This window comes from Python bivittatus, unplaced genomic scaffold, assembly GCF_059951505.1.
Source record: "Python bivittatus isolate LINGU-HERP-01145 unplaced genomic scaffold, Pbiv_v1 ctg000320_np1212, whole genome shotgun sequence".
NCBI lineage: Eukaryota > Metazoa > Chordata > Lepidosauria > Squamata > Pythonidae > Python > Python bivittatus.
In genome coordinates, this window is record NW_028277052.1 from 14,476,828 (window position 1) to 14,621,006 (window position 144,179).

A 144,179-nucleotide genomic window follows, 5' to 3' on the forward strand; every position below is an offset into this window, starting at 1 on the left:
GTCATGGTTTGCAGGCGTGGGGTCTTAGCAATGGCCACGACGACCAGCAGGTTGCCCGCCACCGTCACCAGCACGGCCAGGCTGAGGGCAGCTCCGAGCGCCCCCTGCCGGCTGAGGCTGCTGGCCGTCCCAGAACAATCGGTGCCGTTCCCCCCCAACCCCGCGTCCTCCGCCGCCCCCAGCCACGTCCCGTTGGGGGGCCACGGGGGAGCCATTGCAGAGAGGGCAGGCTGGGAGGGGAACGAACCTGCCTTGCCTCCCTCTCGACCCCTGGGGTCCACAAAAGCCGCCCTCCGCCGGAATCGCGGCGGGAGTGCGCTCTCCAGGCGCACGGGACGCCCGGCCACCGCTTAGGGCTCCGCCGCCCAGCCCATGCTCTGGGGAAGACTGAAGGCGCCTCCGGAGGAACAGCGGCGCCCTCCCCTCGGTGGGCACTGCTCGGAGGAGGAGGAGGAGTTCTTAAATGCGCAGGACCCAGAGGCGGGACGCAGGCGTTGGTCTCCTGGACTCCGAGCCTCTGTCCTCCCCCTCCGCAGCGGGAAAGCGCTCGCGCCGCAGTCTTGCGGAGTTTTGAGTTGCTTAACGCAAAGCCTCTTTGATCCGCTGCGAAAATGGCCCTCCCCGTCTGCAGAACTCTCCCCCGCGCCCCACTTGGCATTAAAGGTTGAGCCTCACTTTTGCAAACAATTCAAGCCCGAAGGTCCAGTCGCAGGATTAAGCTACGCCTGGCTTTAGCCTCCCAACCCATCTGAGCTCCTGTGCCGTCCAAAGCAACGAGCCTGCCGGGGGTCGTCCCGTTCTTCCAACCCCGTGGCCGTCCTCGGCGGTTCCTTAGCTCCCTGCCATCTTTCCAAGATTGGGGGGCGGCGGGGAGGGAGGAGAGGCAGCATTCCCGCAGCCTTCTTGCAGTCGAGGTCCGCCGCTTAGCGAAATCATCTTCCCGAGCCCCGAAAATTCGTTTCAAACCGATGACTCTCTTCGGCGCCCACGGTCTTCGCATGACAGCGCCCATCAAGGGCCAGGCGGGCTGGGGATGAGGGTGGAGGGGGTTGTAGTCTGGCCTCCCTCCCGGCCTCTCCTCCGCTCCCTCTGGGGCAGGGTGGCGCAGAAGTCCCTTTGGAAGGCTCCGGGTTGGGAGTGGGGAGCATGGCATTGACTGGGGAGGGGATCCGCGCCAGAACCATCTACGGCTTGCCCTTCATAATTCTCGTAAGGCAGAAGACACGGTTGCATTAAGGGCTGGGGTGTAAACAGGTCATCCTCGCAGAACTTCCGCTTCAAGCCGAGGGCTTCCCCCAATCAAGTCCCCGCACTAGCGGGGAGCGCCTCGCTGGGCTGCGGTACCGAGCTCACGACTCCCGTTGGGTCTCCGCTCCGGCTCAATTTTGCGCAATCGCTTCTGCTCTACTCCCACCAGGCCAATTGCCCTTTTCAGTTGGCCCCAGCTCTACCCCCTACTAAAACCTGGCGTTTCAGTGCGAGGGAAGATTCCACCGAAGCTGGAGTGAGATTCCCCCGTGGTCACCTGTCCATGACCAAGCGAAGACAGGGCAATTCCTCTCCATGGCTCTCTTCGGTCGCCCTACAGGCTCCCCCGGGTTATTGAATTATGCCATTGGCTGAGTTTGTACAATGCCTTGGAGCATAAACCCACCACGCTAACTAACCTTGAGTTTGCACCCCACGCTGAGACGCAGAAATTCAGCCATGACAGATTTAACTGACCTGGTTGAACTGGCAAGCTCTGTTTTTCCCCCAAACCCATATATAAAACCTGAGTGATAAGGAGAATCACTGTCTCCACTGTAGCAGCAGCAGGTGAAAACACCCTCAGGATCGCTTTGCCCTGCCACCTGTTTTCTCTTGGGGAAGAGAAACCCATTTCTCCTTCAGTCCCAAAGTAACAGAATCAAACTTACAGTCACGTCCTAATGCAGCACTGGAATGCAGGTTAGTCCCGAGTCTCTAGAGCACATCAGGAGAAAAGACCTCTTTGGTTTTTAGCAACTGCTTCTCTCTCCCACCCCCCATCCCCCTTAAACCTCATGGTAAGTGTCGGGGATCCAATGTGAGCCAGCTGTCAGCATCTGGCTGAGAAGAAGAGGACATCACCTTTTCTCCCCACCCATTGATGCACACACCTGCCCCAACGCAGTTTCTTTCATATCCTTTGAAATAATCTATCATTTTTTGGGTGAGGCACAAGGAGCATGATCTCAGCTGGGATTATGATGAGAGAGGACCAAGTCCCCACCTCCACACTGGGTCCACACTTTCACACCATTGCTCAACCTGGCATGCTCCTGATGTGTCAGGAATGCAAATGCCCAAAATTCTCTCCCAGGAAGGAATTCTGGAAGATGTGGTCTCCTCAAAACTGGAGGGTAGCAGGTTTGGGAATGTGTTCTGGAGGGGGGTGGGAAGGAGGCAGTGACATCTTCAAGTTAATGTATCATATGCTCTCAGCCTGCTGTCTATGGACCAGTTTTGACAGAAAGAAGTTCAGGCAATTGCTCAATTGCTAAACTTCTTTTATCTCCAGTCTTGATTTGCACAAAGAACCTGAGACAATGTCCTGCCTCTTGCAAGTGAAGATGTGATGGTGGACCCAGGACTGATGTTTCTTCTCTTTTGTCTCACGCATGATGGGGATCATGGCAGGAAACATCAAGATTAGTTGGAAAGAATGTCTACAAATAACTTGACTCAACTCCTTTTTACAAGTTGGTGAGTGTTCTTGGACAAGACTGGATGGAAAAGGAATCATCAAATAAGGACATGAAAATGAAGGGCAGACGTTCATTCTGAGGGATTCACTCTGTTGCAGGATAAGCATTCCAGGCTCTTTAGGGCATCTTTACAGAACAAATGTTATCTTCTCAGAGAATACCAGAGCATCAGGAGGCTCCGATGTTTTTGTGACACCAGCAGCTCAACCCAGCTGAAGACTTGAACATTTATTTGTAATAAATATAGGAATAAATAAATAAATAAAATGCATGTCTCCATACGTAGGAGGAACGTGCTTGTTTGTTAAACAAAGGCTTTGAAATTCCTTCTGTTGGGATTCTCTCTCTGCCATAATTAAAACTAGGAGTCTTTGTGTCTCCCCAGTTTGGGGAGCTGAATACAAAGCTTATAACCAATGCAATGCAAGACACATACCCCCCTACATGTTTTTCTACCAGTTCTCATTAAAATCATGGGACGTGTGAGAATGTCCCCACTTTTTCTGTATGGTCATCTCTCCATGGTTAGTAGCTTCTCCGGCATCTTACTCTTTAATTAAACCTCCAAAGTAGGCTTCATGGAGGACCTCCCGCCACAGGAGGAATGTAGGTAGCCCAGGAGACTTGTGAGGGATGGAAAGATGGGGAAGTTGAAACAGCAGTTGTAGCACCTTCCCCTCCCTCCAGCAAGAAAATCAGCTCAAAAATACCATAAAGATAAATTTGGAAGAAATATTCAAGCATCCTAAGAGTAAGACAGAAAAACAGAAGCCTTTTTCAGAGAGAAAAGGAACCTGAAAAATTACAAAACGGATCTTGGTACAGCGTTAACTGTGATATGTGCTTTTCTGACATACCATTCCTGCCACCATTCCAATTCATTAATGTAATCTCAGTTATCCTAAAAAGAATTGTGCTTGAACTCTGAAATAACTTTTTTATATTTCTGAAATTATATCTTATTGCTCATTAGAACATTTCAGTGCTCCAGATACACAGACCTCTTACTGTTCTGTTTTGTTTTCACTATTTTGTTTTGCTTAGTAGGCACACAGACACACAACACTTGTTTATTCTGACCATAATAAATATATTTCTGTCCATTGGTTTATTTCAATGGACAACCTTAGCGATCAAACTTTTTTTTTTTTTTTAAAGCCATTCATTTAAAGCTTTCTGGACCTTTCTCACTGCAGAATTATGCATTACTTCTACAAAGTCACCTCTGGGGCACCTGAGAAATGAATACTTGCTGTTTGTTTCTGTTCCACAGTAGAACAACTACAACAATGAGCTGGTGTGAATGGAAATGCAAGAGTGTATGGGTGAATGTATGGGTTTAAATCAGAGAAAAAGCATTATCAGCAGAATAAGTGACAGGCTTACTTAAGTGCTGGTAAGAGAATGAGCTAATAATGAAGTTTTCAAGAGTTATTATTGTTTGAGACCCACTACTTATTTAGTCTATGAGGATAATACTTAAGCAGAGGCTAGATTCAGTTCATTCTTCCTGGATGGGATTTTGGCTACAAATGTTTGTCATTGCCTTGCAAGACTGACAGCATTTCTCTTTCAAGCTGGAGGTTGACTAAGGATCTTTTGCTTAAGTTCAGTGTGTTTTACAAGTTGAGCCTCTGCAGTCAGAAGTATGCAGACCAATAAACTTATTTGGCAGATTTTTGGGGGAATTATTTGGAATGCCTCTATGTTATGATGGCAAACATTGCTGATTAAGATGTAATGAATAGAGAAACAGGAGATGGCAAATATCTATCCATCCATCCATTTATCCATTCTTCATCTGTTGTGGGATGACTATGTTGTTAATGAAGGCTAGTGTGCTGTAACAACTCTCACCTTCTTCTAAATTTTTTTAAAAATATTTTTGCCTCCAAGGGATTTCGAAAGTCACTATTCCAAAAAATAAAAAGCAGGATAATAGTCTCAACTTTTTCAAAATTTTGTTTTGATGTACCTTCCCCTCCCTCCCTCCCTCCCTCCCTCCCTCCCTCCCTCCCTCCCTCCCTCCCTCTTCCTTCCTTCCTTCCTTCCTTCCTTCCTTCCTTCCTTCCTTCCTTCCTTCCATCCATCCATCCATCCATCCATCCATCCTTCCCAAATCAAAAATTAGGAACAACCAGGGAGAGGGGAGATACAAAATGATGGAAGAGGGGAGACATAGGTAACACATTCTGAAAACTTACAATAAAATAATCTCTAAGAAATTACCCAAAGGTATTCAAAACCATCATGAGAATGAGGTAGAGAAACAGAAGTGTCTTTTATGAGCAAAAAAAATACCACCGCCAACCTGTGGGAAATTAAAAGATTTCTGCACAATAGTAGCACATTTCTATTATGATATATTACTAATAGCTACCATTTTGCAAACAGCCACTACAACAATACCTTCCAAGCTCTAAACATCATGTAAACATGATCCATTTATTGTATCTGATTTTCCCATGATGGAGCGTTTTCCTCTTGAGAAAGTATTTTTGTATATATGTGTATTTCTATTTGTATGGGGACAACATGTTCTGTTCCCGCCCAGGATAATTCTAAAGCCTCTGAATTCCATACTTAGCAGTGCTATGGAAGTAAAGACATAAAAAAAAACAATCCAAAAGCTTGCTTTGATTTTGTGATCCTCTGCATGGAAATAAGCCTTACTGAGTTCAATGGGAGTGATTTGCAAGTAAAGTGGGAAATGTAGAATGGCAGCCTTGGTGATATTCAAAGACTCTGAAATGTCTCTGTTTATAAATATGAATAAACTGGGAATGCTGTACATATTTTCCCATACTGTGAACAGAATCAGCTGACAAAAGAAAGAAGCCTTGCTTAAGCATCATCAAAGGGAAAAGAAGGGGAAATGAAATAAGGACATTTTTTTGCAAAATCCATAATGGTACTTGTGCAGCAAATAGAGACCAATTTAGCCAAATACATAACTAGATGCAATTACATGATTCAAGCAGGTGATGGACCTCTGCCAGGCCACATGGAATCAGCAGTCCCATGACTTCTTCCCAACATTTCCTTGGACGATTGTGGGAAAACAGGTGTTTTATCGTCTCCCTCCTTCTGTTTATGTCCTCAGAATTATGCTCCCTGCTCCTCCTGTCTTTCTCCTTTAGTTTCCCAAAATCTGAAAACTTGGTATTTTGTGTATCTCTCAAACCAGGGAATGGCGATAGCAGACCCTCAAACAGTTGAAGCACTTCCATCCAGAGCTATAGAATTTAGCAAGACTTGAAAAGGGAACCTATTTGTTCCTAGTTCAAGATGTGGAACTAGAAATTCCTTCTGTTACCAAAGCAGAAGCCATTCCATTGTATTGTGTAAACCAAATGGGAACAGGATCAGCTGCTGAAATGGCTTTCCCCTTAGATTCAGGGAGGAAGGGCTTCCAGTCACAGCCAAGGAGTAGTTGCATGTATTTACTCCATTTGCAATGTATTTACTCAGAATAAATCCTGATTAGTAGTGGGGTGCTTGCACAGCTCTCCACAGGACTTCCATCAGAAAGAGAGAAAGAGGGAGGGAGGGAGGGAGGGAGGAAGGAAGGAAGGAAGGAAGGAAGGAAGGAAGGAAGGAAGGAAGGAAGGAAGGAAGGAAGGAAAGACATGGGAGAAGGAGGGAAGGAAGGATATGGAAGAGGAAGGGGAAGGAAGGAAGGAAGGAAGGAAGGAAGGAAGGAAGGAAGGAAGGAAGGAAGGAAGGAAGGAAAGACATGGGAGAAGGAGGGAAGGAAGGAAGGAAGGAAGGAAGGAAGGAAGGAAGGAAGGAAGGAAGGAAGGAAGGAAGGAAGGAAGGCAGGCAGGCAGGCAGGCAGGCAGGCAGGCAGGCAGGCAGGATGCATAAAAAGCCAGATCTGTAGAATTCATCATAATATACAACTATCTGTGGCTCTTCTCACTCTCAGGAAGGAAGGAAGCCTGTGCCAGAGATCCTTGGCTGCACCCTGTGAATTGGACTTGTTTGCTTTAGAGGGGGTTCTGCCAAGCACAATTTCTTACTTCTTTGATTGCTCTGTTTGTTAATACACGTGGGACACCAGGGCAGCACAAAACAAAAACAAGACAAGGGACTCACATTCCTGTCCTGCATATTTCCTCTGGCCTACCTCTTCCAAAACAGACCTCTTTAATTTCACTGGCTCCACTTTGAGCTTTTTTCCTGCATGGTGTCTTATCTCCAGAGCGGCTTTCTCCAAAGGACGGTCTTCCAGGTGCTTTGCATTTATGTTTGCACAATTTTCAGCTAGAACTGCATGGAATGGAATGGAATGGAATGGAATGGAATGGAATGGAATGGAATGGAAGGCCATGTCTATAGGTCAATGTATCTGGAGGATATCATGAGGGAAAGATAGCTCTTACTTAGAGTTAGGCAGCCCAGTCCACAGGACAAATGCAGTGCATAACTTCTTGTGTGTGTGTGTGTGCACACACACACACTTTCATGTACGCATGCTTCCTGTCCCTTAGAGTTTCTTGTAGCATCTGCTTTAACTTTATATCAATCCAAACCATTATCTCATCTCATTCAATATTGTTTCCACCAGCAAGTTCTGTTCTAAATCTGGCGACAAAAGTTTTGTCAAAATAAGACTTTGATGCAGATTCAGAATCTGCAATTTATTCCAACCAATCTCAAGTGCCATGAATCACAAACAAGGACAAAAGATTGAATAGTTCAGATAATTTTTGCATATTGATTCATTTGATTCGGTAGCTGATAGATAATTCCCAAACCCCTTGCATTCTGTTTTTACAATTCTTTATCTCTAAATTGGACTTGAATTAAGCACCTTTTTACAGAGAATTACCTGCTATAAAATGGGAAACACGGCTAATGTAATGCTGGTAATTTTTCTGATATTACATCATACTCAGAGAGCGACGAAACAGAGTTTTCCACTCCTTTTCAAAACCAGAGGATTCAAAAAGTTGAGAAAATGATTCTGATTTGGCTAATTTTATTTTTTATGATGTTGAAGCTAGCAGGTTTTTTTTAATGTTTGCAGTGCAAAATGATCCCATGCACTCAAACGTTCCCCTGAGTTGACTGAATTAAAAGTACTGTCTTCCCTAAATTGTACTCATTCCTTCCTAGGTGCAAATGAACTATTTTCTGTTTCCTCTTTAGAAAGAAAAATAGGAGAAATCCATCATTATTATTAATTATGGTAAATGGAGAAACCCTTTCCGTTTCATAGCAAGATCTAGAATAGAAGGCCTTTACCCTGTTGCTAAATGTGAAAGAAGAACAAGTCATTAACATTCTTGGACATTTTATGTATCTATGGTAGGCTATGTTACAAGAAAGCTTTCTTTGATGGGGCATTAAGATTTACTGTAAGGTGTTACTATGGCACCCCAGTCAGAAAGAGTGATGTCATTGGTCAGAGGCTGTGAGAATTGTTATGGGAAAAATAGATATTTGTAGATTGGAAATAACAACCTGGACTTTAGAAGTGACCAATGAAATGTTCTTAGACTGCAAGCTATTTTCAAACGGTTATTTCTTCATGGGTAGGAAGAAATAATGAAATATATTTATCCAACTTTCATATCTCATATGGCTTCAAAAGATACATCTTTTGAGTGTATCAGGATTTGTTTGCTACACACAAGTGGTACCATTCTGAGGAGCCAATCAAGGTCATCAGGGCTGGCACCTAACTGGGTGCAAAACTATACTAACCAACCATATTTGAGCCCAGGATGTCTTGCAAACCCAGTCTATGTGGTTAGCTTATGACTGAAGGCATCATCCAAATCCAGAAACTTGGGTTAATTACCTAAACCATTAGAAAATTAGCCACCAGCAAGGGTATCATGTGAAGACAGCCATATTGTTCCCCTTTCTGTTCTGGCTGTTCTGCAAAGCTTCCTTCACTCTTTTACAACTACATCTATGTGCATTTATTAATTGATTGCATAACCTCCTTCATTTATCTTATATGTACGACAAAGACTCAAGTTCACTGATAACAGCCCTGTAGACTTTCCCCTAATGCAATTATATGATTTTGGTTCTGACATCTACTTCCATTAACAATGCCTGCAGTGGGTGAAATACACAAAAGATTGCCAGTGCCTTGGTTCCTATAATGAAGAGAACATGAACAGTAAGACATGAGAATTCTGTAGGGTCTCCGTGAAGACTGAGCCATCTCCAAGTGGCCTGCTTCACACATCAGACTAAGCAACGGTTTGTTCAAACACAATTGCCTAGATTCAAACTATGGTTGGGTTTGTACAACATGCCAAGCCAAAAATAAACAATCCCATGCCGGCTTAGCACAAGGGCTTGAACCCAGTCAGTGCAGGAAATGAAAGTTGAAAGAAGGAAGATGGATTCATGAGAATCTTTCAGAATACATCAGGTACAGAAAAGGCTTTTTTCAACACCCATTAGCAGATCAAAGACTGGAACACGAAGAAGCTTGCAATCTTCCAGATGTTGACTTACAGCTCCCAGAAACCCTCATCGTTGACCATATTGGCTGGGGCTGCTGGGAATCACCTCTGAGTTATAATAATCATCTAGTTATTTGTTGCCTCCAAAGTAAGCTACTTTTGCCTGTATTTGCTTCCAGATTTAAAACACAAGCTTAGGGTCTGTTTGTATATGTTGTGTATGTCTGTGTTTTACTTCTAGCCGCTGAATATTTTGGGAAAGTTTGCTTGAACTACAATTCATGTCCCCTAAAACAGCCCTTGAAGATACCTGGACCACAATTTGCTATATAAAAAAGTTGGTTGTGGAAAATAGCAGGAAGAAGCTTTGTAGGGGCATTTAGATGTCCCAGACTTTTATTTGTTACTTCACCCAGTGTTGCTATGGTTGAAATTACTTAAAGAATGGCTAACAGGTTATTATTTTTCTTAAGGAGAAAGGGGGAAAAAATAAAATTGGGGCAAGTAGATCATCAGGTAGTTTTATTGCCAGGACTGTACCAGCCAAATCTTTATCATGTTTTGAATTCTTTAGAATTTCTTTTGGCTTTTTTTTTTTCCATGGGTCGATGATGATTTCACTATTTTGGGTGGCTGTTTTTCTGTTCCACATTTCTCCATCACTCTGCACCTTCCCTGACTGCCCTCACTTCCTGACCTAAAAAAACCCCATGGGAAGAGTCCCTTCAAAAGGTCTTCTCTTGAGATATTACTGAAGCGTGGGAAGCTTCAATAATACAAACTGCTGGAGAGATTATTCGAAATTGAAGGCATGGTCTCCTGAAATAAAATTCAAGAGCCGTTCCTTATTCATTGACCTTGTTGAAAATGTTATGGGGGTGAGGGTAAAGGCAGAAGACATTTTCAGACAATACTAGCTTGTATTCAAACTAAAGAAAAGTCTTGTCAATGTTCGTGAAAGCCTTCAGATAAAATGGAGAATTCTGTAGGGTCTCTGTAAAGATTGAGCCATCTCGGAGTGGCCTGCTTCACACATCGGACTAAGAGTGGTTTGTTCAGACACAAGAGCCTAGATTCAAACTATGGTTGGGTTTGTACAACAAGCCAAGCCAAAAATAAAGAATCACATGCTGGCTTAGCACAAGGGCTTGAATCCAGTCAGTACAGGAAATGAAGGATGAAAGAAGGAAGATGGATTCATGATTTTTCAGAATGATCAGGCATCAGGTACTGAAATGGCTTTCTACAGACTGGTATCTTCTTGAAGTCCATTTCAACATTCCAGTGACTATTGTGTAATGCTTGGAGTCATCTCAGAAATTCCATTCAGGGAAGTAATGTAAAATTACCTTGAAAAAAGCCCTGCTCACAACATGGCAACTGAATGGGTTAAGTACTCCTGAAATACCTAGGATAGGAGAGTTCCAAAACTGGATTGTCCAGAGTTTAAAGTCCGTCTGGTCAGGAACTGGATATTTTTAGTTATGGGGGCATATAAGCTATCACTTGCCTATCAGATTGGAGTAACTCTAGTAATGAGATCATTTTGGCCAACCACAACCTCCTATCTGCACCTTGGTCATTGTTTTCATACAATTAAAGTAAATAGTAAAAAGATAAATATGGTTACTGAGTGCTAGGTTCAGCTTGCAGTCCACCAGGGATGAAAGGCAGTCTGAGCAATCAGACTTTCACCTATTCAGATCTAATTTCTGACCTGGCATTTATTTAGTTACATTGCAAATTTATTCATTCCAAGCCCATTTAATGCACCAGTATGGGTGACAAAGACAATAGAAGTTGACTTGTTTGTTTCCTGCTCGGGGCAAGGCAAGGGCCACAGAGGTCCGGTTATTTTGCAGCTCCCAATCTCTAAGATTATTCCACTGAAATTCAGTAGCTGATTTCTGAATTTTGGCAAGATGTTTTTAAAATTATTTTTTTTAAAAAGAAACAGTATCAAAGCTTATCAGAGTTAAGTCTATCAGAGTTAATCCTCTGATAGGCTTAATATCCTTGTTTTAATTTTTAGGCAAAACAAAATTAAAGCTCTATGCAACTCCAAGACACACACACACACACATTCTCAATATATCTCCACTAGCCTCAAAACTATTATCCATTCTTGGCTTACAGTCAAATGAAACACAAAGTCTTTGCCTGTTTAAAAATGCAAGTTAAATCAACTGAAAATAATCAAACCAACCAGAGAGAGGGCACATAACCACTTCTTTCTTTATAATGGCCCTAAAGTCTCCCGAAATTAATATCTGCATATTAAAGCAGTTCAATATGGCATCAGTAAGTTCTCCCTCAGCAAAGCTTAAAGTCAAGAAAGATGTTCTGAGTCCTTTTAGCTGGTATCACCCATATTAAAAACAAAAACAAAAAAACCAGAAACTGTGTCTTTGATGCAAAGATGGATTAAGACATATTAAGTACACAAGTCTGTTTTTATAACTGACATTGGGATCAGGAATATCCTGGGATCACTTATCTCAAATCCAGAAGAGTCCCAACTCACATCAGAGCATTTGTAAGAGAAGTCACTTTGTTCTAGCAGAGTTAGCAACCTGTAGACTTTAGCAACGACAGAGTTTTCCCTTTCTCCTCACAGGACGGACATTCACTGACAACTTGGCTTACTGCTACCACTACTGCTTTTATGTGTGTGCCGCTCTTCCTTCCAAGGGAGTCTAGAATGTTTTCCCTTCCTTATGTGCAATGCGTTCTTGTGCTATGTCTTATTTTCTAAAGATAGATAGATAGATAGATAGATAGATAGATAGATAGATAGATAGATAGATAGATAGATAGATAGATAGATAGATTAGACTTGTTAAGGCCACCCAACTTCAACAAGACTCTGGGTGGCTTACAAAATATTTTTAAATATTTAAAATATTCCTGTTTGAGTCCCTTCCACTAGTGGCAAGTTTATGCTTAAGTTCTCCCCCAGGACACTGCCCTATATTGACATGCAGTTTTAGACTGCAAATAGTTGCCCAGCCTTGCTTTATCACAAAACCAACCAATCAAGTTATAGGAATAACTGCACCAGTTCCTTCTGCTGTTCCAGTCTATAAAGTCACCTTCTCTCACATTGGAAGACCAAATAAGAATGAAAGTGATGGTCTCATTGGGGAAAACCATATCCACCTTCTTGAGAATCAGCAAGGGCATGGCTGCCCAGAATGTTGCAATGTGGTGGAGTATAAATTTAACTAAGTAAACACATATATACATGTATATATAAATATTGTCAACCACAAGATTCCGCCACAGCAGTCTCTCAAGTCTACCACATTAGTTTGTGAACTTGTTACCTCTCATATGGTGCCATTAAACCCTTAGCCAAATATCAATTCAATTTCAGTATTGCTGTGACATGAGAGATCATTAAAAATAAAATTTCTTTGGAAATTTACAGCAAGAATATGCTCACATCTGCTCATGAGCCAGAACTAACAATGGAAAATATTCCTGCTGGGAGTCAAAGGTAAGTTCATTGGCACACAAGTAACAAGTGAGTGACAAGTGACAAGTGATCCCTGTTCCATTATGAGTCAGAATGTAGGCAGCCCATTCTGGGCGATTGTTCCGTATCCTTGGCTTTTAGGTTCAGCCCTTAAATATCTGCCTGAATCATATGATCAGTCAAAAGGTTGGCCTCATCAAGCACAGAGGGATGTTTGATCCCAGATGTCGCAGGGTTTTCATTTGAATTGTACTGCTTAGCTGAGCTGGGTGATTCCCAGGAATGCTCTGGGCACTCTAAGGATAAACCTAGAGGGTAAATTAGATGATATTGGTGGGGCATAGACCACAGCAGGTACCCAATTATGGCAGCCTCTGATCTGGATTCACTTTTAACAGACTCCTGGGAAATAATAAATGGTACCATATAAATATATCTGGGAAGCATTCTATAATGAGGGCACCACCCGATAAGGTCCTTCTCTTGCTTATTGAAGATATTGGCATTACACTAAGGTTCTTTTTTTCTTTCTAGTCTGGTTTATCTAGTGATTTTCTGAAGAGGAGCAGGAAAATAGCTTGATATATAGCAATACTGGAAATGCTAAATAGATCTTGAATCAGCACCGGCCATGACAGGCCAGCACAGAAGCTTCTGAAACTTCTTTAACTCAAGGCCCTCTGGATGTACTGGACTTCAGAAAATACAGCAGTTTGTGTTTCCTTGTTTTAAAACACCCATTTCCAAATTTAGCCCTAAATCCTCTGTTTGATAAATTTATATGGGTGATGAGAGATTAGGTATGCCATGTAGTCTGATGTCAACAGGCTTGAGGCCAACCAAAATCTAGAATTTTGGCACAGATGTTGAGCTTCCACTTTAATGTTTCTGGAGGGAGGGTTGATGACAATTAGTCTGGCTTTATGTGTTGGGCCCTTAGGAATAGTTTCCATGTTGGCCTCCCTGTATCTCCCTTTGAAGTTGTTTGGAATGATCTGTCATATTTCCCCATCAGCACATTAAAATTAAAATAATAAAAAAGGAGTACATAAGTTTAACCCACTGGATACTGAATATCCCTGGAACGCTGCTACACGCTGACCTCTTTCTAATGTCATTTAAAGTACCAAACCCAGAAATGGAGATCAGTACCCAGTATCATCACTGAGATGGACCTAATTCCAGAAGGAAAGCCTTAAATGATACTGCTTCTGATGAACTAATGAGACAAGATAGAACAGACAGCAGCACTTGGCTGTGCTTGCTGGATCTTAAGAAATGCTAAACTAGGTTGGACCTGGTTAGTATGTATGTAGGTGTTTAATATATACTCAGTCACAGTGGCGGCGGGTGCACCATTGGGAGACCCGAAAGAACGGGCTAGGGATAGATCGTCATGGAGAAAAACTATCTATGTGGTTGCTAGGAGTTGGAAATAACTTGATGGCACATAATCGATCAATTGATACAACCAAAAAATAAAAAGGATAGCTGAATTTTAACTAGTTTTTTCCTCTCTGGTAAGTTACCGATGGAAGAAATGTTGTATTCCAACATGCCTGGGAGCACCAGGCTGGGGAAGACTGTTCCAGCTGTCTCTTAAAGAATGCCTGCTTGTTCCAACCAGGAGCCAAGAACAGTAGAAGACAGGCAGACCTATTGTTCCTTCTGGTTACATTCCTTTGTCCCAGTACATTCTGGATGCCAAAAAAAGATTACAATTGCTCCCATACTATGGAACTGGCAGAAAAGGGTGGGGGAGGTTCTTTCTTTGATTTTAAAGCCCCAAAGTGAGGAAAGGGAGAATAACAGGACTTCAGTTGTTTACTTTTTGCTGAAATAATTGTTTATGTAATAGCGTGGTGGGGGGACCTTCCTTGTCCATTGACTTTCCCATACCGGGACTATTTTTAACTTATCCACTCCCTCTTTGGGATTCTTCGGCAGAGCTAGCAGAGACATTATTTTCATGAACTGATGTGTATGGATGTTTACTGGATGCCATTCTGCTCAACTATGAAACTCCCTGGATGATTTTATGCCAGTTACATTCCCTTAGCTTAACCTACCTCACACAAGTGTTGTGAGACATATCAGACGTATCTCTGTTGTAGGGTAAGGCATGAACGCCGCTTTGAACTAGTTAGTGGAAAAGTGAGATATCGTGAAACAGAACAATCAACATTTCATGCAAACAGCTTTTGCATGCCTAGAGTACTTGTGTTTCAAACGACAGACTAATGGGCAGAAATTCAACAGAGGAAGCTTTTCATCTGTTTGAGATACAGCAGTGAGTATTTTGTCCTTGTCCTATATTTCCTCCAGCACACCATATAGAAAGACAGAATAGATTTCTCCATGCTATTTCTAGCTGGAATGTATCTGGTGCATCAAGGAATTTCTGCCAAGAGTAAGACCTGGTGACATCTACTGGAACATCCCATCTCCAGTAAGGATGTTTGGCTTCCTTAGATTCTTTGGCAGCTCAGGTGGAGGCTAACTGAGTGGGTGGGAGCTTCCGAAGAGCAGGTTCAGATTGTTCATTTGGGCACTTAATTAATCTGTGTGCCAAGTGCTGCCTGGCTAGCAGAATGGGCCAGCTTGAATGTTATCATGGCTGGCAAGCAGAGAGGAATGTAAACTTGGCAGAGATTTGAAGTGCCTCATCATGCTGACATCACAAAGAGAAGGCCATTCTATTCTGGAAGAGTCTTTGAAAGGCTAGAATAGGGGCTTCCAGTGCCTCCAGGATATTTGGATATCATCCACATCAACTTGTCACCAACAAACATTTGAATGAAGATGATGCATTTGGAAGATGGCCAAGAATAGATTCTCTTTCTCTCCCTCCCTCCCTCTCTCCCTCCCTTTCTGTCTTCCTTTGCAGAAAAAAGGGATTGCAACAACTCTGATTGCTTCTCATCCATGACCCATTCCATTCCCTTCTGGTACGGTGAATCCAAGATGCACTTCCCCCTTCATACAGCCCAATCTCCCCTAGACTAAAAGAAACCTGCTGTAGGCCTATGCTGGGAGCTCTCGGCTAGTTGCTGCATAGATCCTTGCTGGTACGTCCATTAGCTTTCTGACTTCTGTGTAAAGCTTGAATGCAATAGCCAAGATTTAATCCCATTGTGACATTTGAGCACATCCATATTACCTCTCTGAAACCCCTAAGGGGGCTGTGTGCCAAGCCATAAAGAAGCATCTCAATACAATCTGATATTCCTCAGATTAGGAGAAAACTTTGCCCCAGGCCAGTGTCAAGAATCTGTTAGGGATGTGTGCACTTGAAAAATTATTCAGAAGCAGTGATTTGGACATTGTGCAAATGCAGTACTTCTCTGCTGATCATTAGAGCCAGACTTTTTTACAAGCTTCTGTGCAATCATAGATGCCACTACGATTGTCAATTACATGCCTCCGTAAGAGCTCAGTACTTACAGATACTACTTGACAGAACCATATATTGGGGCTCTAACAAAATATTATCTTATTTCCTTCAGGGCACAAACAAATATGTAGTCACTAGAACTGTTAGGTTTATAGTCAGGGCTGCCCAACACAGGACATGTTTTATAGAACACATTGGGGTTGCATGCAAAGGCGATGAATTCACCTAAACACGTACTGTTTTCACATTTTAATATTCATCTTATTATGTATCTCTGCACTCTATTTTATCTTATACTATTGTATTCTACTTTTTATCCTTACTTTATCTTACCTTGCTATATTTTATTTATTGTATCTCACTGTGGTCTATTTTATCTTATTTTATTGTGCTTCACTATTTCATTTTATTGTATCTTACTGTGGCTGATGCCCAGGCTTTGGTATAGTCAATTGACTAATCAGTAAAGTATGCTCATAGTAGAATTTGGAAGAGGGCCAAGAATGAGCTCTCTTCCTCTCCCTCCCTCCCTTTCTCTCTTCCTTTGCAGAAAAGAGGGATTGCAACAGCTCTGATTGCTTCTCATCCATGAGAAGCATCATCTACTAGTACTAGTAGATGCCACTGTTTTAAGGAATCTACTCAATAAAGTTGAGATGACTCTTAACAACCAAATTCTTTCTTATATACCTAAGGATTACAATCAGCCAAACCATGTCAAGTGATGCATAAAAGCACACAAGAATGCCTCTTGCACTTCTTATATTTAATCATCTGGAGACGGTAGGATGGTGGGAACTGAATCTGCTGTAACTCTTGTACTGACTGGTCTGAGTTTTTCACATGATATACTAACCCTCCCTTAACCCTGCGAGGCACGCGGGGCAAATGCAGCCAAGTTGTGCCTGATTTTGCTTCTCTTGCTGCTGTTCAGAGCATCTTCAGCGAAGGCAACGCTGATCAGGAAAAAGCAGGGATAGAAGACATAGACACCCTTCTTATATGGTAGGAATGCGATCAAAAAAAAGATCCTCTACATCATGCATACTTACAGTCTCCAGACGTTTGAGACTTCAGTTCCCATTATCCCAATCTATCAAGCCAGTCCAAAGAACTGTGAGAGTTACAGTACAGTCCCAAACTATCAGCTTGGCCTTCCTGGCCCTACACTGTGCTTTACTGAAATAATTATTGCGCGTCATTGATTTAATTTGAGCCGAAAGGTGAATCAGACCAAACACATACACACCAGCCATGCACACCCAGAGGAGACAAACTATTCCTTGAGGCTCCATTGTTAGTGGACTTTAACTCTAAGTCATGTAGTAGTTTATATCGTTTTATATAAATAAATGATTTTATATTTCTATAGCAATAAATATAGCCAAATGGAACATGGTGATTAAGATAAACCGTTTGGCATAATGGGCAAAGTGTTGTACCATGGAGACTCAAGTTCAGGTCCTCACTGGATCATGGAATTTACTGAGTGAATCTGGTCAGTCCTCTTCAGTAGAAGCCCCGTCATAGGATTGTCATTATGAGGACAATGCACAGAATGGCTCTTTTTCATTGCTCTCACTCTGTAACCTGTGGGCCCTTGTACAAGGTTTTTCTTGCACATTCAAGGAATGGAGATTTTTGCCCTGTGTCCAGAGCAGGACTCAAATGAGCACAGGGCAGTGGAGGCCATTCCCTGCCCTTGAAGAGATGGCAACTGTTTAGCTCCCAAAGGAGCACATTCCAACCTCATCACAGAGAGGATATATAATCCCTTCCCTCCCCGTCACTATCTCTGCTGGCTGTTTATGGAAGCAGGGAAGTTTATCCTCTCCTTACTTTATTTTTTTCCTGTCTCGGGCAAGCTGGCTTCTCATTAACAGCCCAGTTAGTATTGGTGGAAGTTCTGAAGATAACTTCACATTGGCAAGCAGGAACTTCCCCTTGCTGCCTGTCGCTGTCCACCCTGAGTCTCTTTGCGCAGAAGAGAACTCTCCCACCCTGAAAGGGGGTTGGGGGGAAGCATCTTCTCACGCTAAGAAGTCCCTCCAAAGCAGTGGCATCAGCCGCCCCTGGCAAACATCAAGGGGATTTGTAGGAAAACAGCAGGAAATATCTTGGCAAGGAAACAGATTGGGTATTAGTGAGCTGATCTCCGGTTTGCGATATTAAGGAACAATGAGACTCTGGAGAATGAAGGTTGCCAGGTCTTCCTGCTGGAGAAGGAAGAGTAGGGCATGGCAGATTAGGGGCTGGAGCCTATAGGGGCAGGGCATGATGCTAGACTGGTTAGGAGACAGCAACTTGCAACTCTTGGGCTACACCTTGGACTCAGCCTAATTGCAATGCCCTCTATAACTGATTCTGATTTCTGGACCAAATATCTTCTCCAGGACTGATTCATTGGAAGTAGTATTGTGCCAGATGAGAAATAGTTCCACTCTTCTCTACATGACACCAGAGAAATTATCTAGAATGTATAAAGGCATTCCAAATGTATGTTGGAAATGTGAACAACATGAAGGGACATTCTATCATGCTTTGTGAACATGTAAAAAGGCTAAAAAAAATGGATTCAGATATACCCATTGATGCAGAGGATTTTAAAGATTAATATTCAGTTGAAGCCAGAACTTTTCCTTTTAGGACTGATGGATATACAGTTAGAAAAGAGTCATGGAGGATTATTTCAATATATGATTACTATGGTGAGATTATTATATGCACAAAGATGGAAAGATTCAGCACTACCCACCATGGAGGAATGGTTGGTGAAATTGACAGAACTTGCTGAGATGGACAAATTGACTTATTTGATTAGAGAAAGGTCATTATTGACATTAATCAATGACTGGAAACCCTTATGGAATTTTTGCATAAAAAAGAAAATGATTTTGTGACTTATGGTTTTGATGATTAGAAAGAATAGGTTATAGAAAGAAGGGAATCTTAGAGAGGATTGATTAGAATTGTATGTATAACTGCTGAGAGGAACATCAGAAGCCATTTCTTTATATTTCCTTTCATTTTTTCTGTTCTGTTCTGTTCTGTTCTGTTCTTTTATTTTCTTTTTCTTTTTTCTATCTCCTTTTTTCTTCGTCTATTTTTTCTTTTCTTTTCTTTTCTTTTTCTCTTTCACATTTACGATATTTTTTTCTTTGAATGTATTACTTATTATATATATAAAATCTTTGAATAAAAACTATTTAGAAATTGTTCCACTTCCTCAATGTGCTGGTCTTCTCATCCCCGTCCGCCTGAAGGTTTTCCCACAGCACAATTGTAGAACAGATTGGATATATTTTGAATTTAATTTATGGAACTTCCAATGTCTGGTTACAGTGATGGCTCAATCTTGGAGCAAGACCTGAATAGAAATTAGGAAATTTAACTGGAGTTCATCCTTCCTCACCCCTCCATCCCCAGCCACTCAATATTGGCTTGATCGTGAATTATGTAGGTCTTATAAAATCTGTTTTGATGCACAAGTTGCCATTTTAGGAGGGTATGAATGAAAGAGCTTGTGAAAACCAAAACCCATCAGCTACTCTTATTTTACAACAACTTGATAATTAATTGCAACCAGAAGAAAAGTATTGCAGTTAACCTTTCCTTTTCTTTCCTCTCAAACTTTTTGATAACTACACTCTCTCTGCTTTGTGAGCTGCATTGGTTGACAGTTAGCTTCTGGGTGCAATTCAAGGTGCTGATTGTCACCTTGAAGGCCCTACGTGGCTCTGGACTAGGTTATTCGAGGAACCACCTTCTCCTGTATTCATCTGCCCATCCAATCAGATTCAACAGAGGTAGAGGAATGTGGAGATAACCTTCATGAAGGAATGCAGGCATTGTTAAGGGAGGGGAAAACACAACTTAGTCCTAGGGAAGGAGAAAGCATGAGAAATAAATTCAGAATAACTCCACTTTGATTCTGCTTGGTGTCAGAGGGGGCAGGCTCTCAAAATTCTGTGATTATACCCTACAGCAAAAAAAAATGTAGCATTCGTGCAGTCTTTGCAGGGCCTGTTTCCTGATCTGGCCTCCCGTCTATATGAGATTGTCATCTGACAAGGTCTAGAAGTAGGCATTTTTGATCGCTGTCCCCAAACTCCCTAGAGAGATCTCGTCTGCTCCTTCCCTTCTGGGCAATAGGATGGCAGTAAGGCATGGTTATTCCATCAAGCATAGGAGGAGGGCATGCTGTGACTGAAACCTGAATGAGGTGGGCCATGGTTTTATACATTTTCTTTTTCATATAACGTTGATACTGGTTTCTTTTATGGGTGGGTTTATTATTTTGAGGGATTTTGGTTTTGGCTTGGTGTGTTTGGTGATGTTTCTGATTGTTAGCTACCCACAGCCATCCAGAATGGATGGCATACAAATATAAACAAATAAATATTTTTTTACTTTGAACTGTCTACTTTGCAGGGAGGATCGTTATTTTTTTTTTTTTTTACTACTGCTTTCTTAGACTACTCCTTAATGTATTTCTTCATCTTTATGGCTTTATTGATTTATTTTCCATATAGTTTGGAATCTGCCCAGAAAATTCTGGTTTACAACAGCAACAATAATGTGATGTTCATGATGATGATAATGTTGTAATGGGCTGTGAGAATAACCTTGGGAGACAGGAGGAAGATAAGAGAAATCTGAGTCCAAAACAGGATTGAGGGTGAGAAAGTGTTGACCCTTCCTAGTTCTTTGGAAAATAAAGGAAGGGGTGGGGGGAAGTACTTTCAGACTTGCAAGATTCTGTTGCTGTAACCTCACAATAATCATAGTGTTAGTATTCATGGTTTTGATTCCTGTCTGGACTACCTTCCAGGGCTGATACATGTGGACTGTTATTCACCAAAAGGTATCTGATAATAAATGTATTCATATTTCCGATTCCACAGGACGCATGGTGGTATTTGTTGCAAAAGATTAACTATATTTGCCACTTCCTCAGAAATGAATTAAAAATGGTTTCCTCTGACTGGAATGGAAAATTAACCATAGTAACGTCTTCAAATGTTCACCTATGAATTTGCATTGACATAATATGCAGATTTGGGCCTCCTCCTGGACCTATGACCAAGTCCTTGCATTGTCCAGCAGCGCCCTGCACACGTGCATGGATCTGTTGGCAATGTACAATTGTAAAACCTTCTGCCTTAAGGACTGTTCTTCAGCCTAGGAATGATGAACAATCTTCTCCTGGTAAGATCTTCTATTGCAATATAGGAGGCATTGGATATAATCCCGGGATCCCACAAGCTTTAGAAAGCCAAATATCATGCATATGTTTCCACTTTTGTATTTCTGCCTCTTTGTGTTATCAGTCTGGAGTTGTCGTTGCTTGGCCAGGCAAATGTTTCATTCCCAGAATCCAAGCTTTGGGCAGAGCTTCTTTCACCGAAACAGGGCAGCTGTGAGTTAACCCCATCCGGTCTCATTCTTTTTTTCTCTGCTCCCCTCAACCAAAGTCGTTATCTCAAGATGTCTCTTATCCCAGAATTTCCTTGAGAATGTACTTCCATCACAGAGTTCTTTCATGTGGCTGATGCCATGGCAGCAGGCCTGGTCTCACAAGTGCCAAGAAGTTGTTAGTCACTTACTGCAGCTGCCAAGAGGAAAATCCGGCTGGGACAGAAAGCTGCTTAAGGTACTGGTATCATTTGGCTATCAAAGTCATGTGTTTCTGCTGCATTTGAACATTGTCGGCCTGGCTCTGGAAAAGTGTTCCTCCCCCCGACCCCATGGGCAAGCTCTTTTTCCTGCCAAGCAAACAGAGTTCTGAGTGCCTCCTTACCCCAAGATTGCTGTACGAATATTTCATACTTTCCTCCCTTTCTTGCCACTCCTGATTTTGTTATGCAGCATTGAGGGAAAGGAACAGGACACAAAAGAATTTGATTTAAATATCCCATGAGGACTTTCACACCATATGGCTGCCCCTGTCTTCAGGTTCAGATGTGTGCTCAAGACCTCTCAGAAAAAAATTAAAAAGCTGAAATCAAAAATATAATACTCTAATCATTTCTAGCCATCTCTGGGTGAAGTCTGTCTGCATGGGCAAAGAGACCCAAGAGAACAAGGTCATCCATGGAGATCCGTAGGTGGGAGGAGATGCCAATGACGAGAGATGCTGGGATGACGTAAGCATGCAAGTGTCAATTGTCCTAATGCAAGTGTAACATCATGGTATTTGCAAGATTATGCCATTCCACACATCATTTGATGTCATTGTGGTTTGCTGCAGAAGCTGCCGTCTGCCTATTTTATTGCTCCATCACCATAGCAAGTTGAATGATACTATAAATCACTAGTGTGAAAGCCTTGAGACACAATAATGCAGTAGTGTGCAGTGGTGTGTATGTGTACAGATAGGTGTAGGTGCTCATTCTCACATCCTCCAGATGTGCTTTGCCTGAATGTGCAGACAGTAACCTCAAAGGGCCAGGTGGTCTAGAGGGTGGAGTAGTTGAATAGATGATGGGTATGGTAGAAGACATTTTTGGCATAAAGGAAGTCTTTAGTTCAATCCATAGTATTTCTCTATAGAAAAATGAACTAGAGGGATGGGAGGGGGGATTCTGCCAAGACTCTGAAAATCTACTAATGTTCTGGGTAGACAGATTGGTTGCAAGTAGGCTTGTTCCTGGAAATGATGGACAGAGACTCTGCCACTCATTCAATTTGATGAAAATGATTTCAAAAAATATTTTGAAAGAGAAGAAAAAAGGGGAGAAATTCTCATGGCTGAAGCGAGTTCTTCACATATTTAGCTATGAATTGTCCAAGCAGTGTGTGTGAGTGGCCTGCCTTTCATTCTACAATCCTCTCCACAGCAGTCGGCATTCTTCCCGGCTTCCCATGCCGTAATTAAGAAGACATCAGGAGGAAGCTCTTCCTATACAAGTTTTTTTTTTTTTTTTAACTAGCAATGCTACTTTTCTTGACTTCTCAGTCTTCAGAAATTCTTGGAGAATGTTCCTCCCCCACCTTGGAGAAATTTGGAGTAACTGTCCACTCAATTAATCTGCCCACACAGTTGGTGGAGAAGTTTGAAAGGCCATTTGGAAGCAAGTCAAACAATCTGTTGGTCTGAGTTGCAGTTCTGCAGGTCAAAAGGAGAGGCACTTCCTGTTACCTGCTCCCTGGTCCGTTTTACCTGGTGATGTTGAGGGTTGGATCCACAACTTTTTACATATCAAGCATATGTACTACCTCTGAACTACAATCTCTCCCTAATGATGTGGCTTATTGTAATGGGGATATGAAGACGCTGCAATTTCTAACTTCATATGAGCACCATATGCGATATGGAAGTGTGTGTGTGTGTATGTGTGTGTGTGTAGCTGATATATTGGGATTTTGTCCCAATTTGTCTCCTCTACATTTGTTTATCTGTCTCTTCAGGAACACAGAGAATTGGTTTCAAAAAGTGCCAGCCTTTGTCAAAGAATGAAACTAGGCTATCCTTAGCAGTGTCCCCCCAGAATGTTTATATTTCAAGGGTATTCATAGACAGACACATGCACAAATGAAATGCTCCTGAGCCAATCTTCCCAGTTGGCATGTGTTCTTGTTTTAATCCTGATGAAGATAAACACAGATCCATGGGGAAAACAGCAGATAAGAATATGGGGCAGCTGGAAACTTTGAAGCTAAGGAGAGTGTAGACTAAAATATGCACATTGTAAGTCACTGCTATAAGCCAACAATAGAGAAGGGTGCCTTGAATGCAAGGAAGGTCTTTGACTCCCATGCTGAAGGCCATGTCCTGAGAAATGTTGGGCATCTTGACCTCCAACAGTTAGCCTTATGCATCAGGGAAGAGCAAATCATTTGACCATGAGCATACTGGAAATGTTGACAGCATATTGTAGATGCTCTCATAAAATCGCCATACTGTTAAGGATGCTCCTCTCCCATAATTCTCAATTGGTTCCTTACTATCAGAGCTCACCTTCACTTATGGGTGCACCGTGGAGTTGAAGTCCAGACATCTTAAAGTTGCCAAGGTTGAGAAACACTGTCGTAGAGGAATGCAGTGTGTGCTGCATCACTCAGCCAGACATGACTGTATCAGCAGGACTGGTTTTAGTGGCAGATTCTGGCATCAGATTCTGAGAACCAATAGCAAGGAATTGGAAGAGACCATACATCATGCATCGCGCCTCTGCTCCATCAACTGCCTCAACTGCCCCAACCTAAAGATTCGATCGCTATATCACTGAGTGTTTGCATAGGGCACGGGAGGGGAAGACTGTTTAGTTCATATCAGGCCACAAAATACCTTGGAGTTTCCTTAGGTATTGAAAAAAACAGATAGCCCCATTAATCAAAACAGAAAAAACCCATTTGTCTATCTGTATAAACCATGTGCAAGTTTCCCTTCCCCATGAGAAATTAAACCTGAGGCTGGCAGACGTTTTTAGTCCTTGCATCTATCTCTCGTTTCATCTCTGGATATCCAGTCTGGCTCAGAGAAGAGCCAGGCTGGTACAGGAATGGTACACCCAAGCTCCCTAACAATAGCTCTTCCGTTTGGTCCAGTTCCATCCCTAATTTCCCCCACTGGGACCGGAGACACAGGCCCAGGATGCTGGGGCATGAGCTGATGTGACAATGGAAATAAATCATCGCACACAGGGCATTGTGTAATGCAGAGACGGGAAAAAGTATTCCAAATATTCTCCATTCTATATATACACAGAGAAGGTACAGCTTGGCAAAAACAGTCTGAAAGAAAGTATGCAGAGAGAAATAACTGTAACCACCAAAGACTTAATGTGTTCACACAACACACTAAGTCACAGATTCTTCATTATGGTTTGTTGACCGAACCATAATTGGCTGAGTTCACGCAGCATACCAAATGCCGTGCTCCATACCCGCGAGGGTTCCACCATTCTTTATGTTCCTTTTTATAATTTTTTTAATAATATTTTATTGAGATTTTAAAGATACATATTTAAAAGTTAGAAATGAAAAGGAAACTTTAAAATACAAAATATAAAGAAAAGGAAAAGTGAGGTAAAGGAAAAGGAAAAAAGATATGAAAAATAGATAACTTCCAATCTATCTCTGGTCTTAGAAATAATAAGGCTATTATAAGTGCTAGTTTTTAATACATTAAATAGGAATGATTCTTTGTCTAAACATATCCCATTACATTTATAATCTAATCTTCAAATCCCCATGTAAGCTTACCCCACCTGCATTTTGCAAATAATCAATGGTTTCCATTCTTTAAGGTAATAGTTCTTTGAGTTTTCTTTTGATAAGCAAGTCAGTTTGTCATTTTCTGCCATACCCATCAGCTTTAACAACCATTCTTGTATTGTTGGTAGTGTCTGAGTTTTCCAAAATTGTGCATAAAGAAATCTTGCTGCGGTAATCATGTATTGAATAATTCTAAATATATTTTTTTATAATAAAATAACTAAATGGAACTATGCTGAAAAGCCAAATACCAATCAGAAGTGTGATTATGATGGCGAAGGATACTTCTGAATCCTACATATATCCTGGAGGCATTCTGAACAAACTACAACTCATGAATCTGCTTGGAAGTGTACTCACTCATCCAGAAAATTCAGAGGAAGTAGTGAACATCCTCTGGATGAAGTTGGGAAGATTTTTCAGTAGTCAGTCTTCTGACAAAGGGGCATTTTGGCTTACTGTGTGTGCTTCTTGGGAAAATCCACTGTTTCTAAAGTACTGCATACAAATATCATCACACAAAAAAGGAGCTTTCAAGTTAAACAGAACACTCCCAGCATTGCTGGGTTGTGTGCCAGAAAACATAAAATAATTGGGCCCACACCCTTTATATGGCCTCTTTTGTGGCGTAAGCCAAACGGGGCCAAGTTCATATGTTAAAGCAAACCAAATCAACCACATGTTGGCTTAGGGCAAAGAAGGCAGTGACTAAGTTGGATTCAAATGTTGACATATTTCAAGTACCTGCATTGAAATCTTGATTTCAAGCGTATTGAGTATTCAATGGACTTCAAGAGTATTGACTAGAGTATTGAAATGTACTGAAATCAGTGGAGCAAGCTGATTCTACATGAATTTGACTGATCCTTGGTTGACTTCCTGTGGTGACCTTTGATCAAGGTCTTGCTCTTGCCAGGCTTCTCCCAGTCTTTGAATTTTGTCCTTTCAAAGAAATTCCTTGACCCCTCCATTCCTGTGGAGAGGAAGTGGCGACAATCCCTTCTTATAATGTTCAGGCCTCTCAAAGTGGAGAGGTCCATGCTATAGTTATTCTTTGCTGCAGGATGTATGCATTTCCTGTGCCAGGTCCTCCCTGATAATTGGATCTCCATCTGGGACCTTAAAGAAACAAGTCCCCATGGCATAGCAACTCTCACTGAGTGGTACGGATACCATCCTCTTGGAAGATCTCCAGAGCTGCTATCTTTGGAGACAAGAGTCTAGAAAGCAGATGGATGGTGGCAGTTTCTAAGATACCTTGGGCAGGATCTGTCTGGGCTATGGAGTGGAGAGATTACAGAGAAGTGATATCAGTTCAGAATAATTCATTGTGCCTTGTCATTTCATTGTGCTCAATAACAACAGGACTCTATATAAAAACAACTCCATAGGCAAAAAAAAAAAAAAAAAGACGGCAGGAAGAATTTGAAGGTGCCACTTCAGGCCTTTTCAGTCCCCAGACCAAAATGTTTAAGGGACAGGAGAAGAGTTGAGTACTTTCCACTCCTTCAATGACCGATTCTTACTCAAGATTCTTTATTGTGTACCTTCTTTGTTGATGGTGAATTTTGGATTAACACAGCAATGTTGTTCTCATGGTAAGTGACAGAAATTGGAATTGCTGGGTTGTCTTCTATGTTGCAGATCCTCTTTATAGCCGGCAAGGCAGGGATGTGTAAGTTTTGTCACCAAGATTTGTGTGATGTGTTAAGGTCTGCGCTGTAAAAGAGGCTAGGATCATGGCCCATTTTGGGGGGCTGGTTTGAAAGGATGAAATGCGTGCCCAAAGCCCCTCCAAGGCTTAAGACACTCATTTGGCCCCTTAACACATCCCCAAATGCCCCCCAAATCACCAAACCATCAAATTTTGGGGCACCACTCTCTCTGGGAGAATTTGGGGGTCATGTAAAGGATGTTGGCAGGCTGCAAGTAGCCTTTGGGATTGCCTTTTTATGCCCCCCCTAAAAAAACCACATAGGCTAATGGCAAGAATATCTACTACTTTAGGGGGTAAATCTGATCAGCCCTTTTCTCCAAATTTTTTGTAATACATTCCAGCATAAGACGATGAGGATTAGCTACTGTTTCTTTTATGGTGTACTGCCTTGTCTTTTGCCCTAAACTCATTCAGTTTTCTTATCACATTTTTGTGAGTTTTGGAGACAAGCCATTTCTTCAACTCTGGTCATCTTCCCATATCTTTTTATTCACTTTTTTCTTGGTTCTTTTTATTTACTTCTGTTAGGCCAATTTGATGGTCCCTGGTTTTTACAAGCAGAGCGCTTTTGAGTTTCTTGTATGATTTTTGCACATTGATTTGATTTTATTCATAGTTCCTTATAAAACATTCATTTTGTTGGTTCCCCTTCTTTTCTTCATCCCTGTAAACAGTACCACAACAAAATAGTCCATTTAAATAAAGAAATAAAGCCATATCAATGTGGAATTCTTAAAAAGGAAATGTGAGTAGAACACACCGAAGCTTTTTCTCTAGAGATAAACAGCAAAGCACCGCCACCCTCTGGCCAGGATGAAAAACTGGAAATGCTGTTTAGTTGCAAAATCTGCTTATAGGATCAGACAGGACTGAGAAATGAGCGTTGAGTGCTTCTGTTGGTCCGTTTCCCTTTGAGTGCTGCGTAATTAAAACACACTTCTTTGTTCCTTTGTTGAAAAGAAAAAGTTTAATTCAAATATTAACAAGGATATAATACATTCTTATTGCTGAAGAACAGATATCTATTTATATTTCTAGTGTTATACACTAAATTGGGAGGCCATCCCACATGAACATAAAAGTTCACAATACTTGATGTTTTAATACATTCCAAAAACTGGGATTATAACCAAGCAGAACGTATGTCACCTATAATGACAAATCTAGCCATGTTAACCATCCTATGGATTTCAACTCAAAATCTGAGACTAGACCCTGTGACTTAGTGTTCCAACTCTGGAATTTTTGTAAACCATCTCAATACATTTGCTTAAAATTATCTAGCAATACCAACTGTGTTTACATTGGTCAATTACAGGTGTCCTTCTCCAGGACCAGGGCCACTTCCATATAGACCACATATAAACAGGTGGGATAAGTAATGCAATGAAGGAGCAGGAGAAAAAGTGAAAACTGAATGGGAAAGACTGGGCTCACAATTTAAAAAAAAAAAGCAAATTCTGTCCAAATTTGTTTTCTCCTAATTGTAGAGCAAAGCTTCCACAATGTGAACATTTCAAATGAACTATGAATGTACATCTGTCCTAACGTTCCCATACAGATCTTCTGCAGATGAAGCAGAGCACATGATCCTAATCAAATTTCTGCCAATTCATTCTTATCAGGCATCCCAAGCTTTGCTGATGTTGCTCAGGTATGAAATGTCATTGATCTCTTCAAGATGAATGAAGGCTTGTCCCTGGCCACATCTCTCTGTGGAACAGAAAGAACTTTGGGATGCAAATTCTTCAAGCAGATCAAACGTGAAAGCTCTCTAGCATTGCAGATTTTATTATGAGCATCAAAACCACTTGTACTAACATCTTCTCAGCATACAGTTCTAGAGAAACCAGGCATGGAGATTGAAGGCTGCCTGGAAGCCTTTCTTGAAATTCCCATTGAAGTAGTCGTAAATGAGAGAGTTGATACTATGGTTGGAGAAAGTTAGCCAACATGTAAAGGAGAATACTTAACCAGCCAAAATGTTGATGTTGCTGCTCACTCAAGTTGGCATAATCTGCGAGCAGCATTGGTGTCCACAGGGGTAGTGAGGAAAGCATGAAAAGCAGTACCTCTAGAACAAACATTTTGATGATCCTCAACCTCCTTCTACACATCACTGTGCTGCATTGATCCATACTTCTCATCTGGTTCTGACTCATTGTACCCAAGGATCTGTACAACTTGAAACCAATCCTGCCCTATGTGAAGACAATGAGGGTGAGTGATGCCGCATAGATGATGACAAAAAGCTCAATGGTACAGTATATATTTTGCACATTTGCACAATACACAGTTAAATCATTTTCTGATTGTCATCATAGACCATGTAGCTGTCCTCCTGCTGCACCACTGTGAGCATAACAATCTATAATTGGGTGGATCATGCTTTTGTTGGGATAAATCAGGTAAGTCAGTCCCAAGATGGAAGCATCCGATGGCCTACAAGGAGCTGAGAAACTACTACCTGAATTTCCCACAATGCCCTAGAATACTACTACTTTGGGATATTATGGGAAATTAAAATGGCAGCTAGATCCCACTGCTTGCAACCTCAGAGCAAATATAAGTCCTGGGCCCTGTTAGGCAGTATAGCCTTGGCAATTGTCCAAGAATACTAGATCCTGGTGCAAAAGCCCAACCACCACCATCTGACCCAGAACCCATGGACAATTGCTTTTCAGGATCTTTCACAGACAGGCCATGATGTCCAAAAGCTGAGACCAAGGCCCTCTACCCTAAGAACACTTAGTTGGCAGAGAACCTGCCAAGAAAGGTATTGCTTGATTTGCCATTCATAAAATAACTTCATAATTGCTTGAAAGAGAAGGGGAAATTCACCCAGGAGTCTAGAAAGAATGCCACTATACAACTAGCATTCTATTAGTACTCTGTTTGTCTAATGGGCTTAAATTAAGTAACTAATGAAAACAAAGGGCCCAGTATTCATTGCAGGTTGGAGAGTTGAAGGAGGAAGCTACTGTTCAGCTTTGTAATTATACTCCCGTTTCATAAGTTAGGGACATGTGATTCTTTATTTGGGTTTTCTTCCTGAATTCCTAATTAGAAAAAAGCATACATCTTTATTAAGGAGGAAGGCCATTTTGGCCATTGCAAGCTTTCTCAACAGTTCAAGGAAGTGCATGGAAGACAAAGGCAGTGTGGCAAAGTGTTTTCTCTTCCTACAAAGGCACTTGAACAAGGTGGTTGAGGGGAAATGGAAGAGATGTGCTGCAGGCAAAAAAATGGATTTTGGAAGGACCCAGGGTTTCTGCAGGTTGTGAGCCAAATGGAGCTGCTAGAATAAAATTTGTAGATAAGGCAGTGGTGTCATTTGAATGGCTTTATCTGTATATTTCAAATTCTGCACTTTGTAGATAGAATCCCCTACAAAGGAAATGAGCATCATGAGAGCAGTGAAAGAATCAAAAGAAGCATGAATATATCTGGCTGTTTAAAGATTTTAATCTGTTTTACTCACATCTCAAAATAAAATTGCACCACTTCCTGCAACATCATTGACCACCAGGACCTGGATAGTTTCTAAAGCTCACCTACCATATATAATCTGAAGCACAGGGATTGTGAGTTCAATTCCTTGAACCCCATTGAGTAAGATCTGACTTTTTATCTCTGAGGCTTCCTAGTAAGGATGAAATGGGTCACAGGCTGCCCCCTGATGGTTAATGCAAGTGAACACAGATTGATTGGGTAAATGCTAGAATAAGCTCTTTTTAAAACAAACAGAATTTGTAAAGAATTATCTATTTATTTATTTTTGTTACCTTTTTAGCAAATCTGTTGCTTTAAAATGGAGGGTAATTGTTGATTGGATAGGAAGGATCAGGAAAAGAAGAAAAGCTATGTAGTGATTTTGAACTGGAAGCCGTAACAACCCATTTATGGGACTTCTTCCCACAGGGCATGCCCTTGGCCTCATCTAGGCTGATTTTCAGTGGGCCTTGAATAGCCATTTATTTCATAATATTGGACTGTTTTGATGATTTAGTAGTTTAGATACTACTATTTTGAAAATGGATTTTAGCAATTAAAAGAAAAACGTTTTAAACGCTAAAATTGGTCTTATGTAATGCTGATTGGCAGCTCATGATTTCTTTAAGTCAGCCACTGGTGTTTGACAAAAGAAGAATAATGAATGCATAGATCTACCTTTAAAAGTTGTTATGTGGATCTATAAGGTACTACAGGGAAAGATTTAGACTCACCTTCCCTCCGTACTGAGACTTGGTCCTGATGCAGACCTTATTTCTGCAACTTTTTGCTTTACTTTTCTCCCTCTTCCTCCTCTTCTTTCTCTCCTTATTTGCAAAATATCCAGCCACACTCAAGGACTTTACTGTATTGCCAAACCTCATCTTCCTTTGCCTTTGGAAACAAAAGCAACATTGTGGCTGAATCCTGGGTGTTTTTTTTTTTTCCTTCAAAGTTAACTATTAGACGTTGTCTATCTGAAAGATCCTCAATCAATCTACATTGAAGCTTACCTGGTTAGCAAACATATTCAGGAATCCAGAACAGGAGATTTCCTTAGAGTGGGAGATGGAAAGGAAGCATTAAAGTTATTGCTACGTCTCATGGATTGTTGATGGATGAAGCAAAACAGACACTAAAACCTAGAAAACGTATTCTTTCTCTCTTGCTTCCTCCTAGGCGTCCACATGCTCACCCAAAGACTGCATTCATGGTTTCAGAGAGATGAAAAACTTCACTTCTATTTCCATAATTCTCTTCAAATGGTAGGTACACTTAAAGATAGATTTTTGGCAAATTGTGGATACGTTTCCATTACAATTTCTTACCTGCTTTCCAAAGTTACAGATTAGCAACCTTCCTCTGTGGCTATCCAAAAACTGACTGATTTAGGGGCTAATGTTCTCCGTTTCTCTCTCAAGGAGAGGAGACAGATCTAAATTAAAGCAAAACAATAAAATATCTAATCCCCACTCTCCTTGAGGCTGGAGAAGAGTGACTGAGAGGTGAGCAGGAGATAATCTGTTGCAAAATGGCTGAAGGGGGTCTGTGTTCCTTCCCAGGGTTACATTTTATAATCCCTGCCCCTGCCTGATGTATTGCAAAAGAACATCGTCAATATTCTTGCAAGAACAAGATTGCAAAAGAACACCATTAATTAACAGCACTAAGGTTCTAGAAGTCTCTCAAGGCCTGGCTGTTTCATCAGGCCTGGGGATCCCAGAGAACCGGTGACATTCTAAGATGGCTCCATCGCTGTGGTTAATATTCACTTTCTCCTGTGCCTTGTGGTTTATATATTTTAATAATCACTGTTTTATATTTTAAATAAGGATTGTTTTTATGCATTTATTGTTTTACTCAATTGGTGTATGCTGCCCAGAGTGACTTTTTGTGAGATGTGTGGCTATATAAAGTTGATAGATGACAGATAGATAGATAGATAGATAGATAGATAGATAGATAGATAGACAGACAGACAGACAGACAGACAGACAGACAGACAGACAGACATCCATCCATCCATCCATCCATTACAGTACAACAATGATGCTACAGGAGCTTCAAAATACAGAAAGTGGCTAAAAGTGTTTAAGGAATGCATATTCATTTACGTATGTGTGTGTCGCACATTCTATTTCTCACTTTCTTTTCCACTTATTAAATACATTTTGATATATTTCAGCAACTGTCATTTTTTGCATAGCTATTTCTCTTCTTTTTTTAATCATTACAGCCCACCAGTTTATCCACTGGCAGCAGGTTACAAATATTATCTCCCGTCTCCAACAAACACACAGCAATGTTATCAAATAAATAAGCCAGCTCTATATTTTTGTTCCCCTTTTTTACTTTGGGAAGCTATGGGGCACGTCTGAAGGTCATGAGGGAAGTAATTTTCTTTCTGTCACGAGGCTTTTATTTTTGAACTGTTGATGTTGCAATTTTTATGTGATTGCTGAACAATATAGATTATTGCAGATCCCCTTCACCAATTCCTTGGTAAGGAAATGGGAATCATAGTGGTTTGGCCTGGGAAATTTAACAATTATATTCACAGACAGCATTGCCCAGATGAATGAGATGCATGGGGAGATCGCTTTCATTCCTTTGATAATGGACTTGTGGTTTTATATAGCTGCCCAGAGTAATTTTCTTTGGAAATACGGATAGGGTTAGGGAGGTCAAAGACACACACACGGACATGTCTGTTAAGAGCTGTTAGTCATGAAGACTCAGAATTATGTATCTCCAAATAATAGTTGCGGGGAAAACAATAGGATTGAATGTGTCTCCATCTTCTTCCCATGAGCAATGGTGACTGTGAGATACAATATTCTAGACTAAGGTGGACTTTGGCCCAATCCAGCATGATTATTCTTACACACTTATGAACCCTTTTATGGAAATAAAGTGTGAAGCTTATTTTTTTAGTTACACTGCTATCCTCCCCACGCTTTAAGCTTCCATTACACCTGCTCCTAATAGAAGACCTTAACATTCCCTAGTTTATTTTTCTAAGAGACCATCTGTTTGGAACATATCCAAACTTTTCACAGACACTATGTCAAATTTGAAGGCTGTCTGTATTTATGCCACTGGGAGACATAATATGATTCTGAAATGGAGAATCAGGATTCGGGGGGTGGGGGTGGGGGTTTACAAACTCAAACAATTCAGAACTCTCCAAACCAGGACAGGGGGTACATTCAACTTGAGCTAAACAGAGGGGTGTTAGTACGCCCAGTTCAAGCCAATAACTGCTGCCTCTTTAATTCTTGGACTCTGTCCAGGGTCCTGAAGTGTCCACAGACTTTCAGAAATCCTGAAGCTGACTGACCAGCTGATCACTCTCTCCTTGCTCTAGACCTCTAACCTCTGATTTACCAGTTCTGGGCTCTGCTTTACTAGGAAAATACACACTTTTAAAGAAGTTAACTATCGACTAACTCCATCCTACATAGCCTAATAGAAGTTTCCCCAACTTGCCACCCTCCATTTCTGTTTGTCTGGAACATGGATGGGCCATCTTTTGATGAGACGGAATCTACAAGCTGGGATTAAATCATGGCATCAGCTGGGGCAAAAAGACTCACAAAGGCTACTAAGTTTTAGATTTGGCCATCCCTGTAAGCTTGTTAGAATGACAGAATTGCGCTTCACAGAGATGGAGGAGGAGGAGGAGGAATAGGAGGGGAAGGAGGAGGAGAAATTTCAGACAGATTTTCTGATAGAACAGACTTCGTGGATGAGTCCTCTTCAGCAATTTGATGGCTTGCCACATGAGGGAGCAGCAGCAGCTTCTGAAGGATACCAACCCTACCGAGCAAGTCTTGTTATAAAAAGATGAAACCATCATAAATACAATCCAAATGAAACCAGACCCACAATCATTATGATAAAGGAGGATAGAAATGGTTAGTTATTGTTAGTTAGTTAGGATCTAGCTTCGATACTAGGGGACAGCCTGCAGTGTCACAGAAAAGATGAATGGTCTGAAAACTTCTTATTTTCTGATTTTCGTTTAAAAAAAATCCTTGCCATCTCTCATCATAAAGAAACTGATATTTATCTGCATAATACAGAGGTGGGTAGGGTGAGCAGAGATGGAAATGATTGTTCTTTTTTTCCTTTTCCTTGCCCCATCTGGCTTTGTTTTCTCTGCCATCTCTGCTCTTTTGTGTTGTTTTGGGGTTTTTGTATTGTTCCTTGTGTTTAATGTTTTTAACAACTACTAGTAGTATGCTTTATTGATTAGTCAATTGACCAGATCAAAGAATGTTTTTAACAATTTGTAAACCACCCAGAGTCACTGGGAGTTGGACGCATATAGATTTCATTACTGCTGCTTATTTTTCAAGCGACATAGGAAGAATTGGAGAGAGAGAGATTCTTGCTGTGCAAAACAAACAAACAACAAATTAGTCACAATTCCAAGTGAGCACAGGAATTACTTCTGATCCTGCTACCAATAGTTTAACTTTGGGCTATAACAGCACTTACAACTTGACATGTTTTCTTTGTGTTTTGAAATGTGCTGTTGGCAGAAACCATGTTGGCATGAATTCCCAGGTTCAACCCAAGAGGTCACCAAGCAGGACTAGATTCCTGTTTATAACTCTGGAGAATCACCACAGGTCAGGAGTGAGCTACTTCTGATCCTGGGATGTTCAGGGAGAGCCCTGCACTTATCAGGGTGTGAGAATGGAGGTAGCTCCTGGAACCCACATTCACCATGCTGCTGAAGTGTATGACCTATTAGAGTCAAGAAATAGGTTTAATCTCAGTTCTGCCAACACAGATGAGACCCTATCCACTTGGATTAATTGTGCCACCTACTAAGATTTTCAGACTCCCCCCTCCATTGAAAAGGATAGCCTCAGCTCTCAAAAGTTTGCCCACCACTGATTTCCCCCCTATAAATCTTGATACACCAGTGCTGTTATTGGTTGTGTTTGCATGTCACAATCCATCACTCGGCTATCACCCCAGGGGAATTACTTATCCCTATATGCCAAGAGCACATGATCACAGATATCTTAGTCAAACAGGGAAAAAGGGAAATTTTAGACCCTTCCTCCAACATAGATCAGGAACTGTCAACTGGTGGATGCAGGAAAAGTAAAACAGAGAGAGATGATAGATAGATAGATAGAGAGAGAGAGAGAGAGAGAGAGAGAGAGAGAGAGAGAATAAAATCAACTGGGATACAGTCAAAAGTGCTGGCATTTCCATTTTCAGCAAATTCACTTAAACATATTCTTAGGCTTCCCCCAGGAAGGATACAAGAACCAAAACCATCAAAATATCAAGACATTTTCCAATTGCTAAGGGTGGCTTTTTCTTTTGATTTGATGTGCCACTTGGTCAACTTCCTCTTTGCTTCATGTAAAAACACTTTACCTCAATAGTGTCTCCTTCAGGACTCAGCAGGAAAGAAAAGGACACAGTCTTGGGCCAGCTGAGTCACACTGATGTAACCATTCCCTTGAGTTACAAATGCCAACTTGTGGCCATTCTTTTATCAGCCACAAAAATGCCAATGACACAGTGAGACACACACAAATGGCACAGACCACACCAGATTCAGAGCTGTGAGGTAGACCTTTAGACCATTTGCATATTCAGTTCATCTGTTGGAGAATTTTTCTTCTCCTCCTGAAGATTCATGGTGTCAAGCATTGGAGAAACAAAAAAAGGGAAGGGAAGGGAAGGGAAGGGAAGGGAAGGGAAGGGAAGGGAAGGGAAGGGAAGGGAAGGGAAGGAAAGGAAAGGAAAGGAAAGGAAAGGAAAGGAAAGGAAAGGAAAGGAAAGGAATGGAAAGGAAAGGAAAGGAAAGGAAAGGAAATGGATGAAGGAAAGGAAAGGAAAGGAAAGGAAAGGGAAGGGAAGGAAAGGGAAGGGAAGGGAAGGAAAGGGAAGGGAAGGGAAGGGAAGGGAAGGGAAGGGAAGGAAAGGAAAGGAAAGGAAAGGAAAGGAAAGGAAAGGAAAGGAAAGGAAAGGAAAGGAAAGGAAAGGAAAGGAAAGGAAAGGAAAGGAAAGGAAAGGAAAGGAATTTTCAGATAGCAAAGCAGAATGGTTGCAGTACTGTCTTGGGCATACAGCATCTGTATGTGTCCTCCAATGATACAACTGTTTCTTTCACATTCACAGGAGGAAAAAAAAAACCATGGGCATGCTGATCTGGTACAGGGTAATCCCAAAGAATGTTTATTGAGGTGTCAACTCAGTGACTGTGTTCACATTTCACATTAAGTCACACTGTAGCTGTTTAGTTGTGGCTTTGCATGTTGTATGAACTAACCATTGTGCTTTCTTAAACCATAGTTAATGGATTAAGATGCCAATTGTGGATTATTCAATAAAACATAATTTAAAAATGGTTTAGCATGAACCATTTACCAGCCTTCATTGACATGTACTAGAACTTGCAGCACTAGGTTTATAATGTGGATCCCCCAAATCAACATACTGGGGATCTCCTTAGTTTCTCCCACATCACTTCTTGCCAACATTGATCCTGCTCCTCTACCTTTACTGACACCCCTAACTCCTTAACCAATAGTTAAGTTGGAGAAAAAGATGGGGCTGGGATTCAAAGTTGTTTGGAAGTCCCACTGGCCCAGTTTATAGAATGCACTAAGGCATAAGGTGGCTTGATTTTGACTCAACAGGTTATGCCCTCTCTACCAGTGTGATTTGAAAACACTGGCTTATGGTTTAGGGTAATGTGTGAATTTAGCCAATTGTGGTTTATTTAATAAATCACATTTAAACAAACCATGATTTAGCAAAATGCCTGGAGCCCATCGCTGCTCACCAGGACAGTGTGTCCCCGACCTGTTGAGTATCTAATTAGCAGGTTAAGTTTACACTGTGTTTTCTTCTCCTTGATGTTATCAAGGGAAAAGACCATATGGCAGATGTGATTCTTCCATGCCTCTCACTGTCACTTCAACAGGTGAATACTTCACGCTAATGCAAGGTCATACTGCACAAAGGCTTCTGTTTCTGCCATACCTCCATGAAGGAGGAGCAGGAGAAAAGATGTGGCTGTAAAATCTCACACCACATAGTTTCACAACTGCTTCTAAAAGCCACCCAAGAAGGCCGCCTCAGGAATAATAATAATAATAATATCATCCCCCATGACCAAAGCCAGGCCACAGATGTAAGCTGAAAGAGTAAATACATTCTTAATATCAATAAGCAGCATAAGAGGGGGAAAGAAACTATTGACTTGCCAAACTATTAAGAGTCTCCTTGGGGGATTAAACTGAAGTTGCAGAAACTGGGGAGAAGGAAAGATCATCAAGTAGCATATTATGATTCATCCTTTGGCACGTTCCCCAACAGTGCTGATAGAGTACAACATAAATCCAGTTTTGTAACAAGTTTAATTTTCTACCGTAACTCTTCTGGCTTCTGAATACACATTATTGTATTCTTATTGCCCATTTTTTGTAGGACATAAAAGGTTCTTTGCCCTACCCATTTCCCCACCTAACAGCCCTTTGAAACAGACCTTGGCTCAAGATTACCTAAGACTTGGATTAGTTTCAAAAGTTGAAGCCACAGTTCCTCTGTCTAACACATTACTGACTTTAATGGACCTTCAAGCTTTTTTTTTAACATCAATAAAGTGAAATATCCAGGTTATTAATTTCTACATTAATTGCATCATTCTGTGCTTTTTCTTTCTGTACTCCACATGATACTGTACATTTAAAAATATAGGAATAACCCTGTTGTATCAAGTTCAATGGAGGCTAACCAGATGCTATGACCCTGTTATCTTTTCTTATACAGAGGAGTGTAAATAACGTTCTCAGCCAGGAACAGTTAAGCGCTGGCCATATACAGTTAATTGCAGGATCCGATAACACAGAACAGAGCAGCTGATCATTTAAAAAAAAAAATAAGGAGAGTGCTAACAGTAAGATGCCTTCACTTCGTCATCTCACCAGTATGCTATGACTGACAGTGCAGTTTGCAAACACATAACTTGGGCATTGTATTTTTGTTTACAGTATTTTGATTCTTAGGCAGATTTTCTTCTTTTTCCCCCCCACCTCAGTGGGTATTTTATTTTATTTTATTTTATTTTATGAGATTATCATCCATCCAAAGTCCTTGGGATGGAAATAAACAAACAAATAAATAGTCAAGACTCTTTATGAACAAGCTCTAAAGCCCTGTCCTCTTCTTACACCATTCAAAATCTTGCCCATTGGTTCCAACTCTTTGCTTCCTCTTTTTCACCAACTGCAATATCCCCTTATTCCATGAGAGCTAATTTACTCCAGAACTTTTGATGAGGCACTTTCTGAAAATCCCAGTATGTAATACAGCATGGACAGGACTATCTCTGCCCACATGCCTGACTGTCCAATCAGTGTCATCTGAAAATGAACATGATCATAACAACTTCCATCATTCGATTTCTGCTTCAAAGGAGCCCTTGTGTGTGTGTCCCAGAAAGGGATTAAAGAGAACAAAGATTTCAAAAGCTGCATGACAGGAAATGAATGGTACATTAACTTCTGCAGGCAAGAACAAAAAGTCTATTATGATGAAATAAAATTAAAAGGATTAAGAGAGCAGCATCAACAGGCAAGGGGTACATCAAGGGTAGCCCCCATGACTTAAGGGAAAGCAACATGGGAAACCCATGAGTTTACTAAAGGAATGTGCCCAAGAGACAGGCCTTGGGTCTAGCATAGTGAAATGAGATCACCAAGTCTGAAAAGGGGAGAGTAACCTTTAAGTAACTTGAAATAAGACAGTGCCTAGCTCCTCAAACCAGCTGGAGGAGCAGAAGCCAGGAACCTACCCCACCAATCCAAAGGAAAAGATCTCCTGAATGTTGAAGATTTTCAGTCATCCAGGTGGAATTATGTGGAGGTTGAGTCATGGCAACTGGACTTCTTTTCGTTTGGTTTGATCCTTTTTGGTTTGGTTTGGTATCAAAAGAAAGAGAAGTCCCGTAGCCATGACTCAGCCTCCAGAACTTCTCCTGAAGTTTCTTCCCCCACCCCCACCCCCACCAGAACTCACTCAGTTTGATGAACCGGTATTGCTTCTACAGTTTCATTCAAGGGAGAAGACCAATTATGAGAAATTAGGATGTGCAAAGAGGAGTATTGACTGATTAAATGTATGCCCTGCCTTCATTCCAGAAGTTTAAGGCCATATACACAGCACCCGCTTCACCCTTTTTGCCTCACAACCATAACCACTTTGTGAGGCTGGGGTGAGAGAGTGACTGGTCCAAAGCCACCAGTAAATTTCCTGAAGGTAGATTAGAATCTGAGTCTCCCCAGCCCTAGTCTGACACCTCAGCCAAGGGTTTCTCAACTTTGAGAACTTTAAGATGTGTGGACTTCAACTCCCAGAATTCCCCAGCCACCCAAGGTTGAGAAACACTGCCTTAGCCACTATATCCTGCTGGCTCTTACACTTATTTAATTACCCTTTGGCCAAGGGTTGTGAGTTGCGATCTTCCCTTTCACTGTGTAGTCTACAGCCTCCGTGGCTTTCCACATTTCCATTATGTTCCAAGGGAAGTCTGCAGAAAAACATTCTTACGGGAGGCCATTTTCAGCAGTGGTGCTACTGTCACCAAAAGGAGAAGGCCCACCCTTGAGAATTTCTGCTTTCTCTGCAGACGTTCAGAAAATCCAGCCAGTTGCTTTGCTCATCCGTTGGGCGGAAGACTTCACAGAGTCATTACGCCCTGCTCTAATTGCAGTCTTCCTTGGCTGTTGCTCTGGGAACTAAAAGCAGCAAGGCTTTCTGGTTTCACCCATCAGCCCCCCAAAACTAAGAGTGAGACACGTGCTATTCAAGCAAGATCTCCGCTTCCCTCAGGTTAGATATATTGTAAATGAAGAAAGGCTCCCTTGAGTCACACTCTGGTTCTGGTGAGCTAAGTCCAGGCAGTTTTCTTGACAACCCGCTTATTATTTCCTCCTTCCTGGTTCCCCCCCCATTTCCTAATCTCATCTACAGCCTTAGAATCTCCTGGTGGTCTTCCATCCAGTCCAATCCGCTCTCAGATCCACCTGCTTACAGTTTTTCCAGTAAGGCTAGAAATAAATATCAGCATGCTTTGAAGCAGCAGTCTTTCTGTCTTTCCTCTCTCGCGCGTTCTGCCTTTTTAGTCTGAAAGCCGGCGTGCCCTTTCCTCCTCGCTGGACTGTTCTGGGTCTCCACCCTGCATCAAATCAGTTTCTTCAACCGACTTCGCTCCACAGACCACAAGTTCCAAGTTCCCACAAATGCGCTAAAGAACCCAAACGATCGCACTAGGTCCCGTGGGAAGCTAGATTTCGTAGAAGCCAGTAAAGACACAAGGACCCCCCTGAATAAACAGCCACCCTCAGCTGGGGTGAGTTAGTTCTTCTATTATTACATTTATATGCCGCCCGTCTCCCCGCAGGGTGACTCTGAGCGGCTTATAAGTCAGGCGGTTTCACACCAGCTGCAGGACCGTCTTGGGGCCGTCCGTGGCTTCTGGGCTTTGCTCCTTTTCCAGGGAAGCCCTTCGGAGTATGCCAGTGGCAAAGTGGCTCTTTAATTAGCGGCTTTTTAGCCTGTGTTCTGGCTTCGCCCTGGGCCGGGCCAAGGCAAATGGCTGACCAGACCGCCCGCCCGCTGCAACGCCTGCCAGAACTCCTCGCCCGGCTTCACAGGAGCTGCGGGGCGCTTCGCTCGTCCGGTTTGCTGACTCCGACCCTGCCCGACCACCCGAAAGAAAAGGGGCGCCTTCTTTGGCATGGGGGGCCTCTCCCGCGCCCCGCAGCCAGCCAGCCGCGTCTCCCCCCCCGCGCGCCGGTCCCTGGGAGCGGCGAGGACTACACTTCCCAGGAGGCTTTGCGCGGCCCGAGCGCGCAGGGGGCGGGCGGGCGCTGCGCTGCGCCGCGCCGCGCCGCGCCGCGCCGGAGGCGGTTGTCTCCCGAGAGGAGCGCGGCTGTGAGCGTGTCTCTCCCCGGCCATGTCCGCCGCCTGCTGCCGCCCGCATCCCGCTGCGGAGCCCACGCTGGGCAGGGACATCCCCGGCCCCAACAAGCGGCTCGGCTTGGCCGAGGGAGTCGCCCTGCCTCCGGGGGACTACAGCACCACGCCCGGCGGCACCCTCTTCGGAACCACGCCTGGCGGTGAGCGAGCGAGGGAGCCCCGCAGGGGCCTCTGAGCATGGGGAGAGTGCCCGGAGAGGACGGGAGGCCGCCTCTGAGCGTGCAAGGAGCGCCCAGAGGGGGTGTTAGGGGTGCCTAACCTGAGCATGGAGGGAGTGCCCGGAGGAGAGGAGAGGTGGCTTTAAGAGTGCCTCTGGGCATGGAAGGAGAGCTACTGGAGGGGTGGAGAGGTGGCGTGCCTCTGAGCGTGCAAGGAGCGCCCAGAGAAGAATAGAGGTGTTAAGGGTGCCTCTGAGCATGGAGGGAGCCCCCGGAGGGGAGGAGGGGTGGCTTTAAGAGTGCCTCTGGGCGTGCAAGTAAAGCCACCGGAGGAGTGGAGAGGTGGCGTGCCTCTGAGCGTGCAAGGAGTGCCCAGAGAGGAAGAGAGGAGGTGTTAAGAGTGCATCTGTGCATGGAGGGAAGGGAGCAGGAGAAGAGGCTGGAGCGCCAAAGGAAGGTAAAAAAAACTAGCGTTGGGCTGCCTCTGAGCACGGACAGAAGGGCAGCAGGGAGGAGGAAGGGAAGCGTGTTCCAGGCCTGGGTAGGAAGAAAGCGGGCTGGCGTGCCCCTGAGCATGGAGACGCTGCTGAGGGAGGGGTGAAAAGCAGCGTGATGCAGTCGTGCTTCTGGGCACGGATGCCGGCCTGCAGGGAGAAACAGAAGGTCGGGTTAGGGCTCCTTGTGTGCATGACGTGAGAAAAGGGGTTCACGGGGTTTGCTCCTTTCTAGGCACGCTGTGAGGTTTCTGAGAAGGCACAGAAGGCCTTTTCCAGCTGGGCAGGGCCAGGAGTCCGGCAGGCCTTGGGCTTGCCAGCTGTTCTCCGCCCGCTCAGAGTTTTCAGTTTTGCCAATAAACCCTGGGATCCTGCCTGGGTAGGAAAAAGGGGGACCCACCCCAAGCGGGAACACCAGAATGGGGCTAAATCTGAGACAGGGATCAGACCTGCTTCTCCTGGCCTCCGTGGAAAAGGCTGGCATTCTTCGCCACCGCTGGAATTAGGGTCCTTAAGAGGTGGCATATCCTTTGAGATGGGCGTCCAAGGGCTAGGCCTGCTTTGTCAGGTGCATGAAGTCTCCCCGTTTCTCCATAACTGAGTCCAGAGGCTGCAAAAAAAAAGGGAGTGGAGTGGAATATTCTTACTTTTCTAAAGGGAATCTGGGTGACGTGGATCAAGCGTGCTGTAAGGGAACATCCCTTTCTGTTTTCCTGCTGGAAACCACCTTTCCTCTGAAAGCACTCCAAACTGCCAGGGGAAAAATATCCTGTCTGAAACTTGCTCACGGTTATGAGGAGCTTGGCTCAGAGCACACTGTTTACCTCCAACTTGGTACCATTTCAGGTTCAGATTAATTAATACTCAGATTCCCAATTGCTCCCCTGAATGCTTAACAGTACAGAACATTGGCCAGGGAAGACAATGATGTGCTTCAGAGGTAATTTGGAGTAGTCGTTGAATCCTTTTAAGGTCTTTAGCCTTTTTATGTATATGGTCTCTTTATATAGTTAGACTTTTTAGCTAAATTAATGTGGATATTTATATTTTTAGCTGTTTTGGGGATTTATTTTAATTGTGAGCCGCCCAGAGTCACCCTCTGGGGGAGATGGGCGGCGTATAAATTTGATAAATAAATAAATCCTGGAACCGTGTTCAGGAGACTAGCAATTAACCATGAGACCTTAGGAACCATCCTTATCCAATAGAAAAGGCATTTCCATTTGTGCCTTTCTGTGAGTGTCCTGTAAAAACAAGCCTTGCCCCAAAAGCTTTCTACCCCTGGCTTTGGTGCAGGAACCCTTGCACAGATCCCTGAGCTACAAACTCTACAGAATAGGCTGGCTTTTTTTTTTCCCAGTGTGAGAAGACGGATATGACATGCGTATCTGTACTTTTTAACTGCACTTTGACTGGACGTGTTGTGTAAAGGAGGGGTGAGAACAGAGTAGATAAATCTAAAATTGCAACATTTTGGTGGTGGGGAGCATGAGAACAAGACGTCTTCTCTGCCTGAGGCGTATTTAGGAGTGCACAAGTAGGAACTCTTCCAGGAGAGCAATATCCAATGCAGTAAAATAGTCTGTACTGTAGCTCATTTGCTTTCTTAAAAACAATCAAAGCCTGAATTAAAATGCATTTGTTAGAAGCGAGGCCCCTCAGAGCCACTAGATTGCTTCTTTGTAAATATTTATTTATAACCACCTCAGTTACAGTCTTAATGGTACTGGGTAAGTTTTTGCTGCTCCTGATTGTGAGAGTAGGTAGAAGGGGACTTGGATGCTCTGAGAGGCAGGCTGATTCATGCAATTTAAAGGTTTGATTCCTAATTACGGATTCAAAGTAGCGGACGCCTTTAAGTTTGGGTACGTTTAAGGAAGCTTTAGCGGGCAATCCAGTCTGGAGTGTATCTTGGGGGCTGGAGGGGGCACAAATAGCAGGTCATGTGAATCGGGCTATCAGTAACTGCGGCTGGAAAGAAATCACATGTATGGAGTTCTCAACTTGCAAGTTTTTGTCCAACAAAATGTGCAGCTTCGCTCAGCTCAAGTCTGGTGTGCCTTCTCTTCTGTCCTCTGATTCTTTAACATACTGAACAATATGTTCATGAAAGAGAGAATAGCTTGAAGTATTCAGGAGAGCAAAACTTGAGATACTATGGTGGGTACCGTGTTGGCACTTAAAGGGAAGCATGAATTTCAAGAGCAATTCTGCTTGGCTTCAGAAAAGAGGAATACTAATAATGATATATTAGACTGGTATGCCACCCGACCCTCAGTGACTCTGGGTGGCTCGCAACAAACAAAGAAATTACAGTAAAAGATAAAGATAAAAGATGGCAATCGTGACAAAGCAAGGAGGTCTCACTCTCCCTGGCCAAAGGCCTGGATGAAGAGCCAGGTCTTCACAGCTCTTCTAAACAACAACACAGTGAGGGTCATCTGGATCGGGGGGGGGGGGGGACCTTATTCCAGAGGTCAGGCACTGCTACAGAGAAGATGCACCTCCTGAGTCCCCATAGACGACCTTTAATCGTTTTCCAGTTTTTCCACGTGCAGGATTGTTTTCAGATCATATCTGCTGACATAGCCAAAGTGTGATAGAAGCAATTTTCCCTCCATCACTAAGCAAAATGTTCACAGACATAAATTTAAAATTCTTGAAATTGAAAATACAATTTCTATAGTGCAGCATTGAGTTTCAAGGTCTGGGCTCTTCCCTTTGAGTTTCTTCTGTTACTTAATCAACCAGTAGCTTTATGGCATTGTTAATACAAGCAAAAAAGACGGAAGGAAGGAAGGAAGGAAGGAAGGAAGGAAGGAAGGAAGGAAGGAAGGAAGGAAAAGAAAGAGAGAGAGAGAAAGAGAAAGAAAGAAAGAAAGAAAGAAAGAAAGAAAGAAAGAAAGAAAGAAAGAAAGAAAGAAAGAAAGAGAAAGAAAGAAAGGAAGCACAAGGGGTTCCTTTTATTTGACTGATAAGCATCAGCAGGGGAACTTGGATGATTTCTCAATCAAAAGTGTTGTTGAAAAGCCTGTCTGCTGTTGCAATCTGAAATGGTGCCATTAAAAGCTATTGTTGCTCTGTGGAGGAGGGTGAGTTTACAGCTGCTTTTCACTAAATCAAAAAAATCTGTGACCGATGTGGAAAGGCAGCATGAACGTACGGTCTTTTGATTTTCTATCTCCTTAATATTGAAACGAGCAGGTGTGGGGGGGGGGGGAATTTGGTAGAGCAAACTAACCTAGATAATAAGAGTTTTCCAAACTCCTTTGGTTCTTTTGAATAAAACTTAGGTGGGCCTAACATGGTGCATAATGGGGATTAGAGACACCATGCTGTGAGCATTTTGCTTCCCCACGTTTGTGTGCACAGTCCAAGGGCTGGTGTGAGATTTGCACAGATGCAGCAGGAGTCCTCATGCTGCAGGATTCTGGGGCTGGAAGGAGGCATGTCCAGCTCTGTTTGTTTTGCATTACATAATAGCTTTTGGCTGCCACACAGACTGCCTCACGAGGTAAGTGTGTTGTCATTTCTGGTGGCACCTTGATGAACTCCAGCAGGTAGCAAGTCATGTGTTACGAAGAGGTTCCAAGATGTGCAAAGCAGTTGTTTACTAAGTCAAACAGTTTAACATTGGAGAGGCCTTGTAAAAAAAAAAAAAAAACCTATGGTTGCTTGTTCTGTGCTTAAGCTTTTTGCATGTTGCATCATCTGCCACTCTGAGAAGTTATTTGAGCACATTGGTTCGATTGCAGAAAGTACGAATCAGACTGTTCTGGCAATGGAATTTTTAGTCTGAATGCAGCCTGGACATTTTCTTTCTTTCTTACTTTTTATTTTAAGTTTGGCCTTGAAGTAGAGACAGGTCTGAATGACATCCAAATACTCTATTTGTTGCTACAGCATCTAACACAGCTACCCTTCTGGACATGATACAGTTTGTGAAAAGTAATGGTGTCCCTGCTGCTCCTGGCTACCAGTCTTTAAAATGTAGAGAGGGTGAGCGGGTGTTGAATGCTTTTGCCTGTGACTCTAGAGCAGAAGAATGTCCATAATACCAGGAAAATGACTGCCTGCAGACTCTATTGAATGGTTGCTAATGATCCCCTCCACCCTTCGGGAGGTGAAAAAGAGAACAAAGTGTGGTGGAAGACAAACCGTCTGACTATAATGATCATGAAAAAAGCAATATTTGCTTCTTTGAAGTGTGCTCAGACCTAGCAAAGAAGAGAAATAATCCTGGGTCGTCTTAGAAGCTTTGCAACATAACTTTTCATAGTTTATAGCCCACTTGGTCAAACAGATGAAATATTAATGGTCCATTGGCACAGCAAGTATATTCCCACATGACAGAACCGGTGGTCGGGAGTGGAAGCAAAAAGCTTATGATTAACCCTTAAGTTAAGATTTTGACCTGTCTTCTGCGAACACAGTGAATGAACACAGGTCATCCCATTTCTAGACTAGCTACAGTGTTGGGGAGTAAGCCTTGGGAATGAAAAGTTTTTGCAGAAAAGGTATTCCTGGAGCTGAGCTAGAACACAGTGGGAGAGAGGTGAGGACTGACACACTGCTGTGAGGGACAGTTGGAAGAGACAACTGAGAAGGGACGAGGTCAGTTCGTGAGCTGAGCACTGGGGGAAGATAACCAATGATCATAAATCTGAAGATAGCACTGTTGTGCTGCCTATCAATCATGTTTTGTCCCTGGCCAAATGCAGAGAGGCAGATTGATCCACGTGCCCCTTACTCTCCTAAAAAATGAGTCAAGATAGTGATTTGCTTATACTTTCCCAAACCTTTCTCTTTCTAGCAGGTTGAGTTTGCATAATGCAAACTGCTAACTTGACTAAAACTTATTGTTTTCCTTCTGCTCTAAAGCTGAGCCTGGGAGAAGTGAGGACAAATGTGTGACTGAAATTGCCTCTTCGTATGTCCGATGGGGAAGTGTGGTTTCGAACGTGGCCGTTAAAGTCCCATCAGTTATGCCTTTTTCTTTTCAAGCCTTAATTTATTGAAATTGTCTCTCCTTGACCCAAGGAAGATCCCTCAGTCCTCAGAAGAAGGAACACGCCTTTGCTGCTGCCCAATAAGATCAATGGCTGATGGTCCTATTTGTGGTTTGTTTTTAACAGTCTCAGATTGCCACTGGGAACTTGGCCAGTATGACCAGTGTCCCAACATTTATGCTAATGGCATGGAGGGACCTGCTCATGACAAACATTTCAGCATGTGGTAGCCTTGGAAAAGTTCACAGGCTTGGCTTTTCTGAAGCCTGTTACAACCACAGCAGAAAAAGATTACACCCAGGCACAGTGGTAGTTGGAAGTAATTGGCTGTTTGGGGGCAAATGAGAGGTGAATCAAAGAAAGTAAGACTGTTTGTTAGCCCTTCAAGGTCGTTCCAGACAAGAAGCACAACTATGAGCGCTAACTCTGTTCTTTATTGTAAGCGTACATGAACCGAATCTTGCAAGACTGAAAGTATTTCTCCCCTCCTTTCCTTTTACTCTCCAATGAACTAGGGAAGGTCCCTTCTGAAATGCTTCCCACACCCCTTTTCCTTCTGTGGGCTGAGATACCTTTTTGCATGACAGTTGTCTAGTCTGCGGCTCTTCCTCCTGTCTCCCAAGGTGATTCCCACAGGCCATTACACTGTTCCCCTTTCTGAACATGCTATTAAGGGGGACCCACTATTGTCCAGGGAGACCTCCTTTTCATAAAGACTCAGGTCAACCTTCTCCAAGCCAGCATTGTCTAGATGGGTTGAGCCCCCTCTCCCAGAATATCCAGCCAGCATGGTGTTCTTCTGAAAAGACTTGGCCATTGCAAGCCAATGCATCTGGGAGCACCAGGTTGGCTTTAGATCTCCATGCAGATAAGAACATGTAGAGGTTGTAAAATAAGATGTGAATCTGTTTTGGGATGTCCGCTGATAAAAGAAACTTCCATCTGTTGTTTGCAGATGAAATTTCCCAACTACTGTTTCCTGCATGAAATGGCCATAGAATAAAATGGAATGCTTCACTGGGAGAAGCATGCTATCCAACATGCCTTCCTGAAGCAAACAGATGGCTTAAGCCAGTGTTGTCCAAACTTGGCCACTTTAAGATGAGTGGACTTCAACTCCCAGAATTCCCCAGCCAGAATTCTGGGAGTTGAAGTCCACTCATCTTAAAAGTGGCCAAGTTTGGACAACACTGGCCTCAGCAGTGTTTCCCAACCTTGGTAACTTTAAGATGTGTGAACTTAAACTCCCAGAATTCCCCATGGTGGTTGGGGAATTCTGGGAGTTGAAGCCCACACATCCTAAAGTTGCCAAGGTTGAGAAACACTGGCCTAGAGTATGAGACAGACAGATTTTTGTGGTGTATATTCTGTGCAACTTAACAAAGACGACAAAGAAAAAAAATAAAGATTCTGCACTGAATGAAGCCATATTGTTCATGGGCCGAGCAGCTGTTTTGCCTTCAGAAAATCTCTGGTCCAATATCTAGCATCTTTGTCCGCACATCATCTCCAAGAAAAACCAGATACTGAACTACCAAAAGCTGTATTAGAAACCTAAAACAGTATCCAGGAGCTGTAGTCTCTCCTTGTGTGGCTTGCAGAAAATCTTCAGTAAATTGGCTTGTCACCAAGGAACATCTTTGGAATCCCCCTTGGCAGAAGCGTAAATATTGAGACTGGCATTAACAGAACAGCACAACATGTTCCATATGTCCGATCCATACCTAGACGATCTATGCGTATGTTTTGTATGAATGCAATACAGGGAGATCTGCTTTCCAAAGAAAAAGAGCAAGAAATCCCATCCAGTAGGCCCAACTCTTTCCTGTTCTTAGAAAGCAGTTACCCAGGGAGTAAATGACTGAATGTCCCCCTCCCGCCCCCAGCAACTGAAGATATGTCAAAGCCCTCCATTTCTAACCCTGTCTGGCTATGTTTGGTTAAACAAACAAAACTCTGAGCATGTGGCTGAATATAAACTCAGGGATACAGACCTGCAGTGAACCCGTTATGAAACGTTCTTGTAATAACTGGTACAGTGACAACATTTCTAGGAAAACTGGCTTTGTTCTGCAGGCGTTCCAGCAGCTGGCAGGCATCAGAAGCAGCAAGACCGCTTGTCTGCGGACCCTGATTCACTGCTTTTTAATATCGGGTGGAGCTCTGAGCTGGTGATTCCCAACCGTTGAATTCCTCCCCACTCCACCCACCCCGTCTCTGGAAGTGCGCCAATTTCAAATGGCGTGGAAAACAATTTAGCTCTAGTTCCTCCAAACAGAGGATCTGGTTTTTCATCGTCCAACATAAACCATTTTTTAAAGTTGTTTGACAAGAAGGTTTGGTTGAAATATAACCAAGGAAATGGTGCTACTTGGCGGCAGTGTTTAGATAGTTAGAGAGAGCCGTGCTTCTTGGTATAAACGTACAAGCACGGCTCTCCTTAAGAGGAGAAGTGAGAATCCCAGAGCCTTTTGGATGCTGCTGGACTACAGCTCCCATAATACTGCCCTGGCCAGTGGGAATGACAAGAGTAGGGGCCACAGGTTCTCCAGCCCTCTTCCAGATGTTCATTTTCGCTTTCTGTCTTCAACATGACTGATGGTTGATTTGCATGTCAATGCAGTGCCTCTTTATGAAAGTGTGTGTGTGTGTGTGTGTGTGTGTGTGTGTGTGCGTGTTTCAAGGTCTTGCTTTTTGGCAGTTTTGGTTGCAAATACTATGAGTGATTTGTTGAAGGCCACCAAGAGAACTTGTGGCAGAGGGCCAACTGCATGCCATTTGCAAATGCCAGTGACATAAACCCGGTGGTCCTTTTGAGAAAGGCAAAAGGTGCCTCTGAGTTAGAGGATGTAATGGGCAGTGAGAACAACCTTGGGAGACAGAAGGAAGAGACGCAGCCTAGACAATGGTCCGATGAGAGAAATCTGAGTTCTGAGGAAAGATGGGGGTGGAGAAAGCGTGTCAGAAAGGACCGTCCCTCGTTCTCTGGAAAGTAGAGGCAGAGGAGGGGGGAATTTCTTTCAGACTTGTAAGATTCTCTTACTGTAAGCTTACAGTAAAAATAGCATTGGTATTCATGGTTTGGTTTCCTGTTTGGACTACCTCGAAAGGCAGACAAGTAGGCATCCAGTTCTTCAGTTCAGTTCAGTTCACCCTCAGACTGCCTCCTACCCTCACCACAAGATCCGGGGGTGATACTTCAGAGAGCATCCAGCTTTAGAGGAGCAGGTCAGGGCCTACACTCCCAAGAGTAGGTGGGCTCTGGCCAAAAACCAGGCAACTAAGCATCATTGCTTTGCATTTAAATATAAACGTAATTAAAACTGAGCTAATTTAAAGCAATTATTATGATTATCCTCATATTTTTAATCATCTAGTGCTTAAAAATCCAATTCAGTAGCAACTTTTTGAAGAGCACTGAGGGCCACACCAAAAGTCTTGGGGACCACAATCCCATCCTGCCTTTTTTTATTACTGAAATTTAATTAAATCTAAGGCACTCCTGAAACATTAACCCACACTTTGCTATATTGCTCTTATTACAAAGTTGCAGCTAATACCTCTCCATCTAGTCAGATTTCCAGGCCACCCAGATCCATTTTATTTACTGTCTGATCAATGTGGTTTGATTTCTCTGAACGTGGCTAAGTTTTGTTTCGCTATTTGTGAAATATGTCATAATTTGACCGCTTCAGTGTTAGAATTATTAAGTTTTATTATAGTCTTTACTTGCTGCCTCAGAATTTGTGGGGGGGGGGGGCTGTTTGTTTTTGAATCGGTCAACGACCACCATAAAGTTTACAAATAAGGCAAGTTTTCATGCTGCGGACCTGGAAGCTTGAAGCTGCTGGATTTAACATTAAGCCCTAGGGGAAAAAAGTCCTGATTTTCTTGGCTTGGGTTTTTAAGTGTTTTGTTCTTAAAAGTTATATTTGGAAGCTGCTTGGCCTGGCCAGTGTTGAATGCAAATTCTGAAAATATACGCAATTTTCCTCTTAATTCTCCGTCATTACATTTCTGCTGGAGGGCAATTGCACAGTCAGAAGGAATCCTGCTCAGAACTGAGTAGAAACATAATATTACTGGATGTATACTGAAAAAGTTTGTCATAATAGCAAATGGTGTGGGTCTTGACCGCAGATGTAGTGCAGGTGCGCTGAAGGTGAACTGAGCATATGAAAATGTCAAGTTCTTAAAACAGAAAAGAACGCATAGCCAAAATAAGCTGTAGTGATTCCTCTGCTATTACTGCGCAGTCTAATTTTTTAAAAGGAAGCCTTGCACTTTTTTTCTTGGTTCTATTGAAATGGCAAACGGATAAATTACATGCTGACGGTTGAAAATTTTAAAAAGCGTGTAGCCTGCTCTACGCACGGGTGAAGAGCTAAGACTGGTGGCTGTTCAGTACTTGATTGCCCTGATACAGAATATATATTTCAAAGCTGGAAGGAGTCAGTTTCTCAGCCCAGCCAGAGGACTTGCAAATGCCTTTGTTACTGCCTCTTTCAGAAGCAAAGTGAGGGTTGAGTCCAAGGCTCCTTCTAGTGGCCACACATAAAAATACCTGTCGCTCTTTGCCTGAGATGGGCGGTGACTAAATTTGAAATCTAAATAAATAAATAAATAAAATGGCAAGAAATGGACTTTGTCTGCTTCCTGCTCTAATGGTCTCCCTTGAGACCTTTCTCATGGTCGAGAATATCTGGAAAAGTTTGCGGCGCAGGAAAGGTAATTGAGACTCCTATGTGGTGGGATCGCCTCTGCCTTTCTTTTTTCTTGAGGGCTGGATGGCAAGTAGCTGTTCAAGAAGAACCAGCAATGCTGAATGACTGAGTAGACCCTGAAATAAGCAGAAGAACCAGATCCATTAGCAACCTTTGCACAGCCTCATCCATTGCAATTTTACAAAGAAGCGGGCACCTCATCCCTCGTTTTGCTTCCTTGCTTGTTCTGTTCTTCTGGCCTAAAAAGGGAAAACAAGGCTGATATGCACTCCTCCTTGTAAAACTGTCCAGACACACCTGCACCTAAGCAATGATTTTATGCTGCTCGCTTTTCAGTCACTGTTGCTAATCATGTGTGCTTCAGACCATTTATCATAAAGACAGATTTACTGGCCAGCTTTCATTGTTGTGGGAAACCATGGTTTTATGACCATGGGTTATAATGAACCTCAACAAATTTTGCAAGTCTCTGGGCTTCTGTGCATAATCCTTCCCTTTCCTGTTCTTTTATACTGCATTACAGGGATTCAGAAGTTTCTGCTTTTTAACGTAAAGCAACCTGGTTCTATCCAGTCTTAAAGAGCAAAGGAGAAAGACTAAGCTATGGTGTGAAAACAAGCCAAAATTGAACCCTGATTGAGAAGGAGAGCGATCCTTTGTGACAGAGGCTGTCAAATGTTAAAAGTACAGTCTAGATAATACAGCAGGTTAACTGGAATTTGTTTCTGAGTAAAATTTGGTTCCTTAACCCTCTGAGGAAAGTAGTAATTTATGGATATCTTTCTCTTTTAGGTACCCGCATTATTTATGACCGCAAATTTTTAATGGCGTGCCGAAATTCTCCAGTTGCCAAAACACCACCTTGCAATCTTCCAGACATTCCAGGTGTTACAAGTCCAAGTATGGATGAGCTCCAGACCGAGACCAACCTCATCCCTGCTGATGACGAGAAACCAGGCTTAGGTGTGTAGTCACCTGTACAAATTCCAGTGCGTGGTTGGTGGGTTGGGTTACAGACAATGACTTTCCCTGTGCCAAACAAACACAGTCTGCTCAGTTTTTATCCATCAGTCTCCATAAGCACCATAGATGGTCCACTGTGAGTCTTGGGTCTGCTGATCATGTGAGATTTCATGGGTACCGTGTAGCCCCATGTAGCCACAGGCCTAGGACTCCATGTCTCCGATGTCCTAAGATTACTGCTGCCAGGGGCACTGAGCCTATGAAGTTCCATTTAAATTTCCTGCACAATTCTTCATCAGTAACTGTATCAGTTACTTCAAAGAAAAAGGGCTGTTCTTTTAGTGCAGAATTAGCATCTGGGCCCACTGAAGCCTAAAGCCAGCCCTGTAGAGGTCACAGGGCATGGATGGTGGGTTGGGTTACCGGTGATGTAAGTCTAGGTCCAAACCATTATCTTGTGTTCAGAATAAGTTGGCCTGTGGATTCAGAATAATGCTGTACCTCAGGTTGCACATCTAAACAAATCACTGGCTCATGCTTTTCTCTATTTACCAGAGTCAGAATAGTATTTTGTCAGAGTAGAGTTTTGGGCCCTAAAAAGAGGATTGCCATAGCTTTAGCAAAAGAGAAGAGAGAACACTGAGTAATAAAGAAATGTAGGAAATGCGATTCAGTCAATGTGAGGTATAATTAATGAATATGTAGAGTTTCCTACGAAATGTGGTGATAGGTGGTTTAGATGCTAGGAAAGGAGATTAGATCATTATAGAGGAAGCGCAGCCCATCAGCAGCTTTTGATCGTGTTTCTTCCTTGTTCGGAAGCTGTGTATCTGAATACCAGAGATGGAATTTGCTTTGCTTTCCTGCTTATGGACATTCCATAGGCATCTTTCTGGAGGCTGTGAGGAAGGGCATGTTTGACAAGATGGGTCTTAATTTATATTTTTTCTTTATTTTAAACTTTTATATGCCCACTTTACAGCTTCCATCAAAAACCTTTATGTAACAGTACATTTCAGCGCAATAAATCTTATAGAGAGAGAGCCTATAGTGAATGAGATTTTTAACTGCTTAACGCTCTCAGGGAGTTTTCATTTTTTAAAATATTTTTTTATTAAAAGCTTTAAGGGGAACATAAAAACTAATACAAACTAATATAGAAGAAGAGGAAGAGGAGGAAAGAGAGAAAAAGAGAGAGAAAGCAAGGAGTTTTCAGAATATATTAGGATAGCTTTCATGTCAGAACTGTGGTTTGGTCCCAAGAGTGCTGGGTGTACATATGTTTTTTTGTTTTGCCTAAACAAAATAGGTCCTACAATTATAGATTGTGGTTGCAAATGAACCAAGATGAGACTGGTAAAGTTTCCTGGAATTGCTCAGCTCTGAGCGTCTTGCTAGACTGCTTTACCGCAGCAAAACAACTATTGAAACTAGTAACCAAAGATATTTTATTAAAGGGGACATTTTGTTCTCTGCTGGGAAGATTGAAACAAACTTTGCAAAGATTACAGGCTTATTCTGTCTCTGGACCGCCAGCTTTCAAAGCAATAATGCTATTGTGTGGTCCCTTGCCAGACTGGACTGTTGAATGATTATAAGTTGCCGACTACTATGTGTATGTTCCTTTTCCTAAAGTTGCACTCACTTTATTTTTTTTTTATATCTCATCACTACTTCTTGAAAAACATGTTATGCAAGTTTTTTTGAAATGACTGACCAGAGTTAAAACTGGAACGAGTAGAGCGTGATCCTTCTCTATGTTAAGGAAAACTTGGAGGAGCGATACTTTCAGTATACGTGGCATCCAGTGAATGCACATGAAACTGAGATTTCCTCAGTCGTTTCTGTCTTTCACAGGTGAAGAAGCCCAGTTCGACATAGATATCTGAAATCTCTCCTCTGAGAATAGTGGTGTTGTTTTATTCCTGATGAAGATGAGATACCAGTAACGCTTCCAGAAATGAGAGAGGCTTATAGAATAGCCCACGCTATGCAAAGCTTTTCAGGAGAAAAGGTTCATCGTATTTAAAAAAAAAAAAATGCTGGGAAGAAGAGGACATTTCTTTCTGCCTAAAGACTGAAAACACTGGTGGATTTCTCTCGTGTTTGGCTTCCGGGGAGGAAGGTTGCTGAAGAGAGGAGTGCGGTTTTCTGTTCCTGTGCCTCAAGTCCTAGTGCCTTTGTTCCATAAATGTCAGTTCTCAAGCCAGAGACTGATGCAGGGAGACACACGTAATCATGTTGGATGTAGGCTATTAATGCAGTAGCAGGTTATCTTTTATTCACTTAATAGAGAAGTGGGTGTCCTCTTATCCCCGTCAATTATATGTCCTCTAATCTCCTTCTTCTCACGAGGGAAGAGAAGCCAGTGCTCTCCTTTCTGGCCAAAGCTTTTCTATAGCATCAGCATCCAGCTGTGGGAGAAACGTAGCAGAGCGAGGAGGAACCTGGCCGTGAAAAAGAGTTGCATGCTCGCTCAATTGCTTTGCATTGCAGTTTTTCTTCTGATCCCATAAGAAGTTTAATGGTCTGATGAAATCAACTCATTTATATTTGTAGATTGTTTGATATCACCCTTGAAAGAAGCTTCATTTTCTTTTCAATTCTGAATGTGCTAGAGTAAGCAAATGCACGTTCTCTCTCTCTCTCTCTCTCTCTCTCTCTCTCTCCCCTCCCTCCCCCTCCCTCTTTCTCTTCAAAAAAAAAAAACCCCAAGAAAAATGTGCTTAAGGTGGGAAAATGTTGCTGTGGACAAGCAAGTAGCCTTGCAGGTATTTTTCTTTCTTTCCTTTACAGGACTACGTGTAGATCTGTACACATTCTTCACTGTACTTAAAACAAATAAACTGTTAAAATTGGCATATGACTTTTGGAGGAAGCTGATTGGTGTCATTTCTTTGCACAAGCTTTCCAGTTGTCCGTGCCAGTTGTATGTTGCTGATAATGAGTGTTCTGCAATCTGCACTCTCCAGTAGTGTGGACTTTGACTCCCAGAATTCCCCAGCCAGCACAACCATTACTGAGAATTCTCGGAGTTGAATTCTAGAAACAGCCTAGGTTGGGGAAGGATGTCTTAGGGGATTGATGATTAACACAGTTATATTGCCAATGCTCCTGTGGAGAGTTGAGAGAGCCAGAGGAGATTTCATTATGTGAAAGGACAGTAGGGACAAATTCCATGCAGCGGGCTATACTTGTATGATCCACCGAACCACAACGAAGTCAACCACATTTTAAGCTAGCATGTTGTGATTCCTGCCCTCTGGTTAGCCTACAGCACAGCGGATCATGGGAACCCAAAAAAGGATTAAATACCTGATCAGTAAGATTTCGCAGCTGGCTATATCTTGCTAGCCTTGTCAACACAAGCTCAACTTGTGGGTCTCCTTATTGTAATTGTTTACAGAACTTCTGAGAGATGGCTGTTAACAACATGGGCCCCCTTCCAACCACCACTACCTTTTCTTGGTGGACATGTTCTTTTTCTTAGCTAAATTTGTCTTAGACCACTGGGGTCTGAAAGAAAAATAAATAGCATAGTCCCAGCCAATTGTTACATCAAAACCATGTACAACTATACCCAAGAGGCAGCAGCCTGGTTCGTCCAGCATATTAAGACACAATGCAATTGGTTTGGTTTGGTTTGGTTTGGTTTGGTTTGGTTTGGTTTGGTTTGGTTTGGTTTGGTTTGGTTTGGTTTGGTTTGGTTTGGTTTGGTTTGGTTTGGTTTGGTTTGGTTGGTTTGGTTTGGTTTGGTTTGGTTTGGTTTGGTTTGGTTTGGTTTGGTTTGGGCATCATGTGTTAGGCAGTCTAAGGGAAAATGGTTTGTTCAGTAAGTTGTAGTTATTATTATTAATTATTAAATTTATATGCTGCCCACCTCCCCCAAAGGGCGACTGTGGACAGCTCAATTAAAATCCAAAACAGTAAAATAATAAAAATATAAATATCCATATTAAAGTTAGCTGATAACAATTCTATATAAAAAGACTATACACAATTCAAGATGATGGGAGCAGTATCGATTATCCCACCAGCCAATCCCGACAATGTGAGCCTCCATCAGGCCTCCAGGCCATCACAGCATAGTTAAACTGTTAAACTATGGTTTAGCACAGTCTGTGACCCCAGTTACTATCTTTCAGCTCTACGTAATCCATGCTTGATCTCACTATACTAGGCAATAACGTTGAAATGGGGATTTTAATGCATTTGATGTAAGCAAATGGTCCTTGCGCATTCAAGTGAATGTTAGTAGAAGCCCCACTTGGCAAGCTTGGACTAAGGATGTTGAAGGCAGGGTTTCTTCGTGGGGCGATATTCCCTGCTTCCCTGGAATTTGGTCACTTGCTTTTCCACCAGCCATCATCTGCCTTGCCATAGCTGGCTCTACTGTTAGACAAGATGAGATGGCTGCCTCCAGTGGCAAATGCTTGGTGTGAACAGCAGCAAGATGCTAGAAAGCAGAACTGCCTGCTTTTCACGGGTTGCTTCCTGTGTCTTCAAAGCTAGCCTGCTGCTTTCAGCCACCATGGAGGTTCCTTCACTCATGTAGAAATGCTGTCCAACTTCCTATCGGTTCCTGGATGTAGATGTTGGTATGGACCATTTAATTTTTTGGCTTAGCCACCAAAACACCTGAAGCTGGTTTGATGTCATTTGGGCAAAAACCCAACAGGGTTCAAGATTTAGCTGTTGTCCTCCATCTGGCCTTATTGAAAGGTCTTGTTACTTCAAACTGCCAGAGATAGAAAGCTGCAGATCAAGGAAGATCTGTACTATCATCCCTTTCAATGTTGAATCCCTCAAGCATTCCTTCTTCCCACTCCTTTTGGAAGGAAGAGCCTGGAATTCATCATGTTTTGGGCCAGACAAAATTAAAGGAGAGAATGGGGCTTGTAAATGATCCAGCATTCAGAAGAGATGCATCAACACTTCTTTTTTTTTAAAAGAAACACCATAATACTTCCTTTTTCCTCCTGAGGAATTGAAAAAAACTTTAAAAATTCAGTGCAATGTGTTCAAATATATATTTGGATAAAACATCATCTTGATTTCATTCTGCATAAGATGTTTTGGGTGTAGTGGGCTCATGTACAGATTTCAAAGCTAGTGTTTTTTCATATTTTACAGATGTGAATATCTTTAAGTAATAACTGTTACACATTTTGCTTTTTGCATTCTATTTTCTTTTAACTTCACTGCTTATAATTTCATCCTGCCCAACATACTTATAAAAAAGTGAATATACACATCTCTTTCTATCTCTGCATCTCTCCTCTTAATTAACTCCTAATTATAAATTAATTTAACAGTGTTTCTGAGAAGTGTGATGAACTTTGAGGGTGGCTGAGAGGTGCAGTCTGGGTAATCTCATAAATGATCTTTGGCAAACATCCTCCAATATAAAATTCTTGGCTAAACTCCCTTTCTTTGTGTATTCTCTTGTTAAAACAATCCATGATGCCCTGACTTTCAGATGCCTGAGGGTTCAGATGGAAGACTTCTGGCATGTTAACACTTGAATATCTGCCAGACTGAAGACAAGAAGTCATTTACAAATGGGTGCCCTCTTGAGGTTAAATCTGCTCTTGTGCAAAATGCAAATTTTTATTAAGGCAGGATGCTAAAAGATACATCCATCAGCGAAGTTAACTTCTTTCTATTCATGCATGAGAAGCAAAATTTCTACTGGCTGAATTGGGAGTCTTTTTCTTGCCTTCCTTTATGTATTTCTATTTATTTGGGAAATGCATAAACTATCTATAACTGAGTTTCCAAGGAGAGAGTTGTTTATGGGTGCAACAAACTGAAAGGCTGAGTCAGAGATGGTACAAGCCTTATTGGTCCCTATAAAATGCAGTTCACTCACTGCTAAGTCTAAGAGGGATTGTTCAATTTTGGCTTAGTGCATTGAATAAAAAGTAGAGTAATAAACTGGTTATTAAGAACCATGTAAGCTAATGAACTAAAAATAGAGTATGTTAGAAAGATCTGACATTATTGTAACAGATCTCACTTGCACTGTTCTGATCTAAGACTGTATGAATCTACCTTCTGAGACAGATTCTTGGCCCACCTGGAATCCACCATCTCATCCAGTATCTGGAAGTACCCGTGACTGAACCAGGTGCCTTTGGGATATGAAACACTCTGCTGCTAAATATGGTTTCTTCTTGAGTAAGGATTCCAAACATCAATTTTAGTTGGGTTATAAGATAAGAAACTTTCTTCCCACCCCCTTTCTGGTATAAGCCGGACAAATGTGGAACTTCTAAATTGTTCTTGCTGGGCTATAAGGGTTAAAACAAAATTAGAAGCTGGAAGGTGAAATAAACGGTCATTGCCACAGCAGCCACTTGCCAAAAGATCAGGCAAACTATTTATAGATTCTGCTGTAGATAATACTTGCTTAATATTTGTAGTTCTGCATGCCCTGGATTTTGAATTTCAATCCCTTAGCCACTGTAACCTATTTTAACCATCTCTGCGTTGTAATCTCCTCTAGGCATGGTCAACCTTGCTGTGTTGGAAATAAGTTTTGCTCATTGCAAGCAAATAACATGTCCAGTGTTTTCTACTCTAGCAGTAATTGCTGATGTATCCCAAGTACCATAGAAAGTTCTTGGCCTGGCTTGAAGAAACCACAGCTTCATATAGATACCAGATGCTTCCAAAGCATCATATTATTATCTTGCCATATATCACTCATCCTTCTACTTTCAAACTCTGCATTTGCATGCCAAATTCGACCATGCTAAGAAGGTGGCAGCAAACATCAGCAACTCCTGCAGGGAGGAGTTGCAGTTGGTTTTTCCATACCAGATTCTACAATACATGCAATTGTATTTCTTTGGAATGATCATCTGCTGCCATAACGTCTACGGCTAGCAATATCTCTAAAATTTATTTAATAAAAAGAATCAAGAAAGATTTCTGACTTCTAGTTCTTATGGCTTGAAACAGCAGAATAATTTTAGCGGCTGCTGTTCTTTCTTGGTCTCCTACTTCTGTAGTATCTCACCTGATGAAGAATTCTGGGGACCTCAAGAGCTTACTTGAGTATCTAATCAAGATATTACTCAACTATGAATTTTAGATTAAAAAAAACTTATGGGTTTAATAATTGCAATAACAAGAAGAAAAAACATTATACACCTAGATTATATTGATGGAATGAAGAACATTTAATGTAAACAGGAGTTTAGTTCAGGTCTGCTAATTCAGAGAAAAAAATCTCAGATGTGTACCTGTGTGAGTGTGTATATTATGGGTATGTTAAAATCTTAATCAAGAGCTCTGGGATACCTTACCATTTGATTGTAGCAGACTTTTTGCTGGATTAAAATACTAATATTCAGCAATAAATGTATATAATATGGGTGCAGAAAGCAAGAAGAAAAAAGACAGTCGGATCATATAGCAAATCATTTTTTCCCTGAATTCCTGGCATAGTCTTATTTCATTAATTCTACCACCATATGTATATTTATCCAAGCATTGTAACAAACTGGATTCTTTAGATGCTTTAAAATCTTTCAGAAAAGTGGGGCTGCAATATATGAAAGAAACCACAGGGTAGAAAGTGCCTCAAGGGAGAAAAGATGCTGACTAGCATTTAATGGTATGCTCAGCCTTACAGACATTCCTTTCTCTACCAGTTGATGCAGATCTCTGTCCCGGTGCATCTGAAAACAGGAGTGTCTTCTAGCCCTACAGAGTTAGCAGCCTCTCCTTAGCATAGCCTTCTTTTGAGTCAGAATGAGTACGCTCATCTATATTCAGATGCAAAGATCAAATCAGCATTTCAAACATTTGCCCCAATGCTAAATACTCCATGCACCATGGAACAGTTTGCACCAAATCTAGCATGGCCTTTGCCCACGGCATACATTTAGCTTCCTTTTTATTTATTTGAAACATTTTCTGCAGTTAATTCAAGCGATCAAGGAGATAGAAGGATCCACTGTCTGGATTCAAGCTTTTTGTTAAACATAACGTGGTTGGCTTGGTTTTGGTTTAGGTCAATGCTGGCACAATGACAATACAGCACAGCCTATCATGGCTCAGGAACAGCAAGCAAACCCTGATTCAACGGGACGTGTGAACCCAGTCAACAAAATAGGCTGCCTTTTATCTCCGTGCAAAATGTGCTGATATCTTTTTGGTGAGAAAGGAATTCTGCCTGAAGACATAAAAGCACAAAGGAGCCATGTGTCCTAATATTTAAGCATCTCCCAAACGGAGCTTCATTGAGGGCCCGCTTATCCTCAGTAGCCTTTTTTCTCCATTGGACAGCTTTGAGTAACTTGTTTTGTGTTCACTTTGGTTCAGAAATGCACCTTCTGGCAAGACAAGTGATGAATGGCCAATCCACTAAAAATAAAAGAGAGAGTCACCTTCGAGTAGAACTTGACCCCTGCTGACTTCAGGTTATATCCATGTAGTTTTCTCGGCCACCATACGATGTGGCATGCTATTTCCTTCTTCCAGAATTTTTTTTTTTTTACCCCCATTCTGATCTAGCTTATAGCCCTGGGATTTTCCTGTGATCTGTCATCCAAGTATTAACCAGCTCTGACTCCTATCAGGGCTTTTTGATATTAGCCAGAGAGCTCAGTGATCCAGTCTTTAAGAAAGCTGTCAAGTCTTTCCAGGGTTCCAGCTCTTCAGAACACAGGTGGTGGAATGCTCCGCCATACAAAATACATTCCTAGCACAGCTTTCTTCATTTTGGAAGACTCCAGAAGTGTGGAAGAAGTTTAGGTTCTGCTTCAATCTTCCAATAAATGTATTTCAGGAGGATCCCCCATGAACTGATCAAGATTAAGAGCAGTGAGAATAGTTTAGTGTTGACTTCTTCTAAGCATCGGTGGTTTAAGTATGGGACCTTCATCATTCAAAGAATCAGCTTGAACCCCTGAATTATGGCCCTTCAAATCATATGGCTGACCCCCACTTGCTCAGAAAAAACATGTTTGTACCCAATGGAAGCCAACTGGGATTGGCCTGTGTCAACTAACACCACCGCCACCTTGGAGATAAAAGGAAACATATGGGTTCATCCAATCACTATGATCTATAGGTGTGGGCGTAGCTTCTTCCTAGGGCTGTGTGCTGGCAAGGTGGGTGGCATCACAGTCTTTCGTCTTTAAATCATTGTATCACATATGTCTTTGCCCTTGGTAGATGAAGCTTAATGTGGGGTGGGGAGGAGAAGGGCTAGGTTCACCCCTCTCTGAGAAATCATATGGGGTAACAGCTTCTGCAAATGAGCCTCTAGTCACTCCTTAATTGCTGTAGGGTCACAGCGTGTGAAACTTTGTCTGCATTTGAAGCCAGTGCTGTTCCTCCAGGCTTGGAGGCGAGCCTCAGGGGTGAGGACCAGACAAGCTTTGTTTATCCACAGAGGCAGATGTGGATTGGAAGGCAATGCTCTCCTCACTACTAAAACACACACACACACACACACACACACACACCCCTATGCTCACAAGATTGCCCCTTCCTGCCAAGTATTAATCAGCAGAAACCATGTCAAGAAATTCAGAGGGAGCTGCAAGGATGCACCATGCAATATTAATTATGTATTTTGTATGTGTGTGATAAATCCATACAGACTGTCAGTGCATTTGCACTGATGCATTTATTTATTTATTTGTACATTACCCATTGGCTATGTTCACACAACCCATTTAGTCTGGTTACTGAATTAACCCTAACCCAGGCTCATGTAATATATTGAACTATAATAAAATGGGGTGGGTCTGTACAACACAGTAAAAATCTAACCAAGCTTAAAACTAACCAAATTTAGCATGTTACATGATTCCAGCTGCTATGCTTTTACATGACTTGGTTAAATGTGATCCAGAGTTCCCTCAAACTTACCCCAAAGGCAGCAAGAGATAAAAGTTGACTTCACAAACTTTGGACTACAAGATAATTCATGAATACCAATGGACTACAATAGAAAATAAACCACATTGATTTGTAAGTTCCATCCTCTGGTCTATAGCTAGGAAATTCCATCTTGGGTCGAAGCAACTCATCATTAGGACTCAATTGGTTTTCCCTGTCTAGATGCAAAAAGACAGATTGATTTGGGCCCAGATCACTCTGTTCCATCCTCATTGGTCAATGGTCCAGTTGTCCAGAAGTTTCGAGGACTGTCCCTTTCCTCCATCCTCTGAATGTCTCTATATTAGGTAATAGAATGAACTAGCTACCCTACAATTCCCACATGCTTTAAGGGGGTTGTTAGAGTAACCTGTTTGTCACATGGTATGGTTGTACTTCCTGCTCCCATGTGGCCAAATTAATAATAGCCATTAGCCAAATCGGAACCATCCTGGCAAACAAACGTTGCAGATTAGGCAAAATCTTGGTCTAAAAGCCAAATTGGAAGCTCTAAAGCAATCTTCCACATTTCCTGCTCGAACTGTCTCACCCTATTTAACAAGGAGAATAACCAAAGAATCAAGGACTACTTGATCAGCACTCACCCTGCTTTTTGGATAAGGGATCTTCAACAGGCGCATCAATATGTTCCTCCTGAAAAGATTGTGAGAACACAAAATTAGCTCCCTATGAGTGTCAGAGAAATGCCATTCCCATGTATGCGTAACATTTACCACAAGACATTCTTACAAACATGAAACCAAGGCAGCCCTTCCTCCAACAAAGCTGTGGATGAAAGCCTTTTCAGTCAGAACGCCGGTCTAATCAATATTTTTCTATTCGAATGCATGGAAGGGATTGTAGATTCCTCCCACTCACCATTGCTTCCACCCTCAGCACCTGCATTTTCATTGACACATGCCCAAATATGTCTCAGCACTAAGACACAGGTCACTAGATTTTTCCATCTCCCTAGATTTGGCTAAATATCAACCCAACCAAGTCAGAACAAAAGGTAGAGATGCTAAGGGCTTGTAAGAAAACGACCCCTGGCTTAGAGAAAGCAGCTAGAGATGTCTTCCTCTTTCATAATGCTAGAATTCAGGAGAGGTGCTGAAATGAACCTGCTAGCACAGGTACGGTCTCCTCTAGCCTGGCTGCACTGCAATTCCCTCCCTGCCTTCCCCACCCACCCCCCAGCCAACATGCCCAATGAGAGTAATTCTTCAGTATATTAGGGGGCATCAGGTGGAGGAGGCAAATGTAACACATTCACATGTGAACACTTTTAGTGAGACTGTTTCTGTGGGCTCATACCTCTGTAATGCTACAGCCCTACTTCGCCCTACTTCTTCTCTCATCCTTCCCTATGTATTTCCCATGAATGAGAAATGTACAGTGATGTATGCCTTAGTGAACATACGGATGCTATCTGTACCTAGACCGAACAAATCCACCCAGTTAAGAACAGTGGCCAATCCACTGGATGTGCAAAGTGATACTTTTTCAGCTCTGTTCAAGAAGCTCGACACTAGGTTTTCCCCCAGATCTATGCCAAAGTTTCGTACCATCTTTGCTCCAGAAACTCTGGGCTTTACACTTCCATCTGTAAATGGGCACTTAGTTAATGCAAAGCTTTTCTTTTTTTCTTTTTTTCAGACGGGGAACAAATTCCAGACACTGTATGACAAAAATGCAGAGAAGACTCATAGTTTCAGTGCAAGGAAAGTGCTGCAGGAAGCTGGTGCTTGGTTTTTGTGGCCAATCATAAGGATGTGAAGTGACCTTTCATTTACCTTGCTTCTTGTCAGGACAATTAGCAGTTTAGGAGCATGAATGATCTTTTTCCTCCTCATAATGCAGATTTGATCCCAGTGTCTGAATTGCCACCTCTCGTGATGATAAGAAGACTTCCCTGGGATGGGGTGGGGGGTTGGTTACACAAACATCCATTACACAAAAGATCCCAGACTTGTGATCAAAGGCCATGACCCAAAGGGAAGGGAAATATATTCTTCATCTTTCAAAGGAGGGTTTGGGGTGGACAGCTGCTGACCATGCCTGTTGATAAAAGAGTATAAGATCCAGAGGTCCTGTTTGTCTAGAATGAATTTTTACCTTTTGTTATACAGTATGTCCCTGGTAAAAAAAATCACTGTCCTTGTTTTTTTCTTTCTAATTTGGAGGGCAGGCAGTATTTGTTAAAAGTTGATTGAGATGTTGCTAGAGTTGTCATTGTAGAAAGTTCTGATGTAGTTTCTAAACAGGGAGGTGGATGTGAGACACCACGCAGTGCAAGCTCTACCATATTGGATCCTGTACATATGTCTATTCTGAACAGAGGGAACATATTCCTACCCTATGGTTTGTTTGTTAATTCTTATCCTACCTTTCCAGCAGAAGTTAATGAGAGTATACACAGTGCCCTCTCTTCTAGTTTCAACCCTACAACATTAACTGCATGGTCTGTTGGTCTGAGAATATTCTCTGATATACTTCTGGTGCTACAAATGTGTCCATCCACCCCTTCACTGTTCTGTGAACATTCAATTGGGAATTGCAAGAAAATGACTTCTAAAATCCACAGGTGGGTAATATCTTTATTAAGATCAAGCAAAATAGCACTAAGGAATGTGCAAGCTTATGAGTTCTCTAGATTCCTTTTTCCAGCAAGACGTTACAGAAGATGGTCAAGGGTTGATTAAGCTTTATTTCATTGTTGGAGAACATAATGCGGCAGACCACCACCATTTTATCCACTTTGAAAAACTGGGGGGGTGGGGGCTTGAAAATAAGCACTCCCCAGTCCTAACCCAAAACAATGCAGGGGTGAGGAACTTCTTACCCTCAATAGATATGTAAACTACGAATCCATGTGTCTACTGTACTACCATTGCTGGCTGGGGCTGCTAGAAGATGTAGTTCAGAAGTATTGGGGGGAGCATGACAGCCTCCCCATCTCTAATTATTGGTCTGATTAGCAAAACACAGCTAACTGTGGCATTGTTTTGAGGGTTCAGGCAGTTGCCTGTTTTCAGGATCCTCCATTCATTGTCTATTCCATATGTTTCTTTTTCCAACCAAAAATCAATATTCTGTAATTACCGAACACTCTTACTCCTGGTTGGGATGCATCTGGGGAGGAGAGGAATATGTTTGTGTGTATGTGTGTTACTCTTTTAAAAAAACAGGAAAAAGAATGTGAAATAATTGTTGGAAAGATGGTAGGGAAATAACGGGTAGGAGAAAGGGATGGAATGAAATATTCTACAGGAGGGCACTGAAGGCTGGCTGGTGGACAGGAACAGGAGATCTTCAAAATGCAGCATCTGTTTGCTTCAAAATATTTATAAACCCCAGTTTTTATTAGATTGTATCTGTCTCTACTACTCCCTTTTTAAAAAATTATTGAATATAGATGTAAAATTCCTGCATTTTCCCTTTATATTCTATAGCCATGTAGTAAACGTATTCCCAAATTTTCCTTTTCTCACCTTTTCCTGTTTTTTTTTCCTTCCTTCCACATTTTATAATTCTTGGACTCATCTTTTTATTTATTTATTTAAAATGTTGAGATCCATTTCTTTGCCAGTTTCTTAAAATACATAGTGATGTTCACATACCCATTCATGATGGGGTATATAAAGTCCTTATCAAAACACAGCAGCCAGCTTTTATTTTTCTACATTGTATTTATTTTAGAGCAATGATGACAACAGTATAATCCCTGATGTTTTGTTACTACAGATTCTGTTATCAGCACCAATGATGACTTAAATTACTTAAATACAGCTCATTCAACAATCCTGTCCACGTACATATGGTTGACCTAGGACATCCTTAGTTGTCTCTAGCTATCAGGAAACTCCCTCTCAAAGCAAGTAGAGTTCTTAACGTGTCCCTTGAAGTTTAGAAGGTTGAAATAAATATATGAGCTCATATGAATGCTGTACCAATATCTGCCTTGCATTTCTCAAAAGATGTTTTCCATCACTCAGAATGACTGAGAATTTCTTCTGGATTTCTCTTGATCACGTTGTTCGGTTGGTTTGATTGTGGGAGAGGTCAGAGGATGGTACTGCCAGTATCCTCATTCTCCATGACATATCCCTCCATTAACCTGTACCCTCCCTAGCTACACATGCTTCCCAAATGATAAAAGCCCCATGTGAATGCTGAGGGCTTTCCTTGCAGTTTAATTGAAGCACGGCAGGCTAAAGATTTCTAGAGAGATTATCATAAAATAAAAAACAGTACCTTCACCCAAGCCCCAAAGCAACCCTGTAACTAAACAAGTGCAAGAACACTATGTTATATCTCCAAGAATGTTGTGGAATTTTCCTTTAAGGGAAATTTCAAAAGCATATTCTCCTTCCTCAATTTAAAAGAGCACAGGGGCAAAACATTCAGGGACATTTATCTTTCCATTCGCTGACTCAAGCCATCCTCCTGAAAGGGTCACTTGCCTAAGCTCATTCTACGTTCTGCTCGATCAGATGCATGGTTCATCAGATCCAGCATACCATGTTATACAACAGCCCATCAGATGTTTTTTAAAGCCCCCAAACAGAGCATAAAGCAATAAACCTCTTCCACGCTTATTCCCCAGCAAGTGATGTTCAGAAAGATATCAATACGATGTCATCACAGCTTAGGAGTCTTTCACTAAAAAAAAAAAAATCCCATATTTATGATCCAACCTGGTGAGATGTAGAACAAATCCTATACTGGGGGGAAGAGGGGGGGGAGTCACAGTTTCATCGTGTGGCAGAAGTTTCAGGTACCAGGAAGATCCTAGAATGTTTCCACTAAAGTAGACTCTTACTGTGCTGACAGTGTCTTATGCATTTGCATTGACCATCCTTATTTAATTTGAGCAGGTTTTGAATCTAGTTTTCCCGTAAAAAAGAAAATGTTGGTGGAACTCTCCTTTGGGGTGAGGGTTGAATTTACCTTACTCATATGTACTTCATATAGCAGCCGAGGCAAGCTACCCGTCCCATGTACCTACTTCAGCCCCTGTTCTGCTAAGGATCTTTAGAAGAACAGCTTGATCTCCGTGTGCTGAGGAATATGTTTCTTGCCTTTCACCAGCAAAAATTCTCTGGTCCTCTGCTATAAAGGGAGAAGGCAGTTTATGTTAGGTAGTTACTTGCAGGAGACTCCCATTAGTCAGCCAGCAGTGGTCCATAAGCATCAGTTGCAGCCACATTCTTCAATTATCATGTCCTCGTGGTGACGGACCCTTATTCTTCCTTTCTCATAATACAGCATGGACAATGGGCTTAACCTGATTGGAGCACAGGATGGGCAAGGTACCCGGTTGGGTTGGTATACCTTCAGCAAGCTCTGTGAAACAGAAAAGGAAATCATGAGCATCATCTGCAAGTGCAGACCTAGAGAGGTCAAGAAGATTTGCTCTTATGAACTGGCAGCTCCTGATTAGTCATTCAGAACTACCAAGCCCCTGGCTGGACTCTGGTTCAAGTGCGGAATCACCAACACATTCAGAAGGACCAGCCATCAAAAGTGGGGTCACGTGTTTTACTTTTAGACAGATATGCCAATCAAACCAACAATTGCATTTTTTCCCAATGTGAGCAATGGGAAAGCACCCTCTATTTCTTCAGTGAGGGGTTTTGCCTTGATGAAAGCTTGAACAAAGCACCCTTAAAATCTGCTTCACAAGCAACATGGCCCCCTGATTTCTAAGAGTGAAGTGGAACTTCTAAATGGGAAATCTATATCATAAATAAGCATGTGCATACTTTTAGACATAGGCCACTCTACTATTGCTTCTTAAAAACCTTGCTTTTCCAGTTCCTCTGCAAAGGACTGGAAAATATCACTCTGCCAAGCCCCATGGTCTCTCACACACTCCTTCATACCTGAACATAGGCATGGTTTGTTGGCTTGAAGGTCTCATCTACAGGTGATGGACAATCTCCTTCACATCGATATGCATTATACTTCTTGGGATGCACAATCCAGCTTCCAAAGCCAGTCTTATCGAAGTCCACCATCATATCAACCCTTTTGCATAAAGATCTGCCTTCTTCCCCCAAACTGGAGGTTTGGAGAGCGCTCACTTTAATCCTTTGCTTCTGTTTCCTGTTCCGTCGATGTCGACGGCCTCCGGCCTCTTTGGAAGTGTTGTAAAACATAACGTGCTTGGACATCTCTACAGTCCTAATGAGACTTGAGCCCTGAGAAGGCTCCAGAGGTTCCTTATCTTTGGAGAAGACCACCAAGAGTGCTTTATCAGGCCCATTGTGGCTCGAAAGCTGTTGGCCCTCTCTAGAATTATTGTGGACACACTTATCCTGGAAAGTACCAGCTGCTGGGTTACTATTGTCCTCAGATATATTCCTCTCCTCCCAGTCTTGCTGGGGGACTTCTGGAATCTTAGTGCCAGATGGCACCCCTTGGTGGAGCCAAAAATGTAACAAGCTAGTGATGTTGAAGACTTTCCAGGATGAATGGCTGAGGGAGAGGCTACTCACAAAAGAACCAAGGAACAGCCTCTCTGTGCAAGTCTGATTCCCATTACATGTGTGGTTGTGACTGTGATAAATGTGCACAGTGATATTTCTAGATTGAGAGAAGGTCAGTAGATGAACCCGGAGTTGTGCCAGTCTGATATCATAGCTGCTGGAGATGGAGGTCATGTCAAAGGAAAAGTCCCACTGGTCCCCAAAATGGAATGAAGCTGGAAGAACAGCAGAAGGATAGTAATTACAAAACAAAGCACATGCCTTGAAACGTTAGCATAGATTTCAAAACTACTCCAAAAAATATCATGTAAGAAGACATTTCATAGGAAAATAAAACAAAATCTATGAAGGAAAATGTGGTGTCGGAAGAATCTTCAGCTATGTTCAGAGTTGTAATTAGGACACTATTGTATTTTGTTCACATGATCATAATCAACTTGGGAAGCTAATTTTTCTGACTTTGCATTCAAAGATGATTGTATACAGTGCAGTTTGGTAAGACCCATAAATTCACTGATCCATTCACATTACTTTCCCTAAAAGTTTTCAGTTCTTAAAATAAGTTACAAATTAGTGTTCAATAGAAAGTACATACATGTTCCACTATGTACAATCATCTGACAAAATTGTGGGTGGGATGTATCCCTATAGAGAATGATTAATGTTCAATTTGCCAGTGCATATCAGTTATAATGTAAAGGTAGGGAATCATTGAATTATTCCACACAATTAGTAACCTAGAACAAGTTCAAAAGTTAGGGCTAGTTCTAACTGAATTAATTATGGAGTTTAAGCTTAAGCACTATTACACATGCAGTCAAAATAGTATCACCCATGCAAGAGAGAATTGTCAACAGGCTTTGATTTGCAGAAATAATTTTAAAATTTCTTGGAAAAATAATCCACAGTTGTGGTGGGGTGGGGAGATAAATAACAAAAATAGTCCAATGAGGCTTAAATATCTTCATTATTCACAGAATGCCTGGCTGATTGTTCTAGGAATGGGGATTTTAAAATCTATTTATTTATTTGTACACTGCCTGACTCCCAATGACTCTGGGCAGTTAAGTTCAATTCTTGACACTTCTACTTGCAAGAATAAGATCAGAACAGACAATGTTGGGCTGAACAAATAAAGCATCTCCCTTTATCCTTACAGTTGGAAAATTGAAAGGGACTTCTAGTTAATTAGCTAGCTCATTTCAATGTTTGTTCTTCGCAGATCCAAAAAGTTTTTAAAAAGCGTTCACGTCCATATGAACTAGCTTTATGTCCTCCAGATATTCTCATCACTTGATGTTCATCACTGAGGCCCAAGATCTACAGGGTGAGTATGTTAAACTGAATACCTTTTGAATGTAGGTTCACACAGTCACACTAAACCATGGTTCCAACCTTGTTGACTGTGTGAACCTAGTCAGTTACAGTTCATTTATAAATCATGCTTAAGCAAAGCCTTAGAATCCCCCATGTCTAAGTTTAGGCACTAAGATTAAATAGATTCCTGTAGGAACTGAGTGGAATGCTTCTCTGCCACATCCTGCTTCTTAGATAAACTACAGTCAGGTTTTGAGAAAGATCAGAGAACGTTAATCATGCTTTTGTCTCACTGAAGAGAATGAGACTTAAATACTAAGGCAAGCATATGAATTCCATGAACATCAAGAGCAATCAAGACACTTAGTGTGCATTCTCACTTATTTAGGAATATAAGACTGATTGCACACAACAATGCATTCTTAATTTGCTAATTAGCTCTTTGGGCTGGCTTCTAAGAGAATGAGCTGCAAATTATGCCTCTCCACTCTCTCCTAGATTGGGAAGTTGCCTTGGCAGCCAAGCCATTATCTTTCAACTCCAGTCTCTGCAGGCAGCCAGTCTGGTGTAGTGGTTAAGGCATCAGGCTAGAAACCGGGAGACCCCGCCTGAGGCACAAAGCCAGCTGGGTGAATTTGGGCCAGCCCCTCTCTCTCAGCCCCGGGAAGGAGGCCATGGCAAGCCACTTCTGAAATCTTGCCAAGAAAACTGCAGGGACTTATTTCCAGGCAGTAGCCAGAAGTCAAAACTGATTCAAAGGCATGTGCGCCTGTGCACACGCACCCCCCGGTCCCCAGTCTCTGCCCCTCCAAATTGGCAATATGGGGAGAACAGCAATAGCCTATTTACGGGGTTGTAACAAGGAGCATAACAAGAAAAGGCAAGAATTTGTGTTTAAAAATGCCCTGTGAATTATTCTCCTTGCATTTCACAGATACAGACATTAGCAGCCTGTATTTAAGGCGTAGAGGAGCCTTATATAATATATATAATTATAATATATATATAAACCTTATGTAGCAGCTCCATACACCTCTGCAAACTGCTGCTCAGACCTCAATGTCTTCTAGCTCATTCTTAATTAGTTAACCTGCATTCATTAACCAATGGATTAATTGAGTTGTGGATGTTCAAAGACCCAGATCTCACTGAATCCCAATGAAATCTGGAGTCCACATCCGGGGTTGCTTTGATAATCCCTTCCCACTCCTTATAACACCCTTGGGAAGATGTAATCACTTATTAGGGGTTTTTAACAGTGGGGCCTTTCACTTTTGGAAGTCTTACCAAAAGACTCTAGGGTAGGGCAGGGGTAGAGGGAGAGCTGGCTGTTACACAGCATCATATCTGGATAGCTATCAGAGAGAAAGTTAGAAGCACAGGTCTGTGTGTGTGTGTGTTGAGAAGTCCCTGGATTAACTGGATTACATCCAGTCAAAAAGATGAGGTAGCTGGGCGTGGGATGGGAGTTGGTTAATACATCTTGAGAGTCCCCAGCTGGAGAACATCACTAAGGTAATTGTCATCCAGTCACTGCAAGTGATAGCCCTCCCATTAATTAATTAATTAATTAATTGTCATGAGACCCAATAAGTTGCAAGCAACAGAATCTCCTTCTCCTTTCTTGGGCCAGTGAATTCCACTAACCCATTCCACCACATTCTGAGTGGCACAGGGCTGTGAATATATCCCTGTGAGTTTCCATATGAGGCTATGCACGTGGAGCGCACGTTCATGCTATTCATCTGGGCTTCCACAATATACTAGGTTAAGCTAAAATAGGTTCCATAATCAATGGCCTAGAAATACCCAACCATTGTAGGGTGAACCAACCTATCCTGTTTTCTGAACCCAAGGTTAGGCATATTGTGTGAGTCCTGAAGAATATACACGTGAGAAGGACCCTGTCTGTGGAATGTGGGAACCCAGGCACGTTTCTGAAATGGGCTTGCCCGTGCGATCTGAGAGGTGGGGGCTTCAACTGCAAGCCTTTGAAGGAACCAGCCCACCTGCCAGCGAGTTAGGGTCCCCTCCCCCAGGCTTATACTGGACCCCCTTGGCTTTGGGCAACTTGTACCTGCATCCTTCCAGGACGTCTTTCATGAACCACCTGCATTTATTGGCTCCCCCCCCAATAAACAAAAGAGCAGCATTTGTCCCTTTGGTACCCCATTCCCACCCGTGTGTGTCTGCAGGATGTCAAAAGAGCGAAGGATGTGGATTCGGCCTGTGGGGAGGGTCCTCCTTTGCAGACGGCTGTGGGGGTGGGGTGGGGGCCTGCAATCCACAAAGTGGAAGAGGGGACAGGGGTCTGGAACATCGCAGCTACCCCTATCCCACGGGAAGGCCTTTCCAAATACAAACCCAGCCCAGTCCTGGCATACCTCCTATATTATTATTATTATTATTATTATTATTATTATTATTATTATTATTATTATTATTATTATTTCAAGTCCACCGCGGAACTTACCTCTGGCCACCAGGCTGAGGATGGAGTCGGATTCTTGCAAGGCGGAAGCTTCGGCGGTGGGCTGGCCCAGGTGGCTGCCGGCCAGCAGCGAGCGATAGAGGTGCAGCATATACACCGGGTACCTGAGCGCGGCTCTGGAGTGCCTGAGGCGGGCGGGGGCTGCGGCGGGGGGCTCCTCGGCTCGCTGCGGGAAGAAGCCAGTAACGGCAGGCTGGGAGCTGGCAGACAGGACGAGGAGCGCCAAAGTCCAACAGGCGCGCTTCAAGGGTGATGAGACTCCGGAAGGCATTTCGGGAGCGGGTTTGGCAGTGGAAGAAGATTCGTCCTTCTCTCTTTCTTTCTCTCCTAAACGAAGATTTCCTTTCCTTTCCTTTCCTTTCCTTTCCTTTCCTTTCCTTTCCTTTCCTTTCCTTTCCTTTCCTTTCCTTTCCTTTCCTTTCCTTTCCTTTCCTTTCCTTTCCTTTCCTTTCCTTTCCTTTCCTTTCCCTCTGCAAAACTTCTCTCTCTCTCTCTCTCTCTCTCTCCTTCCCTCCTTCCCTCCTTCCTTCTCAAGAGAAACTCCGAGCAAGTCCTCCTTCTTCTCCTTCTCCCTCCAGCCTTTCTTGTCTCGATAGTCCTCCGAAGCGTGGCAGTTTTTATACCTGGGCTGCCTAATCTTGCGAGCCTTTGATGTCAACAAGCTGTCAAAATTTCGACGTCCTCCACACGGTCCCTATTCTCATGCAACTCCCCACCCTGCGCTGCGCCCCCCATCCCACCCCGAGGAAGGGGTGGCGAGAACCAGCAATTAATTATCCTTCGGCTTCCCATACATCACCCCCAAGCGGGATGCGAGCAACGTGAATCTTTCACAGATGCTTGAAAAGAGCCAGATCTCCGATGGGTGCCCTTCTGCCGCCCCTCCTCCTCCACCTCATTCTGATTATCGGGTGGATCCTTTCGGTTTTGATCCCTGATTGCGAGAATCGGAAAACTCAGATTTGAGTGGTAATTGAAGCAGCTTAGTTCGTTCTGATCTTTTTAATCTCAGGGGAGAGGAGAGCTGATGTGATAAAAGCCCTGCCCGGGGCGGGGGGGGGGGCTTTATTCATTTTATTTCATTAATTTTTATTCCAAGCCTATCTAGCTTTACATGCACTCTTAGTATGCATATGTGTGTGTGCGTGTGTGCGTGTGTATTCATTTCAGGGTGGGTTCCAAACTTAAAAGTCTAACCTTAACATATTTCTTTCTAAAGGAGTCAGTGTGTTCCCCTTTTGTAGTAAAAGCAACAAAGAGTTTTCTGGTATTTTAGGGATTAACCTATTTATTATCTCAAATGCTTTCTGAATCACAGTCCCTTTCATCAGATGAAAGTGATGATGAGCTCCTAAAGTTAATCAAGACTGTTTCTTTCTCTCACCTCTAGAGAAGGTGACTGGACACTTCTGCTTTCAAAGGCTCATTCTAATTTATTGCAACACCAAAGAGTAATTTAAAAACCAAAAATGATAAAAGTATCTTGTCTTTTATGTTTATGCTTTTGTGATGTGGAGCCACAGAAATGGACTCTTGTGCAGATGAATGTTGCTGATTAAATGGCTGATCTTTGAAGTACTGGAAGAATCATTTTGCTGTATTAAACCTGGAAAATGCTACCATTTAAAAGAAAATATATATATTTTTTTCTAATGTCAGTGTTGTGGAATTCCCAGTCAGCACTCAATTGTTTGAGACCAAGTTGCGTGAACCATGGTGAGAAAATCTAATCACTGAATGCATATCTGAGACTGTTTATTTGTTGATTTATTTACTTGTATTTATTTCATTGCTTTATATCTTGCTTTCAGTCTGGAGCTTCTCCTATTTTTCCCTACAAAACTACCTGTGTGGTGTGATTGGCTAAAATGACCCTGTGAGTTTCTGTAGCTGAAGGTGGACTAGAACCTGGGTTTCCCTAACCCTTGTCCAAGATCACACTGGCTCTTATTTCTGCCTTCATGGACTTTGCTGAACAAAACAAAGTAAACAGATTTAAAGACCAGTTCATGCTAAAAAGAGTTGCTGATCTGATGCCCTATAACTGGGCAACTGTGCTCTGTGCACAGATTTGTCCATTTTTCTTTTCCTAAAAGTGTAAGAGCCTCTATTTTCCAATAATTTATGTATAGGGTTTGTTTTTATAGTCTGATTTTAATTGATTAATTAATTTTAATTGTTTATATGGTATTATTTTAATTGTTCATGGGTTCTTGGTTTTAATTGTGAGCCACCCAGAGTCACCTGTTGGGGGAGATGGGCGGCATACAAATTAGATAGATAGATAGATAGATAGATAGATAGATAGATAGATAGATAGATAGATAGATAGATAGATGATAGCCTTGCATTTCAGTTTTGCTTTAAAATAGGATCATTCCTAGTGCCTTTTTGCTTTTTTGGATTTTCTTTTTAAATTTTTCTACCCGATTTCATGATCTGGATAAATTTCATTCATGTATTATTTCCTTGATAACTTTTGAGAAGGGAAACTTTATAGATCTCCTAATGAAATCAACAAGACGTGATTGTATGGAGAGGGGAAAAAAAGAATTTTAATGCAGCTGTAGATAGAGACAGACTGTTGTGCTTCAGCTACTTCAAAGGGCTATCAGTTTCAAACTTCCATTATTTTATTTACTCGTTTATTTAAATGTTATATTATTTAATTATTTACATTTCTAGGCCAACCAAAACCCACAGTTTACTGAGCAGAATATAATAGGTTACATGTTTCTTTAAAATGAAGCAATGCCAAGCAATAAAACAGCAGCATGAAACAGGAGAAAAATCATAGAAATAAATGAGTTCTGTATTGTTATGTTTCAATGCACAATATCCATGAATGCATAGAGAAATGCTAATTTAATTAGAATTATCATTGGAAACTATATGGCTGAGCCATATAAAGATGTTTAAGTGCTTTGTAGGAAAAAGAGACGGAATACCTAGCTCCTGTGAGAATATCAATAACTCAACTTGAACCCTTGAATCCAACTCCTTAAAATAACATAGCTGAGCATCAAGTTTTCCATAAGTCTGAGATCTGAGAACAGAATAGCCAAGAGGTGTCAAGAAATCAGGAGATACGTATTTTAAGATGTTGAATTCTAAGGTCTGAAGAAGGCTGTAGCAAGGCTATTTTGAACTATACCTAACCCTGATTCTCCAAGATTACTGAAGCCTTGTCAAACCTTTGCTTCTCTATTTCCCTAACGTTCTTCTAGATAATAAAAAAATATTTATTGAGATTTTATTTGGGAGATATTACAGTGAAACTGTATGAATATCTACACATAATATATCTCATTGAGTTCTAGGGGTCTAGCTAAGAATGTGTAGGATGACAGGGTTAGTCTGCTATCTGCATCCTCAGTAGCTTCAAAGACCTGGTGCCTTTCCATGACCATGTTGTTTCATCTACCTAAGGAAATCCCAAGATGAAACAATGGATTTGCCTTGTTCCATAGTTGTCTTCCGTTTGATCTCAGATCATGCCTTAACATGCCAGGCTACCGCATATGAATCCAGACCTGGCTCCTTACAGTTGTCCCAGTACAGATCAGAGTCACGCAGACTGTCATGTAGTTGAGTGTATTCTGAAAAATTGCACATCTTATTTTGCTTTGTTTGCCCACTGGAACTTAGGCTAACCTTCATTCTGCTTGGAAAACAAATGCAGGAGGCAGGAATGCTTGCAGCCTAATAAACAAGAAGCATCACCTTACTTTGGGGTGGGGAGGGGGCAATTCTCATTGCACTAAAGTCAATTGCAAAACTTCTTTTGGTTGCAGATGGCCAATTTTGAATTCTTTCCACCTTTCTTGAAGCTAACGATACAACACAATGTTATACAGTATCTAGTCATTATTACAGCTGTAATGATCAGTTAGGGAGGGGCTACTATTCAAGAGCAAATCACATGCTCCTCATATCAAAGGTCCCAAGTTCAATTTCTGAAGGTTACTCAGTTAAAAGGATCAGATAACAGAAAAGTATTTAGAAAGCAGAACAGTATGATGCTGAGAAGAAGTAATCTAGCCTGTGTGTATGCATGCCTGTTGATATGAGATAGTTACACCTAATGCAAACTGGAGAAATAAAGGGATGAATGAATGAGTCCTTGAGATTCTTTGAATAGAGGAGGCTGACCTAGAGGTTAAGGGATCTAATTATATCTAGCCCAATGCATTAAATCCTAAATCAGATGCGCTCTTCCCTTTTCAGGTGGGCTCAGAATAAATTTAACAATATAAATTCAAGTTCAAATCAGACTAAACCAATTTAATACAGTCTGTATGAAATTATACATGGATTCATGGATAACATTGATACTACGGAGGTCGGAGGTCTCTTTCTCTCTCAAGAGAGAGCACAAAGCAGTGATATTCTGCTGAAATTTGTAAGGTATCCTCTACAAGGACTTGATAAGCATTTTTTGTGCATGCTGCAAATCTGTTATTGGTCTCCATGCTGCCACTAATTGCTATTAGGTTTGGCTGAAATATACTAACACAGCTGCTTCTCTCAAAATTATTGCTACTGAAAATATTCTGCAAATAACCTGATCTTATGTCCGTGAAATATGGGCACTGTAGCCCTCCACTTCCTCACTTCCTCCCTTCCTCCCTTCCTCCCTTCCTCCCTTCCTCCCTTCCTTCCTTCCTTCCTTCCTTCCTTCCTTCCTTCCTTCCTTCCTTCCTTCCTTCCCTCCCTCCCTCCCTCCCTTCCTTCCTTCCTTCCTTCCTTCCTTCCTTCCTTCCTTCCTTCCTTCCTTCCTTCCTTCCTCTCACCCATTCACTCACCTTTTTTTTCCTTCTCTCTCTCAACACAACTATTATTATGTGTGTATGCCCTTTTTTTTTTTAATCAAATAGGATAAAGATGGGAATAGGGGAATCTCCTACCCTACCTTGTTTGTGCTGGCCTTCCTCCCCAGATCTCATTTCACCTTTTCTATGATAGGGATTTACTGCCACCAAGTGGTTTTACAAGTTTTCTTCCTTTTCTTACCAAAAATAGTTTTCGTATATATTAACAGAGCAGCAGCTTGTAATTAGCCTGATTTGATCCAAAACAGGAAAACACATATTTCTTATAAATACCTTGGATACTATTCTTCCTTAAATCACTGTAATCATATAACCTTCAACTAAAGTTTTGTTACATGATCAAGGACCACAACTGTTATCAACAACACATTAAAGCACTGTTGTGCATAGGAAGGAGTTTACTCTGGCTAAGGGTACTGTCATTTGGTGATCAGAGAAGAACACCCTCATCTAATGGTAATTGGGAGAAGGGTGTGTTCTTATGCTTTATTTATACATTTATTCAATTTATATGGCTGCCCATCTCAAACTTATGACCATGAATGGCTAACGGAAAATAAAATTGAACTTTAATATATGTTCTATTCAAGAAACCAACAAAAGGTAAACTGGTATCTAGTGGCAGAGCCATACACTAGTTTTAGAAAATTGCCCATAGTTTTGAACTCCCAGGCATTTAATAATAGAAATATTTTTTTCAGTGATTTCTATCTACTAACAATTGCACTGTTGTCTCTATTTTTATGAAAGTCCATGTTTGATGGGTTTTCCAGTAAGAGAAGAAGGAGAGTTCTGTTAGCCCAATATGGATACCTTCCAGTTATTGTGAGGCAGAAGTTTTTCTTTTCTCCAAAATACAAAATAAGTGATTGCAGTTTGATTCAAAAGTTGTTGGGAAAGAACTGAGTTGCTTTGCAAGAAACAAGAGACTGCTGTCCTAGGTGCTGAAAAAGTTGGAAAATCTAAGTTTGACTATCTAACCAACTTTGGAAAAAAATGGGAAACCTGATGAACTAAGGATCATATTAATCCACATGGAAGCAGGTTGCCATGGCAGATTTTCACATTACAGATCTTCCAGATGTCATCCAACAACCTCCTTTACCAAGAGCTGTGTGACCCATGAACCTCTAATACCATGTCCCCCAATGTGCTAAACTTCAGCTAGTTCATTTAAGTTGTATATATTTTTAAATTATTAAAAATATATGGGCAGGAGTTCTTAATTTCTTTGTTTTAGTTCTAGTTGTTATATTTTCATGTTGGCTATTATTCACATTTTGTTTCAAAACCACCTCAAAAAGGTTCTTTCCCTTGAATGCAATGTATATCACTTCAAAGTGAAATACTGTAATTAAATTAAATCTTACAAATAAAATATAAGACAGAGAGTGGATCATCTTCAGGTTCCATAATCTGTTTTGGGTTTTTGTTTCATAAGTACTTCAAGAGTCAGTCTGAGCATTCTGGGCCTAAAGAACAAGTTTTGTTATCAATTAACATAACTTGATAATTTAGTCTGTAAAACAAATTTGTACTTCAAGAAGATTTGTTATTGTGATTCAAAAGCTGCTGAAGATAATGGGATTTATTTATCAGTAACTTCAAAGAGAAATTTAACATATGGTTTTTTTAAGGAAATATGTAAAGCTTAAAAGACGGGTGGATTTTTAGATGCAACACTATTGATGTTGAATAACTAAGGGGAAAATTAATTTCATGAAACGATGCTCAAATAAAGTGCATTTTTAAAATGTATTTTTAAATAGAGAATTTTAAAAGGGATAATATAATTTGCCAACCACAATATTGTGTTCTGACAGAGTATATCAGTGGATCATATATAGTTCTAAAAACCTAGAATTGGCCTGGATTTAGAAAAAACAAGCACATCTTGTTAGCGATGCAATGATGGAATATTTTGTAAGAATATGAGCAAATCTAAAAAATTAAGTTATTTCCATAAGGACTAATACAATGTTTGGACTGTCCAAAACATCTTGAGAGCAAAGATGTTGACAGTCCAAAATAATTCCAAGAAATATGATCCTGTAGCTTGGAGCAATTCAGCTCTCTCTCTTTCTTTCTCTCATATTAGTTATATTCCATTTTGATTATATAAACAGAGGCATTTATATCATTGACTGCATTTCTATAACTGGATGTGAGAGTGAGATCCTCTAAACATGGTGGATTTTCTGGCCAAATGCAAATAGAATTGCTCTGTAATTTTAATAAATATGTTAATAGTGAAGTGCATATACAAAAAGCTATAAACATGTTTTTATGTTCTTAAAGCAGGAAAATAAGTGCATATGTCATGAGAAAGCAACTATGGTTTACATATAACATTTTCCTCATTTTTTAAAACAGAGCAGGAAATGTTTCAAGTTGCTAAACGTTTTAAATTACAATATATGTGTCTTTCGCCAAAGGCGATGGTTCTTTTTTTTAAGATTCAGAAGCAATGAAGACACAAGTGGAGAGAAGTTAAATGATCTTTATTAATAAGCAGGCATTAATACATTACCAAGCAAGCAGCTTTCTTCAATCTGTTGTTGGGAGCCCCGGTAACGACAGCGAAGATACCCCAATAGAGCCAGCATGCAGCACCTTCCCAGATTAGGTCTGCATCAAAGCCCACAAGATCAGGACTTCGAGGCTTTTTATCCTTAACTTAGAGGATTACTACGTGCAGCTAAGGATGGCATGATAATTAATTACACCTGTTGTTTGCACATCTTATGATATTTCAAATTCCTCCAAAAGATAAGCTAAAGCCTAAAGCGGGTGGACAGCTGCCAGCTTCATCGTTCCTGGTATACTCCCCAAATTCCAAGGTTGTACCTTCCTCAGCCAGTAACCATTTGTGCAAAACATCATTGAGCTAGATAAATTTAACTCTTAATACAGCTTTATAGCTACTATGGCTCAGGAGACCCCCGGAGCAGAGGAGACAATTGTGGTACCCCAGTCCTGTCTCCTCAATGTACAAAAGTCTTCTGATAGTTTTCCTCTACAATGTGTAATAAATAGAGTGTATTTTCTGCAAAATTTTAGGGCTACATAGCCCTTCAGATTCAAACGCCAAAAGATGCTTTGGAATTTGCAAAAGAGGAAATGTAATTCTGACCTGCAATATGTTTAAGCAGCTCCAAAGCACAGAGAACGAATCAGAAACACTGCACAGGCCTAATGAATTTCAGCATTAAGAGACTTTGAAAATCAACCTTGCCTCAAAAGTGGATTATTAATACATTTATGTGTAGTATTTTCTCTCTACCACATCTTACCACACAGCAGTGCAGCATAAAACTTATATAAAAAATCCCCCCACATACAGAGAATGGCAAATAAAACCATTGCGAGAGACTGAAATGTAGTAACTGGGTTCAGCAGTATGTATGTATGTATGTATTTATTTATACATCGCATTTATATAGCCGCCCATCTCACAAAGCAACTCTGGGCAGTGTACAACAATTAAATATTTTATAGTATCATAACAATGGTAAAGCAGTTTTGAGCTTTTGTACTTAATTTTTAAAAAAGATAAGGGTGATAACAATATTATCCTATATAACAGACCAAAACTATTTTGGAGTTGAGTGGCATAAAAAGGCCAGCAATAGAATAATAAAAAATAAAAATAAAACATTATTCTACATGATAGTATAGCATATGAAATATGATAATATATTGCTATATAATAATATTGCCATGTTATGTTATATTATAGCAATATTATGATTATGCTGCTGTATTGTGATAGGATAATTAAGAAAATTAAAGGCTGTCCACTTTATTACCGCATAAGCTAAACCCTCCTGAGAAATCTGTATGCGGGCCAAGAAGCAACAGTTAGAACCGGTCATGGAACAACCGATTGGTTCAAAATAGGGAAAGGTGTACGACAAGGCTGTATACTGTCACCCTGCTTATTTAACCTATATGCAGAGTACATCATGAGAAATGCCAGGCTGGAAGAATCACAAGCCGGAATTAAGATTGCAGGGAGAATCATCAACAACCTCAGATATGCGGACGATACCACCCTAATGGCAGAAAGTGAAGAAGAACTAAAGAGCCTCTTGATGAGGGTGAAAGAGGAGAGTGCAAAAGCTGGCTTGAAACTCAACATTAAAAAAACTAAGATCATGGCATCTGGACCCATCAATTCCTGGCAAATAGAAGGGGTAGAAATGGAAGCAGTAACAGACTTCATTTATTTGGGCTCCAAGATCACCGCAGATGGAGACTGCAGCCATGAAATTAAAAGACGCTTGCTCCTTGGGAGGAAAGCTATGGCAAGCCTAGATAGCATATTAAAAAGCAGAGACGTCACCTTGCCGACAAAGATCCGCATAGTCAAAGCTATGTTTTTTCCAGTAGTAATGTATGGCTGTGAGAGCTGGACCATAAAAAAGGCCGAGCGCCGAAGAATTGATGCCTTTGAACTGTGGTGCTGGAGAAGACTCTTGAGAGTCCCCTGGACTGCTAGGAGGTCAAACCAGTCAATCTTAAAGGAAATCAACCCTGACTGCTCATTGGAAGGATCGATAATGAAGCTCAAGCTCAGATATTTTGGTCACCTAATGCGAAGAGAGGAGTCTTTGGAAAAGACCCTGATGCTGGGAAAGATTGAAGCCAAAAGGAGAAGAGGACGGCAGAGGATGAGATGGTTAGATAGCATCACTGAAGCAATGAGCATGAAACTGAGCAAACTCAGGGAGGCAGTGAAGGACAGGAAGGCCTGGTGCAATATGGTTCATGGGGTCACGAAGAGTCGGACACGACTTAACGACTAAACAACAACAAAGCTAAACCCAATTCAACCCATCAGGTTTAAACGAAAAATAGAAAATGTTAAGGGAGCTAAAAGTTTCTGGAACTCTGTACAATATACTGTAACATTTCCGTTGCGAGCGCTGCTTTCAAGCCAGACGAAAAACCGTGTTGCCCCTTTAAGGAAAAAGAGAGTGACGTTCCCCCTTTAAAAAAAGGCACGGGAGAATCAGAATGAATAGATCTCGCGAGATTACCCGCTGATAATCCCGCGAGAGGTGATTTCCAGCGCAAGATGGCGTCCGCGGTTGTTGGAGCATCGGCGTCTGAGGATGGAGGAGAAGGGGAGGCCACACCACCGGCTGTTCCGGAGCCGATGGCTGGGGAAGCCGCGGGGCCAACTGAGCAGGCAACTGGGGACTCGGAGACCGGGTGAGACCTGGCGATATGGCGGGAAAAGGGATCGAGATTGGAGTCTTCATTTCTATTGGCTAGCAGCCTTGAGTCCAGTGGGGCGCTCCTATTGGCCGGAGGTCTCGCATCCGTTTCTCATTGGTCAGAGCTTTGACGGTCTGCCCAATGAGCTCCGCCCAGGTTCTTTCTTCCCGCCTGTCGAATCCCGGGCTTTGCGGCGAAGCTTTCAATGGCGCGAGGTATGGAAGCTGCGCTCCTTCCAGGTGTTGAGACTGCAGTTCCTAGAATTCCCAGCCGGCGGTAGTTAGTCCGGCCGCTGCCTCCGCCTGCCTGCTTCCCTGTAGATTTATGGGTGGTGGCAACTCCCCAGATCTTCAGCCAGCCACGACCGTGTCTTCTGAGAGAAACAGTCCCAAGACCTCTGTAGCGCGGCGGGTGGGCTGCGGTCACTATAGCTGCATTCGCCCTTTGCTCTCCCCCGTGGTCCGCAATGGAATCCTGCGACCAGACATGTTGGCTTGCTTGCCTCTGGTGTTGTGTGAGCTGAGCTGTAAACCATGATTTCTGGCTTATTATGTTGCGTGAGCAAGCATGTGGTTCACTCAGTAAACCATGGCTAAGCAGACCATGGTGTTGCTTGTTACCGGTAAATGACATCAGCTTTGCTGTTTCCTACTCAGGCTAGATCAGCTCCGCCTTTATTTTTTTCCTCTGCTTCCTTCGTTCCTTTTAATATATGGCAGGTGCAGATTGGGTTGTAACTTAGTCCCCATTCTGTACACCCACTCCTCATTTAGCAGCTATCTTGGTTTGCAACCATTTGCAAATATGACGGTAATAAATGGTAATTAAACATTAATTTTCCAACCAACATGCATATTTACAACCAAATTCTGTGCATCTGGCAACAGCGCACACTGGAGTGAGCATAGCGGCGGTGTAGCTGCATGAGAGGACTTTATCTGAATGAGACAGCGGCAGCCAGTGATCTTTACAGCGTCTCTCCCTCCCTCTCTCTGTCTCAGTCATATGTTCATTTAGCACTAAATGAGGAGTGGGTGTAAGGCAGCTCCTAGGTTTGAGTTCTGCTGTCTCTTGTTCAAAAGCATGAGATAATTAGTAATGGGGGGAGGGACATCTTTCTGCTTAAAACCACTGAGAATTGCTGCTGATTATATAGTAGGCAACACTGAGCTAGATGGAAAAATAGTCTAGGATAAAGATATTTTCTGTGCTTTTCTGTTGGCATATACCATATATGGCTTGAGTGGTGATTTAGTCTTTTTAGTGTGGTTTTTGCTAACTGTTTTGGGTTACAGCTTTCCACTGGGTTTGGACTTTATAATCAGGTCCTTCGAGAATATGCAAGTTCATATCAACTGGAGTACATCATAGCCATCCATATTCTGAGAACTAAACTTATATGATGATTAGGGCATTGAACTAGGAGCCGGGAAACTTGTGTTCGAATACTATCTCAATCGTCAACCACTTTGGGTTAGTCAGTCCCGCTAAGTCTAACCTGTATGACAAAATTATGATGGGGATAAAATTGCAGGAGTGATTACTACATAAGTTGTGTTGAGAAAAAAAAAGTGGGATATACATTTAATGTGACTAAAGTAAAACTCTGCATGTTTGCCAAATAATAGTGTTGCAAAATTGAAGATCATTTCTGTTCCAGTGAGCCCTCCTTAACTGCTGAGTGTGACAGGGAAATCCAGTGAATAGAAATGCTTGAGGTGGCTCAGGCCTTCCCTTTTAAGAATTGTTGAAAAAGCTTCTTGGAATGAAGTTAAGCTTTGTACACCTAGATCTGGATTTTCTGAGTCAATGAAAATTTTGTCAGAGCAGATTCAAATCCCAATATTTCTGATTAAAAGGATCAGATAATAGATGATGGATAAATGTGTAGAAAATAGCATCCTATAAGGTTTTGTTTGGTTATGTTTTCAAGAAAAAGAAAAGACAGCTTGTTTTGAAACAGCAGATTCCCCATCTCTAGCTTTTTTAACAATAGCATTTCACTAATTTAAACTATTTGATTCTTGCTTGTTAACAATTTGGGGGGGGGGTTGTTTTCTGTAAATAAAAAAGCAAAAAGCTGTTTGTGATATTGGGGTAGAACAAAAACACATAAAATTCCAGATCCAGTTTAAATTTAAAAATGCTAAATACTAGAATCAGTAGGGTCATTTTGTTAAACCTTTTAAATAAAAAAAAAAAGTACACAAAAATTTACAAGCCTGTAATAATGACTTTTAATGCTTTTCAGGGGTGATGCATCTCTGGCTGATGTCACTGCTACCCTAGAAACAGAATCATCCAGTGGAAAGGATGCCTTGGTATGTAAACAAAACCTGTTCTTCAGAGATAAAGCATGTTCCATGATTGATGTGTGTATATGTTAAAAATAGTCTTTCTAATAGAGCTATTCAAATTGGAAAAGATCTCATTTGCATTTTCAAAATGAAAATTAAAAGCAGTGTAAATTTGCAATTCAAGTTGGTTGGATTTCAAGATTGTTTGATAAAAATATATGCGCATTTATACAATTCCTTCAGCCCTTTGAATCAGTTTGAAGGTACCTGATTTGATCAATTTAGTGATTCAGTTTGAAGAGATAATTCAATCAAATTGAATCTTCAAAGCTCACACAGCCATAATAAGTAAGGCTGATTCGACAAAGATGTAAAAATGTCCCAAGATACAAGAGATAGTGTGAAGAAATCTCAGCCATACAGTTGAGCAGGTGAGGATACAGTGGTTAGGTAGGGATAAATGCTTGGAAGGAGGAAAGTATTTTAACTGTTCTTGATGCTCTTTTGTTACCCTTGTGTTGATATTGTTACAGGAAGGTGTGGGGGATGGTTCAGAAGTCATGGATAATCAAACTAGCTCTGTGGATGAGGATAATGGAAGACAACTTGGAGAGATTGAACTGCAATGTGGGATTTGCACCAAGTGGTTCACCGCAGAAACATTTGGGATTGATACCACGTATGTAGTAGCAGCATATTAATAGAATCTCTTTTGATCAGGACAGATGTTCAGTAGAAGTAATTGAAACATTCTCTCCAAATGTTGGTTCTGTGATTCCAGAAGAGGGCAGCAAAAGCTCATATATGAAGTTGGTTTGCAGATCAGTGGAATGTGGAGCTTCCCTTGTTATGTAAACACAGCTTCCTTAACACTTTGTTTACATAATTATTTACAAACAAACAAAAACTGCTTGAGGCATTTTCCCTTTATTTTGTTGCTTAGCAATAGGCTATTGGCATTTATATAGAAAACATCCTGTATATTAACAGGAATAAAAGAAGGTTCCCTATTACATTTCAAGAGCCATTTAGTAGAAGAGAAATGGTAATACCAGAATTTTTCAGGTAGCATGATAAATTCCTTAAATTGTAAGAGCCAGCATCAATTGGTTATGTCCCAGCCTTTCAAAAGGTTTTCTGGTCCTTAACATGGGTCACAAGATGATGGAAGGCCATTCTAAAACATTAGCTCTGTGATTCAAATGGATATAGCATTAAATAGAAACCTAGACTTCATTGTGGCTGTTTTTGATTCCTGTGTGCCCGAATTCACATATCACCCTAAGCCATAATGCAGTTTGTGTGGCTTTGGCTCAGTGCATTGTGTGAACCCAGACTGTGGTGGATTATTTAATGAATTGTGGTTATGCAGAGCATGACTTAACACAATATTATAGGCCTTTTTAAAAATATATATATATAAACAATATTCTGTCTAATAAGCTGTCTGTGGCTGAGGACCTTGCTTTCCTGTCTGTTTGTGTTGCATTAAGAACACAAAGACCTGTAAATATTAATCAAAGCAGTTGTGTTGACACAACTGTATAGACTGTAATCCTTAACTCATTTATTTTTGAGTATGCCCAGCCATTTCAGATAGAACATCCAAACATTTGCAGCTTGAGAATTTCAGTCTTGAATGTTTACATTTTTGCTTTACATTTCCATGAAAGTTTGAGGCTGTTTGCTTGCAGCTATTTCTCTGAAATGTTGACAGCCTTGGCTTAAGCTGAGTGGAGAAATGCTGTTTTGCCTGCTTATTGTGAACCAATGATGCTAAAGATGTAAACATTTATGGAGTTAATCAGTAAAGTGATAGGACATTTATCTTAAAAAAAAAAAAAGAAACCCAAGGTGTTTTAATGTGTTGTCATCTACAGGCTAATTCTTAGTCTAATGCACATCAAATAAACAGACTGATACCATGGATTATCCTCCATTTATTCCATGATTTGAAACCATTCTAATCCAATTCCATTTGTATGGGACATCTCATACAAAACCAGAGCTAAGCAAGCATAAACTTCAGATGTCTCAAGAGAGTGCAGGCTCTGTTGAGAACCTGAAAAATCCCTTGCTTCACTTGGTAATCAGATTTATGATGTTAATAAGGGTGTTCCTTGCTGTCTCCAAATTGGGTGGTTGGTTAGGCCTGGAGGCTTTTATGATGTTAATAAGGGTGTTCCTTGCTTGTCTCCAAATTGGGTGGTTGGTTAGGCCTGGAGGCTTTATGTTCAAATACGCTGACTTGATGTTGATGTTCAGATTACAAAAGGGAACGGACTAAAGGCTACTTATCTGTTTTTGTGATTATTGTCTCTTTGTGTCTGTGTATGTATGAGGGGGAGGGGTGTCAGGGTGTTAAATTCCTAAAGTTGGAAGGAGTCAGGATGGAGTCAGTTTTTCTCTATTACTTGAGAATAATTGAGTTTGGGATGTATTTAAGCATTTAGTAGGTGAGTTATCTTTCACTTCAGTGTATCTCTTCAGCTTTTTATTAATATTGCCTCTAGGTTTATCCTAGAGTGTGGGGGAATGGGCAAGAGTCTTGCATAGTTGTTGTTGTTAGAATAGCTTAACATACCTAAGTGTTGCTACATCGAGTTTATAAAGTCACTATACATTTTTCTTCCACCTGGTTTATTGAGAAGAGCCACTGAATTGTTGTTTCAGATCCTGCCTTCCTTTTATGACTAACTACAGTTTCCATTGCAACATTTGCCATCATAGCGGGAATACATACTTCTTAAGAAAACAAGCAAGTAAGCCGGTGGGGGAAAAACTGGTATAACTATCTTCTCATCCACTTTCATTTTTAAGTTATAAACTTCAAGAAATGGGATTATCTGTAATAACTTTCATCCTTTAGCCCAAGAATTATTAAGCCATGAACACTGTATAGGTACCTATGGGTCAGGGACTGCAACTGGCTGGCAATATTATAGCTGTTTCCAGAAGCTTTATAGATGCAGAGGAAGTTGCCTTATACCATTAGTCCATCTAGCTTTGCTGGGCTGCACTGATTAGTTGTAACATTAGCCCATTTAGATTAGCTGGTCTGCACTGATGAGCTATGGGGGGGTTCTGCGTGCAAAGCATGTGGTCTCTGACTGGGCTACTCTCCTCTCTGGCTTCATTGATTGTTCATTCTGGGAGACATCAGATTTACAGGTAGTCCTTGCTTAACAATGGTAATTGGGACTGGAATTTCTATTGCTAAGTGATGCAGTCGTAAAGCACAATGTCATGTGGCCATGCCGCTTAGCAACAGCAGTTCCGGCAATCCCCAGTTACCATCATTAACTGAATCACCGTGGGTCATTAAGCGAGGACCACACGTGACCACAACTTCTACTTCCTGACAGGTTCCCCATTGACTTTGCTTGTCGGGAGCCAGCAGGGAAGGTCACAAATCACGATCATGTGACTGTGGGACACTGCAGTGGTCAGAAATCTGGGCTGGTTGTCAAGCACCTGGATTGCAATCATGTGACTGTTGGGGCACTGCAGTGGCCAGAACTTTGAGGACTGGTTGTAAGTACCACTTGTTCAGCACCATTGTAAGTTCGAACAGTCGCTGAACAAGTGGTTGTTACCCGAGGAGCACCTGTATCACCGGAAGGAATGTAAAGTTTAATGAACTGATCTGATTTAGCATTGTAGCTGTCACATTAGCTCAATACATGATCAAGAGTCCCAAAATGTACACTGTCATCTGTTTCTCCCTTCTTTGCCCATTATTAAACCGACGTTGAAATTTCCTCCGTAACTTTTTTCATTCATCTCTCTCTTAACTCCTGATGTTTATTTCAGACTATAGAGTGTTATTGAAGAAGCTGGTCTCCTTTCTGTATCTCTTTTCTTAAAGATTTAAAAGAAATGTGTCTTAGTGCTTTGGCGAATCTGACTTGGCAATCAAGGACGCAAGATGAACATCCCAAAACTATGTTCTCAAAAGACAAGGTATGGATCAGTTGTTCCTACTCTGGCTTTGGACCTCTAGAATGGCTGAAATCATATAGTACAGCTTTGCTAGTGGTGGTGAAAGAAGCCCCCTACCAGAACAGTAATACTGTATGCTTATGTGATTAAATATTTAATATTAAAAATATTTATATGCTGCTTACCATGGCTGGGCAGCATTAAAAGGCACTTAGTACAATAACAAATGCAAATAAAAAATATTAGTGAAGCCAATGGCAGCGAGTAGGATGTTGCTGAGATGAACAAAAGTATTTTCCAAAAGTTTGCAAGAGAAATTCCAAGAACCAGCTTCAAGTACAGTTTCCTGGGGTCAAGTATGAAGATAAGCTTGATTTAGTAAATAGGAATCTTGGAATGGTTTAAACGTTTTCCCCCCTTTAAAGTGAGTGCTTTGTGGTTTCAAAATAGTGAGAATAAGCTTTGTACATTTTGTTGAATGTTGAGAACCTTTTCATATTCCCGATGAGAGGTCATTTGATCAACCATGCTCTCTCATGCTACACATCTCCTCATATAGAAAACTTAAGTTTTCTTCTTGGCAGGAATGTATGTCAGAAGATTGTTCAGTCTTATGTCCTGCTGTTGGTACAAAATGGTGCTTGTGTGTGTGTGTGTGTGTGTGTGTGTGTGTGAAATAATGTGTGATGTAATGGTTAGGAGTAAGGTATTGGCCAGGGTGATTTCCTTGTTCCTCAGGCTAAACTTATTCAAAGGGCTGTAGTGGAGAAAAAAAAATTGAGGAGAGAATGATATGTTAGTTGACTTGTGCTCCTTGGGGAAAGAGAGTATAAATCTATTATATCTTTGTGAAAGATGTCTCTTGTATATATTTGTCATCCACTCAGAATTCCAGATTATCTCCATGAATTTTATGGAAACTGCCTTAACTGTGTCTTAATCTGTAACTTGCCTTTTGTGTGGGAAAGCAAAAGTGATGTTCTAGATCTGTGCATCCATAATAAACTTTCATAGCAATTTGCCTCCATGCATTTAGCCTAACCATGTCTGTATCTGAAATCTCTTTCCCTCTTATGATAAAAAGGCTAGAAATATCGTAGGTGGTTAAATTTGGTAAAATGCTTTAGCTGCAAACTTCCCTGTCATTATATTTGATTTTTCAAACAGGATATTATACCCTTTATTGATAAGTACTGGGAATGTATGACAACACGGCAAAGACCAGGAAAAATGACCTGGCCAAACAATATTGTAAAAACAATGGTAAGTCAAGATGAACAAAACTGCCATTTTTCTGATTGATGAGGTTTGATTACAAGTTGGGGGAAAATACATTGGTGAGTAGATAAATTACCATGTTTTGTTTTGTAGTTTAATTTCTTAGTCTGGATGCAGAAACTTATATTACTCAATTTTTGACCTTATGACTAGCATCTGATCTTGTTTGAATGCTTTATTCTAGTGTAAAGAAAGAGATGTGTTTTTGGTGAAAGAGCATCCGGATCCAGGTAGTAAAGATCCAGAAGAAGATTACCCCAAATTTGGACTCCTAGACCAGGTAGGTCAGTGATACAAAACTTCCTCCGGTTTGAGGGCACAATGTAAATATTGATAATAATGAGTAAGGCTCTTGATTTGGGCTCTTTTTCTGAGTGAGGGAAGGATCTTGGAAGGTAGGAAAGTTCCAATCTAACAAATATAATCCAGAAGATTACAGATGTGGGGGGGGAGAGAAGCAGCAGTTTGAACAGAAGCAACACCTTTCACTGGTAGGTGGTTGCAGCCAGGTCTGGGTTCTCTTGTCATAACCTTCTTCCTTGAAAATTGGGGGAGGGCAGCCTCACAGTGACTATTTCTCTCCTGCAGCCCAAAGATTAACATTTCAAAACATTGCTGGAAAATTATTTTTGAAAGTTTTCCAATTGGTTATTTTTCAACGATCCGCTCTCTAGCAGGATGCTAGTCTTTTGGAACGACTGAAATCGCTTTCAGATAAGAGAGGCGGACAATTTTTGTCTGCTGTAGAATTTTGTTGGAACTAAATTTGCCATTCTTAACAAATTTACCTGGGGAAAATTTCCACAACATAGTAGGATTCATTTCTGAGTGAACAGGAATCGCAAGATCTGGGGTGAGTTGGCAGTTTTCAAATCTTAACCAATTAAAACAGGTACAAAGTGGAAAGGAGGCTGAAAGTATTTTTTTTTAAAGAAATACCCTTTGCTTCCTTTTTAGGACCTTGCTAATATTGGTCCTGCGTATGATAACCAAAAACAGAGCAACACTGTATCTACTAGTGGAAGTCTAAATGGTAAGTTTGTTTAATTTTTTCTTAAATGAGGAAATATTAATTTAAAATGTTCAATCCTCAAACCCTGTAGTTGAGTATATTTTCTTTATAAATCAAAATGTAATTATGTTTACATGCTTTGTTTATTTTTATTTTTTGTTTGGGTTTTTAATGTATCTTGTAATTTTTTTGTTCTTTTGGTAAGTTGTAGCAATAGCAAAACTATTAAATAAATAGTTAGGTTTAGATTGCAGTCCTATGCATGATTGCTTGAAAGTTCCACTGTATTAAATGGGATAAACTCCCACCTACAGTGGGGCAAAAAAGTATTTAGTCAGCCACCAATTGTGCAAGTTCCCCCCCTTAAAAAGATGAGAGAGGCCTGTAATTTCCATCATAGGTATACCTCAACTATGAGAGACAAAATGGGGGGGAAAATCCAGAAAATCACATTGTCTGATTTTTAAAGAATTTATTTGCAAATCATGGTGGAAAATAAGTATTTGCTCAATATCAAAAGTTCATCTCAATACTTTGTTATATATCCTCTGTTGGCAATGACAGAGGTCAAACGTTTTCTGTAAGTCTTCACAAGGTTTTCACACACTGTTGCTGGTATTTTGGCCCATTCCTCCATGCAGATCTCCTCTAGAGCAGTGATGTTTTGGGGCTGTCGCTGGGCAACACGGACTTTCAACTCCCTCCAAAGGTTTTCCATGGGGTTGAGATCTGGAGACTGGCTAGGCCACTCCAAGACCTTGAAATGCTTCTTACGAAGCCACTCCTTTGTTGCCCGGGCGGTGTGTTTGGGATCATTGTCATGCTGAAAGACCCAGCCACGTTTCATCTTCAATGCCCTTGCTGATGGAAGGAGGTGTTCACTCAAAATCTCACGCTACATGGCCCCATTCATTCTTTTCTTTACACGGATCAGTCGTCCTGGTCCCTTTGCAGAAAAACAGCCCCAAAGCATGATGTTTCCACCCCCATGCTTCACAGTAGGTATGGTGTTTGGATGCAACTCAGCATTCTCTCTCCTCCAAACACGACAAGTTGAGTTTAGACCAAAACGTTCTACTTTGGTTTCATCTGACCATATGACATTCTCCCAATCCTCTTCTGGATCATCCAAATGCTCTCTAGCAAACTTCAGACGGGCCTGGACATGTACTGGCTTAAGCAGGGGGACACATCTGGCACTGCAGGATTTGAGTCCCTGGTGGCATAGTGTGTTACTGATGGTAGCCTTTGTTACTTTGGTCCCAGCTCTCTGCAGGTCATTCACCAGGTCCCCCCATGTGGTTCTGGGATTTTTGCTCACCATTCTTGTGATCATTTTGACCCCATGGGGTGAGATCTTGGGTGGAGCCCCAGATTGAGGGAGATTATCAGTGGTCTTGTATGTCTTCCATTTTCTAATTATTGCTCCCACAGTTGATTTCTTCACACCAAGCTGCTTGCCTATTGCAGATTCAGTCTTCCCAGCCTGGTGCAAGTCTACAATTTTGTTTCTGGTGTCCTTTGACAGCTCTTTGGTCTTGGTCATAGTGGAGTTTGGAGTGTGACTGTTTGAGGTTGTGGACAGGTGTCTTTTATACTGATAACAGGTCAAACAGTTGCCATTACTACAGGTAACGAGTGGAGGGCAGAGGAGCCTCTTAAAGAAGTAGTTACAGGTCTGTGGGAGCCAGATATCTTGCTTGTTTGTAGGTGACCAAATACTTATTTTCCACCATGATTTGCAAATAAATTCTTTAAAAATCAGACAATGTGATTTTCTGGATTTTTTTTCTCATTTTGTCTCTCATAGTTGAGGTAGACCTATGATGAAAATTACAGGTCTCTCTCATCTTTTTAAATGGGAGAACTTGCACAATTGGTGCCTGACTAAATACTTTTTTGCCCCACTGTAAGTATCCATAGGAATACATCTTCATGGAATTAATCCTGAATTATATACGGTTGGAACCTGTGCTCAAGAATTCTTTCTGCATTAGGTTTACATTAAAAGGCATACCACATGTGTATATGTGTATGAATCTATGTTATTTATTGCAAGAAACTCTGTGGATTCTTTTTCAGAATTGGAGAGTATAATTTGCCTAGTACTCCTCAGTTTAATAATTGAGCTGCTACTTTCCTAGAAAAGCAATCTGGCAAATTTAAAAATGTAATCTTAAATTGAAAAAAATAGTTCATTCAAGCCTGTCACTACAGATGGTTTTTATGGCATGAATTTGTGGCTGTGCATCTCTTTTGCTGCCGTGTTTCCAGAACTCCTCTGGGAATAAGTTTGTGCTTCTAAAGGTCTCCCATTGACTTCAGTGGGACTTGCACAAGAACCTTCTCTAAGGATGGCATCTCATTTAATCCCAGCCTAAGGGTAATGCAAATTTTGGAAAGGAGGCTCAATAAAAATGGGTTTCTCTTTAATCATTGGATTTAGTTGCCATTGCAGGCAAATCCCATTCATTGAATGAAAAGGCTGGCTGAGGAATAAAATCCTCTCCTGCCCGTCCATTCTGGTTTCATGCTAACCATGGAGGGAATGCACCTTCCTCAGCAGCTAGAATGAAGACCAAGCACCCTGGAACTGAGGGAATGCCGTTATTCCGTCTCTCCTCTGCTTGGCCTGTTTTCATGCTGGCTGTAAGAGGAGGTAAGCCCTCTCCTCCATTTCTGAAATGGAATCCAGGGAGAAAAAGAACAGAGAAATTCACAGCCTTCTAAGAAGTTATTAAATGAATTTCAGGTGACTTAAGTTTTCTGAACATGCACCCAAGGGCTGGTATTGATTGTTTTAATTTCCATTTCATGTTATGGTGCTTTCTTCTCTTGTTAAAACACAACAACAACATGGTGCAACTTCTGTTCTTACAGGTGGAGCCTCTTTGGGAGGTGAATATTTGCTTTTCAGCTTCCTAAAACTTAAGTATTGTGTGAAAAGCCTTTTTTTCCCTTTTATTTTGTTTTGCCAAATTGTTGTAGAAGCTAAGAATAATTAACCCCAAGCATACCACATAAATTTGTAAGTGGAACATTTAAAAGCGTACATGAAGCATTTACAAATGGTTAAAGGTCATATTCTCCATTTCACTGATCACATAAAAGCTTTAGTTTTAATTCAATTCATTTTGTTGATTTGATTTCTTTTGGAGAGGGTTGGATGCAAGTCTCTAGATGTGTAACCTCGGTTCCTCTCCTGTAAAATAGGGAAAAGAATTGGTGGGAAGTGTGTTTCAGAAAACACAAGTTTTGGCTCTCTGTCTCAATAGGGCTGCTAAACATTAAAACGTGGAGTCCTTGGTGCTCTCTGAGCTTGGTTATTTCTTGCAGATGTTTTATTACCCGACTAGGTAACATCATCAGTGCTAGTGAGGTGGGGTTTGCTTCCTGTTTATATATAGTAGCTCCAAGGAACTACCAAGGAGAAAACTACACTCCCACCAATGCTGGCAGGGCAAGCTACTGTATATAAATAGAGAGCAAACCCCATCCCATTTAGCACCGATGATGTTACCTAGTTGGGTAATGAAACATCTGCAAGCAATTAATCAGGCTCAGAGAGCACCAAGGACTCCACAGTTCAACCCTGAGCTACATATATTCTCTTCTATTAGTAAAACATTAAAATAAAATCAACATTCATACAACATTGCCTTCTGAATTCAAACAGTCAGCTTTTACCCCACATAATTAGTGTGCTTCTTTATAGTTTATGTTAGCTCTTACCGCATAGTCCTAAGAGAAGGCTAGATCTTGGATTCTGATCTTGGACATGGGAAAAACCCTGCTCAGATACAAAGTTTACTGGTTGGTAAAACACTGGCTAGGTTCAGATAGCATGCTGTGACAAAATGTGATTGTTTCACAGGTGTAGTGCATTACCTGAACCTAACCATTGTATTTTGTACATGGGTGTCTATGAGGGGACCAAATGACAAAACGTGTATCACAACATTGAAATGTCACAATGCAGACTCCTTCGGTGTGCGTGTCATAACACTGCACACAAATACAACGGGCAGAGCTTGCAGTGTGATGTTGCAATGCATGTTTGATTGTTTTGGGGAAGCAAACAGTTGCTGATGTCCCTAGTTTTGCAAACCTCGTAGAGTTTAATGGGTTTGAATCTAAGTCATTGTAAAATAAACTGTGACTGGGCAAAGTGTGCAAACTGAGCTTGTCTCTCAGTCTGCTTCATAAAACTATTTGGATGATAAAATGCAATATCCTTGTGTATGTTGCCCAGATGTCAGTAGTGTATGGTTGAAATGTAAATATAGTCTCTTGAAGCCCCATGCGATTTTTGGCGAACAAGTTGTTCCACCTTTGAAAAGGTTGCTTGAGCCAGTCAGGAAATAGTCCAGCTCATGAGATGAAGAACTTGTTGCCTGAATTCAGGTTGGAAGGTGGCACTCCAGATTTGCAAAGAGAGAAGCCACTTTTTTACATTTGAACCTTACTTCGTAATAATGAAAATAAAAATCTGTAGTTCAAATTAATTGGTGGGAGTGCAGAAGAGGACACTCCCTTTAAAGGTTGTGTTTCCTTAGACTGCTGGAGATACTGATTTCAAAGCTTATTACTGGTGCAGCTTTGCTGCCCTGCGCTAATGTTTAAAGGTGGCTGTCTAGTCCACCAGAAAGTTTGTCTCTGGGTTGGTCAGTTTAGAGCCTGAAGAGATCTGCCTCTGATACTCACTAGCTCCACGTCTCTACATTCAAATCAGTCAGTCTTGAATGATTGTTCTCACTCACATTTGAGTAGCAACTTACACGGGACACTGCTGTTCATAATATTTTCCAGGCTGATGGGTTTGAAATTTTGATTCTCTGTATTTTCCCAGATGATGATAATAATCAGTTGCCTATTCTGCAGAAAAATCTTGTGCCTTGGTTTTTCTGTCTTCTGGACTTTGAGTGATGGAGGCTTGAGCTGGGCTAGGAGCTGTGGGACCAAATGTATTCTAACTCTTTTGTGGAGTGCTTACATTAGGGGGAACCAGAAAGGAGCTGAACCCCTTATCTAAGCCGACCCCTTAACTGTTATTTATAAAATTATAAAACAAAGAAGCAATTTACCAAAAAAAAATTTAAAATACAGGGCTTGTAGAGAGTTTGAAGGTCTTCAGTGTCTTCTCTCCTAATTTGAGCAACAGAGTTTTTGTGATTTGAAGTGAGGGGAAGTCTGAGTTCCCCCTTCGTTATAGAATAAGATCCTACTTTTGTCTTTGTGTGATTTGAATCTCTATGAAAGAAATTATGGTAGTTCTTTCATTTAATATCAGCCCAGTGACACACATTAGGGTGTTGCCTGTGTCTTACACAAAATACCATTTTGATTCCCAAGTTAGAAGAGGCCAGGAAGTGAACCAAACATAAATTGTTTTCTTAGAGCAGTGAAATTCTGCTTCCTACCTGAAAGACATCTGGCTTTGTTGAGGTTCAAATGTACCCAAGGGGATTAGGGCCAATTCCCCAATCATATCAGTAGATGACATACATTTGTGGTGTTTCTCTTTCCAAGGGGGTCTTGTGGCGGGAAGTAGTGGGAAAGGAAGAGGGGCCAAACGCAAGCAGCAAGAAGGAGGAACTACGGGAACAGCCAAGAAAACTAGGAGGTAAGTCCAGCAGAATTTGGCTTGATATAGAAAGGATAGAAAAGAAGAACAACTCTTGTCCTTCTGTTTATTGTTATTTCTTTATTCATTTATTACCTTTCTGTGTAGTGTTTCTACCAAAGGGGATCAGTTAGCTCAGTGTTTTTCAAACTTGGCCACTTCAAAATGTGTGGATTTTAACTCCCAGAATTCCCCAGCCAGAATGCTGGCTGGGGAATTCTGGGAGTTGAAGTCCACGCATCTTAAAGTGGCCAAGTTTGGACAACACTGGGTTAGCTCATAGACCAGAATATCAGTGTACAATCCCCTTGACTCATTTGTGAACAGACCTCTGTTGATGTGGAAGAGCTTGATAATATGAATGGGGGAGCAAACGCCCACGGGACTTCCCAGCTTGTATACATCTGTCTGAGCATAAGGATCAGCAAGAGAAGGCCTTCTTATAGCTGCGGTCAGAGGCCTGTTGTTTAGGCATGGTGGTGGTGATGGGGCTTCTCATCTGTTGCTCCCAAGCTATGGAAAACATTGCCTTCTGAGTTGTGGTCAGCCCTTCTGTTTCTAGAAAAATTATTGAGACTGTCCTCCTCATGCAGGGCTCTTGATCTGTACTACTACTACTATGTTTGCTATTGTATCACATTTTCATTGCTTATATTTTATTTTAGATAGTTAGCCGCCTATCTTTGTGGTATGCCTAGAAGGGAAGGGAATAAATTGAAATAATGATGGTGATCAATACCGACTAATTAAAAGGTTCTGTTCCTCTTTCTTGTTTGGAAGGCTGAGAGAGATGCTCCTTTAACTGATTCATTTTGCTTCCACAGTGATCCTTTATTCTCTGCTCAGCGTCTTCCACCCCATGGCTATCCGTTGGAACACCCTTTTAATAAGGATGGGTACCGATACATTTTGGCGGAGCCTGACCCCCATGCTCCTGACCCAGAGAAGTTAGAACTAGACTGTTGGGCAGGAAAGCCTATCCCTGGAGACCTCTACAGAGCCTGCCTGTACGAACGGGTCCTTCTAGCTCTGCATGACCGAGGTACCAAGTTGCTCGACCTCGTTGAATGTTTCCTGAACTTGGTGACCAGGGCTGGTTAAGAAGCAGTGATCATGCAAAATTGGATTTGTGTCCCTGTTTCTTAAGAGTGAGGCTATTTTAAACAACAAAACAAGCCCTGAAAGTTGTGCCACGGATTTTGGCAATGTGATCTTGGAGTTGTAGTAAACGAGTAGGTGGATCATAGATCCGCCCCAAGGAAGTATCAGATTAGATGATCTTATTTGTGAGATTGTATCCAAAAGTCATGAAAGAAAAAGGAAAAAACAACAACACACAAACAGCAAACTGATCACCATAGGAATTCAGGAAGCCAAAATGAGGAAGGGGTGTGTGTGTGGAGGTGATTTATGCCATTGGCTTTTTTTTAATTGCAAGGTAATACCTAATTAGAAACATCTTTGAGAGATGGTTGTAATTAATGGGCATGTTTGCACTTAAAAAGTCCAGAGTTTAATTCCTGGCATTTCCAGGGAAGGGCCTTTTGATATTTTTGATATCTTGTAGGGCAACAGAGTTCTAGAGAGCCATTATATGGCAGGAGGATTGGTCTGGAAATTTCTCCAAATATCCAGTACATTTAGTTTGCATTGCACAGGATGGTTTGCAAAAATATACATTTCCTCCTTACATCAGAACATTTTCTGACTGATGCCATATACTGTCTAAGAATAATCCCTTAAAAAAACAGATTTTAAAACTGTCAGTCTTGTCTAATACATTGTATTTGCAGTCAGGATCTATCAATGATTCCTAATCAACTTAGCAAACTGAAAACATTCTGCAATAAAAATAAGAACTAGAAGTTCCCACCATATGTTGCTGGCTGCCAGTCAAGATACACTATAGTGTATTAAACAGACTGTGCCAGGAATGTGTGATCCAGCAGAGAGGAGAGCAGTGATACTTCGGAGGCTTTCTGTTCCTGAGCAATTGCTTTGTTTCTTTAGGATCTGCAGATACACAATAGCTTAGCTTTGCCTTTCTCCCTCTCATTGCTGCAGCCCCTCAGTTGAAGATCTCAGATGACAGGCTGACGGTTATTGGAGAAAAAGGGTATTCAATGGTACGAGCCTCACATGGGGTGCGGAAGGGGGCCTGGTACTTTGAAATATCCGTGGACGAGATGCCTCCAGAAACGGCTGCCAGACTTGGGTGGTCTCAACCTCTAGGTAAACCCACTGCCCCTTCTTTCACGTGTCCTCTCTCTCCCTTTCTTCCATTGAGGACCTCAAAGTATGTTGCAGGGATTGACTAGAGCTTAGACTGGGCAAAGGGGCTTTTTTACAGGCATTCAGCTTCCTTTCTCAGACTCTGCACATCTTCCTTATCCTTCAGGATACATCCCTCAAATTAGCTTGGCCTGTTTCCTTGCACCAGGGGTCCCCAACTTTTCCAAATCAATGGAAACACATGTATGAATTGTCATCTGACTTGTGTCCTTCCCTAATTGTTTCCCCCACACATGGCTTGTAACCTGGACATGCTTGTTGCATAGGCAAGGATAGGTAGGAGCAGCAGTACCATTTAGGGTGCCAGGATCTGCTAGGAAAGAACAAAATTCCTCTTCTTCCGCTAAGATAACCAGCTTCCTTCCCTCCAGATAACATTTTGAAGCATTCTATAGACAAATACAATCAAATACTTGAAAATATAACATTTGGTTTTCTGCAGGGAACCTTCAGGCTCCTCTAGGTTATGACAAATTCAGTTACTCCTGGCGTAGCAAGAAAGGGACAAAGTTCCACCAGTCTATCGGTAAACACTATTCATCAAGTTACGGCCAAGGGGATGTGCTCGGTTTTTATATCAGCCTTCCTGAGGACACAGAAACAGCCAAATCCCTGCCAGATACTTACAAAGACAAGGTGGGTCTTCTAATTAAGCACTTTAATAGAGCCAACTGGGCTTTTCCATAGGACGCCATGTGAGCTGCCTGAGAATAGTTAGGCTGGCACATAAAGAGTTCTGATACTTCTCACTGAAGTACTAGAATCAGCTGGGAAGCTAATGAGGCAGCATGTCTTAGGATCATAAGTGTTCCTCATTTATATGAAAAAACTGGCATAGGTACTTTAAATATGTAAAACTGTAGATAATCTGTGTATCTGTGTGTTCATAGACAGAAAAGCAGATGGGCTATTCCTGCCTGGTGCAGGAATCAAAACTAAAACATCTCTGAGCAATATCTGACCATCTTCTTGAATGCTGAGCTTTCTGTTCAAAAAAATTGAGGGTGTTTTATACTTCTCATTAACCTAGGAAGGAGCTGACCTATGTTAATTAAAAGAATGCATTGCAAGGAAGTAACAAGCAGGAAACAAAAACAAGGGATGCTCCTTGTTTGCTTTTATTTATTTATGCATTGTTATATTTTTACCTAGTTATCCAGTGAGGAAGTTCTGGGGTATTATATGGTTTCCACAAGCCCTTCCCCCATAACCCTTCATTTACAAAATAACCCCATATGGCAAATTTGCTAAGCAGGAATTTGAACCTGGATTTTTCTCAAGATTGATGGATTATGGGCCATCAGGTCAGCATCAACTCTTGCCAACTGCATAGCTAGGCTTTCTCCAGGAAGAATTTTTTTTCAAGACTTATTGGTAAATTATGGAATTTGCTACCATATGTTTTGATGGTTGTCAATCTGCAAAGTTTTAAAATAGAATACTAGTTGCTACTAATTCTGTTGGCTGTGTATTTTATCCAGTACCGCCAGTGGTGTGCCTTGAAACATCAGGGAGATTGATTGGCCAGTGAAAAAGAACAACACCCTGGGGAGTTCATGTTGTTACTTAAGATTTAGATCTTGCCTTTGCTGTAGGAGCCCCAGGCAATGTATTTCCTCTTCCAATTTTATCCCCTCAGCAACTGTCCTGTGAGGTAGATTAGGTTGAAAAATTATGATCGTCCCCCAACAACCTAGTGACTTTTCATGTCACCTGCTGAGGGTGGACTTGGAACTTGGTTTTGCCCCAGTTCCAATCCAATATTGTTCTAGCAGAGCTCTTAATTATGCTCTAATGATGCTGCTAACTTTGTTACTGTTTTATTAAAACATATTTCTCTTGACTTTCAGGATGCAGATCTTTGCAACATACCTTAGAGCAGTGTTTCTCAACCGTGACAGCTTTAAGTTGCAAGGACTTCAACTCCCAGAATTCCCCAGCCAGCATGCTGGCTGCGGAATTCTGGGAGGTGAAGTCCTCACAACTTAGTTGTCAAGGTTGAGGAGCGCCATCTTAGAGTATAGCTAATACATGCACTCCTTGATATTTAATAGTTGCTCATGTTCTGTTCTCTTGCCCATCACAATCCCATGAGTGTTTCTACTCTCTCTGGAGGTAGTGACTTCTATTACAGATAGCAAGGAACAACTCACTGAATTGCTGAATTAAGCAACCGAAGTCACATTTGTCTCACTAGCCAGTAGTTGTACTTCTGTCTCATCATTGTTTTAGAAATGCATTTCTGCTTTGATGTGACCTCCCATGTGTCCTCTTAGGCTTTGATCAAGTTCAAAAGCTACTTGTACTTTGAAGAGAAGGACTTTGTGGATAAAGCTGAGAAAAGTTTAAAGCAAGCCATTGGAAGCCAAGTAAGTTTGAAGCAGAAATTGGGTTGCTGAAAAGAATTGCATGAAAATCGTAGAATTGGAAGAGGCCTTTTAGGTCTTTGAGCCTAACACACTGCCTCGGTGCAGAAATTCATGTGTTCAGTATTTTGTCCATGTGTTTAACATCATTGTGAAACCATTGGAGGAGATTGTATATTTTTGTTTGGGTAGCTTCCATGTGCTAACATTAGAATAGCATGTCTCCTTTCCACTTGGTCCAGGCAGGCCATGGTAGTTCAGAACTGATGTTTGAGATCAGCTCAGACTAGATGTGAACATCTTGGAATCTAATCCAGAAAAGACTGAAATCCTTCTACCTGGTAGAGTTTCCAGTCCAGCAAGAAGGGTGCTGCCTATTTCATTTGGGATTTTGTTCTTCTTGAAATAGCAAATTCTTGTCCTCGGGTTGATGCAAGTTTTGCTTCCACTTCTGGAGAGAGAAGATCTGGCCTTGGTCCTATGTGACTTCACTATATGGACCTTCATTAATGTCACTGCACCGATTAGCAGGCTGCCTCAGCTCGTACAAAACACAACTGTGAAAACTGAGCCTGTTTTTCATCTGATTCACTGGTTTCTGATTCATTTCCAGGCACGCCTCACATGACTGGTTATTACCCTGAAAGCCATGTGTCTTTCTTAAATTGTGGTGCTGAAGATCTGGACACAGTTCTCAGCTTTGGGGCTTGACTAGAGTAAAATACAGGGCTTTCCTCAGTTAGAAAACCAGTTCCATTCTCCCAAATTAACTGTGATATTGAGAAGTGCCTCAGAGGTTCATCATACACAGCTGCTCAGAGAAGGAGGCTTACCAACAAGCACTGCATTCCTGCAGTGCATAGGCTCTTTCATCAAGAGGAAAAGAACAGCCCTCTTACCTCAGCAGATATCATGTCCACCTTTTATCAGCAGGATGAGAATTCAAAGTTTTCATGAGCCACTCTGGACCTGCTGAGCTTCTGTTCCTTGCATAACACCTACTCTGTGGATTTTCTGGCTTTCCAAATTGTGAAGTCACCACCATCCACTGTGTGACTGTTACTGAAATTTATTTCAACAGTGGGTTGCTGTGCTGTTATTGGAAACTGCAATCTAATTGGCTAAGTGGAAAAATAGTAGTCCAGTTTTTTATCCATTAACTCTTAATTTTACATAGTGTGCATAACATAAGCAGGAACTGTTTCCTCCATTCATCATCTACATCAACATTTATGAAGTCTGCGGACAACCTGTCAAGTGCTCCTCCCCTTAGAAATGCTGTTTGAAAATATACTGTTCAAAAATTTGCTTGGGTGATTTTTATAACATGTAATTCAGTTTTGTTGTGTTCTTGTTCTTTTTTTTTTCTCCACCCTCCCTTTTTTTTTTTTCCTTGTGCCCTAGGCCATTGGAGCCTAACTTTGTGTTACAAGAACTTAAATTTTATCTGATTTTTTAAAATGAACTTTGGGAAAGCTGAGGATCCTGAAGAGTACCCCAGCTCCAGAAAGAGTTTTGCAAGCTGCATTTTGAAGGTCATCTAAAGTTGCAGGTTGCACATCTCTGGTTTTTCATTTTATAAAATCCAAGACTTAAGACCTTGTGATTTATTTATCCTTTGGATGCTCTACAGAAGCCCTTTCTGCATTTCCAGGAGAACACAATGTGTAGCCCAAGGGCCTATGATACGTGCCACTAAAACACAACAAGCAGAGGAAAGGTCATTATAAGTTGCAAGTTGCACATCTCCGGTATAAGCACATTCTGAAGCATTCTTTCTGTGCTTTGACCTGCAACACAATGACTTTCAAAGATAGTTTTGTAGTTTATAAAATGCAAGACTTAGATCTTGTGCTTTATTTATCTTTTTGGATGCTCCCTTCTGCATTTCCAGGAGAACACTGTGTACCCCGAAGGGCCTATGGTATGTGCTACTAGAACAGAAGAAGTGGAGGAAAGGGCATTTTGCAGGTCAAAGGGAAGTGCCTAAAGATTACAGTCGTACTCTGCAGCTTGTGGTGACAGATGTCTGTCTCTTTTAGATAATCTTCTATAAGAATGGTACCAGTCAAGGAGTTGCATACAAAGATATTTTTGAAGGTGTTTATTTCCCTGCAGTATCTCTGTATAAAGGCTGCACGGTACGTAGAAGCTGAATTGCTCAGCTCTTTCAGATCTGTTTGCCTTGGGCTTGATATGATGTGTGAGGGCCTGGTCCTGAAAGTAGGTTCATACTAGCACAATGGGCAGGACTGTGTATCAGTGACACATATATTGATGCAAGATGGTGCCTGCCCTCAGCCTCCCCAGGCACCTCTCACCACTGACCACTCAACAGCATCGATCCTTACATGCTTGCAAAGGGCAGGTATGTGAGAAGCTCATCTTCTCTGCCGTTAGAAAGTCCCACGGCTGCTAATTCTGGGCTGAAAGGACCACAATAGTTGACTTGAACTAATTAACTGTATGGCATGAGGGTAAATGTGGGGAAAATCTTAGAGTACATATTTGCCTAATTCAGCCTTGCATTTAACTGCTACAGTCTCAGAGCTATTGGGGGTCAAGAGTGCTTGGAATCTCATACAGACTGGTGGAAGAAAAACAGATAACAATCTCTCCTCTGCAAATTTGCCTGGCTAGCAGGAGAAGGAAAAAATACTTTTCTTCATGGCATGTGCAGAAATGCAGACAATCTCTGGAGGAAGGCTGTTCCTTCTGAATCTTGTATACAGTTTTCTTGGCAGAAGCCTTTCTTTTTACTAGTAGCCTTGTTTGCAGAGTAACTTTTTTCTGTGATTATAAAAAAGCTGTAAAGCTATATGAGGCTCTGTCTCCCCCCCCCCTCTTTTTTTTAAGCTTATGCTTTTTTAAAGGAATTGTTTTATTTGGGGTTAAGCTGTCCTTCAGTCTCTTCCATTATAATTTTCCAGACATGTATCCTTTTGTCCCAATAATACCTATTGAAATATTGGAGGTGCAGGGGGTAGTACTGAGCAATGCAATAACTTAGTATAAATTAAAAATAAATCCTTCCCCTTTTATAGGTTTCTATCAACTTCGGGCCCTACTTCAAATGCCCACCAAGAGATATTAGTTATCGCCCGGTAAGTCAGAGATCAAAGTGATATTGTGTGCCTTTCTTAAGTGATATGATCAAAGGTTTTGTGTGCAAGTAATCTGTAAAATTTTCCATGTAAATGAAAACCTTAGCTTCATGGGCCAGATTAATTTTATTTCTAGTAGGAATAACATGTGCACGTTTGGCCACTGAATAAAGTTACACAAACAAAGAAAGAGATAACATTACCAGCTTAGTTATGCCCTGACCATGTTTAGCTCTGTAAGTTATGTGTAGTTAGCTATGCATGTATTCTAAGAGCTAGAAACTCTCTCTTTTTTTTAAAAAAAAAAAAGAATACTAAGAATTTACACCAGTTGCCAGATTATTTAGCTATTGTCTCATTCATAGTATACAGAGATATCATTTTGGAGTAGTACAGGTTTTCAGCCTTTGATGAAATAGCTGTGGATATGATTTGATTTCCATCTTAACGGAAGAAGAAGAGCCCTATTCCGCTCCATGACTGTTCTTCCCATAGCTGTAACTGAAGGTAGAAAGACACTCTCCCTCTTCACGGACTTCATTTGTAAGCCAATGCATAAGCTTAAAATTTAAGTAATCAAGCAGTATTCCTTTTCTTATTTCAAGAACAGGCCAAATAAGGCTCAAGTGCTGAAATTTACTCTATTTTGCAACCAGAAATTGTTGAGTTAAAAGAAAACATTCCTTCCGGTTAGTAAATTAGGAACTGAAAACCTTGCTAAGCAATACAACAGTTCTATCAGTTTAAAGGCACAGTGTGCTTGCATTCCAACAGGCACAGCCAACATACTTCTAGCTCTTTCTCTGCAGAGGCGAGACATCGCTTTGTTTTTCAAAGGAAGTTGAGAAATGTAGGGATATGCAGCAGTTACTGGATTCTGATTTAGCATCAGCTGCAGCCAGAAGTGCTACCCTAAATGACATGGTGTAAACCACTTAATTTCTCCCCTTTGGGGATAATCTTTAGGCAGCAGATTTCACTGGAAGAAATAACCCATTCATTGGCTGTTAGAAACCAGGAGGGAGAAAAAGGGGGTTCGGCTCTGCTTTGGTTTCGCTGCACTTTTTCTTTTAAGGAAAAGCGCAACTGTTTCCCTGTCCACCGATGATTATGAAGTGGCCTTTGGTGCCTAAAATAAACGGATTCCGTGTAGCTAAGAAAGGAAAGGTTAAGAGTAGGCTGAGTGAAAGGTGAATATATATTATCAATGTAAGCAGTGAATTTCTGCAGTTGCACTCTCTCTGGGTTCCAGTGCCTCATAGCGTATGCATAACTTGCCTTATATTCATTCATTCATTCATTCATTCATTCATTCATTCATTCATTCATTCATTCATTCGATTTATATGGCCATCCTCCTTGTGAGATACAGCTCTGGGCAGCTGACAAAAGTAATAAAAACACAAGCCTAAAACAGTCCAGCAAACAAACAAGAAAAAACCTGGTCCCCAGTCCAACCACATCCATCTGTCTATATAGGCCGCCAGGCTCCAACCTTGCTATCCCAATGTCTGGGGGGAAGCCAGCTCTTAATGGCTTTCTGGAAAGCTAAGAGGGTGGGGTCCTGCCAGATCTCAAGGTGGATTCCGCAGGGCAGGGGCCAGGCTGCTACGTAAAAGGCGCCACAATGTGTTTCCCACCCCGACTGACTGCAGAGCTTTAAGAAGCTTTAAGCTTCGAAATTCCTTTGTCCCTCCACCAGGAAGTTGGTAAGCACAATGTCCTGCCCTCTCGTCCCCCATAATCACATCAAGAATTGCATTTTTGATGGATGTAGACTCTAACATGCTGCCCTTCAAAGAACCCAAAACTATGCAGATGCAAATTAAATCTCAGTTGCTTCCTGTACTGTACTGTACGACGTTAAACTAAAGCAACTCACCTTTCTCTCTCTCCCTGCAGGTCAGTGACATGGGCTGGGTCGCTGTTGTAGAGCACACGCTGGCAGACGTCCTCTATCACGTGGAAACAGAAGTTGATGGGAGACGCAGTCCACCTTGGGAACCTTAAAAAGATGCCGTGTATTTATTATTTTTTTTTATTTTTTACAAAAAAAATAACATGCTCAGTGGCCATAGAGGGAAAAAGGAATAAATGTCTCTTTTTTAAGTTTCTAGATTTGTGCAGTTCTTCCTTCTTGCTTTTCACTGTTTTTCTCAATTCTTCCTTCGATAAGCAGAGTCAGCAGGCTGGAAACCACAAAGGGTGGCCCTGTGGGAAGATAGGAAATAAAGTTTCTGCAGATCCAGGGCTACTGCAAGATAAACAGAAGCATTCTTCTTTCTAAAATGACTCTCAAGAGAAAACACAGCTTTCTAAAAAAGGTAGACTTGACCTCTTCCAGGCAGTGGGGGATCTGGAGATCTAGAGATATAGGTAGTCCCCAGTTTAAGAACGAGTTCCGTTCCCAAGGTCTGTCCTTAAGACGAATTTGGATGTAAGCCGGAACAGTATTATTGTATGATACTATATAAGCCAATGTTTCTCAACCTTCGCAACTTTAAGATGCGTGGACTTCAACTCCCAGAATTCTCCATCCAGCCTTGCTGGCTGGGGAATTCTGGGAGTTGAAGTCCACGCATCTTAAAGTTGGCAAGGTTGAGAAACACTGATATAAGCAGTATTGTGTAATGAACTTGAATCATTGTATATTGAACTCGACTTTTGCTACAGTAGACTTCCTTCTTAACAATGGGTCGTCTGTGAACTGGGCGTTCTTAACCCGGGGACTACCTGTATCCTGTATTGAGTTTGATAACTGGAAGATGCAAAAGCCAGCGTATCTCCCATCCCACCTCTGGCTTTGAAATGCATTGAGGGGAAAAAATTGACTCCAAAACTGAATAACAGAGAAGTCAAGGGATGGGTGATTTCATCTGTTTTCCATTAATGCAACAGGATCTTGATGGGACGAAATATGATAGTTTATTACTGCATAAACTTTTTCCATCCCAGTGCAGTGGTGTGTGCCAGTTCGGAATTTTTATTTTCAATTTTAGTAAAGGAAGCGAAACAAACCTAAAAAATTTACAAAGATAAAAGCAAGTGGATAAAAAAAGGAAGTGAATAAAAATAGGGGATTGTGCATTCATTCATAGACAGAGGTAAATTTTGGGAAAATATTGCTAATTTAGCTACTAAATGGTGATCAAATTTGACTACATTTATTTTTCTTTATACAGTTTTTAAACTTCTTTCTTGGGTTAATTTTGCAACCAAAGCAGTTTCTTACTCTTTGAAATGTAAGGCCTATTGAAAGATGTGGTTTAGTTTCATGTGTTTTGCAGGAACAAACCTGGCAGCTGACAACAAAGGTTGAATTAATCTTTTAATTGCCTCTATTTTTTTATTATTTATTTTTTTAAAATTTCTGATGACAAAAAGGAGAAAAAAATACATAAAAGTGGTTTAACAAAAAGTAAAAAAAAAAAAGAGAGAAAAAAGTGTTAATATATTATTATAACAATAAATTTCAATTCTACATATACTTATGCAATTTCTAATAGATTTATATGACTATCATGGTGTGTTTTTTTTTAACCTACTGTATTTTGTATAAACAAGTGTCATATTTTATTGTACTTGTCCATCCAAAGTCTACGTCTATGGGCAATCCGCTCATAAGCGGCAAGCACAATCAGGTCTTCAATCCATTGAATAAATGGGCCCATACATTTATCTTTCCAATGCTGCAATATCAGTCTTCTGGCCATAGTAAGGGCACGGAGAATCCATTTACGTTGTCCAGATGTTAAATTCCATGTACAGGGTATATAGTTCAAAAGAATATTACCCTCTAAAAATTTTAGCTTTTGTCACACAATCATATTTATATAATCCACTACTTTCTCCGAAAACTTGGTAAGGATAGGACATTGTAGAAACATATTCTTTAAGGAGGCATTGTCCTTATTACGTCTCCAACAAAATGCTGTTTTTGACAATCCATTTCTATACATACGTAGTGGAGTCCGATAAATTCTAAATATTATTTTTTGTTGTATAAGTCGTAGTTTAAGGTCCATTGACACTCTTGCTATAGAAGTTTAATTGCCTCTATTTATGTTTTAGGAAATGTGAACAAGAAAGCACATTCACAAGGTTCTTTGTGATAGATTATGGAGTGATTTTTCTTAATTTCTTGCAAAATACAATACATTGCAGTTTTAAGAGAGTGTGGCACCACTTATGGATTATCTTCAGGTTGTGGAAGACAACTTGCTGAAATAAGTTTAAAAGGCAACAAGTATAAAAAGCATTTTATGCCATAAAAGGTTCCAGCGAGATTCAAGTTTAAATCACCAACAATCCTCCCATTCACTATAAACATTATTAATGGCCTTCAGTGATAAGACTTAGATAGAACACAAGAATGTTTGAAATAACTCATTTGAACCAAGCTGGAACAGTGGGATCAATCTTTTCTCATAGCATTCCAATTCACAACTGGAGAAAAGGGCCTTAATAACAAAATGGTATTTTATGAAAAAAGACAGAGGAATAGAATAAGAAGCAGAGGACATACTGGAAGATGAAATCTATATTGAGATGATGGAGGAAGAAGCATATGTTAAATCCTGTTCTTACATTGTCAGGGAAGAAATAAGGGAGATCCACTTAATATTTCCTGTAGTTTTTAAAGTGAAATTTAACCAGATTTAAAGATTTAAACCAGAGTATTAGATAGTTCTTTGAAAAAAGCACACACAACATTCTTAATTTTATTCATTTTTCTTTTTATTCATATAGTGTAGATTCACGAAATTGTAACCACAGAGCTGCCTCTTAGGTCTAAAGCGCTAAATTAAGTTGTAAATACGCCTTTGCATTGCTCAGATCATAGAAGGTTCTTTCTCACGTACATTGAAATACATACTGTGTGCTAGCACACCAGATCTTCCACACCTCTCAAGATCTATGGTTGTTTGAAGTAATGAAAATTGTGAATCAGAAACATTTCACGAACCTAACTAGAATAAATATTAAATAAAATGCCTTGTCCATTTGCAAACAAGGGGGGAGGGGGAAATAAATATCGACAGACTGGATTTTGTAGATGGCTGTGGGAAAGTCTTCCTGGTTTGATTTAACCTTGCTTGTGACTCCTGGAGCTAAAGTCCAAGTGATATGACATTAGATGCACCTTAACACTTAACACACAGGTTTATAACATTCAACTAGCATTAATACTTTTCTCCCCTCCAACGGGGCTGAGTAAAGTCCAATCTCTGATGTGGGCATTTGCTATGGGGACTGAATCCCCATTTGTTGATGACTTTTGGGGGGGCAAAAACATGGAGGGAATTGGAGTCAGGTTATAATTTTGCTGCTACAGATGCTGAGTTGGATTTTGAATGGTTGGTAATAAACAATAGCATAATTATGTTTTTCGAGTATTTCTAACCCTCCCCTCCCCCCCAAAAAGACAAACCAAAATCCTCTTTGCTATTAAAATAGTGCAGAACACACTTTATCAGACTCGCTGCAGACAGAGGAAAAGCTTCTACAATATATAACGAGGACAGAATGAGCGGAGATCCATAGCAAGTAAACAGCAGTGCTGCAAGTCCTTGAAACTGACTGTTTTCATATGTGAAATTTTGGAGGGCATAATTCTGAATTGTTATGTGGCTTTTAAAACTTAAGTTACCATCAGCTCTGGTGCTGAGTGACTATGTTATCAGACAAGGACTGTCTACCAGTTTTGGTTGATCTGAAAAAAAGTAGTTTTTCATCCCTCCCCTTAGACCAGTGTTTCTCAGGTTGCGAAACACTGCTTTAGAGTGAGGTTCAGATAGAAGTAGGTAGCACATTTGAAAAACCTAGGACAGAGCTGGCATCTATCCCAGTGTTTTTCAACCTTGGCAACTTTATGATGGGTGGCCTTCAACTCCACGCTGGCTGGAGGAATTCTGGGAGTTGAAGTCCTCACATCTTAAAGTTGCCATGGTTGAAGAACACTGATCTATCCTATTTGCCAAGGGTGGGTGGGTGGATTGTCTTCATGCTAATCTTTGGAGCTTCCCATGTTATCTATCTTCTCCAAAGAAGACAACAATTACTATACATCTTGATTGGTTTCTTGGGCCTGCAAGGGGAAATAAAGAAACGAGGCATAAGCTTTAATATAAGGTGGAAGTGATAGGGCAGGTCTAGTTTCCAGTAATAATTAGGCATTGGCCATAATCTAATACTATGCATAGTCTGTGTTCCCATGGTACACTTAAACTGGGTCCACAGAGGCTTAGTGTTCTGTGGAAACATCAAAAGAAAGGGAGTTAGAATTAAACTCAGCTTTAAACAAAGCGAATACTGCAGAGTTCAATTAACTCCACTTAGGTGTATCATAGGAACTAATGACCCTGGAATTAATCCTTTCCCAAGATTTAGGAGCCACACCATGTAGTAAAAAACAGCAAAAGCAGACAGGTGGGGCACCCCTCTGAACCTTCTATTGGTAGTGAAAATCCTGGCATGGAAAAAGGGGGTTGTAAATGATGGGGAAGGAAATGACAGCTTCCTGTGTAGCACCTGGGAGGATTGTAAAAATGATTGCTGTGATGCAACCCCAGCTGATCATCTGCTGCCAAGATGGGATGAGTCAATTGACTGTGAGAGGAGGTGACAGCCAGCATCTTTTAATTAAAGTATCACTCTGGACATGACACTTTTTCCTGTAAAAGTGTTTTGGAGCATTCGGAGCAGCCTTGCTGCAGGTCAGACTCTCTGTCCACCTAGCATTTGTGGGCATAATTCTCCAAATCCTTCTGCAAAGCTCCTTCTCATCTCCTGGTTCATGTCATTTGCTTGAAATGAAGAGGTTACAGATGGAACCTGGCATCATGTTATAGGTAAGTATCCAATGTAGGTTAACCACCCCAAGCACACTGAATAATAAACCAGGTATAGAAAGCCAATGCAGTATTGTCCAGATGGAACAGTAATCTGTTCATCAAAGATGTTGGTTTCTTCCTCTCTTAGTCTTGAACACCTCCGGTTGACTGTGGGTCACATTGTCAGCATACTCTAGGCCAGTGTTGTCCAAACTTGGCCACTTTAAGATGAGTGGACTTTAAGATGAGTGGACTTCAACTCCCAGAATTCTCCAGCCAGCATGGCTGGCTGGGGAATTCTGGGAGTTGAAGTCCACTCATCTTAAAGTGGCCAAGTTTGGACAACACTGCTCTAGGCTTACTGTGAATGTAACATGCAAGGAGGGAGATCACCTGTTTCTCAATACAATTTATCCTGCCTTACCTATTTCAGTTTTTAGAAGCTGATCAGAAGTAAGATGCAACGCCTTGCCCATGCAAGCAACAGGCTAGCCTTGTGGGTCCCGGCAAACTGCATGGTTGATATCACCATTGATATCTCTTGGTATCCCCTTCAGTGCCTGCCACCTGAAGCAGATATCTTATTCTGCCGCAGTCCTGAACACAAACTTTGTACACATCTTTCTAAGGGGAGGCTCTTAAACGTAAGGATGCAACAAAAAAGCAAAGAAGTCTGCATGTTAACAGGAGAGAGGAGTTAATTTCAAGAGGGATAAGCATCAATTCTCTGGGATAGAGTCTTCAGTAAGTGATCCATGAGTGGGATGGAGAGAGATCATCATCCAGGAAGAATTGCTAGGTGGGGAAATTTCAGTATCTGACGGCCTGCGCAGATACAGATTTGGTCAAATGACTGCGGAGATGGTTAGCAAAATCCATTTGGGTTTGAGAAAGAACTTGGTTGATTAGTGTTTTCGGAAGCCACCCCTGGAATTAAAAAAGAACAAGGTAGGGATATTAAACCAGGTTGCAGTGCAGTTAAATGTAGACTCAAGCTCCATATTAAAAAAAAGAAACTGGTACTTCAGCAGCTTCTGGAGAGCTACAGTTTCTGGACCAAATCTATGATTCTTTCTTATTTCAATATATTTCATAAATTTATTAAGGTTGCATTAAGGAGCTTTATGTTTCTGACCTGAAATTTGCTACCAGTAAATTTCAGCTATGAAAGGGAAGGGGGAATTTATTTCTCATCCAATTCTCCATGCACCCATTTAATTGAATTGTGAACCTGTATATCTTTGTACTTTATGATTCTCTTGTCAGCTAAGATTCTGCCGTTGACCACAAAAATCCTACACAGCTTTAGGAAAAAGTTCTGGCACTTTTTTATGAGGGGGAAAAAATAAAAATAAATGAAAACTATAATATTTGCATAAAAGGTAGACTCATCTCTTCCCAATAAATTACTTTAAAATGGGAGGGTTGCAGATAGAGGGTTTTATATATAAAACCTATCTTAAATTCAATTTAAGGTAAGTTTTTCCCCTAACAGCAAAAGGAGTTAGATTATCTTCATTTCAGGCAATACAAATATTCCCAGTTACTGATCTAAGCTGGAGACAGTCCTAACCCCACAAACCATTATAAGATGGCATGAAAGTGTCTTTGTAAAAGTAATGTTAACCACAATTTAATCTGGTTTGACCCACACACACATATTCAATTGTGTCCAATTCTTGGAAACTGCCTGGACAAGTCCCTGCAGTTTTCTTGGCAAGATTTCCAGAAGTGATTTGCCATGGCCTCCTTCCTAGGGCTGAAAGAGAGGGACTGGCCCAAGATCACCCAGCTGACTTTGTGCCTAGGCAGGACTAGAACTCACAATCTCCTGATTTCTAGCCTGGTGCCTTAAACACTACACCAAACTGGCTATCTTGCCATATATACCTACCTTTAAATCAATGCTGAGAAGCCAGGTTAACTTGGTTTGTGAGGGATCTCCTAGGACCGGACGAAGAACCATGCATGTGGGACCATTCTCAGCTCTGCGGAGAAGAAAGAAAACATGGCATGGAATGGCATATCTCAGCACATCAGCCTAAGAGAAGATGCAAGATGTTAGTAACTATATTGTTACCATGATGTCCATGTCTTAGGGTAGCCGTCCTCACCCTGGTGCTCTCTAGATGTGTTGGGCTACAACTTCTATAATATTCCAGCATTGCTAAGGAGAGTTCTGCTTCCACATAGCTGGAAGGCCCTAGATTTGGGCATCTGTTCCATAACTGAACTATGTAGTTTAAGTAAAGGCAAAGAATACCTGATAACTCCTCTTTGTTCCGGCATGGCCGCGTAGGTGGTTGACATGCCAGCTAAGAGGCATGTGGATCCACGCCTCTTGGAACAACGGACGCTGACAAAGTCTCGTGGACCAACTATGTTGCCAGGGGTGGCCGCTGAGGTTTCATGAGTGATCACGGTATCTTTGCCAATCTTCTGGAGAATCTATGAAAAGATATCAATTAAATAATAATAATAATAATAATAATAATAATAATAATAATAATAATAATAATAATAGAAAGATGAAGCAAATTTCTTATGGAGAAAGTTGGAACATTCTAAAACGTAGAATGAATTCAGTTTTGGATCACAAGCCAAAGAGCTAATGTAATGGAATATGCAATAAATAGATTCCCTCACCTGCAGGAAATGAGATGGTAAATGTGGGTTTCTCCTCTTGCCCTAAAAGTGGGAGCTGTTAGCTTGTTAAGGTGCCCCAGTGCTAACTCTCAGGCTGGGGCATCTCTGATTATGCACAGCCAACGTATTGGGTGAACCTTCTCCACAAGGTAGTGGCTGACAGAACACATCCAGAGAGTGGATAGCTAATGCTCAGCCAAACCTCTTTCTTCATACATGAAATAACATGAATTGACATAGATATGCCTCCATGTTAGTAAAAGTTAGATTCTAAACCTGACAGGCTCAGCTGCAGAAAGATCAGGTCTAGAGAATGGAATCAATATTTGTTTTTAATAGATGTGGGACGCTGAAGCACACAGCTAGCTGTTGCAAATGTTATTTTTGCACTTTCACTTGCTCATGTTACAAGCAGAGTTTACTGTACATCAGGGTTTTGTATTGAGGTTCTCCAGATGTTGCTGAACTACAGTCCTGCAGTCCAAGCCACTGCGGTCAAGAAAGAAGGATGCCCAGAATTATGTTTCAACATCTGGGGAACAGAATTTCCTAATCCCTATTGAATATTCTCCAGCAATCTAATCCCAAGTATCGTTTTACTTTGTTCATTCTCACTCAACAATAGTTTTGCTTCTAGAAGTTTTGAAAGGGCCACTAAAGCAAAGCACGTGCTTAATAATCCTTGCAGCTTTTTCTCATTTCCAAAAAAGGGTCTCTGCCTGCAGAAGCCTTACCTTGATTTCTTTAACATTTGGATTCCAGTCTCCCATCTGCTCCATCTTTTCCACTAACTCATCATAGACACAATCCAGGGGTTGATCAACCACCACCTCAAGCTGGAACACCTTCCCCACGTCAGGCAGCACTTTGCTTAAGACTTTGTCGCCATTGCCCTGTAGAAAAGAAAAAAGAGACATTGATTTAGCTGGTATGTATAAGCAGGACACATAGACATTCAGAGAGAGCTCCAGCTGTACTACTGACCTATGCTTTACACAGGACCACCCTTGAAAGCTGATCACAGGTTCCTTTGGCTGAGCTAAGAGACCTGATAAGATTCTACTTAAATGATCTGATTTCTGTTGCAGCCCATTATGCTAAAACCAATTTCTTATTACATTTCAGCCATTTCTACATTGCAGCAACCTAAATTTTGTCATTATAGCTGGTGCTTAACCTTACTTTATTTTCTTCTCCCTTCCCAACTAATTTCCCCCCAATTAAATCTTTCTAGATTATGCAGTCCAGCTTTAATAGATCTAGCATAATGCAAGGAATATCTTTACAGTCTGGCCCAATTCAGACATGGCAGGAAACATTCCATTATGCCAATACATTATGCATTGCTTCCTTGTTTCTCTTCCTCTTGTACATGCTGGAGGAAACTCAGTTTCCATTTTGCAAACTGAAACTAACCATACTTCCTTGTGAATTCCAATGTCAAGTTTTGTGGCTTTTAAAATATGGTTAAGGAGAACCCCAGGCTTCTTCTTAGACCAGAGCTCCCTGACTTAGATGTCATAAGAAACGACAGTATTTTAAAGTCAGAAGTTAACGTTCTAGTTTCCTCCTCATGTGCCTGAAAGAGGAGAGGGTTTGTTCACACTTATGAAACACTGCAAATCATTCTTCTAATGTAAAAGTATACAGTCTCTGATTTAAAGGTTACATGTGACCCTCAAAGCTTTGACAGTAACCCTAAAGCTTCAAAGTAGCTGGGAGACTACATTTTTAGTGGAACAAAAGGGTTAAATATATTAGGAGAAATCATGAGATGTGTTTTAATATTTTAGTTTCTATCACTTAATCAAATTTTGACTTCAACTTAGCTATGCCCATTTTTGAAAGTGCAACCTCCCTTGTGCCACTCAAAAGCCAAGTACAGCCAAAAAGTTATGTGTCCCCCTGAATGAGAAATTGTCCCCCCCCCCCCACATTTGATGTGGGCCTTATTCTCTTTCTTTTCTTTTCTCTTTCTCCAAAACATATTTACATACTTTTTAAAAACAGTATTGTGGCTTCAGGTGGATAGCACTAGTTGACTTTGACTGATCTCTAAAAAATTCAAAGGAAATAATAAAATAATATCAGGTTTGGACTCAATCAATACTTGGATGGGAGACTAGAAAATTCTTGGCTAAACTGGGAAGTAAACAAACAAACCATTCCCCAAATAAGGCAATGGCAAACCACTTCCATATTGTTGCCAAGAAAACTACGTGAACATAGCTCAACTTGAAGGACTCTTTAGTTGTTTCCCTCAATCAGCTAAACCCAGCCTGGCTTGTAATCCTAGTTAGACCATTGTTGTGCATCCCAACTTCTCACTGAACATCAGTGTTGAAACTTGAATCTTTGCAGATGGATGGAAAAGAGCAACAGACCCCTCTCAGAAAACTATTAAGCCTACCATCACTGCCTCCGTTTTCCAGCCACTTTTTTCTCCAAGAATATTCAGAGACTTCTGAAGAGCCTCCTCTCCTTGTTTGATGTAGGACATCTCCGTATCACTGAAAGGGTTCTCTTCCAGCCTAGAACCTGCACAATTGAATTAGATTTAAGAAACAGAAAGCAAATAGACTCCAATCTCCTACCACTAGCAGCAGCACACTCAAAAAGGGAGGTGCTTCCTAGGAAGAAAAAGAAAATCACATCCTACTTGCCTAGCAAAGAACTCCTTCTGTGTACATTGTTGATCCACTGGGTAGGACCAGGCCTGGAAAATGCAACTTTCTTCAGCTCCTGGACAATGGCAACCGCTGCTTGTCTCTTCAAACCTAAGAGGAAGAAGGCACGACATTGTTGTGGGAGAAAAAAAGAAAAGGAATTATGCACTGATTGTATCTTCACCCTCTTCCAGAGTCCCTAAAAGAACAATTTCCTGGCATCCTACAGATGTGCATACAGACTGCACATCTATAGAGGGCTGCTTCAAAAAGCTGTGATTCCATTAACCAAATTTCCCAGGATTTTTTGAGAAACGAATCCTGCACCGAAGAGCAGAAGACTCTGTGCCTCCAGTTGGAGAAAATCATTAGTGCCCTCCTGCTTCAAAGGAAGGTGGTTTGCATTTTAAAGTAACTGTTTACACATTTATTTGGATAAAAGTTCATCAATAGCTTGATTTTCATTCTTCTGCTTGTTTATTTGTTTGTTTTTAAATAATAATATAAGGAGAACTCCAGGCAGTTTTTCTGTCTTCTGTGTTTGCACAACAGGCCTACATTGGTTATTAAATTAATATTTAGTGTGGTGTTGTTGTTTGATACACAACCGAACAGGCTAATTTACACAAGCTGTTATGCCAAGCATCCCCGCCCATCCTTTGTCCCAAGGTTAAGATGAACCAAACTTGGAACACTGCATAACTGCAGCTGGTAGGTTTATCATAGACCTGGTTAAGTATATTCTGTGAATACAATCAAGTAGTAAAAAACTGTAGAAAAATAGGTTCATCATATCAGAGGTTCATAGTAATCAGCACAGAGCGTGGCTGGATTCTGCTAGAAAATGTCAGAATTAGTTTCTCCTTATTGGATCCAAATGGGAATATTGTACAGCAGGTTCATCAGTTACTTTATATATAGCCAACCTTCCATTCAAAATCCAAAGAGTAAATTTAACAGGTCAAATTAAACAACCAACATAGCTATGAAATCAGATAGTCTCCAAACAAGCACACTAAACTTTATGACTTCACAAGTGTTTGAAAGAGGCAAATATTATTTGAAGGCTGAGTCTGGGAAAGCGCTCACTAAGCCTCAAGATTCATGACAGAGCTGATAACAAATGTCTATGGGGTGGGCAAGCCATGGCCAATGTTAAGGGATGCTGGGAACTGGAGATTAGCCACAACTGGAGGGACACTTGATACAGATTCTCTGTATAAAAGCCATGGGTCAAATCTCGCCCTCTGCTGAAGTTTATCTGGCCATTTATTATTTTCTGTGACAGGAGAAAAGTCCTGCTAGTGCTGAGCCTGCTAGAGGAAGCCTTGGAAGATCCAGATTGGTCCAGCCAATCTATGGTTTCGCTTTGAAGGAGGGGATCAGAATAGTTCTTCAACCAGTTTCTCCCAAACATCCTAAAGGATCCCTAACATTACATTTGTGGTGCTAATAGTCTTGTTTCATTCACCCCATCACCACCACCACTGGTTAACGATCTGTAGGGAAAAAAAGAAGCAGATTTTTTTCTCCTAGAGCAGTGTTGTCAAAACTTGGCCACTTTAAGATGAGTGGACTTCAACTCCCAGAATTCCACTCATCTTAAAGTGGCCAAGTTTGGACAACACTGTCCTAGAGAGTGACAGCCCATACCTTTCATCCTACCCTTCACCACCCACCATTCTCTTTGACTGGTCCAAATACGATGTACTAAATCAAACCATCTAGCCTATACTTCCCCAGTTTCTTGCCTTCCAATTATGCTGGTCTTCAGCTCTCAGAATCTTGAACTTCCAAAAGAGGAAGTCTGACCTAGCAGAACTGACATTGCTAACCTTAAGTAGTTTTATTTTGTTTTCTCATTTTGAACCAAGGATTTTCTGATTGCTACTGCTAAGTTTCCCCCAAGACCCAAAATGGAGATCTCTCATTTCAGTCTATACTGGACAATCCAATGAGACAGGTACAATCAATACCACCAGGTTGGTGATTTTAAAATTGCTTTATAATTACCCAGCAACATTTAGACCAGATGATCCCAGATATGATTTATTTCACATGGTGGAAGAGCTAAACTAGAAGTGAAAAAAGAAAAGAAATCTCATAATGGCAGCCAAAACGTTGGGCAGATTTAAGATAGTACTGTTGCTGAAAATCAATTCTAGCTCTTGTTACTATTTTCCAGCTTTAATTTGCTCCCAGACCCTAAGCTCCTGCTTGCTCCATAAGGGAAACATGCAGAAAACACATTGGTGATTTGAATCTCAAAAATGCCACAGGAAGAACGGGTCAAGCCATTCCCCTGTTAGTACACTACAAACCATCGAAGGCTGCTTAAAAAAATGTAGCACTGTGCCAAACATTTCTTTTGCATTTTCCCTTATCGTTCTCCTTGGTTTGGAGAGAAAAGAAATTGCCTTCTATTTTTCCCCACAAAGGAGAACAGCACTTTGGTAATTTTTCATGGCTGGGATGCAGGACTTCAGCATTTATTGAAATTCTAATGTGAGCTTGGAGCTGTAAGTATCCTTTCTTTTTATTGTACACCTCTCTCCAGCACTTCCCATATTTGGATTCGATCCCAAGAGAGGCAACATCAGATAAGATCTCCCATTTGGGGAGGCAGCAAAGTGACAGGGAGATGTGCAACATCCTCTTGCCATGGTAAATTAAGCTCAGGAAAAATTCTAGATCACTCCAAGAATGCGTTTTAAAAAGAAAAAAAAATCTAAACACCTCTTTTGCAAGAGAAGAAAACAAAGGGATATTGGAAAATCGATTTTGGCACAGTGTTAAAAAAAATAAACAAAGAAAAGCTGGATAGCCCTTTCACATCTAGTTTGGCTCGAGGATCTGAGATAATAACCCTTCCCGTACAAATTGCACCCTTGAAATATTTATCCAGATCAGGGGTGAACAATCTTTGTTGAATTCAAGGTCATGCTTCATACTTGTGCAGGAGACCAAGGGCTCAACTTAAAAACTTGGGGACAAGAAAGTAGATATGGCCAAGCAAAAATGTGAGTGGAGCAAAGTTATGTGATGGAGGGGAGGAGATTGAAAAGACTGCCACATTTTAAGTCAAAGTAACCAAAGTTTTTCACATATATGTAGCCTAAAATTAATGTTTACTTTAGAATGCAAACTACATATGACCCATGGACCATAAAAGTTCCCAACCCCTGATCTTGATAATATATAGCAGGGTACATATTGATTAATACAGAAAAGAAAATTAATGCACAGTGGTTAGGAAGAGGCACTTGAATGACTGGAAAAGGCATCGCAGAGCATGGCCTGCGATCAGACAAAACAGCCACCTTGCTGAAGCTTAGCAGATCTGAGTCTGGTCAGTGCCCGGATGAGAGTCTGCTTGGGAACCCCATGTAGGTCATCTTGAGATCCAGGATGGATGAAAGGTGGAACATAAATATTCCAGATAAATACATCAACGAACATCATTGCCATAAGCATTTCTCAATCCTGCTTCTGAGCCATTCTTTGGCTTATGGTAGTTCTTGTGCCCTTTTTGACCAATTGTAGGGAAAGAAGGAAGGTGTTTTTCTAAAATACCAATCAATGGCCATGGCAAGACTATCTAGAGCCTTAGAAGGAGAAGGAGTTGGTCCTTCACCGTCCTGTGATGGTCCCAAGATATTTTCCCTTCCAGGCTGCTGATAACCACAGAAGGAGAGACTTCTGGCATTAGTGCTGGCATCTGAACTGGTGATGAATCCCCTGCACTACATGACTTTGGCAAAAGCCTGATGATGCCAACCCCTAAAGCCACTGACAGTGAAAGCAGAGCTGCTCTAACAGTGCTAATTGTAAGGGTGGGGGAGAAAGAAAGAGAAATAAATTCCTTAACTGCCAACGGACAAATCTTAAGCTATTAATAGGCAGGAAGAGTTTGCCCTCAACAAAGCATGCAAGGCAGAAAGTAACAGCTAAGACTTTTCTCCATTAGAAAGCTTGGCTCTGAATAGTTGCTTTTTGGGTTCTCCTGTGCATCTGCTGGGCTACTGTGAATAAAGGTGCTGGATTAGTGGCACATGGTCTGAATTTGCAGAATGTTATTCTTTTGTTCAGTTCATAGTTCACATGTAGCCTTGTTGCATTTCATCTGATGTCCAAAGCACAACACTTTTGGCCATGATAATTCAGCAGCCAGAAGGATGTGAGCAGTGCCTCCAAAGGAGGGGTGTATTCCCTATCATATTCATTCTCTCTTAGACTCTCTCCTTGCATTCCAGTTCTCTTCCATTCCAACTGGATCCTAACAGTTTCCAAAACTAATCTGAAAAAGGAAGTGCATGATGCTGTTTGTTACAGCATCTTTCTGTCTTCATTGTACATATGCTGCATGATAAAAAAATGAACAGAACTAATCCCAAGAAATGTCAGGTTAGCATTTCAACTCTGTAATTAACTCTCTTGGGGGCTACAGGGAACCCATCCTGCCTGTCTGGAAAAAAAAACAAACATTAACCTTCTATCAACCTGTCTTCAAACTTTGTCTGTTAGCTGCACACTAATGCCTATTGATTTGACTTGATCCATATTGATTTCCAAAGCAAAAAAGGACCTAGGTGGTTCATTGCTCAGGAATAAAGTGTCAGCTTTGGATGCAGAAAGTGTCAGGATCAATCTTCTCAGCCTAGCCTGTCTTCCATGACGCTGCACATCAACTGCCAGCCTGAGTCGTTCAAAAGAATTGCCCTGAATTTGGCTAGTCTGATTCAACCAACCATCAAATATTGTCTCCTATCTGCTCTTGCTGCTCAAGACCTCTGTTACTCCTCCTTACCTGTCATGTTGTGCAAATGTCTGTAGGAAATGCCGGCACAAAGCTTGAATGTTGCTGGCAGCATCGTGAGAGTCCTTAAAAGTCTCAAAGGATTCCTGATGGTTGTTTCCACTCCTTGTATCTCTGAGTCCCAGGAATTATTGTTGTCACTGGAGGCTTCGCTGGTCTCTGCCCTTAAATACGGCTGATGAAGGATGCTATGTTGTCAGCTGGGAGATAAGGAAAGATCACTTACAGCAAGCTGGCTGACACCAAGGCCAAACTCATCCTCTCTGGAGTTCGGGGGGGGGGAGGGTTAGGGACAAGTGGCAGGCATTGAAATTGCAAGAGGAAGCCCCACCCAAGGGCAGGCTGTGCAATCCCTGAACTGTTTAAGCCAGTTTATCTTCTTTTGAGGGTTGCCAGATGTTCTCCAGGCAGAGTCACTGTGCTTCTAAACAATCCTAGCAACCAAAGCTTCTTTCTCTCTCTCTTTCAGCAAATACCCACTCTGATGTCCCTGTTAAGGTGTAGCAGTCTATCAGACTGGGAATGGGAGTAACTGGTAACTGATGCAGGACCAGAGTAAACAGAGGCAGTAAATTAAATACCTTTGCTGGAGGTAGTTCACCATCTAGTGGTGCCAGTCCAGCACAGAATTATAATCCAGCACAGAATTATAATTCACTTAGGTAAATTGCAAGATTCCTTCCAACTGTAAGAATATTGTGGTTCTATTATTCCATGTATTGATATGCTTCTATTACTGAAAAACAGTATGTCCCAAGCTTATAAAGTGATCCACAAAAAACATAGTAAAAAAAAATAAGTATAACCTTGCTGAAAAAAAACCCATAATAATAACAGAGACACATCAAAGAGTTGGCAGGACCTTGAAGACCATTATATTCCACTCCTTGCTCCGTGCAAGATTTGCAGAAAAAAATAAAAAAGAAAGAAACCAAACCATTAATGAGTCAAAAGGAGGAATGAAAAATCCTAGAACACACTGAAATGTAATACCAATAAGCCCTAAGAATTTAGAGGCCTTCATCAGAGACAAATGTATAAATGCTTCCAATCCTTATCATTATTTGTGGAATAGAAACACAACCAGAACACAACAGAGAACAATTCTGAGCTGTCTTTCGTATACTTGAAATGCTTTTAATTAGTTTCCCTTACTCAGTTTTTAGAGAGGGCTTTCATGAGAAAATCAGTGCTGCCTAAAGACTTTTCGGTGGCACAATTTAAAAGGGCAGCCTTCATAAAAAATAAATACCAGAACACCATTAGTGGGAAGAAACATTTTGTCATGTTTATAATGTACTTCTTTATTTACTCTGTATCATCTACTACAGTGTTTCTCAACCTTGGGAACTTTAAGATGTGTGGACTTCAACTCCCAGAATTCCCCAGCCAGCACGGGGAGTTGAAGTCCACACCTCTTAAAGTTCCCAAGGTTGAGAAACACTGATCTACTATAATAATCATATACACGTTTGATGAGAGAAACAGTAATGTTTAAGCCAAGATCTTTCACTTTCTGATTACTGTTCTGTTAATCACTCAGCCACAAAAGCGGACAGCTCCTATCAGCAGATGCAAAAACGCTAAGGAGACCCAGACTTAGTTAAAGCTTGGTTGGGAGATCACTAGGAAATCTCAGAACTGTAGGCTAGACTAGGAAGATTTAAAAAAAAAGAAAAAAAGAAATTCCAGAAGAAGGCAGCCAATGGGAAATTACACCCAGTCTATGATATCACTCAAGTTAAACCTATGCCTCAAGCCTTTATTATTTTATTTTTTTTAAATCACTCAAGTAAACCTATGGTTTCATCAACTCTCAGCCTTAGGAAGAAGACAAGGTCAAGTCATTTCTGCAAATGTTGGCAAGAAAACTGCATAGACCTGTCCATGTAGTTGCAAGGAGTCAAGACTGGCACAAAGGCACAAATATTTTAATATGTTCATCTTTGTAATCCTCAGATTCAGAATACTTGCATGAAATCCTGTTTGTCAGTGGGGGTGGTTATGTTAGCCATTGTTCCTTTAGGAATTTAAGTTCTGGTTTGGTTCTACCATTATGACAACCTAGCAAAGTAGTCAACTGCTTTGAAGTCAACTTTCAAAGAAGCTTCAGAGGGGAACTGAAATTTGAGCCCAGGCCTCCAAAGCCAGCATCCAATATTCTAACAAACACCCCAACTGGCAGTTGGTCTGATGTTTTAAAAATACATACAAAAGTTTTCTTAATATAGCATATAGTGGTTAAGATGTTGGACTGGGACCAGGAAGAGCCAAATTCAAGAGCCTCTTGACCATGACCTCATGGGATGGCTTTGGGCCAGTCATTCTCTCTACCCAAGCTACTTCACAGAGATTACTGTTGGGAAGATAAATGAGGGAAACCCCAGCAATACCCCCTTGAGCTTTCAAGAGAAAAGGCTGCACATAAACGCAATTAAAAAAAAAATAGCTTACAGAGTTAAAAAAATTAACACGGTGACTCTGACTCTTTCATGGGACTTTGTGGGAAGTGCTCTGTCCATATCACCACTGAATTCTAGTCATGTGCCTGATGCAAATGAGTTACAAGCAGATGTGGAAAAAGAGCCTCTTGGGGCAGGTATATTATAAACTGTCTCTGGCTAGCATGTCCAGTTCTTTGCAAAGGCTTTGTTTTAGTTCCCACTTAAACCTCTGTCTGCAAAGAGGATAATGTGGTAAATGTGTCATGCACGCTGGGCCAGTTTATTATAATGTTCCTGGTTTTGTTTAGGTAAATATGGCACTGGGGCAATCTGTATTTTTATAATGTTTGTCTTTAGTTTCATTGTATCCTTTCCCTGCTTTCTCTAGCACACTGGTCTTCAAGGGCGGCTAAGCCATGACGGCTTGCAATGATGATGGAGAGAAATGCAGGGAAACTAAGCTGGGAGGCATGGGCTCCAAGTCCCAGGAGATATACTACTTCTGCCAGAATTATATCAAACATTTAGAAGTCGTCCTTCAAAGCAATGCATGGATCCATCTCACTTGTGAAAAGTTTAAAAGCCACAGCAATAGTTCCATTCCCTCTAAGACACATATACCCACTCCCCAACCACAAAGTAGTTCACATGCTTTAGTCTAGCTTGTTTAGCTAACTCAGTCTGTATTCTTAGCTATGATTCAGTCTGTGCTGCAAACCCCAGAATATCTGGTTAAATGGCCAGGGAGAAGTATGCTGGATACAGAGACAAGAAGGAAGGAAGGAAGGAAGGAAGGAAGGAAGGAAGGAAGGAAGGAAGGAAGGAAGGAAGGAAGGAAGGAAGGAAGGAAGGAAGGAAGGAAGGAAGGGTAGGGTAGGGTAGGGTAGGGTAGGGTAGGGTAGGGTGGCTGGTCTTACAACATGGATGCAAACCTCAAATGCTGGGTCAGGGGGAAGAATCCCCATTCCAACTCCGAATGTATTCATATTTCTAAAAATGACAACCTGGACAGCTTGTGTGAGTGATTCTGCAGTGATTACCATCCATTCCACATGGCCATGCTATAGAGGGGGGGACAAGAGAGAATCACATTTTCCAAAAGTGCAGATATCTGAAAAAACTGGATTTCCCAGCAAGGAGAACCCTGTTTGGATGACTTGCAGTAACTTCGTATATGACAGACTTTGATAAAGAATGAACTACAAAAGGGTTTTGTCTGTCAACCATGTTGTTTTTCTGGATGACTGAGCTCAAACAGGTATTCCCTACCCCCAATTCCTGCCCCCCCCCCAACACAATCAGCATTAGGTGTTATGGTCATAGTACCCTTTCTTCCCAACCTCTCAGCATTTTCCTCCTTCTGTATATTTTCCCCTCATTTCTTCAGACATTGGGACTTCCCCTAAGCATCCATGCTGCAGTTAGGAAATTTCACACTTTGGACTTCGGGACCTACTCTTTAGATGATCATGTTTTTACTCTACTGACACTAAAGATGGTAAGCCAGCCCAGGTGAACTTTCCATGGGGATAGGAGGAATGGTTTAGCTTATTCTGGTGAGAAGGGGCCTGAACCTCTGCTCCTCAAATTCCTGCCCTGTTTATTTATTTATTTTTTAAAATTATAATGATGGTAGAGTGGTGGAAACAGTCTTAATGAAGGTTCCTCACACATGGTTGCTGTAAACCTCCATATTTCTTCTTTGTAATAAGGAATTCATATATTATGTACACCACTGTCTGGAATAAAGTCCAGGGTGCAAATTCATGTTGTTAATATTGCTGAATATCTTTCAGATTGTCCAAGAATCCTGCCTTGGCCTGCTTAGCCACACAATGAATTGGGCCCAAGTGAAGTCTCTAAGATGTTGCGGCCTCACTGAGCCTGTATTGAACTGAGCTTTCCAGAGATCTAGACAAGAAGTATGAGTTTTCTACAAGAGCTAGTTTCACTCCTCCAAGACAGGAGAAGGTGAACAAACAGGGACAAAGCCTTAAGAAACTTGAGAACTGATTGACAACAGAGAAAGAGGTCCTGGAGCTCCTATCATGTCTTGGGAAGAAAAGGGAAGGGCAATGTAAGGACGAAAAATCTTTCATCAACAAACTGGAAGGAGAATTCAGGATCTGTCCTGGCTCTGACTCAGAGAGCTTTACTCCACTGAAAGAGAGACAACTCTCTGTACTATGAGGGTAAACGTTCTGCTGAAAGGAGGACATTATGAGAAAGGCTGAATAAATAGATTACATCCTGGGACAACTTTGAGTTAAAGTTAAGCTGCTAGGTGGAGTCTTCATTATGTGTATCATTTCTGCAAGCAGAGAATCTGTTTCTCCAGGAAGGTTTATAGGGTTAGGAACATGGGGAACTGCTCATCCTGTATAAAAGCTAGAGGTGTTATTTATCACATTTTATCCCCAAGATTCTCAGCACCTCTTTTGGGGTGAGGATCACACCTGGCTTTTGCTCTGATAGGCATATATCAAAAATTAGACAAGGATAAAAATTAATTTAATATAAATTTAATAAAAATAAATGTATGTAATGCATATATAGGGGGACGCGGTGGCTCAGTGGCTTAATGACGCTGAAAGTTGCCAGCCAGAAATGGTCGACGCTTCAGCGGTTCGAGTCCAGCCTTCGCGTTAAACAGGGTGAGCTCCTGTTTCCACCCCAGTTCCTGTCAACCCAACAGGTCGAAAACTCACGTGAGTAGATAAATGGGTACTCTCACTCCGGTAGGAGGAAAAATGCTGGTGGCGCCTTGCAAAAAGGAGTTGGGAGCAGTTGCCGGTAAGCGCGAAAAACCGCGCGCGGCCAAAAAGGGCGCAAAAGCAACGGAAACCCGCCTCCTGTGCTCGCCAGCTAGGCTCTGCTCTAGGAAGGAGGCTCTGGCAAACCACTTCCGAAAAACAATTGCCTTGAAAACTGCAAGGACTCGTCCAAGCAGTCACTGCAGGGTCAGCAATGACTAAGCGCAGACCAAAAAAAAAAAAATATGTATATATATCCTGCCTATTCCCTGGCTATACAACCCTGTGTGATAGGTTGGACAGAGAGAAAATAATGCAGTGAGCTCTGTGGTTAAGTAGGGATTTTAGCTTGGGTATCCCTGGAGGAAGCCCAACAGCTCAACTATGCCTCACTGATTCTAAATGAATTAAATGCAGTTACTATCATAACTATATTAATATCATAGGAATCCTGTTCCCTATTTGCCATATTAAAAATTACAATGCTGTGGCAAGTTTGTGTCACAGCTGGACGCTCCTAGCTAGTAAAGCACCCATTCTAGAATCTGAGAACCTCAAACTGAATTCTATTTTAGCCCATGTTCCATCAGCTATTTACTCATTAATCCTTTGCATATCCATGCTATCTAAACATTCCTGTTTGCCAAACCTATTCCACTACTTTGTACAAGAAAAATACTATTTTAAAACCCCATTAAGAAATGCAGGAATAAACTAAATTCCCTGCATGGCTAGTTAGTTTGGGCAAGGTGGTAGAAATGATGGGGCTCATGGAAACCTATTGTGTTTTTTATGGCCTCCCTTCATATGCTGGTTGAGTTTTACACCATGTTGGTTACTGCTGGGTTTTTATTTTTGTGAAGCTGCCCAGAGTTGTTTGAAGTCAGTCAGCCTAAGAAATATGCAAAATAAATAAATAAAATGGATGTCCATAGGGTGAGAGTTTAAGAGAGGAAGGAGAGAAATAACATCATAACATGTGTACAATCATTATGGCTTGTAATAGAGACTTCTCTCACACAATACTCTCATCTATGCCTGTGGGTGGGCATAGAAAACAGAATTTCTCTGACTAAGAAAGTGACATTCCCATTTTCTTAGAGCAAAAGAAGTTTTTGAGTTACTCAAATTAACCTATTTTTTTCAGGTTTGCATGGATACATTGCACTATGAACTAACCATGGCGTCTGAGTTTGCACAGAATACTCTAGGTTAAAATGAAATGGGCCACTTTGGGGTTTGGGTCAGTATATCACACAAATCCAATCACTATTAGAATGAGTGTATTTTTTTCTGTAAACTTAGACACCAGAACTCTCACCCAGAAAAATGCAACATAAATAAAGCTGGAGAAATGTATATTTAGTACTTTAAATTTAATTCCAGCTATATTTACATGGTCAACCAGGCATTGTGCAGTTTCAAGAGCTCATCCCCCATTTTCCAACCAAGCTTCTTTATAGAAAAGCTCATGTCTCTAAGGTTGGTTGCTAGGATTCTTCATGACCCATAACTTGAAGCTATATGATTCAAGAAATTTTCTAAGCCAAGCAGAACTAGATTTTTCCTGGGTGAAAGATAGGTCCACTCATACACCATCTGAGCCTCATCACAGGAAAAGGTCATATATGAATCTGATAAGTAGGTCTTACAGTACAAGAGATACCTTCACCATCTACAGTAAGAATGCTGCAATTACCCGTGTCTTCTTCAAGGAAAGCATCCGCTGTAAATAGTTCAATTTGCAATAGGTCAAGATAAATAAAGATAAATTAACCCCAAGGTCTAGTTTGATGAGTTGAGCAGAATAACAGGAAACCGGTTAGACAAGACCTACAAATGAAATGCTAGAAAATAGATGCTGTTTCAGCAATTTGCCATCTTCTCAGCCCAAGATCACAAAGTCCCATCCAGGTTCAGCTGCAGGCCACTAGAGAAGTCCTTGCAGGAATTCTACTTGTAAGAGGGACTTTCTCATAAGTAGTCCATTTCTCATAAGAAATGTAATTTTATCAAGCAACTTTGTCCACAGGTTGATGCTACTTATGGGAGAAATTATATCCAGAAGGACCATGATAGGTTCAAGGAAGTGAGGCTTATCCCTTCATTTTTCCCACTGGATGTTCGGTATTCTAGAATTTCTGGTAATTATTATGCATGATACGAAGTAGAAGTGAGTGTATCATCTTTATCTCCTCCTCCTCCTCCCCTTTCCAGATTAGTTTATTTTAATAATCATCTGCATTCATTGTGCTGTTTAGATTGTTTTTATATTTGTATAATATATAAATGTTATATAGTCTCCCAAATAGCTCCCAAAGCTGTGTTAAGGGTGCTACTCAATACAGATGTGTACATATGAATAATATACTTTTGGACTCTTAGGCAGGGCTTACGAAGAGACAAGAGAGCTTTCCAGTTGTCTGGCTCTGTCTTCTTTATTGGCCTATAATAGGGTTACCATATCTAGCCTGCAAACATATGGACAATCAGTAGAGGGCAGCAAGAAGTTGGGTTTTTTTCTGTATCTTTCCTGCCCTTCAGTGATTTTTCTAGATTTTTGTAGCCCATCTCTCATAGTTGTAGCATATAAGTGAAAATAAAATTAGTAGACATTATGAAACCCAGAGTGATGTTGAATTATGAAAACTTGTATGTGTGAGAGGCAGAGTGTTTAAAATACAGATGATGTGACTTGCACTGCAGAGTAGCTGACCTTGTTTAGGCAGCTGATGACTTCCATGAACAAAGTTAGATGGTCCACAAAGGGGTGGGGGAGGAAGGAAGGGTGCAGGTGTGGAAGAAAATGTAGATTTTACAGTGACAACTTCCCAAATGAAAGAAGGACTTCAGACATCTCTTAAAACTCCTCCTCTCTTGTATCTGTGAAACAGGCTGTATTATCTTTCCACAACAGGAGGGCAAGATGCTGTGCAGGAGATGATAACAGTCAAGGATAAGCTGACATTTCCCAATGAGTTACAGCTGTAGAGATGCTCTCTCCAAAAAGCCAGTAGATCGGCAGTTACTTCCCTTGACGTCAGTCTGCGTGTGCATTTGCTAGGATGCTGACCTTCCAGGTTACTGTCGCAAGAAGGCGAGAAAATGGGGGTGTCTGTTGACAGCTGTCAGCTTTGCCTTTTCTACCAAGCAGAACTGGCCCCAGCAGCAATTAAAGAGCCACCTTAGGCATCTTCCTGGCTGTTTCCATCCACATTATGTGTACAATAAATGGGGGTGCTATTTTTGTGATAAAAACTTCCCCACCTCCTTCACCTCCACTTCCACCTCCACCACCACCACCTCCTCCTCCTCCTCTTCTTGTTCCCTACTTCCACGAGGGAAATAGCTTTCCAAGTGTGTGGTTGTGCTGCTGGCCCCCATCTTTGGATGTTCCATCTTACATGCAACTAATTGGCATTTGCGGTTGTCAACTAATTCTATGACTAGAACTTCTTGGCTAGCTATGTGTTACATTATCATCATATTTAGAAGAGGAAGACTCCCACCTCCTTACCCATCTGAAGGACTGTGCAAGCCACCTACACTGATGTTGTGCCAAATTGTGGGCTAAATGCTGAAAGCTAATTGGATGGCTGGATGGTCTTGTCTGGAAAGATGCTTTGTTCAATTTCTCCAACCAGGAGAAAAATGGACAAGGATTGTGTTCATGAGAGTAAGAGGTTTTCTGTCACTTTCATCAAGAAGAGGCTTCCATTAGTTATACCAATGTATTAGCTGCCCTTGATTCTTTTTCTTCCCCAAGTGTCACTTTTCAGTAGCCATGTCCCCAAGTTATTTAACTTGCGATTCTTCCAACCATGATTATTGATTTGATTTATGTAATGAATGTATTTATTTATGTTCTATAGCATTTTATCTATAAAATCTTGGATAAGATATAATCAGGTCAAGCAATAAAACAAAGAGTAAAGGACAATAAGAATGATAATGTTAAAGACTGGTGTTTGAATTCCCCATTTTTTCCTTTAATCCTCCTCCTCCTCCCCCTCCTATATATACACAACAATGTGAAATCACAGCTGCCAGTTCTTTAGCTGGTGTTGGCCTTCATTCGCATCAAGTTCTTCCCAAGAACCTAGGATGTCATAATATATTGGCATAATATATGTGCGGATCCAAGCAATGTGGCCTTTTGTAATTGACAGGTGGAAATGTTGTCAATGTGCAAATTTTCTACATTTCATCCAAGGTTTTTTGGCATGGCGCCCAGTGTGCCGATAGCCACTGGGACTACCACTGCCGGTTTATGCCATAATCTTTCAACTTTGGTTTTCAGATCTTGATACTTTGTGATCTTCTCCAATTCTTTGTCTTCTCTATCCCCTGGTATTGCCACATCAATGATCCACACTTTCTTCTTTTCAGCCACAGTTAAATCTGGTGTGTTATGTGCCAAAACTTTATCAGGTTGTATTTGGAAATCCCACACTATTTTAACCTGCTCATTTTTGACTACTTTTTCAACTATACTATATGTTCCCACCAATTTTTCATTACTGGCAGATGATAATTTTTACAGATGTTCCAGTGAATCATTTTGGTGACTATGCTATGTTGTTGTTTATAGTCAGTTCGTGCAATCTTCTTGCACAAGTTGAGTATATGATCTACTGTTCTTTCTGCCTCTTTGCACAATCTGCACTTTGAATCATTTGATGATTTTTCAATTCTGGCCTTGATTGCATTAATTCGAATAGCTTGCTCTTGAGCAGCCAAATTCAAGCCTTCAGTTTCTTTTTTTAATGTTCCAGTTATAAGCCATTGTCAGGTTTTATCTTTATCCACTTTACCCTTGATCTTTTGTAGAAATTGACCATGTAATGCTTTCCTTGCCAGCATTCTGTTCACGTTTTTATTACATTATTTCAATATTCATGTTTTGTTTCCTGTACATTCAGTAAGTTCCAATCTTATTGTTGCTGTTGTTGTTGTTATCTGACATGTCTCATAAATGTTAAACAAGAAATCAGGAATGGTTATGTCTTTTATTGATCTGGAAGCCCTTAGAAAAACACTTAAAAAATAAATGCTATATCCATATGATGCTGGCTGTTTTACCAAACAGCTACATTTATGGACCAAGTGCAACTAAGAGTGAAACCCAGTAAGAGTTAGCTGAAACTGGGAGGAAGACCTTGGAAGGATGGTCTGTCCAATCATATTCTGGTGATAGACTTCCTCTAGTCAGGCTCCTTTCAACCTTTTACTGATGCACATCTGCAAATAAAGGAAATGTAGACAATTCTCTATTGCTTTCTTATGTCATTAAAACTTGCACGTAGGATATAGATCCGCTATGGAATTTGTTGCCATTAGATTTGGGGGAGGCATCAATTTAGATGGTTTTAAAAAGAACAAGACCAATTCTGTCAATAACTATAGAACATTGCTCTTAAATTAAGAGCTGGAAGAGTAGAGCTACTCTTTGTCTGTATTCATGAACTTCCCAAATGCATCAGGCTGGCACCGTATGACAGAATGCTGGATTGGATTGGCCTTAGGCTGATTCAACAGGTCTCTTCTTTTGCTATTCACCCTTCTTAACCTACTAGTGCTAAATCTGGGAATTTTGTCGTACTCATGGAAATGGGTTAACAGCCTCTCTCTTGGTTTTGCTCTTAACACTAAACAAACAAACAAACAATAAACCAAGAGGTCATATTCACCAGCTCTGAGTCCAGCTAGAAGCCCTGTGCATTTTCTTGAATTCTTTTATTTATCTATTATGGGCTGCTAGCTAATAACATCTCTCTCATTGTATATTCCTTTTAGAACAATCTGGAGGGCCCCAACCCATCTGGCCTTCTGGAAGGCTGTGAAGACCTGGGCCAGGTTCTTGTTGAGCCCAATATGGGTGTAGTTGTGTTGTGAGTTTGTTATCGAGCCTTGGCTATTGTATTAAGGTTATTTTAATTTTGTTTTGTATTCTGTGATGAGAAGTTTTGTTATATCTTTTTTGTGAGTTGTTAGCTACCCAGGATTATGTATGTAAGGCAGCCATGTACATTCTCAAAATAAATATATAAAATCTGTTGCATCAAAAAGACCAGAATCTCATGAAGATTTTTAGGTTTCTTTTATGCATCTTAACTTGCTTCAGTGTTTCTATGGGCAATTTTTCCATCTGATTGCTGGGATACAGATATCATTACTGGCATCTCTTAAATCATGCTCCAATTACTTCCAGAATCTAGTAAAAGAGATATAATTAGGTATAATAAAGACAGCATTTGTTCTTCAGGAAGGGTAGCTGGAATCTTTGTAGCCAAAAGATGGTTGATCTGAACAAAATAAGGAAATGGACAGAATAAGGTAGAGTTTATCTGGAAGACATTAGGAATGATAAAGTCTCAGGTAAGAATAAATTACATTTGTGTATTTAACACAAGTTAGCTATTGATGGTTATCACCTAGGAAGGCTACATGTAATTTTCAATATAAAAGACAATATACTTCTCAATGAGTGAATTCAGACATTGTGCCAATCAATAGTTTGTGTAATCACCATTTATTGAATCAACCACCATAAGCTGAGTTTGCACAAGGCATAAAACATCATTTCCAAATCATAAGGGTTGGCCAAATGCAACATGCAAAGCCACAACTAAAAAACCCCCCACGTTACGGCTGGATATGAGGTATGAACTGAGTCAGTAATATTTGCGGTGAATATTTTTTTAAAATATATTTATATATGTATTTTAAAAATCATTACTGGATTTATAAGCAGGTCCAATCACAAAACTAAGTGCTGGATTCAGTAAGCCATTGGTCCTATCTGGCTGAGCTCTTCTGAAGTCCAGTTCTGCGACTGAGCCAAATACGGAGCAAGCAAGCTAAACTTATGGTCAACTTTTATTTATTTGAAAATCATTGTAATAACAGAGTTAAGGAGGTCTTAAAGATCGTTTAGTCTAGCGTGCCTTGTTGATACAGAAAATCCACTGTTATAACTTTCCTCTTGGATAGCCTCACAGCATCTGCTTAAAAAATATATACAGATATTATACATTCCTCCAGAGCATTTTCTTTCTCCTCTAGGTAATGGAAAACATGTAATGACAGCCAGATGCCTTTTAAGGGTTTTGGACCCATCATCCTGAATGTTGGCCAAGCTAATTGATTGAGTTCTAGTCCACACTCATTGAAAGAGATCCAGGCTGTCAAGTGCTTTATTTGTGTTCTATGTAACAGGCCCAGGAAATATTCTGTTTGTTGCCAGGAACTTTATAACTTTGCTGAAAGGGTAAACCCCCAGGTGGAAACTATTATTCAGCACAAATCAGTATTTCACATGATCAAATCAATCTTTTTTTTTTAATTGAAGGCAACAAAATGAATCAGTTCAAGAACATTCTCAACAGTTGTGTTGGCATTTTGGGTTTCCTCTGTATATTCCTGGTGATTGAGCCATTGACTTCAGCATGGCCAAAAATGGGGAAAAAAGGAAAAATAAATCAATATAAAATGTAGTGAGACTTCAAAGGGCCCAAGGACAGAATGATATTTTATTTGTGCACTGTGTAACAAATCAAAGAGAGAAAGAGAGAGAGAAAGAGAGAAGGAACTAATGCCATAGCTTCTTATATCAAGAGAATGAAGGAAAGATCCCTGGATAAAAACCATGACGCCATACTCACATGTTTGAGCTGAGCCATCTAATACATCATTACTCAGTGGCAGTTATTGCTTTCTTGGGCCCCCCTCCTTTGCACATGTTCTTCCCTTTGACTCAGGGGGTTACTCACTTTCAAACATGCACTGTTTGTCAATAAAAGACAAGTTCTTGATGTGTGACCAATGGAATTATTCCATACCCAACTGTTAAATGCCTGTGCTGGAGGGGAGGTATACTGGTTGTGACATCATTTGCTGCAATGTACTTGAGTAACAAATGTTTTGAGATGAGATTGGTAAGAGTGGACTGGGTAGAACCTGCTCCTGGAACAAAGAAACGTTCATCCTGTTCTGTTGGGGCATCACACACATGGGGTCTTTCAATCTGGAACAGAGGTGGTTCAAGAGTGGGAAGGAAGTCCTGTGAGAGAGATTGAGGGAAATGGGCAGGGCTAGCTTTCAGGAAAGAAGATGAGTAGAGAATATGACTGTACTTTCCAAGTCCTATAAGGATGTCACACAGATTTATTGTCTGTCATCGCAGTAAACAAGATATGAAATAAAGATACAGAAAGGCAGAGTGTGGCTGAACCAATCTGCTAAGGAGTATTAATCTGACTGAATATGGACTATTTTGCAGCACAGTCATATTTTGGTTGTATCAGTTTTGTTTTGTAAACCATTTTGCTACTTTTGTGATGAGAGGACAGTCTGTAAGTAACTTTAATAGTTAGAACAATCGTGTGTACCAAACACAAGATTAACTTATTTGATTGCATTGATTGGGAAAGTAGTCTGATTTGCCACGGATCTGGAATTCCCTGTTTCAGTTCAAGTCATGAATTTACATATGGTTTTTTTTTTATTCAAAAAGAGAGTTTCTTGGAATTACAGGGTTGGTTAGGGTTAGCTTGGTACAAAGGCTCCATCTGTTAAGGAAAGCTATGAATAAAATCAGGTGTAATTTTTAAAATGGATTTTTGAAAAAGGACTTTAGTGAGGTTTTTCTTATCGAACAAAGAAAAAAAAGGAAACCGACAGACTATAATGCTGCCTTCCTAACAGAGAAAGCAAAATGATTAATTTTATACAGATCCATAAATCTGTTACCAGCTTTATTTGTCCATCTAAAATTACGTAAAACTCTTTCTTGAGTTCAGTTTGACTTAAATGCCAAGTGAAGTTTCCCCAGGGTCTGATGCAGGCAAAAGTCTTTTTCTTCACTTGCTCCCTGATCCTTTTCAAACGAGAGATGCAGGAAGTTCCCCCGCAACTTTCTACCTGCTGTACACGGGCTAAGCAATGTCATTCTTCCTTTGCACCTTTCTCAAAACTCATTCTTCCTGAAGAATCACGCTCTCTCTTTTAATTTTGAGCATCCCCACTTCGCAACTGCCTGAAATCACTTGACCAGCTTCTCAGGCCTCTTGCAGCCTTTTGCACCAGGACTCTGTATCAAGAACAAAACTCATTTTCTTTTGCCAGAGATAACCTCCTGCCAGACTTTTAAGGGAGTCATTAAAAAGAAAAGAGCTAGCGTTTGTTCAGGTAGGTGGAGGAAGATCAACCATTGGAGTTGGCTGATAAAAAGTAATTTTTCCACCAGCTATAGAAGCAAATTGCAAGAGCAGGCCATGGCTGCTGAAGCTTCTGACATTATCAGTTTAATAGCAGCTGTTAAGTTGAGCTCAAGCTTCTGGCAGGAGTAAGAGAATATAGAGTTCCAGCTGTCCAGATGTGGAAAGATGCAAATGTTGCTCAAGGCCTGCATATTCTTTGACACAGCATGCATATAATCAGCAGTGGATCAAGGTCATAATAGGCCCTGAGATTGCAAGCTGCAATGGATCTCCTACTAACTCTGAACTCATATGCTTAATATTTGTACACACTAAAACAAAAGGATAACAAAACAGAATATTCTCTTCTGTGCAGCAATAATGCAGGAAAAACTATGATGTATTGTAATAGAATACTAACATTCCATGTAAGCACAAAACCTAAAGCCATAGCTACACTTATGATTAGATTCACACATCATATAAAATATGGTTTATTTAATCATGGTTTGTTGAATAAGCTACAGTGACAGGGTTCCCACTTGTCGCTAAGCCATTATGGGATTTGGGGGCAGTTCATGTAGTATACTGTGTGAATCTAATTTTAGAGCCCAAGAGGCAACAGAATGTTTAAGTCACTCATTCTGACTAAGGATGTTTCTAAGCAAATTCTAAAAGAAACCAACAATAATGACAAAAGAGTGCGGTCAGCGAAAGCAAGGAAAGATGGCAAGACATAATAAGGCATTTAAAAATGTAGAGGCAAATAGAATGAGCTTTAGCTGGCATCAGAACATTTGTAATGCTAATGCCAGAGATATTTCTAAAGTTGCCTTCTCCCATCTTGAGATGCTTTGGACTTCAACTCTCATAATCCCCAGCCAGCATGCTTACAATGGACTGTGGAATTTGAAGCCCAAAGCTTCTGGATGGCACCAGGATGGGCAAGGTTAATTTACTTTCTTTGTTATTTCATAATAACACAAGGAGGAAGAACCTCCCCTGTGGAAAGGATGATATATGGAAGAAGAATGTTCCTCCAAATAATGAACACTGAACATTCCCAAATCTCCTTTCCTTGGCTGAGACCACATTGCTTTATGTGCCTTGTGCTGTAATTCTTATGGAACTTCCTCTGTACTTCCCCCTAGTAGCTCTGTAGGGTTTACTCTTCTAGGCAAGGGCCACAAAAAGGTGGTCTTTGGGAACAAAACGCTCTCTCTGAAAGATGGGAAATGTTGCTCTGGCCTAGAGGAATCTGATCAGACTTCCAGAAAAGCAGCACTTGATGGCTTCTTTCTTTTGCTTTATAGTCTCTCTGGGTTTCTCTTGAAGAGTTGGGGAAAGGGGGAAAGGACAGAACTGGAGGACTCTTCTGCTTGGCCAAAAACGTGGGGCTGCTTGAAGAGTCGGTGAGTGGATGCCCAATTGCTAGTCTTAGGAAACTGCAGCTACTACAGAGGAAACTAAGGGTGGAGTATATCTCAATTAGCTTTAACCCTGCAAAAGGAAGAGGCATCCTGGAAGAATGGGATTATTGTGTGCAAGAGGAATGATACTTGAGTACTTGATCTTAACTTAATTGACCCATTAGTTGTGAAACACACTATTAACTAGTTTAGCACATGACCAGGTGTCTTGATAAGGTTGCATGTTCAGGTGTCTCTTGAGTAGGGTTTCTCAACCTTGGCAACTTTCAGATAGGTGGACTTCAACTCCCAGAATTCCCCAGCCATCCTTGCTGGCTGGGGAATTCTGGGAGTTGAAGTCCATCATCTGAAAGCTGCCAAGGTTGAGAAACACTGCTCTTGCATATGCCTATCACTCCAAAGTATTCAGCAACAAGGCAGAGGTTCAGAGCCATTCTTTTCTTTCCCTGAAATAATATTTTAACACAGATTGAGAAATAAGATTAACCGGTTGCGACTCTATCAAATCTTTACCATCTCTTGATTCCTAGGATTCAGCCAGCCTGTCCATTTCAGATTTGGTCTGCTCTTTTCCAGAGTCAGGATGAGAAGTTTTACTTTTTAAAATCCAAGCCTTGCAGTTAAGTCTGATGCTTGGTGTATGCACCAATATTGTCTTCAGAAATGGAGGACTATTGTTCAACACCAGTGTATAAAAATAGGTTGCACTTCAAATTCCTGGATATGAGAATCAGCAGCCATCCTTGATGTCACATTAAAACTATAAAATAGACACATGAACCCCACATTATTGGGAAAGCTACTGATTGCCATGCATACTTACGTGCTTCTAAGCTTCCACCCAGAACAAACCACCAAATCTATCATCTATAGCTAGGCTCTACGCTAAAAGTATATTTGTTCTGGCTCTCTTGACAGAGATGCTCAACTGTTGAAATTAACCAGGCATTCAGGAGCATGAATTACCTATCCAATGAGGTCAGTAGACAAATCAGTAGAGCCAGATCAATTCCCAGGGAGGACCCATTAAAAGATAGACCACAGGAAAAGAACAAGAGAACACCACTGGTTGCCATTTACAGCTCACAGCTCAAACCACTCAAACACATTAATAAACCACAGCCTATACTGGACAATGGCACTGCATTTTCCCAGAAACTGGGTGGCAGGCCTATACTTGCATACCAACATCCACCCAATCTGAAACAGATTCTCACAAACAACAAGCAACAACAGGACAATTATGCTAATATGGGAATCAGACCTTGCAACAAACCCAGATGTCTACTTCACTCCCACGCCCACCAACAGCATCATCACAGGTCCCAACAAGTCCACACAGAAGATTAGAGGCACTTTCACACGCTCTTCCTGTAATGTTACATATGCCAACATCTCTCTGCAATGCCTCCCTGAATGTTAGGTAGCATAAACGGGATGGACTTTGCACAAAAGATTTAATGGACACAGATTTCACATCAGGATTCAGAAGAAGGACAAAGTGATATCAGAGCATTTCAACCTCCCAGGACACTCTGTTTCAAACCCCAAAATGACAATTTTGGAAAAACAATACTTTAATAGCACCACTGAGTGAAAGATTGCTGAACTGATAGACATCAAAAAGTTTCAGGCAATCTCAAAAGCTCTCAACAAACCCAATAGGTTTTTAACACATTACAATTGTTACTTGATAAGATACTTGTAATCTCTCTTACATGTAACCTGCATCTGTGCAACCAACTTGTCTTCCCCTCCTTTTCCTCACCCCTGCCTCATCCCAATTTAAATCTTATCAGTCTACCCATTCTATGCAGCTGATGAAGTGAGTTGCCACTCACAAAAGCCGTTTAATAAAATCTGCTAGTCAGAAAAGTTGCTACCAGACTCCTTCTGATTTTTTGCGACCATAGATGGACATGGTTCTCTTCCTACAACCTACCGTGTTTCCATCTTGTTGAGTTCCATCTTCAGTTTGCTTGAGACCAATGAAATTGTATGGCTGTGAAAGCTGGACCCTCAGAACCAGCAAGAGCAAGACTCTTGAATTATGGGTGTATAAATGAAGTGTGGTTTTGTAAAAATTATAGATTAATAAGAGTAGCATGAAAAGCCATCCTATCAAATAAAGACTTTCTTGAGGCAATGAACCACAAATAGAAACTCACATTTTCTGGAAATGTGATGCTAATGGTGAAAACTAGAAAGAATGATTATGCTTGGCAAGGGAAATGGAAGAAGGGAACATAACAAATCAGATTCATGAATGGGATAAAATAAATTGCTGAAATGACCTTGGAAGAATGACAAGTTATAGTTGAGACAAGTTGGAATAGCAAGCATTTATTCCTCCCTACAATCCCCCAGAGTCCAGCACTGACTGATGACAGCTAATAACCTTCTTGGCAACTGAGTCAGGGCCAACTGTATTCCATTTAAACCTGATTTTGCTGATTTCACCTAGACCCAGTAGTAGTAATACTTTATTACAGTCATTGACCAGAGAAGGAAGGAAGGAAAGAAGGAAGGAAAGAAGGAAAGAAAATAAAAACCACAGTAAAACCTAATAATTATAAAACTGGTGTGGTGAAAATATAGTGTATTTTATTGAATAGTGAAACAAAACTTAGCTACATTAACAACTAAGGAATTAAAATCACTCTGATTGGATAGTAACTACTATAAATAAAATGGATCTGGGTGACCAGGAAATCTGATTAGATGGGGAGTTATTAGCTGCAGTCAGGCATCCTTATATTGAGAGCAATATAATAAAATGTAGGTTAAAGTTTCAGGAACTCTCTCTCCACAATGGTTTCTACCTGTCCCACCAGGTCCAGCAGGAGAGGCATGCTCCAGGAGCCAAGGAGGGTCAGCTGGTGGGCCCAGGAGGAGAGCTTTTTCTGCTCTGGTGCCCACTCTGGGAACATCATTCCATGAGCCCCAACTTTGCTGGCTTTTTGCAAGGCCCTAAAAACTTGGTTTTCTATGCAGGCCTGAGGCCCTGGAAGCATGAAGAGCCCATCTCTTGGTTTTGTGGATGGTTACTTTATGAAACTCAGCTGCTGTGTGTTTTTATTTTATATTATGTTTTTTATTTGTTTTTATCTATTTTATTGGAAGTCTCCCAGAGTCACAGAGGTGAGATGGGCAGCTATATAAATGAAGTAAATAAATAAAAACTCCTTCGCCACAGGGGCAAAGTAGGCACCTGCAAGAACGGCTTTTGGGAGGGCAGTAAATCTTGCCAAGGTGAGGGCTCTTCTGAATTTGGGTACTATTCTTTTGGCTTAGATATCTAGCCATCTTGAAAAAAGGTGAGTGATTGAACACATCTTTGGAGACTTTGGCCCAGGCAAGCAATCACAGTCAGGTGAACATTAAGGTGTCCTTGTAGTATCCTCCTCTTTCCTCTCACCTGAAGAGCAGAATCCTAAAGGAATTCCTTTTCCAGTTTTCTAATGGGGAAGACTTGGAGGAGGAAGGAAGGAGGAGGAAGTCCTGACTAGGAAGTCCTGACTATGGAAGCTGTGGCTCCGTGCCGAGAGAACATGAGGTTGACAAAGGCTACGCGAGGGCCTCAGCATCTTCAGTGACCTTCAAAGCCGTCACAGCAGCGCTGAAGGAAAATTTAGAATGTCCCAATGGATCAGGCAGGGACATTCGCCTTGACTGAGGAGTCCAAGGCTGTGTTGCTTTAATAAACCAACAAACAAATAAAACTGTGACTGAGCAACAACAGTCCCTACTGCTTCACAGCCACACCCAAATCCATAAGCCTTCCCTGCTGGCAAAGAGGTAAACTGTATAAGAGTTGAATGGGAAGCAACACAATTTGTTTTTAAAATTCCAATTGTAGTTGCTTGGAAAATAAACACATTTCCCTTTCGCAACCATAACTGATTTATATAATTTAATGATCTGTATAGTTTAATGTGTATTGTTTTAATAAATAGAACCAAAACATCATTTCATTTTTGTATATCTTTTATTGCTAGGTTTATATCTGCTGCCAAATTGTCCCTGTGGGAGGAAATATACCCCAATGGGATTAGCATGTGCAACAGAGAAAGTTGCATCCTATTAAAGACATAATCAGAATTACTGGCTAGGGTTTTTTTTTATTTTTTGTTCTCTCCCCAGAATTTAGGATTTGACTAGTGGAGCTGATGTTTCACAAAGCAGCGTGCCAATATTCTCTGAAGCCTGAACACATGGTGAATATAATAAATTTTGATGAGGGTGACTGTAATCTGACTCTGAGATAGACTGAAACATGTGTCATTATAGCACCATATTAGAACTTCTGCAGAGTAAAATCCAAGTACTAGCCATTGCCTTATTGAGCCCATCGAAAGAAGATCACAATTGTGTTCTATCTTCCTCCAATCAGGTTAATTCTCCAAGAAGTTTAGAGAACAAGGACAGTCGGTTATTTTCCCCTTACCCCTAATTTACTTCTGACAACAAAACAGAGTTGATTACAAAACTATTATCGCTGGTCTAATGATGGCCTATGATCTCTGGCTTTTGATAAAGAGTTTTCTGTTTGAGTGCAAGGAGCTTCTCATAGCGATAACGGAATTGACATTAGGCCAATTGAAAGAAAGGGGGAAAATAAATTCTGTGCATCAATTCAAAGGCTGTCACAAAAATTTAAAGTAAGCTCTCCTAACAAAGTTATAAAGATGTCTGTACTCCAATAAGATCTACAAGTAAGGAATGGAAAAATTCCTAAAAAATTCACTAAAAAAGAGTTTTTGTGTGCCACTAAAAAAAAGTGCAGAAATACAGGGGATTTTTTTATTCACCCAATGGTTAATGAATAAGCAGAAGTATAGGAATAATGATTGTATCCTCACATTCAATCTCTTTTATGACTTATAGTGACCTCAGTATTTTTTTTTTTGTAACTATGCTTGTTCCAATAAAGTTTGATGTACTGATGACCACACAGCAGGATCTTTCATCTGTACAAAAGGACCACAGCTTGTAGAATGATGTAGCCATACTGCTTTCATAATTTTGCTTCCATGAATATAACATTTCCAGATCGTGTGCCCTCCGACACTACATTCCAGTTCAACTTCGTTTTGCTCTTGTTTGGTGTTAAAGAGTCACCATGCATGGACTACTGTAAACATTTCTGTGACATCACAACTAGTTTAATCAACTAATCTCCATATTTCACCCTCGGAAAAATTCACAGTTGTTCTTCCTTTTATGCTTACAATAATCTAGTGAGTTTCATAGCAGAAGGGCAATTCAAATCAAGATGTCACCCTTTTGAGACAAGATAGTATAACCCCAGTTCCCATGGTTCAGTCAGGCCCTTGACTTTGAGGAGAGGTCCTGAAAAGCCACCCATTTGCTAATTATTTAATTATTATGCAATATCTTTTTCTGCCTTCAAACGTCCTTCCATGGTTTTCCATCTGAGCAGGCTGGGCAACAGGAACTATAAATCTTGGTCTACTAGACATTCTGGCCTTGGATGAAGATCTGCCCACTATTAAGAAGAAATGCTTGACCAAAAAACTGGGAAACCCAAAAGCAAGATAAGTCATTTTTTAGTCCTTGAGCAGACAGGGCTCGGTTACGGAAGGCTGGTTTATCAATAAAAACTGGAACTGGCATTCCAAAACACTGTGGACTAGCCCCATCTGTGCTAAATACAAGCATAAATACATACGTATTAATGATATAAAAAGATAAAAGAACACTCTAGGTCCAGACTAAAGGAGCTATATTTAGCATCCAACATAATCAATAGGATTTATGCCTTGGCTAGCAACTCATAATGATTTCTATAAAATACAAGAGCAAGAACAACTAACAGCATAGTTCTACACATGTCTATTCAGGTGTGTAACCCATCCAGCTTAATGAATCTTACTCCTGGTGGGTGTTTATGTGTGCAACAACCCAATATTATGGGGAAGAAAGAAAGAGAATTCATGGTGGAACAGCTGCCAGATCTAAAGTAGTACCAGGCTTATATATTTAGGAACCCTCTTCACAGCTGGGTGTTGATGATAATGGCTTTGGCCAGTGGCCCCCAAATCTCTTTAAGCCACCTCCTGAGTTATTCCTGGAATGTTCCGCAGTCCTCCACCCATCCATTTGCTCATTGCATTTCTTCACTACCCATGATCTCAGCTGCTTGGGCAGCATACAATAAAATGTACTAATTTGTTTCAAATGAAACACAGCAGTATAAAAATAGCAGCATTCTTGAGCCATTTCAGCTGGCTTCAGAGCCAATGAAGGGGGTGAGATTTTTTCAGCTTGATGAATGAACTTTCTTTGGGCATTGACAGAGGAAATGTGACTCCATTGGTTGTTCTTGATCTCTCAGTGGTCGTTGATACTGTTACCTGTGGTCTCCTCCTG

The 144,179-nt window shown here is 41.0% G+C and overlaps 5 protein-coding genes and 1 pseudogene across 8 annotated transcripts in view; 2 read left to right on the plus strand and 4 right to left on the minus strand.

The window, feature by feature from the left end:
* The window catches only part of ADRB3 (adrenoceptor beta 3), a 2,625-nt gene extending 2,392 nt beyond the window's left edge, over positions 1-233 (minus strand). The window contains exon 1 of the mRNA XM_007427506.3: positions 1-233. This exon is cut by the window's left edge and continues 2,392 nt beyond it. Within this exon, the coding sequence (XP_007427568.1) occupies positions 1-215 (215 nt within the window). The 5' untranslated portion in view covers positions 216-233.
* Positions 234-27,920: 27,687 nt separating this feature from the next.
* On the minus strand, positions 27,921-42,734 carry LOC112540552 (neuropeptide FF receptor 2-like; annotated as a pseudogene). Its single transcript, XR_015795856.1, has 3 exons — positions 42,581-42,734; positions 31,195-31,354; positions 27,921-29,169 (listed from the first exon to the last, which is right to left on the minus strand). The product of XR_015795856.1 is annotated as a neuropeptide FF receptor 2-like (transcript).
* Positions 41,374-55,693, plus strand: EIF4EBP1 (eukaryotic translation initiation factor 4E binding protein 1). Its single transcript, XM_025166228.2, has 3 exons — positions 41,374-41,619; positions 52,657-52,827; positions 54,685-55,693. Exons 1-3 carry the CDS (start codon positions 41,457-41,459, stop codon positions 54,714-54,716), a joined length of 366 nt encoding a protein of 121 aa, XP_025021996.2. The 5' UTR covers positions 41,374-41,456; the 3' UTR covers positions 54,717-55,693.
* A 12,230-nt stretch (positions 55,694-67,923) lies between these two features.
* LOC103062933 (nodal homolog 2-A) lies at positions 67,924-73,300 on the minus strand. Its single transcript, XM_088139166.1, has 3 exons — positions 73,012-73,300; positions 68,616-69,436; positions 67,924-68,076 (listed from the first exon to the last, which is right to left on the minus strand). The coding sequence occupies exons 1-3, from the start codon at positions 73,298-73,300 to the stop codon at positions 67,924-67,926; spliced, it is 1,263 nt and encodes a 420-aa protein (XP_087995292.1).
* Positions 73,301-82,924: 9,624 nt separating this feature from the next.
* On the plus strand, positions 82,925-107,114 carry ASH2L (ASH2 like, histone lysine methyltransferase complex subunit). Of its 3 annotated transcripts, none has more exons than XM_088139136.1 (17): positions 82,925-83,078; positions 85,336-85,405; positions 85,915-86,060; positions 88,055-88,143; positions 89,250-89,344; positions 90,491-90,586; positions 90,786-90,881; positions 91,559-91,634; positions 94,494-94,511; positions 97,143-97,236; positions 98,061-98,278; positions 99,301-99,468; positions 99,971-100,164; positions 101,805-101,897; positions 103,937-104,035; positions 104,939-104,998; positions 106,901-107,114. In XM_088139136.1, the coding sequence occupies exons 1-17, from the start codon at positions 82,942-82,944 to the stop codon at positions 107,006-107,008; spliced, it is 1,857 nt and encodes a 618-aa protein (XP_087995262.1). In that variant the 5' UTR covers positions 82,925-82,941; the 3' UTR covers positions 107,009-107,114. The 3 variants fall into 3 exon arrangements, with proteins under 3 accessions (XP_087995262.1, XP_087995263.1, XP_087995265.1); XM_088139139.1 differs by lacking the exon at positions 82,925-83,078 and adding an exon at positions 83,187-83,299; XM_088139137.1 differs by lacking the exon at positions 94,494-94,511.
* Positions 107,115-112,136: 5,022 nt separating this feature from the next.
* Positions 112,137-122,133, minus strand: STAR (steroidogenic acute regulatory protein). Its single transcript, XM_007432851.3, has 7 exons — positions 121,951-122,133; positions 117,141-117,254; positions 116,888-117,015; positions 115,212-115,370; positions 114,095-114,279; positions 113,726-113,819; positions 112,137-112,758 (listed from the first exon to the last, which is right to left on the minus strand). The coding sequence occupies exons 1-7, from the start codon at positions 122,012-122,014 to the stop codon at positions 112,642-112,644; spliced, it is 861 nt and encodes a 286-aa protein (XP_007432913.1). The 5' UTR covers positions 122,015-122,133; the 3' UTR covers positions 112,137-112,641.
* Between the last annotated feature and the right edge of the window lie 22,046 nt (positions 122,134-144,179).

Bases quoted from the DNA above. Each gene is read 5' to 3' on its own strand.
- ASH2L (XM_088139136.1), top strand. From the start codon at position 82,942: ATGGCGTCCGCGGTTGTTGGAGCATCGGCGTCTGAGGATGGAGGAGAA. The intron at 85,406-85,914 runs GTATGTAAACAA...ATATTGTTACAG, and splicing joins CCAGTGGAAAGGATGCCTTG to GAAGGTGTGGGGGATGGTTC. The intron at 86,061-88,054 runs GTATGTAGTAGC...TTGTTGTTTCAG, and splicing joins ACATTTGGGATTGATACCAC to ATCCTGCCTTCCTTTTATGA.
- LOC103062933 (XM_088139166.1), bottom strand. From the start codon at position 73,300: ATGCCTTCCGGAGTCTCATCACCCTTGAAGCGCGCCTGTTGGACTTTG. The intron at 69,437-73,011 runs GTAAGTTCCGCG...CTGTTCTTCCAG, and splicing joins CCTCAGCCTGGTGGCCAGAG to CTTCATTCCATTTTGGGGAC. The intron at 68,077-68,615 runs GTATGAAGGAGT...TCTGTTTCACAG, and splicing joins CAAACCATGCCTATGTTCAG to AGCTTGCTGAAGGTATACCA.
- EIF4EBP1 (XM_025166228.2), top strand. From the start codon at position 41,457: ATGTCCGCCGCCTGCTGCCGCCCGCATCCCGCTGCGGAGCCCACGCTG. The intron at 41,620-52,656 runs GTGAGCGAGCGA...TTTCTCTTTTAG, and splicing joins CTTCGGAACCACGCCTGGCG to GTACCCGCATTATTTATGAC. The intron at 52,828-54,684 runs GTGTGTAGTCAC...TGTCTTTCACAG, and splicing joins TGACGAGAAACCAGGCTTAG to GTGAAGAAGCCCAGTTCGAC.
- STAR (XM_007432851.3), bottom strand. From the start codon at position 122,014: ATGCTGCCAGCAACATTCAAGCTTTGTGCCGGCATTTCCTACAGACAT. The intron at 117,016-117,140 runs GCAAGTAGGATG...TCAATTGTGCAG, and splicing joins CAGAAGGAGTTCTTTGCTAG to GTTCTAGGCTGGAAGAGAAC. The intron at 114,280-115,211 runs GTAAGGCTTCTG...ATCTTTTCATAG, and splicing joins CAAATGTTAAAGAAATCAAG to ATTCTCCAGAAGATTGGCAA.